Source organism: Choloepus didactylus, chromosome 15, assembly GCF_015220235.1.
Source record: "Choloepus didactylus isolate mChoDid1 chromosome 15, mChoDid1.pri, whole genome shotgun sequence".
Lineage (NCBI taxonomy): Eukaryota > Metazoa > Chordata > Mammalia > Pilosa > Megalonychidae > Choloepus > Choloepus didactylus.
The window spans coordinates 75,902,553-76,046,731 of NC_051321.1; the positions used below are offsets into that span (position 1 = coordinate 75,902,553).

Sequence of the window (144,179 nt, forward strand, 5' to 3'; positions counted from 1 at the left end):
TCTTTGGAGAAATGTCTATTTAAGTCCTTTGCTTATTTTGTAATTGAGTTGTTTGTCTTTTTGTTGTTGAGTTGAAGGTATTCTTTATTTATTCTAGTTATTAAGCCCTTATCAGATCAATGGTTAGCAATTATTTTCTCCCATTCTGTAGGTTGTCTTTTCACTTTCTTGATTATGTCCTTTGATGCACAAAAGTTTTCAATTATGATGAAGTGCAATTTATCTATTTTTCTTTTTGTTTTTCTCCTGTGTTCTTTTGAAATATCCCCATCCTGCTTTGAGCACTTCCTTACTTTCTTACACTGAAACATGTTCCAGGCTCATTCTCTATTTTCTCTGCTCCAACCCTGGAGTCATTCCCCCAAGAAGCCCTAGTTCCTTTTCTTGAGAAGGTATTTAGAAACAAAAACCTGGGTGCTGAGTGTGCTCATTGTTACTGAGATTCATTGCTTCTAGGCTCTTTCAGCCAACAGAGCTAGGGAATATGGGCCAGCAATTCTGAAACTACCCCAACAATAAGTAAATATATTTTAATTAATAGGAGCCAGGTTTCTCACTGTCAAAGAAAGAGAATAACAAAATAAGGAAAGGATAAAATGAACCCTATTGTGTTAGATTAGAATCAGAGGTCTCAGTGTGAACTCATTGTTTTCATATATAGAGATTGATAGATACGGAAATAAATCTGATATGGCGATTCCACCTTAGTTATAGACATAAATGCATAGGCAGAAATGTTCAAAGCTGCACTATTCATAATAGTCTTAAACTGGAAATTACCCCAAATGCCCACTGACAGCAGAATGGATAATGAACTACCTACAACTACATGCAACAACATGCACAAATATACAAGTAATGAAAGAAACTTTCATCAAAAAATGCTGTATTGATTCCATTTATATGAAGCACAAAAACAGGCAAAAATAATCCACACTGCTGGAACTGAGTATAACTGAGTGACTTGTGTGTGCTGGGGGATGAGGGGTGAGTGTGAGGGAAATGAGGGGCTTCTGGGGTGTTGGTGATATTCTGTAACTTGATCTGGATGCTAGTTAGGTGGGTGTGTTCCATTTTTATCATGTGTATATGTTATGCTGTTAATTAAAAGTTTTAAAAAGTCCTTATCTCCTGGCTCTAAAGCTCAAGTTATCTTTTGACTCAGCTGCTGCAGCAACCTCTTAGCTGAGTACAATGGAATCTACCCCTTGACCCATCCCTGTTTTGGCCCTAATGGACTATATACTATCTGTGGTGTTACCTGAGCAAGGCTGGAGCCCTGCATCCAATACCACCTGGTGGTTTAGGGTGGGAAGGGTTTATCCCAGTCCCACCCATCCAACTAGGAGGGTGGGTAGGCTCAGCCAGGAAAGTGCCTTGCTCAAGGGCTACCCCGCGTAGGAGAGGGAGCCAGATTACAGAGTTCTTGAGGGTGGACACTGGCTAGGTGGTCTTTCAACCACTGCCTTTCAGGTTTTCTCAACAAGGATTAAGGGAGAGAATTAAACTCTAATGCCTAAGGCTTCCATTTTTTATAACGAATTAACTCCTGTCCTATGCATAGTTAAAAGATAATTTTAAAAATAGATAAAATCATGACTCTCAAAGAGATATAAAATAAACACATGATTAAGATTTTATTGCATTCAAGCAATGAGGGAACCAGGTAGATTATAACTGGTTCAAAGGAGAAGTCAAAAAAGCACAAATTTATATGAAGTAAAAGAACGTTGAAATTAATGTGCACATGGAGGCAAAAATAGTGTCTTTCACAGAGGGGGTTGGGACGTCAATTGAACCTCTAATGGTCAGGTCAGAATACCCACCTCTGTTAACAAGAACTAATTTACATTGTTATCTGTATTTTATGGAGTTGCAAAATAGCTCCCATAGAGTCAAAATCAGATACTGTAAAAGGGTGTGCTATACACAATACATAGTTTTGCATTGAAACACATTTTCCCATATAGTTTCTCCTCTTTTGAAAAAAATAATCTCAATTCTTCCCATGAACTCATCAATAAAAATATACCAACAAAATTGATTTGTGACACCTCTTTTTTGTTATAAGGTGAAGTAATAAGCCTTTTGTTATTTTCCAGGGACTTTTTTTTTTTGCCAAATCTCAGGTGTCATTAAAGTGTTATTTTTTTATTTTACATTTAGGATTGATTTGGGGAAAGCAAAAATCCAAAGTTGTCAGGGGATTTGAACAGTTAAGATAGAATCATGGGTATCTGAGAAACAATACTTGTCTACCCATTCAAAGGTGACAATAAAACATTTAAACATAAACATGTACACCAATGTTTGAGGCAGCATTATTTGCAATAGCCAAAAGGTGGAAACAACCCAAGCATACATCAGTGGAGTAATGGATAAACAAAATGGAATATTATTCAGCTATAAAAAGGGATGAAGTTCTGAAACATGTGACAATGTGGATAAACCTTGACAATGTCATGTTGAGTGAAAGAAGCCAGACACTAAAGGACAGATATTGTATGGTCTCAGTTATATGAAATGATTAGAATGTGCAAATTCATAGAGACAGAAAGAAGATTACAGGTTACCAGGGGTGGGGGTAAGTTAATGCTTAATGGGTACGGAATTTCTGGAATTTCTGGAGTGATGGATTGGTAATGGATGGTGGTAATGGCAGCACAATCCTGTGAATGCATTTAACACCGCTGAATTGTATACTTGAAAATGGCTAAAATTATTAATTTTGGGTTGCATTTATGTTAACAGAATAGACCTGTACAGCATAAAGAGTGAACCATAATGTCAACTATGGACCATAGTTAATACTATAATTATAATAATATTGCTTCATCAGTTGTAACAAAGTTACCACACTAATGCAAAATGTTAATAGTAGGGAACACTGTGTATGTATATTGGGGGATTGGTGGTAGTAATATGGGAACGCTGTATTCCTGCATGTTTTTTCTGTAAACCTACAACCTATCTAATTAAAAAAAATGAGAAAAAAAAGGATATGGAATGAAAAGAATATGGAGACTTTAGTTAGGGGTGTGGCAAACTGGAGATTGTGTGTCCTGCCTAAAGTATGTGTAATTTGTTGTTGTTGGTGTACTCAAAATAGGGCCCTCGCCCAAATGGGAGAACCCTTAAAAAATTCGATTGTGTGTTACGAGAAATAGTGCTACAATGAAAAACCTTATCAATGCATTATTTGCATATATCAGAATACATCATTATTCCTGGAACAAAGGGTATTGCATTTGCAATCTGACTGATGCCAAATCATCTTACAGAGGTGACCTCAATATATGCTCTCAGAAGTGTATACAAATGCCTTTTTCATCACCCAAGCTCCCAACCACTGTGTTATAAATCTCTAGGATATTTTCCTCAACATGAGAGGTGGACTATGGTTCTCTCAGTACAGTTTTAATTTGCATTCCTCTTATTATGAGTGAGGATTTGCATCTTTTAAAATGTCCAGAACTGCTTGCATTTCCTTTTCTGTGACCTAGCTGTTGATATAGTTTGCTCCTTTTTCTATTATGTTGTTAGCCTTCTTCTTATTGAGTCGTGGGAGTTCCGCCTAGATTGGGGAAATTCACCTTTGTCTGTGATACGAGTTACACATATTTACCCCACTTCCATGGCTGTCAGTCTCACTATCCCGTTTGAGTATCACAGTTCTTCCGTGATAGGGCTAGTGTTTATCCTGCTTTGTAGGTGAGGAAACTGAGGCTTAGTGATTTAGGCAATTCGCCCACTGCTGGTAGGTGGAATCTGAGTTAGAGTAGAAAGAAACTATCTCTAGAAGAGTGGGATGCCTATCCTCCGGGCAGGTAGGTGTCCTGCATGGTTGTTTGGCAAATCCATAGCAGGAAGTCTGGTCTGCCAGGGAGAGGGTCAATCCCTCCAAGTCAGAGGCCTTCACAGGCTCCAGGGCTGGGCTTGCAGAGGCCTGCTCAGGTCAGGGTCAGGGCCAGTGGGCCTGGCTGAGAACAGGACCCCGCGTCCTTGCTGAAGCCCCCCCGACTCTCCTCTTTGTGAAGGGGGAACTGACACCCAGACAAACACATGAAGTGAACAGAAATGATAGTCCAGAAACAGACCCAAATATGTGGAGGTGTGGTGCAGTGAACAGTCAGGGATCCCCAGGGTGAGCCCCACAGGGTCTTCAGCTGGGCCTCCTGGGGTGGTGAGAGAACAGCCCACGAGGGCACAGCCACGGACATGCCCACCTGGCCCTCACCTCACCCACTGGGTGTGTGCAGAGAGCCATTGCCTCCCATTCTACAACAGGAAGGCATTTACCTGCTGTCCCACCTGGAGGGTGGGGGGTGGGGGAGTGGATGAGGGGGTTCATTTACCTACATCTGAAAGATGTGAGATGATGCGGTGGGTGCCAGAGATCAGGCTTGAGAGGCCCAGGACTCACTCACTTAGCCCTTCAGCAGACGTCTTCTGAGAGTTGCCATTGTCATTACCTCTGTTTCCCAAATGAGATTGAGAGCTGAGAAATCTGCCTACTGGACTCCAAAGCCTGCTTTTAAAAAAAAAAAAAAAAAAAAAACAAACCCTATTTTTAGAGCAGTTGTGGGTTTACAGAAAAGTCACACAGAAAGTACAGTTCCCATATACCCCTCCTCTGCACCCAAACAGAGTTTTCCCTATTATTAACATTTTGTTTTGGTGTGGGACCTTTTACAATCAATGAACCAGTATTGTTATAATTATATTATTAGCTAAAGTCCAGAGTTTATATTAAGTTTCACTATTTTGTATGGTTCTATGGTTTTTTTTAATTGTTGTTTTTTATTGTGGTAATATACATACAACATAAAATTTCCCATTATAACCACTTTCACATATACAATATTGTGCCAAAGCCTTGCTCTTAACTGTGACGTGCTCTAGACTGTGGATGCACATCTTACTCTGGGGCTGATCCCCAAACCAGCATGTAACCGGCAAATTACTGATTCCCCATGCAATCCTTAAACACCCTCGAATCTCACTTAAACTGAGACTCCTTTGCTTTGTTTATACATCCTTCAACCATATTATGAATGCAACTCAAATCTGAAAACCACCAAACTAGCCCAAGAAAGAGCAGAAAGAAAGCAGGTATATGCAAGTATCTTTGCCCTGGAACAATCCTACTTCTAACTCAAATCCCAAGAGATAAGGATTTGATGGGTGGAAAACCCTAAACTTCCTACAAGCCTGCAGATTTTATTCCCCTATGAATCTAAAAATACATTGGAAGATTTGTCTGTTGTTTTAAGGCTTAAATGGGGGAGTGGAGTTGTGTCTTCCAAATTGAGTTTGTAAAGTAGGTGTTGGAATCATCTCGTGGATTCCTTAAGTGAGCTGCTCCAGTGTGGACTTGACCACACTGATAAGCAGAGAGTTTTGGGAAGGGCATTCTGGTGGGATGATTGGGTTGGGTAAAAGTTATTAGGCAAGAATATGTAATTTGGGTTCAAGGCTAATAAGGAAACTTGCATAAAAGGAGCAAAGGTTTGGGATCAGTAAGAGGTTTGTCTGGTTGGGTGAGGTGAGGTTAGATTAGAATGTTTAAAAGAGGTGGAAGACGAATGCCTCTTTGTTGCTCAGATGTGGCCCTCTCTCTCTGGCTAAGCCAACTTGGCAGGTGAAATCACTGCCCTCCCCCCTACGTGGGCTCAGACACCCAGGGGAGTGAATCTCCCTGGCAACGTGGAATATGACTCCCGGGGAGGAATGTAGACCTGGCATCGTGGGACGGAGAACATCTTCTTGACCAAAAGGGGGATGTGAAAGGAAATGAAATAAGCTTCAGTGGCAGAGAGATTCCAAAAGAAGCCGAGAGGTCACTCTGGTGGGCACTCTTACGCACACTTTAGACAGCCCTTTTTAGGTTCTAAAGAACTGGGGTAGCTGGTGGTAGATACCTGAAACTATCAAACTATGACCCAGAACCCATGAATCTTGAAGACAATTGTATAAAATGTAACTTATGAGGGGTGACAATGGGATTGGGAAAGTCATAAGAACCACACTCCGCTTTGTCTAGTTTATGGATGGATGAGTAGAAAAATAGGGGAAGGAAACAAACAAACAGACAAAGGCACCCGTGTTCTTTTTTACTTTAATTGCTCTTTTTCACTTTAATTATTGTTCTTGTTATTTTTGTGTGTGTGGTAATGAAGGTGTCAGGGATTGATTTTGGTGATGAATGTAGAACTATGTAATGGTACTGTGAACAATCGAATGTACGATTTGTTTTGTATGACTGCATGGTATGTGAATATATCTCAATAGAATGAATATTAAAAAACAAAAAAAATTTTTTTTAAATTTAAAAAATAAAAAAGAGGTGGAAGAGTGAATAATTGCCACTCTTGGGAATCTCCAGTTTGCTGTAGTTGATCAATAGAAATATATATATAGTTATATTTCATTATGTATATTCAGATCTGAAACCGAGGGACATTCGGTCAATGTCACCTGTGAGGATTACAGTGATATGGCTCGGTGCAAAACAAAACAAAATAAAGCAATATCAAGCACTGGCTGGCCTGGAAGTCAGGACTGGAGGAAGCTGTGCTCAGAGCTCTGCCTCTTGTTTGCTGTGTGGCTTTGGGGATGTAGCTTGCATTTTCTGGGTATTAGTTTCCCCTTCTGTAAAACAAGTTGTTGAGTGAGAGGAGCTGAGTACTCTCTAAATAGTAGTGGCAGCTCCTTCCTGGAGGCCTCAGACTGCCTGTTTGCTGGACCTGTTTGAATTGCTCCATGGACCCCAGGATTTAGAACTTCTCAATGATGAAGGCAGAACTTTTCTTGCTACTTTCTGCCTAGCAAGGGAGGTCCCTGCTGCCTCCAACTGTGGGATGGTTCAACTCTGCCCTGTTCCTGGCACACCCTTTTGGTCTCTAGCCCCCCTCTAATCTCAGTGGCTTCTAAATCTCCACCTTGATCCTGCATCAAGCTGCCTGCAGGCTGACATCTATTTACTAACCTATGCCACCTAGTCCAGAGGTATTTTCACACCGAAGTGGTACCCGGGAGGCAGTTACAGCTCGCCTGATTGAGGCCATCTCCCCCACAGTGACTAGGGAGAATGTCATGCAGAGCTGTGCAGGGTGGGGCCGGGTCACGCCCACCCCCCAAACCCTCGAGGCAGCTGTTGGGACTTGGGTTTCTGGATCTGAGCTGCGTCAATCTCCCATCAACCCTGGGTCAGTTTCGGTGGCTGGCTGTACGCTCCTGAGTTGGCCCCTCCTTCTCTTCTTACTCTTGAATTAACTCTCCTCATGGTGAGAAATCAATAAGTATCCTCGACATCTTTCACAAGGCGGGAGCTTCTGCTATACAGCTTCCCTGTGGCTTCAGAGGGCCAGTCATAGCTCAGATTCATGTCGGATGGAAACATCTTTCCCTACCAGGTGTTTCTATAAAGCAAAGAAACTTCTCAAATGGATTCCTTGCTTGAAGTAAAAATAGAATCATCTAGCTCTGGTGGATTAGATGGTGGATTCCACTTCAAATCCGTATTTCGTGGAGGAAATACACTTCACTGCGAGCATACTGACACCAAGGAGTCATTTCGGGTTATGGTTATCTCTAGACTTTACCCCCAATAGGCTGTGGGCACGGGACAAACACAGGTTTTGGGAGTCAATGCAGATTTACGTTTTATTCCTGGTTCTACCGCTTACTAGTTATGACTAAACAAGCCCTCGTGAGAAAACTAGGATAACAGCACCTACCTCTGAGGGGTTAAAGTGAGGATTATATGAAAGAATGCAAACAAGGCTTTTACCATAATGCCAGCTCACAGAGTCTTTAATTAGTGTTCGCTCTTATTATTAACATAGAAGCCCTTCTGTGGGATGCCAGCATTTTAACAGGGTTGCATAAGGAAACCCCACGTCTGGCCTACAGTGTGTTTTGCCACTGGCGTGACAAGATGCCAGCCAACACTACTCACACACTGAAAATTGAAATTTCGTCATGTTACCCCTTGGTATTCATTGTCAGTCTCTTAGGAAATACTCAGTGATTCCCAGATTTATAAGCCCTGCAAACGCTTTGGCTGTGCAGATGTTAAAGCTTCTTAAACGCTATAAATACCCCCATTCTGTGTGCATGTGCAAAGTACTATTGCTGCGCCTTTCACCAATGGCAAGAAGAGCCCAGCATCTGCAGAGGGTTTACAATATTTGTGCATTGCCATGGATACGGTGTCAAAGGCAGGCGCCAGTAACACGAGCAGGCTGTAGGGGTTTAGGGCTAACGACGATGATGGAAACAATTGATTCTCGTTCTTGATGCATCATTCTTGGATAATATTTGTAAAATATTTGGGAGGTGAGACATGCAGTTGAGAACTCCCTTTGGGATGCTTGATCTGACATTGCTGGCAGGCAGCTTGGTTAATAGTGAGGAAGTCAGGGCCCGATGTCTGCCATTGAGTTGGCCGTGGTGGTCACCGTCCCTCGAAGGCCCCCCTGCCCCAGTTTCTCCCTGTGTAAATGAGGGGGAGGGTGTCTCTCTGAAGACTTCTGCAGTCCCTTCCAGCTCTCTGAGTACAAACAGACCACGAATATAATGTCATCTCACATCCTGTGTAGTTTAATGAAATTGTAGCTAAGTGGAGGAAAATTAAGATAGATTTTGGAGGCATCCAAGATGAGCTATGCTGGTTGGTCAGCCTGGGCTTCCCTTTTTTCTTGTTACTTATCTTGTTCACAAACCAAGTGCATTCCCACTGGCTCTCACACTGCCTTGGCGAGAGGTTTATTCCCCAGCGGGGGTGCATCATGGAATGTGAGCAAATCAAATCTTGTTGCAAAATCATTAAGAATGAAATGAAAATCAGATTTCAGTGAGTTGCCAAACGTACGTTGTCCTCGGGGTCCTCCCAAAATGCCAAAGTTCAGTGGCAATTGTCATTGCAGCATAATGTGGACTTTAAGTCACACATGTCACAACAGTATAAATTGAAATTAAAAATACATGCTTACTAAACAACAATGTACATTTTGCTAGAAAAACATTGGGATTGTTGCCTGGAATGGGGGCAGTAGGGAAACGGGATAAAGGGAAATAAAACAAGAGGAGAGAAGATACTGCGATTTAAAGAGATAATGTAATTTACCCAAAATGATGTAATTAATAAGTGGTATGTAACAATTTGAATAGAGCAGTCATGCAAAAGGTCAGGGCACTATTCCATTATAAACTGCTGCCTTTTGCTCGAGTGAAAACAACAAAAACAACAAAGGACATGTTTGTTTCTTATTTATCAATTATCCCAGAGGGTTGCTAGGTTGTTACTTTGCCACTGGGAAGTAATGTACGTGCAGGATTCACGCAAATCTAATCGTCTTCTCTCACAGGGCTTTGCCTTTATTAGATCTTGTCTTTATTGGGTGATTTCTTTTCCCAGAAGCAGGAAAGGTAAGGCACATGAATTCACCTCAGGTTGCCTGAGATCTTATCGGGGTGAAATTTTCTCTAAAATCCTTGCTACTCAAAGTGGTCTGCAGATCAGTATCATGAAACTGTTAGACATATAAAATCTCAGACCCACCCCACACTGAACCAGAATCTGCATTTTCACAAGATCCCCAGGTGACCCCTGTGCATGGCCACGTTTGAGAAGCCCCACCCTAAAACCAGCCCACCAGGATCATCAATAGCAATTATAAGCCTTCCAGTGAAACTTGACTCTTGTTTAATGTTTTATAGCTTACAAAGTGTCTTTACTGAGATGATTTCATTTCCATTTACCTTTCTACTTTTGTCCCCAAAACGATGTAAAATTATTTTAATGATGAAATTCAGGTCCAGAAAAGTGACAAACGTGCCTAAAATCCTGTGGCTTGAGGCAGGTTAAACCCCAAGCTTCAATCACAGCGAGTGGAGTAATAGTTTTTGATTACTACTAGTGTAGCAAATGCACCACTAGTATGCATAATGATATTGGGTAATAATTATGTCTTATTCTCATATGTATTAGCAAAAATACAATTAACAAAACACCCTGCATTTTTCCTAGTTATTCTTGCTTAGGAAGGCCTTTTTTAAAAACTGAATTGCTTTAAATATAATAATGAATTCAGGTTTAGTGTAGACATGACAAAAGCTGTGAAGGTGACTCCCAAATGCCTGAAGGTTAGGAAATACTTCTTTACTTTATATCACAGATGCCATTCCTCTCTTTCATTTATAGCAATGTCAACATTTCGCCGAGTGTTAATTTTTACTTAGAGCAATTTTTATTTACTAGGAACATCTTATGCAATGTATTGGTAAAGCGTGCATCTTTTAAAAAGTGCATTAAAATTCTTTCTTGAGAGTGTTCTTCCCTGAACAGCATTTGTAGTATGTGAAAGATATTTTCCCTAAGCCAAATTTATGACTTAATATGACAGAAATGAGGTAGCTGGTATACTCATTCCTATTTAAAAAACCCAGTCATCTTAAAATATCGAATAGAAATTAAAAAGTGTATTTTGAATAGGATTTTTCAGCCACCCACTATGAAATCAGAGTATAAATCTCTTCATAAGGTGTCAGGGATTGATTTGGGTGATGAATGTACCACTATGTGATGGTACTGTAAACAATCGAAAGTATGATTTGTTTTGTATGACTGCGTGGTATGTGAATATATCTCAATAAAATGAAGATTAAAAAAAAAAAAAGAATCCTTCAACAACAACAACAACAAAAAATCTCTTCATAAAGAGAAATGTGAAATGGTAATTATGGGACTCTTGTTGTCCAGCCTTGATTAAAAGGAAACATAATTCACCATTTGGTGTGGACAAGGAAACTTACACATTTTACTCAGCTGCCCTCCTAAGAAATTTTTCTCTGTGCTGCTAAGAAAGGGAAAGATTGATGATATTTGTAATCCAGGAAGCTAAACTAAGAGCTTTAATCGTTAACCAGGCTCTTGGGAGGGTCCTAGTGAGATAAAATTTGACTGCACCGTTCTCCATTACAGGTTCTCTAACCTCTGCTGTGTTCTCACACCCTCGATGTAAAAATAAGGGTTTTCTGTGATTGCAAGTTGTTTTGCTGAAGAACCACCTTACACATCTGGCACGTAACCTCTGGAAACCCAAAGCTGTGTTAACACCAAGGCTATTAAGCATGTTTTAGTCTTGGATTTCATGGAGTCATAACATGATGAATGTAGGAAAGTGTTAGTGTATATACTGGGCCTGTTGTTAAGTTATGAGGTCTGGTTTTTTTTTTTGTTTGTTTGTTTTTTTCCCTTTCTTTCTTTTTCCCTTGTTCTTCCAAACTATACATGCTCTGGTAATCTTTAAGGAGGACTGGGTAAGAAAATCATTTAGTCTGCCCTCCCCTGCAGTTTTCATCAATATACCTCCAGCTTTTTCTTAACCAAACATACAGCTGTTCCTCCCGTCACCACCATGGCTATAAAACAAAGACAAGATGTTTTCATTTTTCTGTTTTTTATTGTTTGCTTCGCAGACTTACCCTAAGATCCTGGCTAGGGGGCTCAGCAACATGAGTCCTGCCTCTCTCCCTTCCCTGTGACCCTGGGTAAGTCACTTCACCTCTCTGGGATGCTGTACCTAGGTCGATAAAACGAATGACCCACACCAACTGCTTACTAAGATCCCCTTTAGCTCTAAGCCCCAAATAAGATTGTAAGTTTCTATACATTTTAAGAATGCCAGAGTATTTCTCAGCTTTTATTCCTCTTATTTGCTCCATAGACTGTATCAAATGTTGAAGGAAATGAATGTAAACATGAGACAACCTACAGTGAAAAGCAGGCACGTTCACCCCAGGGACGTCAGTGCTAAGTGGAAGAGTTAACTGGGTTACAGAAGCTCCCTACAGCCAGGCCATTCTGTATTTCCTCATCAGTGAACAACAAACTGATATGTGACTGCACAAACAGTTCCATAATAGAGTCTATTTAAGAAAAAGTAGAAAAAATGTGTGCCAATATCCCCAAACTGACAAATACAAAAAACACAACAAAAACAACAACAAAACGTGGTTGGAGGGACAATTCATTGCATTTTATTCAAGTTAATCCATTTTTATTCAATAACATACCATGTAGTTCCTGGCACCAAGAATATTACCATCAGTATGGTTTCTCCTTGGAAAGGACCATGGTTTTAACAAGTCTGGGCTGCACTTCCATGTATAGCTCTTCACCAAAAATCAACACCTTAATCATAAGAGAAGCAGCGGGAACACTGAGATTTGTAGAAATTTATCTCTACTAAAAATTCATAGCTCATGATCTTTCAGGTTTGTATTTTCACTTGGGGCTTTTTTGGGGGTGAGGTGTGGTTGCTTCTCACAAGTCTTTAATACAGCCAACCTGCCCTGCTGTACCACAGAAGGGAAATGAGGACTAGTCCCCAGAGAACAAACAGGTGGTCCTTTGGAAAAGGAGCCCCAATGTCTCCTAGGGGTGACAGAGTCATCCTAACAGGGTAAGGGGACAGCATCAGTAACCTTTCTCTTGTTGGTAGTAGTAATTACTACCAGTGAGTAGTAAAAAGGCATAACCAGGTGAAGAGGAGAGGTAGTAATTCCCATAGGTTAGAATCTCTAAAACAGGAATGTTTGTGTGTGTGTGTGTTTGACGAAGTCAGAGCTGGGAGGAGACACCTACAGAGTCTGGAGAATGTGAAAGAGAAGGGAAGTGTCTGAATAAAAAATACAGGTTTCCCACCAGGGACCCACAGAAAGGTGGTATTACAGTAAAGAGTAATCTTGGACTTTTCTTTGAGATGAGGGCACATTGAAAGGGTTCTGCAGTTTTCACATGAAAATTGGAATGGAACTGAACAAAGGGAAGTCAGTTTCCCCTGTTTGTTCAATAAACACTGATAAAGCACCTGTGTGAAAGCCAGAGGGGCAGGTGCTGAGGAGAAAAAAATAAAGCTGTCTGAGGTGTGGGCCTGGCTTGCGGGAGCAACCTGGCAGTGGACATTAGATCCCAGGCACACTACAGAGCATCATGTCCCAGGGGCCTGGGGAGCGAAGGGTCGCTACTGACTGGCAGGATCAAGAAAGGCATCCCCTAGTCCTCTCCTCTTGGCTCTCAGCATGTCCTCTGTGCTAATGTCTCAGCCCGCCCTGTTCTGAGCATTTGCCTGTCTTATCTTTCTCCGTAATTTGAGAGAATGTGATAGGGTAAGACTTTACATCTCAGGTGCCTGATAAATGTGGGTGTGGAAATGATGTGTGTGGAAGGGCTGCTCTACTTTGCTCCAGAAAGATGGGAAAATTTTTGAGAAAGGAGAGCTAAGATGGTAGATGTAAGGCATTCTGATCAGAAGGCAGGAGCAAAGGTATGCCAACAGGCAAATGCAGTTTGGTGACCAGCAGGGAGCCTAGTTGAGCTAGAAAGCAGAGCTTTGCTTGGACATAGTGGGACTGAGAAAGTTGAAAAATTAAGATAGTATAACTGGAGTACCAGGTTAAAGTATGTGGACTTAATAAGCAAGGAGGAACATCTGAAGGAAAGATTAATTTTGTGATGCAGCATGATCCAGGTAGTGAGAGGGGCCTCGAATAAGAGTGCCTGCAGAAGGAAAGGAAGGATTTCTTGTAGCCATGAAAGAACTTTGGTCACTGATGGACAGACAAGGAGAAATCCAAAACAACTGCTGGGTTTCTAATCCAAATGATGGAGAGAGCCCCACTACAGTCAAGGACCTTAAAAAGGTAGCTGGAGGTTCTCTGCCAAGTAGATTAGTCTGATGAATTAAAAAGCCAGAACCATTTCCTGTTTCTCTCTTTAGAAACAATTGGTGTACTCAGGCTCAACCGGAGCATATGAATGAAAGAATAATGAAAATTAGAGGGTAATAAGTAGCACTGAAGGATAAAGATCATCAAGTAAACAGAGAATCCACCACAAAAGGTGGGGTTGAATGTCAAGGTGTAGAGTAAGCTTTCAGATATCTTCTTTATGTTTGTTTTTGGCGCTTCGGTCGGTAAGCAATCAAAATGGAGAGAGATGCTATTCCAAACAGGAAAGTCTGTAAGAACCAGAGTAGCTGAGCCCGACCATTCTTGATACCTTTAGACCTAAAAAAGAAAAAAAGGAAAAGCAATGTTTAAATACGCAAATTTTAATCTTGTGGTTGAACAGGAATTACTGTCTTTTTTTAAAAGTTTATTTCTCCCATCTACTTTGATTAGTTTATTCTGCTGTTTTTCTTAAACTTCTTAACTTATTAATTCATTTATTTTTCATTTTTCTGATTTTCTAAAAGATGCATTAAAATGGCACATTATTCCCTGAGAACCAGTCTGGCACTGCCCAGGGCACCTGTATTATAAACGTGTGACTTCAGAGCAAAAACAGGCATGAATCCCAGCGTGGCCACCTATCAACTGTGACCTTGGGTAAGTCACATAATCTCTCTCAGAATCAGTATCCTCATGAAAAACAGGAATAACAGTGCCTATCTTGTCAACTTTTAAGATGATTTATGAGATGAAATACACAAAGTGCTTAGTAGAGAGTCTGTCACATAGTAATAATGAACACTTGCTTATACAGTCATTCAAACTACACTGCCTAAAATGAAGCTCAAAAGAAAATGACCCAACTGCAGTGAATGGTTTGCTACAGTCTCATTTGTAAATCAATAGGTCTCATTTCGATGACTTTTTAATCTTTCTGATTTACTAAAAGATGCATTAAAATGGCACGTTCTTCCCTGAGAACCAGTCTGGCACTGCCCAGGGCACCTGTATTATAAACGTGTGACTTCAGAGCAAAGACAGGCATGAATCCCAGTGTGGCCATCTCACAGTTTAGAAGAGTCAATATTGGAAGTGTGCCAATTCTCTGCAAATTCAATCCAATAAAGATCCCAACAGCTTTATTTTTGTTTTCATAGAACCTGACAATTCATGAGGATATTCAGAGGGCCCAGAATAGGCAATTCTCTTGGACATGGTAAGAGGACATGCTCTAGCAGACAGTAATGAAGATAAAGCTGCTACTATTAAGGCAGAGAGGGGCTGAACCAGGATAAACAAAGAGACCAATGGAACAGAATAGAAAGTTCAGAAACAGACCCACACATACCAGTACATACAATATGATACAAGTCAGAGCACTTTAATGGAGAGAACTTCTCAATAAGTGGTCTGGGATAAGTGGGCATCCATATGGAGAAGAGCGAAGTTTGAAACCTCTCTTTTACAAAAATCAGTTCTAAGTAGATTAAAGACTGAAGTCTGAAAGGCAAAATCCTAACACTCTTAGAAGACAATGTAAAGGAATATACTCATGACCTTAATATAAAGAAAAAAATCATTAGAAAAATGTGAGGGTTTGGGGAAATGGTAAATTAGTCCCACAGTTCTGAGGACAATACAGCAATATATACCAAAAGTGTTCTTTCTTCAATCTTGAAATTCCAGATACAGGAAGTTTTTTCTAAGGGAATAAATATACAAGTAGGCTTGTATCATGTTCATTTCAGTATTGCTTATAATAAAACAAAAAACCTGTAGACTTAAAAGTCCATCAGAAGGGGGAATTGTGTAATCCATTACGGCACATCCATGCATAGAATTTTACGCATTCACAAAATGGATGAGGTAAATTTATATGTTTAGATATAGAAAAATAGGAATATGTGACAATGGAAAAAAATTACAGAAAAGTTTATATATATGTATCCATAATTGTTTAGAAGTGCATAAAATTGTTTATAATGATATAAACTAAACTCTTAACAGTGACTACCTTTGGGATTATGGGAGACACTTTCCATTTTATATGGTTTTGAGGTTTTAGAACATCTACCTTTTAACAGTAAACATGCTTACTTTTGAGATGAGCAAACAACAAAAATATTTGCGTCTTGGAAAGTACATTTATATGATGCAAGAAAGGCATAATATGCTTTAAGAAAGGAAAGGAAATAAAGGATAAGGTTGCCACCTGGGGCCACAGGCCCACTAAACTACAGTGCTTGCTGCGGCATTCTTCAGAGAGGCGAAAGCTGGTGGCTGGGCCACCCTGAGAAGGATTTTCTCAGGACCATCACAATGTGTTCTTCTCCACACACCTTTATCTGCATTCTTAGCTCATTTTCTCTTTTTTAAAAGGCTTTATTAATTTAATTTGTCTCTCTTAATGATTCCTCCAAGACCCAGCTAGATATAAGGGTATCTTTGCTTGGGACAGTATTTTTACCTGCCCTGGAAAATTTGTTCTTTCTGATACCTCCCAAATTTCACAATCTACCTCTTCTGGTTACACAGGCTGCCCGATCACAGGGTACATCCACATGCCCCAAATTCTGCCCTGTTTCAACATTCTAATTAAATCTACTCAACATTAAACTGCACAGGGCCTGAAAAACGCTTCAAGGGGCTACACAGTAAAATGGCGTACATCCCAGGAAGGATCTAATTTCTTAATTAAGAGAATAAGCACCATATATCTTGAACAGAAAACTCCAGATTGTAAAAAGGTAACGATGAATATTGATGTCGGCCTCAAAGAGCTACTATTAGAGTTATTCCTCAGGGAAAATCTGTCTAACTTTTTGGTTAAAATGTCATCAAGTCACAAGAGGTATGGTAAGGAATCTTTCAAAGAAAAGCTCAACCTCATTTTGTAATCAAAGAATACAAATCACAATGGCCACACACCCTTGTTAACCAATCAAAATAGCAAAGAGCTGTTTTTTTTCCTCCCCGGATGGCACTCTCTTGGACTGCTTAGCGAAAATGTAAATGTAAAACATTAAAATCCTACTGAAAAGGAATTTTGCAATTAAGTATCAAGAGCTTCAAAACTGTTCCTACTCTTTCACTCAGTAATTGCACATCCAGGAAACTTGGTTGAAGAAGCAAATCAGAAATAAATAAAAAGTTTTAGAGAAAAAAAACCCTTCATTATAACATTACTTATAATAGTGAAAAATGGTCAAAAAATTAAATGTTCATTGCTAGAGGATTAGTTAACCAAATTAAGGAACATGCAATTAGAGAAGTAGTATGCAAACTTTGAACTTATTTACCAAGAGATTTTAAAAACACGGAAAAGTGCTTAATATTATGATTCTAATGGATATAAAGTCAAGCATATAGTTCAATCTTACCTCTGGTTAAAAGGAATTCACCAAAATGTTACAAGTAATTATTGCTAGATAGTGGATTTAGAATGCTGCAAATGTACTATGTCTTCATGTATCACTCATTTAAATTTATTTATTCATTCATTCATCTACATCCTAATTCAAAAGGATTATTTATTCAGATTTATAGTGACCAAAGATACATTCCAACATGTCAGACCATAAAGAAATTATTTCAAGGTTATGACAACAGTGATCTAACCTCTCTACACCTGTTTCCCCTCTCCACCCTTCAGAGAACTCTAGAGCAGGATGCTAAATTTGACTCTTAGTTTCCATTAGACACTCCACATGCCAGGAATAAAATAGGTGTCAAGTACTCCTACAGTCTAAATTGAGGGGCAGGACTGCACAACTCCAAGCTCAGATTTCATCAGGCAGCTAAAATGACCAATTGGGAAGAGTTACTAGAATGCTGTAGCACAGTCCACCACCAATGAAGCCCAGAGAACAGCTTCAACAGAACCACTTGTAAACATAGCATCAGTCCCCTGGAATTTGGGAGATGAAAGGATTAATATTCAATTCATGCAATAATAAAAAATATATTTACAGCCTCCTCCTCCCCAGCCGCGAGGATCTGGGGGAAGGTGCGGATGTGTTGGACATCCTCACCTGGACTGGTGTTGATGTTGTCACAAACATTGGGACTGGCGGTTTGATGTGCTGAGCCCTTGAGCATGGGACTTGCCCTTATGAAGCTCATTACCACAAAGGAGAGTCTAAACTTGTATGTAATGGTGCCTAAGAGTCTCCCCCTGAGTACCTCTTTGTTGCTCGGATGTGGCCCTCTCTCTCTCTAACTGAGCCATCTCGACAGGTGAACTCGCTGCCCTCCCCCCTACATGGGACCCGACTCCCAGGGGTGTAAATCTCCCTGGCAACGCAGAGTATGACTCCCGGGGATGAATGTGGATCCGGCATCGTGGGACTGAGAGTATCTTCTTGACCAAAAGGGGGATGCAAAATGAGACAAAATAGTTTCAGTGGCTGAGAGATTCCAAATGGAGTCGAGAGGTCACTCTGGTGGACATTCTTATGCACTATATAGATAACACCTCTTAGGCTTTAATGTATTGGAATAGCTAGAAGTAAATACCTGAAACTACCAAACTCCAACCCAGCAGTCTGGACTCCTGAAGACAATTATATAATAATGTAGATTACAAGGGGTGACAGTGTGATTGTGAAGACCTTGTGGATCACACCCCCTTTATCTAGTGTATGGATGAGTGGAGGAATGGGGATAAAAACTAAAGGACAAATGGGGTGGGATGGGGGGATGATTTGGGTGTTCTTTTTTCACTTTTATTTTTTATTCTTGTTCTGGTTCTTTCTGATGTAAGGAAAATGTTCAGAGATAGATTGTGGTGATGAACGCATAACTATGTTGTCATGCTGTGGACGGTGGATTGTATATCATGGATGATTGTATGGTGTGTGAACGTATTTCAATAAAACTGAATTTAATAAAAAAAAATATTCAATTCATGCTTATAAAGTTGAAATACTGGTGCAGCCTGCGTGATAGGAGAGCAAAGACACATGGCTGGGAACTGTGTGTCCTTCCAGGTCCAGGGGCGGGAGGGGGGGGTGGCAAGTAAGGAAACTCTTTATTGTGTGCCTTATAGATCTGTGGAAGAGCACTGGATATGGGAGAGTTTAAAAGGGACCCAGCCCCAGAGGCCCAACTGGAGGGTAGAAGAGATCTCAAAAGGGGGTGTAGATCCCCCCAAACACAGATCCTGAGGGCTAAACTGTAAATGGCTTGCTGGGGGTGGGGAGTGTCTGAAGAAGCCATCAAGGGAAGGGAAGGGAAGGGAAAGATGAAGAGAGATGCCTAGTGACAGACAGTTTCCCAAAAACCCACCAAGCCCCTCTGGAGAGAAAGAGCCAAAACCCACAGGACTTAGCTGCCAGAATGCAAGGCAGCAGCCCTTTAAGGCTGTGCCTCATTTTCCCTAACTGTTCCCACCATCCCAACTTTTACCACAAGCAGCTGTTGCTAGTGAATATATGGAAAACAGCTGGAAAGGAGGCATTTTGAAGTTGACAATAGTTTGCAGTTTTAATAATAGACTGGAACTGGACTTGATAATATCAGATACTGGCTAGAAAACCTATGGATCTACCCGAGGTTCCATCCAGGGCTGGGGTGGGAGCCAGGGAACAAGCCACAGGGTGAGTTTTAATTGGAGAGGGGTGTGAAAGAATAAAGCTGCTTTCTGCTCCTATCCCAGAAAGTCCAGCTTGTTTGGTAAATCAGAAGATAGAGTGACATGATCTATTTAAAACTCTTAGTAGTGGTCAGCATAGTATTTTATTTTCCACTTTCAGAAGTGATGCACAATAACAGAGGTGATAGTTAATCTTGGCTGGAAAAAATATTAATTCCAAAGCAATCTGGCATTACTATAACCATCTTTTTCATTCCCTTATACTTTCTTTATATGCTAAAGTACACGTGTAAAGAGAAAATTTTTTTTTTCTAGAACTCTTTACAAAGTAGTAACCCACACTGGTATTTACTGAGTAGTCTGGTTTGGTGGCTTCTAACTTGTGCTGCACCCCAGAGCTTGAAAAAATAAAAGATTCCTATGTTTGAACCCAGATCTACTGAAAAGTATCTCTGGATCTGGAAACTGGATATGTGTATTTTGAAAAAGCTCCTCAGGTGATTAACTTGTGAAACTAGGGTTAAGAATCATCAGCCTAGATCAATAGCTTAGCCGTTATTCAAACCAGAAGGCACATTCCTAATCTTTTGTTTCAGTTGGGACTATACAGAATTTTTTTTTTTAAATGACAAAAATAATCTGAATTAAATACCTAAACAATTGATTAACACAAATGAAATGAATTCACTCATAAAATATTTACTGAGTGCTCTCGCTGGGCGAGGCTCAATATTAAGTGTGGGGATTCAACTCTCAGCCCAAAAGTGCATAAATTACTTAAGCATGGCTACTCCCAACTTATTAGGTACCAAGAGAAAGGAGATGGGACCTGTTACAAGGACTCACTTGCACAATACCATGGCATACAAGGACTCTCCCAGGTGAATCAGACAGACAAGCCAAAACCTGAAACAAACAAACAAAAAAAAAACCTCAGTCTAGTTTCAGGTGATGGTTTAATTGCTGCTGAACTCTAAGCCAGAAACGTCAAAGAGAAAGGCGCCAGAATGTGAATTAGCACAACACTTAGATATCTAAAGGCAACTGCAGGCCTGCAAGGTCTCCAGAGACACCGGAGCACCTGTATCCACATCCCGTTTCTGCAGCTCTCCTTACCCATTCTGCAGGAGGGTGTGATGGTGGTCCACCAAATACCGAGTGAAGAGGCCCAGGGGTCCGAGGCTCTGATACGGGATACTCTGAGGCCAGAATACAACCCACTGAAAGAGAACCAGAGACACAGAATACCTATTAGGTCACTTAGATAAGCACATTTTTGCTTTTGAGAGAGGCAATGAAATAACTCTACAAAACACACATACATTCAGTTTGGGAAACAAATGCAGACCAAAAACGAACAAAAAATGACACTCTGCATAAAGTCATCTGGGGCCTGGCTCTCAATTTCTATTTCCTAAAAGCTACCTAAGTGGGAGCTACACACTCAGGAAATTACGTGATTATCAGAGCCAGTGCCCATGGTGGATGACACCTATTCCTGATGAATTCCACCAAGAGAAGTTAATAACTTCTGTGCTGGGGCTAGCTTCTTTACTGCAGAAACACTAGCTTGAAGCAACCCCCTGTTTAATTGAGAAAGCACTTCTCTTCTTTCTTTTACTACCTCTAAAACTGGCAATGATCCACTGTGCAGAGTTGGGAAATAAATGAGAACAGGTTTGTGACGTGCTAATAGCAACTGCTTAATTACACAGGGTTTTTGCAGTCCTAACTTTTTTTGTGTCTCTGTGTTGTAACCCTGGCTAGCTTAGGCTTCTCTGAGAATAATGAAATGTATTATCCCAATCACTTATCAACCTAGAGCAATACTGCCTCTCCTATGCTGTTGTTTCACCCTCAAAATTATATAAAGCAGAAACCAGCATTGCATTTTCCCAAACCATGGGGTATAAAAGGGGCAGCCTCTGCCAGGCCCACAGTGTCCCAATTTGAAGTCCCCCAAAGTTCTTCTCCATCTATATTCCAACTAGTCAGAGACATAGAATCATGCAGCAGAAATGCACCTCAAAATGTTTTTCAGTTCAATGCCTCCATTTTACATATGGGGAAACCAGGGTGGAGTTGGTCACATTTGACACCAACAAACATATGTCTAAGCCCCAATCTCCAGGAACTCCTGGGTAATATCCATTTACTTTTCTTTCAAAATTATCCCAACTTTGTCCCCAAGTATCTTTCTCATTATCCTTTAAACAAAGTTTTCCTCAGCCTGACAGAACTTGTTCTTCCTCTCAGAAGAGATCCCCTGTCTTCTCACTTCCACACCTATGCCTTCTTACCAATTACAGGCAAATCTCAGAGATATTTCAGGTTCAGTTCCAGGCTACCACTTTTACACCAGACTGTAGTCTATTAAGAGTGCAATAGCATTATGTCTAAAAAAAAAAAAGCAACAATGTATACCTTAATTAAAAATTACTTTACTGCAAAAAATTGCTAACCATCATCTACGCTTTTGGTGAGTCATAATCTTTTTGCTGATGTAGGGTCTTGCCTCAATGTTTATGGCTGCTGACTGATTGGGGTGGTGGTTGCTGAAGGCTGGGTGGCAATTTCTTAAATAAGACAACAATGAAGCCTGTCACATCAATTGACTCTTTCATGAAAGATTTCTCTGTAACATGCAATGCTGTCTGATAGCATTTTACCCACAGTAGAACTTCTTTCAAAATTGGAGTCAATCTTCTCAAACCCTGCTGCTGCTTTATCAACTAACTTTATGTAATTTTCCAGATCCTTTGTTGTCATTTCAACAATGTTCACAGCATCTTCGGCAGGAGTAGATTCCATCTCAAGAAACCACTTTCTTGTTCATCCATGAAAGTTTTATCATTAGATTGCAGCCATTCAGTCAGATCTTCAGACTCCACTTCTGTTCCAGTTTGCTAATGCTGCCATTATGCAAAATACCAGACATGGATTTGCTTTTATCAAGTTATAGTCCTAAGGCCATAAGTGTCCAAACTAAGGCATCAACAAGAGGATACCTTTACTGAAGAATGGCTGATGGCATCCAGAACACCTCTGTCAGCTGGGAAGGCACATGACTGGTGTCTGCTGGTCCTTTGCTCCCAGGTTGTATTTCAGCTCTTCTCTCAGCTCCTGTGCATCCTTGCTTCCTTCTCCCAGGGCATTTCCCACTAACCATCTGGGGTTCCTCACTTAGTTTCTCTGGGGCCAACTCTGGGCTTCGTCTCTTAGCTTAGCATCTCCAAGCATCTCTCAGCACCTCTGTTGGCTCCCAAGTGTCTAACATCTGTGTTTTCATCTCTCTGCACTCTGTGTGAGCTCCCTTTAAAGGATTCCAGTAAACTAATAAAGACCTACCCTGAATGGGTGGGGTCAAATCTCCAAGGAATCATGCAATCAAGAGGTCACACCCTAATCAAAAGTATTAATAAGACTGTCCCCACAAGATTGCATTAAAGAACATGGCTTTTGCAGGAGACATAATACATCCCAACTGGCACAACTTCTAATTCTAGTTCTCTTGCTATTTCCATATCTACAGTTACCTCCACCAATGAAGTCTTGAACCCCTCAAAGTCATTCAAGAGAGTTGGGACTCACCTTCTTCCAAACCCATTAATGTTGATTTTTGACCTCCTCTCCCATGAATCACGAATGTCATCTAGAAAAGGAATGCTTTCCAGAAGGTTTTCAATTTACATAGCCCAGTTCCGTTAGAGGAATCATTATCTATGACAGCTAAAGACTTAATGTGTCACATTTCTTAAATAATAAGACTGGAAGTTAAAATGACTCCTTGATCCATGGGCTGCAGAATGGATGATGTGTTAGCAGGCATGAAAACAACATTCACCTCATTGTATATCTCCATTAGAGCTCTCAGGTGACCAGATGCATTGTCAGTGAGCAGTAATATTTTTAAAAAGAATCTTTTTTCTGAGCAGTAGGTCTCAATAGCAGGCTTAAAATATTCAGTAAACCATGCTGTAAACAGATGTGCTATCATCTAGGCGTTGTTGTTCCATTTATAGAGGACAGGCAGGGTAGATTTAGCATCATTCTTAAAGGCCCTAGGATTTTTGGAACGGTAAATGAGCCCATGCTTCAACTTAAAGTCACTGGCTACATTAGTCCCTAACAGGAGAGTCAACCTGTCTTTTTGAAGCTCTGAAATCAGACATTAACTTCTCCTCTCTAGCTATCAAAGTCCAATAGAAGGCTGTTCCATCAACATTGAAAATTTGTTGTTTAGTATAGCCACCTTCATCAATTATCTTTTCTAGATCTTCTAGATAACTTACTGCAGTTTCTACATCAGCACTTGCTGCTTCGCCTTGCACTTTGATGTTGTGGAAATAGCTTCTTTTCTTAAACCTCATGAACTAACCTTTGCTCGCTTCAAACTTTTCTTCGCAGCTTCCTCACCTTAATTAGCCTTCATAGAATTGAAGAGAGTTAGGGGTTTGCTCTGGATTAGGCTTTGGCTTAAGGGAATGTTGTAGCTGGTTTGATCTTCTATCCAGGCCACTAAACATTCTCCGTATCAGCAATAAGGCTGTTTCACTTTCTTATTACTTATGTGTTCACTGGAGTAGAACTTTTAACTACATTCAAGAACTTACCCTTTGCATCAACAACTTGGCTGTTTAGCGCAAGAAGCCTAGCTTTTGACCTGTCTTCAACTTTCCTCCCTAAGCTTAATCCTCTCTAGCATTTGACTTGAAGTGAGAGAACTGTGACTCTTCACTTGGAACTTAAGAGGCTATCATTGGGTGAGTAAGCCTGCTGAATATCTGGCAGCCACGCTGCTGTGTGGGGAAACCATGGGTTGGCATTTGGAGGTAGACTGGTTCTTTTTTTTTTTTTTTTTTTTTTTTAAATCATCATTTTATTGAGATATATTCACATACCATGCAGTCATACAAAACAAATTGTACTTTCGATTGTTTACAGTACCATTACATAGTTGTACATTCATCACCTAAATCAATCCCTGACACCTTCATTAGCACACACATAAAAATAACAAGAATAATAATTAGAGTGAAAAAGAGCAATTGAAGTAAAAAAGAACACTGGGTACCTTTGTCTGTTTGTTTCCTTCCCCTACTTTTCTACACATCCATCCATAAACTAGACAAAGTGGTGTTTGGTCCTTATGGCTTTCCCAATCCCATTGTCACCCCTCATAAGCTACATTTTTATACAACTGTCTTCGAGATTCATGGGTTCTGGGTTGTAGTTTGATAGTTTCACGTATCCACCACCAGCTACCCCAATTCTTTAGAACCTAAAAAGGGTTGTCTAAAGTGTGCATAAGAGTGCCCACCAGAGTGACCTCTCGGCTCCTTTTGGAATCTCTCTGCCACTGAAGCTTATTTCATTTCCTTTCACATCCCCCTTTTGGTCAAGAAGATGTTCTCCGTCCCACGGTGCCAGGTCTACATTCCTCCCTGGGAGTCATATTCCACGTTGCCAGGGAGATTCACTTCCCTGGGTGTCTGATCCCACGTAGGGGGGAGGGCAGTGATTTCACCTTTCAAGTTGGCTTAGCCAGAGAGAGAGGGCCACATCTGAGCAACAAAGAGGCATTCAGGAGGAGACTCTTAGGCACAAATACAGGGAGGCCTAGCCTCTCCTTTGCAGCAACCGTCTTCCCAAGGGTAAAACTTATGGTAGAGGGCTCAACCCATCAAACCACCAGTCCCCTATGTCTGTGGTCATGTTAGCAACCATGGAGGTGGGGTAGGCGAATACCCCTGCATTCTCCACAGGCTCCTCAAGGGGGCACTACATCTTTTTTTTTTTTTTTTTTCCTCTTGTTTGTTTTTCTTTTTTTTTTTTTTTTTTTTTTTTTAACTTTCCCTTCTTTTTAAAATAACCTGTATGAAAAAAAAAGTTAAAAAGAAAACAACATACAATAAAAGAGCATTTCAAAGAGACCATAGCAAGGGAGTAAGAAAAAGACAACTAACCTAAGATAACTGCTTAACTTCCAACATGTTCCTACTTTACCCCAAGAAAGTTACATAATATAGCAACATTTCAGTGAACTTGTTCCTACTACAACCATCAGAAATTAACAGACCATAGTCATTTCTGGGCATCCCCAGAACGTTAAATAGCTTATCTGTTCTTCCTGGATTATTGTTCCCCCTTCCTTAATTGCTCTCTACTGCTAGTTACCCTACATTCTACATTATAAACCATTTGTTTTACATTTTTCAAAGTTCACATTAGTGGTAGCATATAATATTTCTCTTTTTGTGCCTGGCTTATTTCGCTCAGCATTATGTCTTCAAGGTTCATCCATGTTGTCATATGTTTCACCAGATCGTTCCTTCTTACTGCCGCGTAGTATTCCATCGTGTGTATATACCACATTTTATTTATCCACTCATCTGTTGAAGGACATTTGGGTTGTTTCCATCTCTTGGCAATTGTGAATAATGCTGCTATGAACATTGGCGTGCAGATATCTGTTCGTGTCACTGCTTTCCGATCTTCCGGGTATATACCGAGGAGTGCAATCGCTGGATCGAATGGTAGCTCTATATCTAGTTTTCTAAGGAACTGCCAGACTGACTTCCAGAGTGGCTGAACCATTATACAGTCCCACCAACAATGAATAAGAGTTCCAATTTCTCCACATCCCCTCCAGCATTTGTAGTTTCCTGTTTGTTTAATGGCAGCCATTCTAACCGGTGTTAGATGGTATCTCATTGTGGTCTTAATTTGCATCTCTCTAATAGCTAGTGAAGCTGAACATTTTTTCATGTGTTTCTTGGTCATTTGTATTTCCTCTTCAGAGAACTGTCTTTTCATATCTTTTGCCCATTTTATAATTGGGCTGTCTGTACTATTGTCATTGAGTTGTAGGATTTCTTTGTATATGCAAGATATCAGTCTTTTGTCAGATACATGGTTTCCAAAAATTTTTTCCCATTGAGTTGGCTGCCTCTTTACCTTTTTGAGAAATTCCTTTGAGGTGCAGAAACTTCTAAGCTTGAGGAGTTCCCATTTATCTATTTTCTCTTTTGTTGCTTGTGCTTTGGGTGTAAAGTCTAGGAAGTGGCCTCCTAATACAAGGTCTTGAAGATGTTTTCCTACATTATCTTCTAGGAGTTTTATGGTACTTTCTTTTATATTGAGATCTTTGGTCCATTTTGAGTTAATTTTTGTGTAGGGGGTGAGGTAGGGGTCCTCTTTCATTCTTTTGGATATGGATATCCAACTCTCCCAGCCCCATTTGTTGAAAAGACCATTATGGCTCAGTTCGGTGACTTTGGGGGGCCTTATCAAAGATCAGTCGGCCATAGATCTGAGGGTCTATCTCTGAATTCTCAATTCGATTCCATTGATCTATATGTCTATCTTTGTGCCAGTACCATGCTGTCTTGGCAACTGTGGCTTTATAATAAGCTTCAAAGTCAGGGAGTGTAAGTCCTCCCACTTCGTTTTTCTTTTTTAGAGTGTCTTTAGCAATTCGAGGCATCTTCCCTTTCCAAATAAATTTGATAACTAGCTTTTCCAAGTCTGCAAAGTAGGTTGTTGGAATTTTGATTGGGATTGCATTGAATCTGTAGATGAGTTTGGGTAGAATTGACATCTTAATGACATTTAGCCTTCCTATCCATGAACATGGAATATTTTTCCATCTTTTAAGGTCCCCTTCTATTTCTTTTAGTAGAGTTATGTAGTTTTCTTTGTATAGGTCTTTTACATCTTTGGTTAAGTTGATTCCTAGGTACTTGATTTTTTTAGTTGCTATTGAAAATGGTATCTTTTTCTTGAGTGTCTCTTCAGTTTGTTCATTTCTAGCATATAGAAACATTACTGACTTATGTGCATTAACCTTGTATCCCGCTACTTTGCTAAATTTGTTTATTAGCTCTAGTAGCTGTATCGTTGATTTCTCAGGGTTTTCTAGATATAAGATCATATCGTCTGCAAACAATGACAGTTTTACTTCTTCTTTTCCAATTTGGATGCCTTTTATTTCTTTGTCTTGCCGGATTGCCCTGGCTAGCACTTCCAGCACAATGTTGAATAACAGTGGTGACAGCGGGCATCCTTGTCTTGTTCCTGATCTTAGAGGGAAGGCTTTCAGTCTCTCACCATTGAGTACTATGCTGGCTGTGGGTTTTTCATATATGCTCTTTATCATGTTGAGGAAGTTTCCTTCAATTCCTACCTTTTGAAGTGTTTTTATCAAAAAGGGATGTTGGATTTTGTCAAATGCTTTTTCAGCATCTATTGAGATGATCAATTGATTTTTCCCTTTCGAGTTTTTAATGTGTTGTAATACATTGATTGTTTTTCTTATGTTGAACCATCCTTGCATGCCTGGAATGAACCCCACTTGGTCATGGTGTATGATTTTTTTAATGTGTCTTTGGATTCGATTTGCAAGTATTTTGTTGAGGATTTTTGCATCTATATTCATTAGGGAGATTGGCCGGTAGTTTTCCTTTTTTGTAGCATCTTTGCCTGGTTTTGGTATTAGATTGATGTTAGCTTCATAAAATGAGTTAGGTAGTGTTCCATTTTTTTCAATGTTTTGAAAGAGTTTGAGTAAGATTGGTGTCAGTTCTTTCTGGAAAGTTTGGTAGAATTCCCCTGTGAAGCCATCTGGCCCTGGGCATTTATTTGTGGGAAGATTTTTGATGACTGATTGGATCTCTTTGCTTGTGATGGGTTGGTTGAGGTCTTCTATTTCTTCTCTGGTCAGTCTAGGTTGTTCATATGTTTCCAGGAAATTGTCCATTTCTTCTACATTATCCAGTTTGTTGCCATACAGTTGTTCATAATATCCTCTTATAATTTTTTAATTTCTTCAGGATCTGCAGTTATGTCACCTTTTTCATTCATTATTTTGTTTATATGGGTCTTCTCTCTTTTTGATTTTGTCAGTCTAGCTAGGGGCTTGTCAATCTTGTTGATCTTCTCAAAGAACCAACTTTTGGTGATATTTATCCTTTCTATTGTTTTTTTGTTCTCTATGTCATTTATTTCTGCTTTAATCCTTGTTATTTCTTTTCTTCTACTTGGTTTAGGATTGGTTTGCTGTTCATTTTCTAGCTTCTTCAGTTGATCCATTAGTTCTTTGATTTTGGCTCTTTCTTCCTTTTTAATATATGCGTTTAGTGCTATAAATTTCCCCCTTAGCACTGCTTTTGCTGCATCCCATAGGTTTTGGTATGTTGTGTTCTCATTTTCATTCGTCTCTATATATTTAGCAATTTCTCTTGCTATTTCTTCTTTAACCCACTGATTGTTTAGGAGTGTGTTGTTTAACCTCCAGGTATTTGTGAATTTTCTAAGTCTCTGATGGTTATTGACTTCTAATTGTATTCCATTGTGGTCAGAGAATGTGCTTTGAATAATTTCAATCTTTTTAAATTTACTGAGGCTTGTTTTATGTCCCAGCATATGATCTATTCTGGAGAAAGTTCCATGAGCACTAGAAAAGTATGTGTATCCTGGTGATTTGGGATGTAATGTCCTGTAGATGTCTGTTAAATCTAATTCATTTATCAGATTGTTTAGGTTTTCAATTTCCTTATTGGTCTTCTGTCTGGTTGATCTATCTATAGGAGAGAGTGATGTGTTGAAGTCTCCCACAATTATTGTGGAAACATCAATTGCTTCCTTTAGTTTTGCCAATGTTTCTCTCATGTATTTTGTGGCACCTTGATTGGGTGCATAGACATTTACGATTGTTATTTCTTCTTGCTGAATTGCCCCTTTTATTAGTATGTAGTGGCCTTCTTTGTCTCTCAAAACATCCCTGCATTTGAAGTCTATTTTATCTGAGATTAATATTGCTACACCTGCTTTCTTTTGGCTGTAGCTTGCATGAAATATTTTTTTCCATCCTTTCACTTTCAATTTCTTTGTGTCCCTGTGTCTAAGATGAGTCTCTTGTATGCAACATATTGATGGTTCATTTTTTTTGATCCATTCTGCGAATCTATATCTTTTAATTGGGGAGTTTAATCCATTTACATTCAACGTTAAAACCGTGAAGGCATTTCTTGAATCGGCCATCTTATCCTTTGGGTTATGTTTGCCATATTTTTCCCTCTCTCTATTAATATCCTTTATTGTACCCATACCGAATCTCTTTAGTACTGAACCTTTCTCCAAGTCTCTCTGTCCTGTCTTTGTTTCTCTGTCTGTAGGGCTCCCTTTAGTATCTCCAGTAGGGCAGGTCTCTTGTTAGCAAATTCTCTCAGCATTTCTTTGTCTGTGAAAAATTTAAGCTCTCCCTCAAATTTGAAGGAGAGCTTTGCTGGATAAAGTATTCTTGGCTGGAAATTCCTCTCTCTCAGAATTTTAAATATATCGTGCCATTGCCTTCTCGCCTCCATGGTGGCTGCTGAGTAGTCACTACTTAGTCTTATGCTGTTTCCTTTGTATGTGGTGAATTGCTTTTCTCTTGCTGCTTTCAGAACTTGCTCCTTCTCTTCTATGTTTGACAGTGTGATCAGTATATGTCTCGGAGTGGGTTTTTTTGGATTTATTCTATTTGGAGTTCGCTGAGCATTTATGATTTGTGTATTTATGTTGTTTAGAAGATTTGGGAAGTTTTCCCCAACAATTTCTTTGAATACTCTTCCTAGACCTTTACCCTTTTCTTCCCCTTCTGGGACACCAATGAGTCTTATATTCGGACGCTTCATATTATCTATCATATCCCTGAGGTCCATTTCGAGTTTTTCAATTTTTTTCCCCATTCTTTCTTTTATGCTTTCATTTTCCATTCTGTCATCTTCCAGGTCACTGATTCGTTGTTCAACTTCCTCTAGTCTTGTACTATGAGTGTCCAGAATCTTTTAATTTGGTCAACAGTTTCTTTAATTTCCATAAGATCATCCATTTTTTTATTTAGTCTTGCAATGTCTTCTTTATGCTCTTCTGGGGTCTTCTTGATTTCCTTCATATCCCGTACTAGGGTCTCATTGTTCATCTTTAGTTCTTTGAGTAGCTGCTCTAGGTGTGTCTCTTCTGGTCTTTTGATTTGGGTGCTTGGGCTTGGGTTATCCATATCGTCTGGTTTTTCATATGCTTTATAATTTTCTGTTGTTTTTGGCCTCGTGGCATTTGCTGTCCTTGATAGGGTTCTTTTAGGGTTTGTAGACCAGTTGAAGTCCTTATCTCTAGTTTATCAGATCTACAGCTTCGTGGAGTACACTTTCTCTAACTAACCAGCAGGTGGCGTCCACGAGCCACCTGTTCTCCACAAGCCAGATCTCCCCTGCTTAGCCTTTTTGGTGAGTGGGGGAGTGAGTCTTGTGGGGCCCAATTGGTGTCCCAAGCTTGCGTGTGTAGTTGGTGTTGCCTGCCCTGTATGTGGGGCGTGTTTCTGGGCAGTCGGGGAGGGGGGGTGGCCCTAACAATCAAATCTCCCTGATGATCCTAGAGTTTTAAAGCTACTGCAATAGTCTAATCCTTCAGTTCAGTCCTGCCACAGTTTGTCTCTGCCACTGACCCACAAGTCTTTGGTATTGGCGTATGGCTCCTGAGACTTGCAAGTGGGCCCCTCTTCCAGGCCGTGCACCCCGGGTCCTCTGTTGAGGGATGACTGTGCTATGTCACAGGTGAGTGCCGTCCCCCCAGGGCAGTTCTGGGCTGCTGGGCTGTGTTGGGAGGCTCCCAGTCTGCTCAAATGATGGCTGAATGGGGCTCTGTTAATTCACACTGCTCCCCCTTCCCAGCTCTGGGACATTCAGCTGAGGTTGCAGGGAAGGCTAATGTCCACGCCCAGTTTTGTGGTGTGTGCCTGTTATTTGAAGCACTTCCGTCACACTGGGTTGTCTGGGGCAGCTCTGGGCTATGGGGCTGGCGATGGGCAGGAGTGTTTCCTGTCCACCAGGATGGTGGCTGTGAGCGGACACCCCCCTTTTCTTGGGAAGTTGTGTTGTTTAGTGAATTTTCTCAGCCACTGGATTATTGCCTTTTGTCTCAGAGCTCTCTTATTTCTGCTCTTGACTTGACGTGCCCAAATTTCAATTCTTTGAAGCTTTCTGTATTGAGCTTCTTAGGGTAATTGTTTTAGAAAAAGCAAAAAGGATTTAAAAAAAAAAAAAAAAAAAAAAAACGGCCCTCCTCAGAGATCTAATGGGTTATTGAAATGCTAATAGACAAAGCAACCAGGGCCATTAAGGAAAGGTGCCCTGGGCAGAGAGATCAGCCTTGCTTCGGGATTTGCATATGCGCCTCAAGGCCTGATCTCCGCCCTTCCCCTTTCTGTGTTCACCAGAACTCCAAAAATCCTCTGCTTTTACTTTGGAGCTTCTCGTGTTGTTTTCCTTCTATGCCCGTCTCCTCTCTGCTGGGCTGGCTGCTCTCAGAGTCTCTGGTGTCTGGCCTCAGTCTATCTATGGTTGGAGTTTGAATCAGTAGAATGAGTTTCCGATGAGAGCAGCCACTGCAATTCTCCCTTCTCCTTCCTGGAGCTGACAGCCCCTCCTCCCCCGGGACTGAGCCTGGCAGGGAGGGGCGCGGGTCCCCTGGCCGCAAAAACTTACAGATTTCGCTGATCTCAGCAGTTCCACGTTTTCATGAGTGTTGTATGAAGTATGCCCAAAGACAGATTGCTCTGTGGTGTCCAGTCCACGCAGTTCCTGGCTTTTTACCTACTTTCCTGGAGGAGTAACTAAAACATACAGCTCACCAGTCTGCCATCTTGCCCCGCCTCCCTGGTTCTTTTTTAAAAAACCCAAAAGATGCTGCAGATATGGCAGCGAGAACTGCACAGTGAATTGTGGCAGGAATAGGCTATGCGAATGCCTCAGTATCTGGCGTGGAAGATAGCCTTTTGCACATCCGCTGCTAATTGTCTTAGAGCGAGGAAGGCAGAGGTGAGCCAAAAGGGGAAAATAACCACACCCCTTGCAGCCATCTTCCCAGTGGGCTGGGAACGCTCCTGCCCGATGCTGAAGCCGCAGCCCAGAGCCGCGCCAAAAATCCCAGTGCAACGCAAGTGTTTCCAGCAACACATATACACGCCACAGTATCAGGCATGGACAATTGCCTTTCGTGCACCCACAGCTAACTGTCCTGGAGCTGGAAAGGTGGAGCTGTGTGAAAAGAGGGAAATTAACACGCCCCATACAGCCATCCTTACAGCAGGCTGGGAACGCTCTTACACAGCCCGGTGGCCCAGAACTTCCCTTGAGGGACAGTGTGCACTTGTGACGTAGCACAACCTTCCCTCAGCGGAGGCCCTAGAAGGGCATGGCTTGGAAGAGGAATCAACTCGGAAATCCCAGGGACCATACGCCAATACCAAGGACTTGCGGGTCAGCGGCAGAGACAATCTGTGGTGAGACGAAAATGAAGGTTTAGACTCTTCCAACAGCCTTAAATCTCCAGGAACACTTGGGAGGTTTGATTATTAAAGCTGCCCTCCCTCCCTAACCACTCAGACACACGCCCCACATTCAGGGCGGACAGCACCAACAACACACCCAAATTTGGTGCACCCACTGGACCCCACAAGAATCAGACCCCCACACACCACAAAGACAAAGTTGGGGAGAACTGACTTGAGGGGAATAGGTGACTCGCAGATGCCATCTGCTGGTTAGTTAGGGAAAGTGTACTTTACCAAGCTGTAGATCTGACAAATTAGAGATTAGTCTTTGAATACTATGTATCCTAAAAGAAGCCTATCAAGTAAAACAAATGCCAAGAAGTCAAAAACAACAGAAAATTTTAAAGCATATGAAAAAACCAGACAATATGGATAACCCAAATCCAAACACCCAAATCAAAAGATCAGAAGAAACACAGTACTTGAAACAATTAATCAAAGAACTAAAAGAAAACAATGAGAGCATGGCACAGGATATAAAGGACATGAAGAAGAGCATGGCACAGGACATAAAGGACATGAAGAAGGCCCTAGAAGAGCATAAAGAAGAAATTGCAAGATTAAATAAAAAAAATTGTTGCTCTAATGGAAATAAAAGAAACTGCTGGCCAAATTAAAAAGATTCTGGATACTCATAGTACAAGACTAGAGGAAGGTGAACAATGAATCAGCGACCTTGAGGGCCACAGAATGGAAAATGAAAGAACCAAAGAAAGAATGGGGAAAAAATTGAAAAAATTGAAATGGACCTCAGGGATATGATAGATAAAATAAAACGTCCAAATAGAAGACTCATTGGTGTCCCAGAAGGGGAAGAGAAAGGTAAAGGTCTAGAAAGAGTATTCAAAGAAATTGCTGGGGAAAACTTCCCAAACCTGCTACACAATATAAATACACAAAGCATAAATGCCCAGAGAACTCCAAATAGAATAAATCCAAATAAACCCACTCCAAGACATATTCTGATCACACTCTAAAATACTGAAGAGAAGGAGCAAGTTCTCAAAGAAGCAAGAGAAAAGCAATTCATCACACACAAAGGAAACAACATAAGACTAAGTTAGTGACTACTCAGCAGCCACCATGGAGGCAAGAAAGCAGGGGCATGACATATTTGAAATTCTGAGAGAGAAAAATTTCAACCAAGAATATTTTATCCAGCAAAGCTCTCCTTCAGATTTGAGGGAGAGCTTAAATTTTTCACAGACAAACAAATCCTGAGAGATTTTGCTAATAAAAGACCTGCCCTACTTGAGATACTAAAGGAAGCCCTATCAACAGAGAAACAAAGAAAGGAGAGAGAGATATGGAGAAAGGTTCAGTACTAAAGAGATTTAATATTGGTGCATTAAAGGACAATAAGAGAGAGAGGGAAAAAAATATATCTGACAAACATAATCCAAAGGATAGGATGGCTGATTCAAGAAATGCCTTCACAATAGTAACACTGAATATAAATGGATTAAACTCCCCAACTAAAAGATACAGATTGGCAGAATGGATCAAAAAATATGAACCATCAATATGTTGCATACAAGAGACTCATCTTAGACACAGGGACACAAAGAAATTAAAAGTGAAAGGATGGAAAACATATTTCATGCAAGCTACAGCCAAAAGAAAGCAGGAGTAGCAATATTAATCTCAGATAAAATAGACTTTAAATGCAAGGATGTTATGAGAGACAAAGAATGCCACTACATACTAATAAAAGGGGCAATTCAACAAGAAGAAATAACAATCATAAATGTTTATGCACCCAATCATGGTGCCACAAAATACATGAGACAAACACTGGCAAAACTAAAGGAAGCAATGGATGTTTCCGCAATAATTGTGGGAGACTTCAACACATCACTCTCTCCTATAGATAGATCAACCAGACAGAAGACCAATAAGGAAACTGAAAACCTAAACAATCGGATAAATGAATTTGATTTAACAGACATATATAGAACATTACATCCCAAATCACCAGAATACACATTCTTCTCTAGTGATCACGGAACTTTCTCCAGAATAGACTATATGCTGGGACATAAAACAAGCCTCAATAAATTAAAAAAAAAAATGAAATTATTCAAAGCACATTCTCTGACCACAATGGAATACAATTATAAGTCAATAACCATCAGAGACTTAGAAAATCCACAAACACCTGGAGGTTAAACAACACACTCCTAAAATAAATGGTTTATAATACAGAATGTAGGGGAACTAGCGATAGAGCATAATTAATGAAGGGGGAACGATAACCCAATAAGAACAGATAAGCTATTGGGGGTAAATTTAATGTTCTGGGAATGCCCAGGAATGACTATTGTTCGTTAATTTCTGAAGGGTATGGTTGGAACAAGTTCACAGAAATGTTGCTATATTAGGTTATTTTCTTGGGATAGAGTAGGAACATTTCGGACTCCCTTGTTACGGTTTGAAATGTGTTTTTTTAATTGTATTTTTTTTTTATTTTTCTTTTGATATAGTTGATTTTTTTAAAAAAAGTTAATTAAAAAAAAAAAACAACAATGAAAAAAATATGCAGAGCCCCTGTGAGCTGGTGGAGAATGCAGGGGTGTTGGGCTCCCCCACTTTGATGGTTGCTGATGTGCTCACAGACATAGGGTACTGGTGGATTGATGGGCTGAGCACTCTACCAAAGGACTTGCCCTTGGGAAGACTGTGGCTGCAAAGGAGAGGCTAGGCCTCCCTATAATTGTGCCTAAGAGTCTCCTCCTGAATGCCTCTTTGTTGCTCAGATGTGGCCCTCTCTCTCTAGCTAAGCCAACTTGGCAGGTGAAATCACTGCCTTCCCCCCTTCGTGGGATCTGACACCCAGGGGGTGAATCTCCCTGGTAACGTGGAGTGTGACTCCCGGGGAGGAATCTAGACCTGCATCCTGGGATGGAGAACATCTTTTTGACTAAAAGGGGGATATGAAAGGAAATGAAATAAGCTTCAGTGGCAGAGAGATTCCAAAAGGAGCCGAGAGGTCACTCTGGTGGGCACTTTTACGCACACTTTAGACAACCCTTTTTAGGTTCTAAAGAATTGGGGTAGCTGGTGGTGGATACCTGAAACTATCAAACTACAACCCAGAACCCATGAATCTCGAAGACAGTTGTATAAAAATGTAGCTTATGAGGGGTGACAATGGGATTGGGAAAGCCATAAGGACCACACTCCACTTTGTCTAGTTTATGGATGGATGAGTAGAAAAATAGGGGAAGGAAACAAACAGACAAAGGTACCCAGTGTTCTTTTTTACTTCAATTGCTCTTTTTCACTCTAATTATTATTCTTGTTATTTTTGTGTGTGTGCTAATGAAGGTGTCAGGGATTGATTTAGGTGATGAATGTACAACTATGTAATGGTACTGTAAACAATCGAAAGTACAATTTGTTTTGTATGACTGCGTGGTATGTGAATATATCTCAATAAAATGAAGATAAAAAAAAAAAACAAAAAACAAAAAACAAACTTCCTTCTTTTCCCAGTGTTTTGAAATGCTTATTGTAGGATAAGCAAGGCAAAACCTGGAAACTCAAAATAAAATAATTGTTTCAAGAAAAAAAAAAACAAAAAAAAAACCTACAACCCAGAACCCATGAATCTTGAAGATAATTGTATAAAAAGGTAGCTTATGAGGGGTGACAATGTGATTGGGAAAGCCATATGGACCACACTCCCTTTGTCTCGTTTATGGATGGATGAGTAGAAAAATAAGAAAGAAAAAAAAAGGCACCTAGAGTTCTTTTTTAATTGTTCTTTTTCACTTTAATTTTTATTATTATTTTTGTGTGTGTGGTAATGAAAATGTCAAAAATTAATTTTGTTGATGAATGCACAACTATATAATGGTAAACAACTGAATGTATGCTTTGTTTTGTATGACTGCACGGTATGTGAATATATCTCAATAAATATGAATTTAAAAAAAAGAGGCTATTGTTGGGTTGTTAATTGGCTAATTTCAATATTATGTCTCAGGGAATAGAGGCCCAAGGAAAGGGAGAGATTCCAGGAAAAACTAGTCCATGGAGCAGTCAGAAGACATGCAACCTTCATCCATTAAGTTTGCCATCTTATATGGACATGGTTCATGGCAACCCAAAACAATTGTAACAGTTACATCAAAGATCATGGATCACAGATCAGATATAATAATAATGAAAATGCTTAAAATATTACAAGAATTACCAAAATGTGGCACAGAGACTCGAAGTGAGTACAGGCTATTAGAAAAATGGAGCCAATAGACTTCTTGAGGCAGCACAGCCACAAACCTTCACATTATAAATAATGCAATTACTACGAAGCACAATAAACTAAAGCACAAAAAAATTAGGTATGCCTGTAAATCCTAACCATCCCGCAGATTCATCCCAGTTTTCCAAGCAATTCCAACTGCCTCAAACACCGCGCTTCTGGAAGTCCTATACTGGCCCTAAGCCAGTCTGTCAACTTGGCTTTTCCCTCCGTGACCTCCGCTCAGACTCGGCTAAACTGTAGCAATCATGAAGAGGCGAGACTATCAAGATAAGCATACTTCAAAGTAGAACCGTTTTAACAGCCCACCCAACATCTGCGTACACCGGTAACCACGGCAACCGCCCGGCGCGCATGCGCACGGACCGCTTCCATTGCCGCCTGCTCCCCGCCCCCCTCATCCCGACCTACGAGGGGCTTGGAGGGCCAAAACACAAGCATTACCCCGTCCCACGCCTCACCGCGCAGTAACCCAGTCCTAGGGCCGTGACCAGCGAAGGCAAGGGTCTGGCGATTCGAAAGTAGGCGGTAGTATCCCGGCCAGCCTCCGACTTCGCCATCACCATCTTGAAATACTTAAACACTGAGTCCCTGGGTGGGGAGCCGTCATCGCCCCCATGTAGGGAAAACCTGGCTAACTGGTTCCTCAGGGCCTGGAACACCGGCCAAAGGCCCGAGAGGACGAGTGCGCCTGCGTCTCCCTCGGAGTCCGCTACCTTCCCTCTCCGTTGCGAGCGGCGGGAACCGGGATTGCGGCTGCGCGATCCCCCGTCTCCGGAGGTAGTGGATTGTGCACTGAATGGAGCGCTCGCTGCTCTTGCAGTGCCGTGCTTCTTACCGTGTAGTAGCCCAAGGAAAGGAAGACGACCGTGATCCAGAATAGACTGGCCCTTCGGAAGTAGGCTGCTTCGCTCGCTGTTGTCCCCATCGCGGCAGCTCCTTGTGAACTGAATAGCTCCCACCGATCCGGGCGGGGGCGGAGTCAAGGCCGGGGGCGGGGTCTGGACTAGCACTCCCCTCTACCCTCTACCTCATGTGGGGAGCGAGACTGAAACTCCGGGGGCTAGAGCGAGTCTCCCCACCTCTCCCAGCCCAGGTGGAGGGGCCTTGGAATTCTGACACCTGGGTCCCGACTTGAGGGCTAACATATTCCTCATACTGCAGTGATGTCTCTTTGTACGTCACTTTCCCGGGGTCTAATATGCAAGTGTTGGATTAGGTGGTGCTTTAAGGCTCTAATAACCACAGCTCTGTGCTGTGCTGCGTGAAAAATAATGCTCTTCCTGATGAATTAATTAAGATGTATGGAACCATAGAGCAGAGCAGTTATGCACACGGGCCTGGAAGAGTACCTGGGTTTAAATCCTGGCTCTGCCACTATTTGTATAGTAAGCATAGATTAGCTACTTAACTTGTCTCTACCTCAATTTTCTTATCTGTAAAATGGGGATATATCAGGTCCTATCTCGGGGCTTTTGGGGGTGGATTAGATGAGTTAGTACCTGTAAATCACTTAGAAAGTGTCTGGCACATAGTGCTTTTGGTTATTAATATTACTGAACTTTTAGTCTATGTGCCTGGCTCTGTTAAGTGCTGCACCGTTAATGCGCAGTGGTGTTTTAGAAGAGGGATAGGTCGAGTCGAAAAGCCTTCTTAATAGGGTTCATGAGAGAAATAAGGTTTCACCAAGTCTTTAAAAATGGGTTAGGAAAAAAAAGCTGGTATATACTGAGCACTTCAAATGTTGAAGACATTGTTCTAAGCATAGTACAAGGAATAGCTCATTTAATTCCCGAAACAACCCTGTGCAATGGATACACTTATTATACTTATTTGAAAGAGGAGAAAACTGGGCACAGAGAAGTTAAATCAAGCGTCCAAAGTCTTAATACATCAGTGGGTAGGTGATATTGGAAGCCAAGTGGTAGCAGAGTGGCCCAACTCCAGAGCTGGCACTCTTAAGGAATATGCTGTAAGAGGTGCAGAATCGTCTTGGAACTTCTTCACCTGGCATGGAAACCAGCCTATCTCTCCAGTGTGGTCTGGCTCCAGTTGTCTGCTGGTCACCTCTCCCAGGTATCAAGCTGCACCTAAAAGATAGAGTTCTCTGTTGTTATCCACAGAGTCAATCCTCCCCAAGCCCCCCCCCCCCCTCAATTTATGTTAATAGCCCTTTTCTTCTTCCAGGTACCCAGACTCCCAACTTTGGCTTTACTCAACTGTCAAGAGCACTATTGATTGGGTGCAATGAAATCTCACCCTTCTGGATTAAACCATGGTTTGTTCTCTGTCAGAAGCTCTGCAAGAACTTTCCACTTCAAAAACCCATGTGCAGTCCCTTTATTCAGTTTGCTCCATAAATGACAAGGTTGTCTTCTTCAAGTACGATTTCAATCAAGTCTTTGTCCTACCAAAACTTTTAAAGAATTTCCCTAATTTTAGGCTATTGTTTTTCAGTATTTCTCTTCATGTGTTAAATCTGAGAGAGAGATATGAGAAACAGTTCATGTTTGGATAAACATAGCTTGGTGAGGCAGAATGGTTGAGCTCAAAGGACTCAGGATTCAGACTCCAGGGACATGGGGTCTAGTGTCATATCTTCCTTCCATCACCATTTCTGAACCTAGCAAGTTGTCAACTGTCCTGTGCCTCCCCAGCTCCACAACCCTTACTATGGAGGGGAGGAGTGGTACAGCCCATAATCAAAGGGTCTTAACATGAGCCTGTCACACACATGTAAGGAATCCAGAAGAATGTACCAAAACATCTTTACTCAGATGTGAGTAGTTTATGTCATCAATAACAAGCCTATAGTCAACTGGAAATTCAGGAGCGGCCTGCTCTTCTATCCAACTCACCCCCTGCATGTGTGAGAGGGATGGCTGACTCTGTGATCTTCCAGGCATCCCACACTGCTATCCCCTCTGGTTTGGCAGAGAAATCACTCACTCTTGGACATACTCTTTCTGCCATCTGGATGGACTAATGACCTAAACATGGAAAACAATGAAGAAACTATGGGAAAGTAATTTTACATCTTTGAGACAGAGGTAGATATCAAAGTTAGCAAGATATCAAAATTAAAAGCCATAGAGGGAAATATTGAAAATTCAATTGCATCCAAATTAAAAACTTCATTCTTTTGAAAGACACCCAAAATAAAGTTGAAAAAAACTGGAAAAAGGAATTCTTCACATACGTAATATAGACAAATGAGTAAAGGATATGAATTGTACATCCTCAAAAGAGAAATCCTGTATGACCAAGAATCATGAAACATGCTCTACCTACTGGCAATTTGGGAAATGCAAAATAAATTAAAAATAAGATACTGTTTTTTTCCCCATAAGATCAGCCTACTAGGTATCGAGGCACTATATAGCGTTATCATAATTTAAAAACATTTGGTATTTGATACACAAATCAACAGATTCCAGAGAAAGATGTGATATATATCCAAACATGTATTTTATGTTAAATTTAACATCTCAAATTAAGAAGAAAACGAGCTATTCAGTAGATTATTTTGGGACAATTGGTTATCTATTTAGAAAAAAATTTTAAACTTTATTCCCCCCACCCCCACCTTCCTCAAAAAAATAAATGCACATGTAATGCAGTATCACAGGGTAGAGAGAATAGAGTACCCCAGGAGAGTTCGAATGAGATGGCTGTAAAGGCAGGAGGGCATGAGCTGAGATGTAGGGGAAAAAAACCCTTTCCCAGGATCAGAGGAAAAGTGGAACATCCAAAACAAAAATGCACTTAAGGAAATATGAAGAAAGTTTTGTATGTTCAGAGAATTAGGAGCAATTTGTTGTTGCTAGAAGAAAAATGGAGAACAATGAAGAAAGATGAGGCTGGAAAGACAGGTAGGGTCCTGATCATGAAAGGAATTAGTTGTGAAAGAAGTGTTTTGATTTGATTCCTTAGCCAAGGTGAATCAGTGAAGGCTTTTTTTTTTTTTAAAGCAGTGAAGTATGTAATTGTGGAGAGTAGCAATGGAGATATACTTGGAAGCAGGGCAAGAAGTCAAACACAATCCCGTAGCAACTGATCCACAATAGCCAGGACTTAATAACTGACAGCTTTCCCATCCTCCTTCCCCCATCCCTTCCAATTTGGGACCGACCAGAGAAAGCCAAGTGTGTTCCCCTAATCAATCATATGGGACGCCTTGCTTGTAGTTAGCCCCCTCCAGCTTCCCAAGGTCAACAGCTTACAATCAGGGAAACCAGAAGTTTTCCTATTTTTCCAATAAAGTTTTCACACTCCTGCCTGCTTTGAGTCTCTGCCAAATGCCAAGTGATGGTAGCTGACACCCTTGCTATAGCGAGCTGTGAATAAATAGTCTTTGTTTCTTCTCATTTGGGTGTTCTTTGCTTATTTCCACAGCAGAGAAGATAAAGGCTTGATAGGGTAGTATAATGGAGAATGGAGAAAAGATGACATCATTCAATCAAAATATTCAAGAAATATTTCTGAGGGTCCAGTTAGCATCAGATGCTGCTAGATAAAACTGTGACCAAGACAAACAAACTCTTAGGCAAACAGGCAGCCCAGGCTCTTAGGTTGGGTACAATGCAGGCAAATCACTAGAAATTTGATGATTAACTTGCCTAACATTTTAACTACAAGTACCTGTCTCATCCTTGAAGTATGAGATCAGGGGTTGCAAACAGAAATGTCTTCAGGGCACTGAATTAACACATGAATGAGGAGGGCAGGGATAATGCGATAGGGTGTGGCGACACTGAGGGAGCAGGAGTGTTTGTCCTGCTTTAAAAATCTTCCAATTCAAATAATGAGAGTGACATGAACATGAGGAGAAGGATAATATAGGTTATGGGCGAGAATTTGTTTACAAGGAAATTGTTTTTTAATACACACTTGGGAAGTGGTTAGCTTAGAGGTGGCACAAAGTAATACCGGGTGCTGTGTATTGATTGAGTCCTGGATACTGCTGTAAACGGCACAAATGCAATCTCCGCTCTCAGAAAATCAATATGTGGGTGAAGTTTTAAAAATATGTAACTCCCAATTATCGCATGCATGAAAAAGTCAGAATTTGCTAGAATGCCTGACGGGGAGTTGCATGAACTGGGCACTTCATCCCTTTCAGCCTCACTTTTGAGATTTCTTCCCCAGTCTACAAACTCTTGGCTTCAACCGACCTTGGCCAGTTGCAGCTACTGAGTTGCTCTCCGCCCTTCTGGCCTTTACGTCTGCCTCAGCTGCCACACGGAAGGGTTCCAGGTAACTTTGGAAGAAAGTACTTTGACCAGAAGCAAGTTGATCACATGGCAATTTGATTAAAATGATGATCATTCTGACTATTGTTGAAGTTCAATGGGAGGAAGAGGCAGGCAAATGGCTGCAAATCTAAGAAAATACAAATTCACTGAAGGGGCAAATTGCATGAAATCTCAAGGAAACCCAATGTGCTAAAAGCCAATTTGCTGATTGTCAGTTTGCCAAATTCACCAAATTTATGTATTCAATAGGAACGTTAAATAGCTTTATCAGACATGTTCCAGTTTGGTCATGGAATGACTTTTTTGTTTATAGTGATCTTTTGTGAATCTTTAAAAATATCTTTTAAAATGTTGACCTTTGGAATGTTTAAAGGATTCTTTGGCCAATTTCTCAGACATGAGATTACATTAGTTAGGATTAGGGATGGCTATGGTAAAAACTAAACCTATATTTTTCTCCCGCATAAAGGAAGTCTGAGTGTTGGCATCCCGGGCTGGTTAGGGGGCTCTCCTAACACTCTGAAGTCATGGCTTTGTGGCTAACTCTTGGACGCATCCTCACCCTGCATGAATAATTTTACTCTTTCTTGTAGAATATTCTGCACACTGCATACAATTCGACAGAGATCAGCTGTTTCTTATGATTAACCAATATTTCAGTGTAGGGTAAGGGATGGAAGGAAATGAAAATACCTAATAATTTTTCTTTGAGTGCACACATCGAGAAAGAAAAACAGAGTATCACTCAGAGGCAGATGCAAAGTCTTTGTAAAAAAAAAGAGACAAAAAAATGATCCAGATTTCGATACAGCAAACACATCATTGCAGACGTAAAGGCCAGAAGGGCAGAGAACAACTCAGTAGCTGCAACTGGCCAAGGTCGGTTGAAGCCAAGAGTTTGTAGACTTGTGAAGAAATCTCAAAAGTGAGGCTGAAAGGGATGAAGTGCCCAGTTCATGCAACTCCCCGTCAGGCATTCCAGCAAATTCTGACTTTTTCTTGCATGTGATAATTGGGAGTTACATATTTTTAAAACTTCACCCACATATTGATTTTCTGAGAGCGGAGAATGCATTTGTGCCGTTTACAGCAGTATCCAGGACTCAATCAATACACAGGACCTGGTAGATGGAGTACTTTTTTTAAAAAGTTCAAGGTCTCTGTAGACATCTGCTTAAGAGTTTTAAGCCAAACAGTATAAAGAATCTGAAGTAGGAAAATTTTCAAGAAAAAAAAAGATTGGTTAACAATGTTTGATGGCTTAGGGAGGAAAATTAAGTAACCATAAGACTGGGCAATTTAGGGACTGATTTGTTGAACTTTGCCTGTAAAGTCCAAATAGTGGAGTCAGGACAGAGGCAGAACTGACGAGGGTTGAAAAAAGAAATTAAGGAGAGGAAGCAAGGGTGTTATAAAAATGTTCTTTCCAAGCACCTTGATGAGAGAAAGGGGAGGGTAAAGTTGGCCCCCTAGCATGCGTCCAAAGGTACTGAAAGGCAAAAATAAAACCAAAAGAAAAACAAAACGAAATAGAATAACAAAAAAATTGACCTGCACTTTGAATTACTGGGGGAAAAAAAGCCAGAGAAATCTGTCAAGGTCCAAACTTAATTTTGGTTTGCTCTGCTCTCTCAGTCTTCAATCTCCTCCAACATTTCCACCTCTCCAAATATTCACCCACCCACCCCAAAGCACCTGGTACTGCCCAACAGGACCTGCTGAGCAGCCAATGCCTCTGACCCGGTGTAGACAACCCAGAACCCAATGTCACAACCCATTAACGTGGCCTCTCAGGTTTCAGGGGGAGTGTCAGGTCTGTCCCTCATGTTTTTTCTTCATTTTGGTTGGTGAGGCTAAGATCTATCCTACAACAAAGTTATTGCAGATGATTCATCCTGGGCTCTTTCCTTTCTGTCAGTACCTTAGCCATTAACTTACGCAGTTAAAAATCTTATTTTCACCTGCTTTATGTCATTCTAGGCATTCTCCTTCAGAGTTAGACCTTGGGCAAGTAAGCAAATCTCTCTATGTTTGTGTCCTCATTCATATAAAGAGCAGGAATGGTATGTATCCCTGTAAGGCAACTACAAGATTTAAGTAAGGAAATGTATGCAAAACCTGCTTTTTGGGCCTCGCACCTAATGGTCCTCATAAATTGGTAGTGATTTGTTTGTACAGAAAAAGAGGGATATATGGATCCCTTTGAATTCAGATGAGTGAATCTGAAACAGATGTCAAGCATGTGCCGTGCTTTCCCTACCTGGAGTATAAAAAAACCTTCAAAATATTGCTACTTTCTCCCACACATTTTGGATGATACAAAGGCCCACAGCTGTGAAGGAGAAAAACCTCAAAGGCCTGCATTTCCCTCATCTGTAAAATGGAGGTTTTGGTTTTCTCACAGGACTGTTTTAAGGATAAGGTGAATTAGCAAGTGTTCTACTATCCATAATCCATATTCAGCATTGGTCTCTGGTCTCATCTGCCTCCAAATCCAGTATTCTTTAGTCAATGATACATCAAGCAATGTGGATCGGCTGTGAGCCTAGCAAAGCTTCCTCCGTCCATAGAGTTTGGGGTCTAAAGTTAATGGGGCAGTAGTGACAAGCATGGGGTTCAAGGTTGGCCTGCTCACGCTGTGTCTAACCCTCTCTGCCCCCAGGGTTCGTAACTCTAAGTGGGAATAAAATAGTACCCACTTTATAAGGGTACTATGGGGATTAACTAGGAAAATTAGTCTCAGTGAACAGAAGCTAGGTTTTGAAAAGGTGGATTTGAATAAGGAGATCAAGAGGTCTCTCTAGGGTGGAGCTGAGTCTAGGGTGGAGCTGAGTTTAGGGTGGAGCTATGGCTCGGGTGGGCACCTCAGGGGTATATTTAGTTAACTCCAGATACATGCTCTGGCATTGGCATTTATCACTCAGAAGGCCTTGGACAGGAGATTCGACATGGCTTCCAACGGTGAGTGCCTTTGCTGGAGAACTAACGGTGCTCTCTCCTGGGAAACTGTCTGCCTGACGTACTAGTTTTACCCCGGGGTTTTTGAGCTTTCATCTTTTAAAAGTGAAGGCATATAGGCTGGGGACAACCAGTATCACTGATGTAGTTTTCTGTGGTTGCTGTTAAGAGTGGAATTGGGCATTAGGACTTAAGGAAAGATGCACTATTTAAAAACGAAGTCCCCTGCGTTACGTTAAAAGATATTTTTTATATTTTAGAGATATCAGTGAAATGATGTCTGGGATTCACTTCAGAATGATGGGGGGTTTGGTGGTTGGGGAGATGACTGGATAGAATGGGGTACAGATGAAACAAGTGTGGCCATATATTGATATATATTAACATTGGGCAGTTCCTACAGTTTCCTACAGCTTCATTGTATTATTCCATCTGCTTTCGTATGTGTTTAAACGTTAGCAGAATAAAAAATGAAAAACAAGATTCTCCCCAAACCAAAAGAGCTATCCTGGAGGAACTGTAGAAGTAGCCCTGGGGATTGTTTTATTCCATATTTCACAAATGTAGCAGTCCAATACTCTGTGAAGTTCAGAAATATTTTGAAACGTTTCCAACCGATCATATCGATAGGACTTGACACTGCTCTTCTTTGAGAAGATGGGATACCCAAGCATTGAGGTTTTGGCTTTGGTTTCTCGTTCTAGATAAGCCCTAAGTGAGGACAAAAGGCTGGACTTGACCTCCGGCCTCTGCCTCTTTGTGCTCTTGTCCTTGGGCAAGGCACTTAACATCTTCCAACTTTTGCTTTTTCCCAAGGTGAAAGAGGGAAAATCGTAACTATCATAACTTTTCAACCGCCTCCAGCCCCACCCCCACCCTGCCCTCGGTTGGACTTACGACCTCCAGAGCAGATAATTTATGCGAGAGCGCTCTGTCTCTGAGGGGGTAGTTGACATGCTTATGGTCAAAAGAAAACTGAAAAGGTTTGTCGCAGAAAGACGAACTTGACAAAAACTGGGCCTTCTCTCCCCGATTGCCTTCTGGCCCTTCTTGCCGTTTTTGAGTTCGAGCTCCGCATAGATGCGATTCTCGACATCGCCCAGGGTTAAGTCTCTGGTTTTCGCAGTGATTACTCCGCTGTGTCCTCAACTCCTAATCTTCATTGAGGAAAAGATTATGAACAGGGGACGGAAACTGTCCGTATTTGTGTTTCCAAGACATACCCTGACCACGGTCCGGATTTTTTTTTTCATACAGTCGCTGATCTAATCTTCATATTCCAGCAAGGGGGGCGGTGCCTGAGTACTCTAGGTATTTGAGCAAACCTTATTGGACACTCCCCTCGCTGCTAGCTAAGAGGCAAGGAATCCGCTCCTCTTTGCTTGCAAAGTGAGCTGCATCTCTTAATGAGGAAGTTTGAGTTTGGGAATTCCAGGGTCAATTACAACATTTTCCCGCTTAAACTCTCTCTGGTCTTTGTTGATTGCCGTGGGGTCATTTCTGACAAGGTTAGGGAGGCCTGGGTCCTTTTTCAACATTAGGGAGTTGATACGGATAGAGACCCAATAGGGCCAGGAAATAGCCTTCTCAATGCTCTCCGGTAGCCAGCCTGCCAGTCCAGGTAGCTTTCAACTCTGGGCTCTGGCTTAGGCAGAGTCTGGAATCCAAAATGGTGAAAGTTCTTCCCAGAGTCTGCCAGCTTCCGGAAGGAAAGAGTTACGAGTTAACATTTATTGTGTTCTTAATATGAACCTGATTTATTTAAAAAATGCTTTACATGAATTATTCATCTAATCTTTTTGATAACTCCATAGCATAGACAATTTTTAGACCCTTTTTTCCTATGCAGAATTGTACTTTAAGAAGTACAATAACTCATCCAGCAGCAGCTGGGAAGGGGATGAGTCAGTAAAACTAAGTCAGTATTTGGAAATGTGTGCATGCAGTTTTTTGGTTGTCACGATAACTGTAGGGCACTACTGGTATTTCATAGGAGTGAGCTATGATTTTTTTGTTGTTGTTGCTTATGCTTTTAGGGTCATATTTTAAGAAAGCATGAACAAATCCAAGGCTATGAAAGTTTCCCCGTGTTTTCCTCAGAATTTTGTTGTTTCAGCTCTTATGTTTAGGCCCGTGATCCATTTTGAGTTATTTTTTGTATATCGTGGGAGGTTTTGGTCCACCTTCCTTCTTTCACATATCCAGGGATATCCAGTTTTCCCAGCCTCATTTGTTGAAGAGACCAATATTTCCCAAATTAATGTATTTAGCATCCTTGTCAAAAATCATTTGCCCATAGATGTAAGGGTTTACTTCCTGTATTTTAAATGTTTCTTACATACAGCATAGAGTTGAGTTTTGTGTCGTGAACTAATTTGAAAATCTTTTTCTTTTAATAGGTAAATTAATCCCATTCACAATTATTAATATGAATCTTATGCTTGGTCTCAATTCTATTATCTAATATTTAATATTGTGATTATTAGGTTTATTGTATTAGTTTTTCTACTTGACATATCCTTTTGGCTTTAATATTTTCCATTGATATTTAGGAAGGTTTGATTCTTATTGTAGTGGTTACCTTTTTATTAATACTTTAGTAGATTTATTCCTCCCTTTTGTTAATCTTTTTTTTCCTGTCAGTTTTTAAATGGTATCCTTTGACCTCTCACCTATTTCCTGTATGACTATCAGTGTACCCACAGTTATGTGGCAACAGGCAAACTGCATGAACTCTATTTACAGGCAATTTGAAGATACAGCATTCATTATCTCCTATTAATGCTGAAGGTATGGGTCCTTGTGTGATTTCATTTGTTCTCTTTATTGGTTTTTTAGTGGTGTTTTTGGCAGGGAGAGATTTGGAAGTAGACAATTGCCATTTTCCCTATCTGATGGGATTTTTATTGGGATTACATAGAATCTGGGGCGGGGGGGGGAATAGACACTTGTAACATGGTATATAGCTCTTTTACTTAAGTCTAAACTGTCTCCCAATTTTTTTAAACATAGAAACCTTGCTCATCTTTAATTATATTGATTTCTAATACTTGATATTTTTGAGGTGTTTATAAATTGTATCTTTAAATTTTTATTTTCTATTTATTTGTATGTACATGCATTTGATCTTTGTGTATTGACCTTGTATTCGAAACTCTTCCTAAACTCTCCAATTATTCTAACAATTGTTCTCTAGAGGCTTTTGGATTTTATATGTTCATACATTTGGTCTTTGTATATTGACCTGTATTCAAAATTCTTCCTAAACTCAATGATTGATTCTAACAATTGATCTCTAGATTCTTTTGGATTTTATATGTATACATAATCATATAATTTTCAAATAATGACCATTTATTATTTTTTTCTTTCTTTCCAACTCTTATACCTTTCATTTCTTTTTCTTTACCCAGGACCTCTAGTACAATGTGGTGTAGAAGTGGTAATAAGTGGTGATAATGAGAGTTCTTGTTTTGCTCTCAATCTTGAAAGTCAGTGTGATATTTCCCTTAAGGGCAAAGTCCTCTGTCTCCTTTGCTCTTTTTTTTAGACTCTTTTAAGCCTCCTTCTCCATGCTCTCTGCACCCACAGCATCCACATCCCCAGATAGCCTTTACTGAGCCAGTGTAACTATGCCCCCATTTTCTTTTGAGTGTTGGCTATCACCTCACAGCTTTCCCTTTCCCCCTGAGAACTGCCTTGAACTATGGTGGGGGAGGGGCCCTTGGGCAGGAAATGCCTGGGAAGTTATGTCATCTTCCTGGTGGTGGCCCACAGTCTATGAATGACTGATAAGGGGTGCCAAAGGCCAGCCTCTTTGCATTAAGGTTGGGTAAGTCATTGATGACTCAGGGCTCCCTATGTGAAGAGCTTAAGGCTGAACTTCCGTGGAACCCCCACAACTTTGCCTAGCTCCCCCCTACTCTGTTCGGCTTGCCTCACTTTCTTACAGGTTTCAGTCTGAGAGCTCTCACCCCGAATGAATTATTTGGCAATAATCCTCTTCTCAGGTTTTTCCATTGAGAGTGATGTGGCCCTAGGTTTTGCTCCATCCTTTCTTATCAGATTAAGTTTCCTTCTATCCCTGGTTTACAGAGACTTTCCATTAAAAGTGGATACTGTGTTTTATAAAATTGATATGGCCATATGATTTTTTTTTTTTTTTGCCTTTATTTGGTTAATATGGTGAATAACACTAATGGATTTTCTAATGTTAAGCCAACTCCAAATTCCTGGAATAATTACAATGTGATTTTCTATCGATATACTATTTTTATACATTGCTTTATTCGGTTTGCTCATATTTTATTACTATTTTGTGAATCTATGTTTATGCATGAGATTTCTGTGTAGTTTTTTGTCAGGTTTTGGTATCAAGGTTACATTGGCCCCATGAACCTGTTTGAGGATTATCCTCCCTTTTTCTGTTCTCTAGAGTAGTTTGTGTAAGATTGGCATCATTTGTTTCTTAAATGTTTGATGCAGTGTGTTGTTGAATTCTCTTATGAAACAGTATTGGCCCAGAGAACTGCTCCTGAAAGCTTTCCCTTCTTCCTGAAGAGAAAGGACTGTGTTCTTTTCTAAGATCCTCATGGCTGGGCCTATAATCACACCTGGCAGGAATGGCCCCGCCACTTTGCGCAGAGAACAGCTCCAGATGTAGACCACACTTGTGAGGCAAAAAGAACCGGGGTACTGGGCAAACAAAACTGTTTGGAATTGACTGTCTTTAGGCCTTTTCACTGAAACCAGAGATTCAATTGTATTATTCAGACTCTACCACTCGGGCCCTCAGGGGTTGTCCTTGTCTGTGTACCCTTATTTTCATGGCAGCCCTGGAAGGCATTCAGGTCTGCTTCAGTTTATTGGCCAGAGTCATGCTGTGCTTGAACTGATGCCTTGGGCCAGGTAAAAAAGATTAATACAAAAGCTTAAGTGGGGCCACCTGGCTTTCTAAGATAGCCTTTTATGGATTAATGGGATTTGTTTTAACTGGCAAAGTCCAAAACCCTCGAGGGCACATGTGAGGGCCAGTTGGTATCACCCTCCAGAGTGGAGTCCTACTGATAATTTTTTTTTTTTTAACTGTATTGACACTTTGGCCAAGGGCCTAGGGGTAGACCACACAGAAAATAGTTAACATAGCAGGTCTTGAGACTTTCATTTTTGAAAGATCTGCTTGTGAGGTTGGTCCATGGCCTGGAGCTTGGTTTTCAGTGTTTTCAGTCAACAGTTAATGGGCTCACTGTTCCCAGACTGTGATGTGCAAACAATATAGTTTATGCTGAACATCTGCCTTCTGGGAGTGGAGAGGATTGGTACCTGCTAAGCAGAGGCTGCCTACCTGCCCAACCCCCAATACAAACCTTGGGCCCTGAGTCTCTAATGGACTTCCTGGCACAAACTTGCACACATGTTATTGCATTTTCATTGCTAGGGTTAGAGTGTGCTTTCTGTGCCCTCATGGGTGGGAGAGCAGAAACAGTACATGGATTCCTCCAGATTATATATCCTCACTACGTTACTGTAGTAAATCTTAGCCATGAATACAAATAGGAGTTCTGTGAGTCCTTGTAGCTAATCTCTGATGATGCAGGTGGTGTTGGGGACACCCGACACAATATCTTGTGAATTTGTTTATTTTAAATTATGGCTTATTGAGGTATAACTTACATTAAAACTACCCCTTTTAGGTATATGATGTCGTGGTTTTTTTTTTAATTCATTTTTGTTGAGATATATTCACATGCCATGCAGTCATTCAAAACAAAGCATACATTCAGTTGGTCAAGTACCATTATATAGTTGTGCATTTATCACCAAAATTAATTTTTGACATTTTCATTACCACACACACAAAAATAATCAGAATAAAAGTTAAAGTGAAAAATAACAATTAAAATAAAAAAGAAAACTGGGTGCTTTTTTTTTTTCTTCCTCCATTTTTCTACTCATCCATCCATAAACTAGAAAAAGGGGAGTGTGGTCCTTATGGCTTCCCCAATCACATTGTCACCCCTCATAAGCTACATTTTTATACAATTGTCTTCAAGATTCATGGGTTCTGGGTTGTAGTTTGATAGTTTCAGGTATTTACTGCTAGCTATTCCAATTCATTAGAACCTAAAAAGGCTTGTCTATATTGTACGTAAGAGTGCCCACCAGAGTGACCTCTCGGCTCCTTTTGGAGTCTCTCTGCCACTGAAGCTTGTTTCATTTCCTTTCACATCCCCCTTTTGCTCAAGAAGATGTTCTCCATCCCATGATGCCGGGTCTAGACTCTTCCCTGGGAGTCATAGTCCACGTTGCCAGGGAGATTCACTACCCACGTAGGGGGGAGGACAATGTCGTGAATTTTGAAAACACATACTGTCATGTAACTGTCACCACTATCAAGATATGAACTTACTTCCATCACCCTAAAAGTTCCTGAAGTTTTTAATATCTGTAAATGTATGTGATAATCCCTTTTTTTAAAATTTCCAATATTAGGTATTTGTGCAATGTCTTTTTTCTCAACAAGTATTTGTTGATTTTATTTTATTTTTTATCCCCTCTTGTTCTTACTATTTCTTTTTCTTCTTTTTCTTTTTTAGAGAAGTTGTGGGTTTACAGAACAATCATGCAGAAAATACACGATTCCCACATACCACCCTATTATTAACACCTTGCCTTGGTGTGGAACATTTGTTACAATTAATGAAAGCACATTTTTATAATTGTACTATTAACTATAATTCACGGTTTAACTTAGTGTTCACTGTGTAATGTAGTTCCAAGGATTAAAAAAAAATTTTGTTACCATATATACAATCTAACATTTCCCCTTTTAATCACATTCATATGTATAGTTAATTATTCAGTGCTGTTCATTATTAATTTGATTTTAAATTACCAATATTTGTGTATATGTTTTCTCAATTTTTTTAATTACCCATTTTTAAAATGCAGTTTTATTGAGATATTGTCACACACCATACAAACCATCCGAAATGTACAATCACTGGCTCACAGTATCATCACATAGTTGTGATAGAACCCTATTATAATTTTAGAACATTTTCATTACTCCAGAAAAGAAATCAAAATAAAAAACGAAACCAAAATCCTCCCATACACCTTATCCCCTCCTATTATTGACCCATAGTATTGCTGTAGTCCATTTGTTACTCTTGATGAAAGGGTATTAAAATATTACTGTTAACTATAGTCCATAGTTAGCAATAAGTACATTTCCCCCCATATACTCCTCGCTTATTAACTCCTTGTAATAGTGCCATACATTAGTTCTAGTTCATGAAAGAACTTTTTAATATTTGTACAGTTAATCACAGACACTATCTACCACAAGAATCACTGGGTTATAAATTCCCATGTTTTCTTGATAATTTTTGATTTCCATTTCTCTAAAGGCTAAAGATGTTGAGCATCTTTTCATGTGCTTATTGGCCATTTGCATATGTTCTTTGGAGAAATGTCTATTCAAGTCCTTTGCCTATTTTGTAATTGGGTTGTTTGTCTTTTTGTTGTTGAGTTGAAGGTATTCTTTATTTATTCTAGTTATTAAACCCTTATCAGATCAATGGTTAGCAATTATTTTCTCCCATTCTGTAGGTTGTCTTTTCACTTTGTTGAGAGTATCCTTTCACATACAGAAGTTTTTAATTTTGATGAAGTCCAATTTATTTTTTCTTTTGTTGTTCATGCTTCTGGTGTAAAGTTTTAAGAAACCATGGCCTAACAGAAGGTCCAGAAGATGCTTCCCTACATTTTCTTCTAGGAATTTTAAAGTTTTGTTTCCTATATTTAGTCTTGATCCATTTAGGGTTAATTGTTATATATGGTATGAGATAGGGGCCCAACTTCATTTTTTTGCGACTAGATGTCCAGTTTTCCCAGCACCATTTGTGGAAGAGACTATCATTTCCCCAGTTAATGTATTTGGCACCATTGTCAAATCTGTTGGCCATAGATGTGTGAGTTTATTTTTGGATTCTCAATTCTATCCCAGTAGTCTATATGTATATATTTATGCCAGTACCACACCATTTGATTAATAGTACTTGATTGCTGTATTGAAGGGTATGCACACTTTCACCTTGGCTATATGTAATGAAATTGCTTTCAACAATGGATACTTGTAAGTACTGATATTGATGTGCTATTTTCCTTAATCCTTACCATTTTGCCTGCCATACCACACATTTATATTGTTGGTTATCGAATGGGTATGAACTGGTTTATTTGTCTTTACACAATTACTAATGAGGCTGATATTTTTCCATGAGTTTTATCAGGTTTTTCCTTGATAGTGTGTGCATTTTTGGTAGACTAAAGAATTCCTTCTTTACCTTGGAGGACAAAAATAATCTAATTTTCTCATAATTTTAAAGATCGGCCTTTAATCCATTTGTTATTTTATTATTGTGAGTGGTTATGTGGTAGATTCCACTTTTAAATTTTATTTTATGAATTGGTAGCTAACAGTCAATGGTACAATACTGTGGTCTAAGTAGTCTTTTCTTTCTCTGGACAGTGCTAGTATTCTCCAATGCTTGTTTTCACTTTCCACTTACGCTTTTTTCAGGCTCTCCATTTGAAGAGGATAGCCATAATGAAGAAAGAGAAAAAAAATGGGGAAAAGGAAAAGGAAAACAAAGACATAAATTTACTAACGAAGAATTGAACTTCCTTAAAGAAAAATTTGAAGAGGACCCTTACCCTGATTTTACAACCAGAGAAGAACTGGCCGGAAAAGTCCGTTGCCATGTGTCTGTAATTGATGTAAGTCAAATGTTCAAAGCGTTGCATGATTATATCTTTTTGTAGACAATATGGATGATGTAAAGAATCATGAAAAAGTTGAACAACCTTTGTCACATAGGAAAAAATGTTAATTTTTTTTCACTTTTCTTGTTCATCTTAATAAGGGCATGAATATATAATGTATATGTTTTATGAAAAATAGACCATCCTGAGGCAAGTTTGGAAGCAGGTACCAGTTAAGCTATTGCAGTTATCTAGGATAGGGATGATGATGGCTTGGGCCAGGGTTCTGGGTTGTGGAGGTGTAAAGAGCTGGGAAGACTCAATATATTTAGAAGGTAGAGCTGACAGCTTGCTGAGGTATTGGGTATATGCAATGAGAAAGAAAAGATAAAGGTGGTTCCAGAGTTTTGATTTGAGCACATGGAAAACTGGAGTTGCCTTTAACTAAGATGTGGATGAAGGCAGTCCTTTCTGGGGCTGCACATGTCTTTGAGAACAATGTATTTAAGCATATAATCAAGAGTACATTAAGTCATGAATTCATTCTGGTAGGGCAGCTCGAGTAAAGTAAAGAAGTTGTAGGAAGAATGCAGTGTGTTCAGAGAACAGCTGGAAGTATTGTTCTGTCTTTAAATGCAGAAGACAGCATTGTAATGGGTTGCAAACAGGTTGGGGTGCAGGTGAATCTTGAAAGGCTTGGGTCTGCATATACAGAGGAGCCACTGCATTCAGGGGGGCAGGTTATGGTTCTGGAAATGTGCAGTGTGTGACCTCCATAAACACATGTGCAGCCCCAGGAAGGACTGCCTTCATTTTTCACATCTTCCTCAAGGTCGGAAGACAAGTTAGCAATAATGCTGAGATGAGACTTAAATTCAAAGTCCTCCTACATTATGGAAATGCATTGTGAAATATAACCAGATAAGTAGATTTGATAAAACAATATTCTCTTCTTCCTTTAGAACTGGTTCCAGAACAAAAGAGCCCGTCTACCACCTAGAGAGAGACACAGAATATTTGCTGCCAGGAAACGACATGAGCCCCCTGTCCAAGGTCACTCACTTCCAAGACTCCTGAATGTCCAGGCTGAAGCCCCAAAATACATCACTGAGCAGAGCTTCTGCTGTGCTCAGGGGTATCTGCTGGATGGAGCTGGCAGCTCCTTTCTGAAGAAACAGTGGCTTCCCTTTCAACAGGTGGATTCAGGTGGCTCTGGGATCCAGGGCATTGAAAAGGAACCAGGCTATGCTTTGAATTATCAAGGTGATACAGGAAAAGGACCTTCTCCTGCCTATCCTTTTCCAAGCTACGGTTCAGCAGTCTATACTCAGCCTTCTACATCTTCCATGAATTATTTTGACAAGGACCCTGGGGCAGGGAGAAGTCAGCACGCAAGTCCTTTCCTTTTGAACTCTGTTCCTAATGTGCATGGAATGAGGAAGCAGCAGGAGGAGCAGAATATGGCCCATTGTCATTACTCACTGTTGCAAGGACAGCAGCAGAATGGTTGGGGTTGTCATCTGCAGCAGCATCAACAGCCTCAGAATTTTCAAGAGAAGCCACTGTTCCAGGAACAGCTTCTGAAGCACCTGGGGCATGGGAATCCAGGGCAAGGATTTCCTTCCCTTCAGTTGCAACAGCAGAATCAGTATCCTCAAAATAATGGACAGCTCCTGTGCTCTCAACCACAGCAGGCGACTCCCCAAAGAGTGGTTGGGTCAGCACTGTTGCCCTTGGGGCAAGATTTTCAGCAAGGGGTTGCAGAGCAATCCAGGGTCCAAATGCAGCAACAATGGGATGAGGGGTCCTCTCTGCTCCAATGGTCTGCACCTCAAGGACCAGAAAAGTAACTTCAGAAAATGAGGCTTGGGTTGAGAGAGCAACTATAAGCCAAAGATCTTTTCAGCAGCCTAAGTGTTAAAAAAGCAAAAGCAAAAGCAAAAAAAAAAAAAAAAGAAAAAAAAAAAACACAACAAAACACCTTCAAGAAAGCTTCATGAGCTGTGGATTCCATCCTTTAACAGTGGAGTTTAAAGTGCCCAGAGTAAGCCTGGGCTAGAGGATTGAGTGCAAAATCAAAGGCTGCCAGAGGATCCCCCAAACAAAAGCAGTTGCAAAATGTGAGCAATTCCTGCTTAGTAGGAAGCTCTTGGTTAGCCCCTGCCTTGGCCGGTGTCCTCCTCAGAAACTAGATATCCAAAAAGAAGTACAAGAGAATCAAGTATCCTCCTGCAGCAGCTTTTGGATGGGAGGTGTCCAGGGCTGCTACTGCAAAGCCCTGTAAGCCGTGGACCAGGTCAGCATCTCCAAGACATGGGGCATGACCTGTCAGGACAGCAGCCGTGCCTCCTCCAGCAGCCAGCCCCACCCAAGCCCTGACTGTGAAGGGCACCCCAACAGCGTCAGTCTGGCTTCCATTCATCCAAAAGGCAGAGTCCCTTCATGGAGGTTACCTGAAGTTTCCTCGTTAAAGACAGGAGCTTCCAAAGGAGCTGCATTCTCAGCTATGCACTTTAAAGAGCCTAGGAGGATCCTTTCCTGGATTAAGTGTGCAGCTCCCACCATCCTGCCTTAGCTGACAGCTGTTGTCTGCAAGTCCAGAATGTTGTGACTGAGTCAGCTGTGGGCGTGGGGCCAGGGTCAACAGATCTGAAGACACCCAGCTGACCTGATTTTTTTTTTTTTAATGACTACTATCGGACATTTTTCAATTAAAGGCTGCAACATCTGTACTTCCTGGTATCTTTGTAGAGAACACACTCTAAGGGGCGCCTCTAATGTCAAGAATGGCTTCTACTATTAAAGGAGTAAAGCTCTGCAATGTGAAGGGTTTTATGCAGCAGACGCCAAGTTCACATTGCTGAGCTAACCATTCACTGTAAACCCTATGATGCAAGGACGGTGGCCCGCGAGGCTCATCGCAGACAACGCGGCGGCGATGTCCGCGATCCAGGCGGGTGATGCGATGGCAGCTGCAGGGTCTGGCACAGGGCTGGGCGACCCGAACTTCGGCCTCCCTCCAGGTCCAGAAAAGTGGGCCGGCGGCAAGTGCGTGAGCAGCAGCAGCAGAGGCGGAGGCTCTGGCTTGTCTCACTCTGCCCGGCAGCCTGAGCCGGGGGCGGGCAGGCGGCGTGAGAGTCTGGAGGGGGGGCGGGGGTCCGCTGCCCGAGAATGGGAGTTCTCTCTATCAGGATATTCAATCACCAGGAGCACAAAGTTACCATTGTTGGGCTGGATAAGGCAGGGAAAACTACCATCCTTTACCAGTTTTCTTTGAATGAAGTTGTACATACATCCCTACAATAGGAAGTAATGTAGAAGAGATAGTCGTTAATACACGTTTCCTAATGTGGGATATTGGTGGCCAAGGATCTCTTCGTTCTTCCTGGAACATTTACTCTACTAACACTTAGTTTATAATAGTTGTTGTGAACAGTAGAGACAGAGAAAGGATTTCTGTAACTAGAGAACTGAATAAAATGTTAGGGCATGAGGACCTAAGAAAAGCTGGACTGCTGATTTTTGCTAATAAGCAAGATGTTAAAGAATGTATAACGTTAGCAGAAATCTCCCAGTTTTTAAAACTAACTTCTATTGAAGATCACCAGTGGCATATCCAGGCAGGCTGTGCTCTTACAGGCGAGGGACTGTGCCAAGCACTTCAATGGATGATGTCACGATTTAAGATTAGATGATCTTTACTGACCTTTTCTCATAGACTTTGTGTAAAGGAAGTGCTGGACTTTTCCTCAAAAGTCTGCAGAAATTAATGGTTTAGTTACATTTATAATAAACTCATTTAAACTTTTTTTTATAAGAAGAAAATTAAGACCACTTATTTGAAAACAAAGATAAAGTCTCACCTTCCAATTGGCTTTCTCATTAGTTCCTTCCAAAAGTTAAGTCTTGAAGCTGTGGCTGACATTTTTCTCATAATGAAAATGACCCCTCTCAGGACCTTGTGTAGCCTGTGGTAAGTATAAAAGGAGGAAGACATTGTTAATTTTACGAGCTTTATTATCAGTATAAACCTTCCTAGTTGAATTTTGTTCTCTTCTTGTTCTATGAAGTCAAAATACAAATCAGCACATTTATTCAGTTCCCAATATTTTAAAGTGTAGTGTTACTTATAAAAAGTATTTTGCATAATATTGTGTATGTATTGTGTATATACCTCAAGTTGAGTTAATGGCTTTGATTTATATTCTCAAAAAAGGTGATAACATGAAAATTAATTTATTCTTATTTGTAGCCATATGTGATGAGTACTGGCATTGGTGTTAAGTGCCATTTTGTACTTTTCCCCTTAGGTTCTCTGTATTTTACTAACCCACCCCCAAATCATTGAGCTTCTCTTTTAAAAAATGGAAAAAAAAAAAGGAAAAAAGCTTGATATTGTGTACATATTTTTTGGTTGATCAAATCACATGGAAACCTGTACTGCAACTGAATTGAATTTATATCAAATTCTTGGCTTAAGTATTACTAATGAGCAGAATTACACAGCAAATAATTATTAGATCATTCTGTGTATAGGTCCTGTGCTGGTTAGGTTTCATGTGTCGACTTGGCCATGTGATGGTGCCCAGGTGTCTGGTCAAGCAAGCACTGGCCTAACCATTACTGCAAGGACATTTGTGACTGGTTAATAAACCAGAAGGCTGGTTTATTAAATCATCAGTCAGCTGGCTGCAGCTGTGAATGAAGGGTATGTCTTCCACAATGAGAGAATTCAATAAGCTGGATTTAATCCAATCAGTTGGAGACTTTTAAGCCAGACAAATAGAGGACCTTACTTCTTTGGCTGACCAGCGAAGCATTTCCTGAGTAGTTCATCAGAGTTGCCAGTTTGTTGCCTGAGGAGTTCATCGGACACCTTCGCTGGAGTTGCCAGTTTGCTGCCTGCCCTACGGAATTTGGACCCGGTGCATCCCCACAGTTGCGTGAGACACTTTTATAAAATCTTTTATTTAGATATCTCTTGTTGATTCTGTTTCCTAAGAAGCCTAACTAATATAGGTCCATATGCCATCTATATTACTGAATAATTTGTTGATCCACAGTCATTAATCAGCACTTAACTGTGATTAAAATTATCAAGTAATTTTTTTCAACTTGATTAAAAACTGTTTTGTGAAACATGTTTATCCAGAGAAGTAACAGAATATTTTTTTGGTATTAACTTATATGTCGAGTATTTAAAGTGAATTTGAGATGAAAAGTGAAGCATATTTTCTAAGCAACAACAATAATTTCTTATTTCTAATTTTAGGAATTGGAATAGTTTGAGATATTTATATTTCTATTAGTTGTCTTGGGTCTTCTTCTACCACATGAATACACTGTTTGACAATTAGAAGATGCAAATGTTTTTTGAATGCTTTTAATTAAGACTTTGGTGTAAAAATTGATGTGACATATCATTTTCCTGAAGAAGTAACTTGACCGGTCATAACTTTTATGTTTACTTAGGGTATTTTTTACAGTATCTGAAAGTTGAAGGTATATCTGTCATACTGTAAATTTATCATAAATGTGTTAAAACATATTCTGGGTTCTCTTATTTGCATCTCTTTTATGCCCTGAAAATCTGAAGGCTAATTCAAACTGACATGTTTTAGAATATTCAAGAAGAAAAATGACTACTTTTAATACCAGCCTTTTGGATTTCCTAAAGGTTTTAGTGAGAAATAATAGTACATTCTACAAGCATTGACAAAATTTTGGAAGTTCATTTGAATAAAATAAAACAACATTTAAATCCAGGTTAGACACGAGAGATCAGTATTTCACATTGAATGTTTCGTGTTAAAGTGCATGTATAACATTTTAGTATTTGTGAACATGCTCTTACAAAAGTAAATCCTAAACTGCTAAGCATTATTTGTTCATGTTATCAAAACTTTCTAATCACCATAAGAAATTACTTGTATATTAAAAATTCCCTTAAAATCTCCCTTCCCTGCCCCCTGCAAAAATAAACCCTATGATTTGTGTCCTCATATATGTTGCACACAGTTTACATTTTAACAGAGAAGGGTTATCAAATGCATTAAAGTTTCAAATCGTTCTTTTGTTTTCAGATAAAAGTATGTCCTAGCTATCTTTCCACGGCAATATAGTATACAGCCCTATCTCATTAAAAAAATATCTCTCATCTGTCCATATTATGAGATCTAGAGGAGGTGGGATTGGATGAAACAAAAGTAATAGAAGTTGTGAATCTGTATGCTACTCGGCCATATGTGGTGAAGCTGAAAACTTCCAGCAGTTCTGCCCCTGAAGACTGGATAAGTGAAAGAAGGAAGACCCAGGATCCACAGGGCAATGGTTAAGTGACTGGACAGTTGATTCACAGAACCTGTGTTCAAACAGAAATTTTGTTAAAAACTGGCTGTGCCTGTTTGAAACTGTTATGGACCCCAGAAGAGCTATGAGCTTTTAATCCAATCTTGTTGGGTGGAACCTTTTGATTGAGTGTTTCCATGGAGATGTGACTCACCCAGCTGTGGGTGAGACCTTTGATTAGATCATTTCCATGGAGGTGCGACCCCGCCCATTCCCGGTGGGTCTTAATTAGATCACTGAAGTTCCTTAAGAGGCTCAGGAAGAGAAACAGAAGCAGGAGCTGACAGAGACGCTGGGAGACGCTGGGAGATGCAGACAGAAGGACGTTTGGAGATGCTAAGCTAAGAGATTAAGTATAGAGTTTGCCCTGGAGAAGCTAAGAGAGGATCCCCAGACGCTTAGAGAGAAACGCCCTGGGAGAAAGAAGCAAGGACGCACAGGAGCTGAGAGAGAGGAGCTGAAACACAACCCGGGAGCAAAGGACCAGCAGACGCCAGCCACGTGCCTTCCCAGCTGACAGAAGCGTTCCGGATGTCATCGGCCTTTCCTCAGTGAAGGTAGTCTCTTGTTGATGCCTTAGTTTGGACACTTTTATGGCCTTAGGACTGTAAATTTGTAACCAAATATCCCTCCTTTATAAAAGCCAATCCTTTTCTGGTATTTTGCATTCCAGCAGTGTTAGCAAACCGGAACACTGGCTATACTCTATTAGGCAAGAGAAGGTATTTTAACCTTTCTGTGCTTTGATTTCATTTTCTACTTAATGGTGACAAGACAATCTACCCCCTCTAGCTTGTTGTGAGTTTTAAATAAGTTAATGTAGGCAAATTCCTTAGAACAGAGATGGGTGTAAGTGTAGCTCTCATAATTTGCGGTAGTTTTTTTTTATTTTTAATTTGTTGTAGTTTTGAGTGAATGAGCTGTCTCCTCTGAGCTTTGGTAATACCTGTTGGGCTGGTTTGCATCTGTCATGTATCCCATAAAAGACTGTGTTCTTTTAATCCACTCTTGTGGGGGCTGACTAATTGTGGGTGGAATCTTTTGATTGGGTTGTCTCCATGGAGATGTGACCCACCCAATCGTGGGTGGGACCTTTTGATTAGATTATTTCCAGGGAGATGTGACCTCACCCACTCAAGGTGTGTCTTAATTAGTGTACTGGAGTTCTTTGAAAAAAACTCACAGAAAGAGAGCTGAGACGCTTAGAGAGAAAATGCCCAGAGACATTTTGGAGGCAGCCATTGAAACCAGAATGAAGAGAGAAGCTAAGAGATGAAATCCAGAGTTTGCCCTAGGGAAGCTAAGAGAGGACCCTCAGACACTTAGAGAGAAACAAGCAAGGACACACAGGAGCTTAGAGAGAGAGAAGCTAAGACAGAAGCCCAGAGACATTTTGGAGAAAGCAACAGAAATGAGAAGCTAACCTTGGGAGAGGCCCGGCACACTCTGGCCATGCACCTTCCCATGTGACAGAGGAACCCCAGATGCCATCGGCCTTTCTTCAGTGAAGATATCCTCCTGTTGAACCCTTAGTTTGGACATTTTCATGGCCTTAGAACTGTAAATTTGTGAACTAATAAACCCCCATTTCTGGTATATTGCATTTCCGGTGGCTTTAGCAAACCAGAACACCTGTCTACCTCCCACCAGTGTCAAATGGGATAAAAAAGTGCTTTTTCAAAACTACCCAGTAGTGATTTTTAAAAAACTTACTCAGTAATCAAATTCTAATCAGTTTTTTATGGACCCATACCTGGGTGAGCATCATTCAAAAGCTTGAGAAGTGAAGAAGTGCATCCATGCATATTTTAAAAAGCTCATTTAAGGAAGGGCTCATTTTACCCCTGAAATTTTGACCAAAAAAAAAAAAAAAATCTTCTAATGTGTCAATAAATATCTGACTTCCCATTGTCTTTTTACAGTTTTCATATTAACAAACAGAGTTTCTATTACCATTTCTATCACCATTTGATTTTTTTTCCCCTCCAGCTTTCTTATTTTATTTTTAAGGAGACACTGATCTGCAGAGGCTTGTTTTTGAAATACAGATTACTTCAAAAGATGTTTTTGCTGCTTTGAGCTTCACATTATTTTCTGATAACCTTTTAAAAGACTTCATTTATTTTGAAAATAATTAACTTCAGCTCCAAGTGTCATTCAATTACTTGACATATTCCTCAATGCAAATGAGGGGTTTCCAGAAGAAAATGACTCCTAATATATAGTTCTATGCTCCCTGGACACTATGGAATTCAGTTCTGGTTTGAGGCTCCCAGACAGTGTGCTAGCAGCTCAGTGTACCATTTGGGTAGATTGTAATTAAAAGGACTGCTCTGCACAGCCTTAAAAGCTTATAATCCATTTAGGTCCTTTTGTGAGGCACTGTTGTTTCTCATTTCCTGTGGACTAAATAGGCAACCTCTTCCATAAGATCTTAAATATTGCCTGGCATGGTACAGGCTTGAATAGCCTGTTTTCCTCTGTTGTGCAATGACCCTCATTTATTTCACTGACTTTTTCTTATCATCAGGACTCAGTTTCCTGTTGTTCAATGAACTTAGCTGATTAACTTTCTTCCAGTGACTGAGGAGTGGCCAGTGGGACACCTTCCACTAAGGAGGGTTTCTGACTCTTCTGTGAGGTTGCATGTGGAGCTGCTGATTCTACATACCCTCATCCCCAGATCTCTGAAGCAGACATTCCTTGCCCTGGCTCTCTGGACCTCATGGCTGCTTCGGAGACCTCAGGGAGTCCCAGCTACCTGAGAGGTGTGCCACAATCTGGAGGCCCGGGAGGTGTGAAAATTCATGCAGCTCCATCCCTGGGCTAAGAAGGGCAGGAAAGGGAGAAGGGGGTGGGAAACCAGAGACCTGAGAGTGTGGCTGAGATGCAATGAATGACTCAGCAGGGTCAGTGTTTCAGGAAGGGAAGGGCCTGGAGAAAGGGCAGGTGCCAGGGAGTTATCTCTCCTGCCCAAACTTCTCTTTTTCTGCTCTCAGACACTGGCCTTCTGGCCTTCTATCTCCTTCCCTACCCACCTGGCCAATCCAGAGCTGCAACACTGCTGCAGGCCATAATGGGATCCTTGGGGACCCCTCTTTCTTCACCCTCATGATGTCATCATAATCAAATTGTTGGAAAGCAGAAATAAAGAGAAAAATCTTAAAATCAGGGAAGAAAGACACATTACATACAGTCATAAAGATAATATTGACAGCAGAAATAATGAAATTAAAAGGGCATTGAGTATGGTGTGTGTGCTTGTTTGAATCTGGTATGTACCCCATAAAAGACTACGTTCTTTTAATCCACTCTTGTCAGGGCAGACCTATTGTGAGTGGGATCTTTTGATTAGGTTGTTTCCATGGAGATGTGACCCACCCAATTGTGGGTGGAACCTTTTGATTAGATTATTTCCATGGAGATGTGACCCCACCCATTCAAGGTGGGTCTTAATTAGTTTACTGGAGTCAGGAAGGGAGAGAGAGCTCAGAGCTGACAGAGACCCAGACACTTGGAGGTGCAGACAGGAAGACGTTTGGAGATGCTAAACTAAGAGATGAAGCCCAGAGTTTGCCCCGGAGAAGCTAAATGAGAAACCACAGATGCTTAAAGAGAAAGCCACTGGAATCAGAAGCTGAAAGCAACACAACCCAGGAGCAAAGGACTGGCAGACATCAGCCACGTGCCTTCCCAGCTGACAGAGGTATTCTGGACGCCATCGGCCTTTCTTCAGTGAAGGTATCCTCTTGTTGATGCCTTAGTTTGGACACTTTTATGACCTTAGAACTGTAAATTTGTAACCTAATAAATCCCTTTTATAAAAGCCAATCTGTTTCTTGTATATTGCATTCCGGCAACTTGAGCAAACTGCAACAGTGTGTGAATACAACTGCTTTTAAAAAAAAAGACATTGAAGTAACATGTTTAAAATGCCGAATGAAAAAAAATAAGCTAACCTAGAATTCTAAGCCCTACAAAGTATATTTCAGAAATAATGGAGATTTTTTTTTTTCTTACAAAATCTTAGAAAATTCACTGCCAGCAAACCTGCAGTACAAGAAGAGTTAAAGTTCTTTAGGCAAAAGGAGTGTGACACAAGAGAGAAATCTGGATTTACACAAAGAAATGAAGATCACTGGAAATGGTAAGAATGAGAATAAATATGCAAGATACTTTTCTTGGCTTTAGATTCTTTAAAAGATAACTCTATAAAGCAAAAAGTGTTAATGTATTATGAGTTACAACACAGGGAGAAGTACAACTTAGGTCAACGATAGCACAAAAATGGGAGGGAATCAATGGAAGTATATGGTTATGATGTTTTTACACTGTGCATGAAATATGTAATATTATTTATCGGTAGATTGTAGTGAGTAAAAGATGTATATTGTAAGCCCTAGAATAAGCACTGAAAATATTAAAAGGTAACAAAACTAGTAAGCCAATAATAAGGATAAGAATGGAAGCATAACAAATACTCATTTAATTCAAAGAAGGCAAGAAGGAAAAATGGGACAAAGAAAATAACTGGCAAGAAGGTAGATCTAAATTCAGACATATAAATGATAAAATTAAACACAAATGATCAAGACAACCAGGTCAGTTATCCATTTTTGACTCAGCTCCAGATCCACCTTTAATTTTCTGTTCTGTGCTAATGGAGGTGAACCCTGTAAACACTGTAGCATTTTATTATAATTTGTCAGCAGAGGGCACTGGAGGGACATCACTGGAGGAAGCGGTTTTTCTTTCGGTTCTGGGAAGCCTTTTTCAGCAGGGTCTCGCTTCACCAGGGGCCAGCAGCACATGGTGCCTCCTGATGGGCAGCTAGCACCCCAGAATTTGACTTCTCAATTCACCAACCCCACGGTTGGCTTCCCAATTAATTCTTCAGCGTGGCATCCCTAGGTTGATATCTTTCCCAGGAACTCCAGAGGGAGGGTAGCTTCTCAGAAGTTTTGCCGGAGTTAGCGGAGTGCATTTCCCTGTGGGCAGCTTTCTCTAACATCCCAGAGGGTGGTTTCCTGATGGGCAGCTTCTCTTAGCACCCCAGATGTCCCTTCTCTTGGTGGCTTCCCAGTGAGTTCTGCTGTTACGGCACCTCTCCACCACTGGGGGGCAATAGCTGGGAATGGATTTCAGGTATGTGTGTGGGGAGTTAACTCTTCTACATTTGTTTATTCCTTGGGTGCTCTGCCTCCATCCTGGAGGTAGGGTTGCTCCCAATATTTTCTATTTATTTTTATGTACTTATTAATTTTTTTTAATCAGAGAAGTTGTAGGCTTGCAGAAAAATCATGCAAAAATGCAGGATTCCCAAATACCACTCTATTATTAATGCCTTGTATTAGGGTGGTACGTTTGTTACAATTGATGAAAGCATATTTTTATAATTGTACTAGTAACTTATGGTCCATGATTTACATTAGGGTCCCCTGTGTTGTACAGTTATATGTTTCTTTGTTTTTAAATTTTATTCTAGTAACATATATACAACTTAAAATTCCCCCTTTAGTTCAGTGCTGTTAATTATGTTCACAATGTTGTGCACCATCACTACCTTCCATTACCAAAACTTTTCCATTGTCCACAAGTAGAAACTCCATTTTTTAACCCTTAACTTCCTATTCCCTACCCGCAACCCATCCCCTGGTAACCTATAATCTGGATACTGACTCTGTTAGTTTGCTTATTCTAATTATTTCATATCAATGTGATCATATAATATTTGACCTGTTGTGTCTGGCTTATTTTACTCAACATGATATCCTCAGGGTTCATCTGTGTTGTGTGTGTCAGAACTTGATTCCTTTTTTATGGTTGAATAACATTCCATTGTATGTTTATACCACATTTTGTTTATCCATTCATCTGTTGATGGACATTTGGGTTGTTTCCATCTTTTGGCAATATATCATCTATTTAAAATTCTCATTTCCTTTTAGGAGATAATCCATTATTAGAGTTAATAATTTTTTATATTAAACTTTCCCTGTTAAAATTATTGTATGGTTTTTGTCTCCTAATTGTTCCCTGACTAATATACAGATCATTTAAATGCAGAGATTGTTAGAATGGATAAAAATGAAAGAACTATATCATTTCTACAAAATAGTCATTTAAGTATAAAGATATAATAGATTAGAAGAAGTAGAAGGTTGGAAAATTTGTAGCATGTATAAACTTTCCAAAGAAAGCTGGAATGGCTACTATAATATGAGAAAAGGATACTTCAGACCAAGGAATATTACCATGGATAAAGAGGGATGTTATATACTGAAACAGGGTCCAATTTGTCTATAATACATCTTAATCTTAGATATGAATACACCCAACAATAGAGCTTCAAAATGCATAAAACAAAAACTCATAGAACTTAAGGAAAAATAGACACACAATTACAGGTGGAGAATTCAACACCTTTCAGTAATTGAAAGCATGAATAATTAAAAATCAGTAGTGATACAGGAGACTTGAACATTATCAACCAATTTGGCATAATTGACATTTATAGGACTCTCCACCCTCAACAACAGAATGCACATTCTTTTTTAAGGACACATCATCAAACAATATTCTGAACCATAAAATAATTTCAGTAAATTTACTATTTGAAATCTTAAGAAGTGTGTTCTCTGACAACAATGAAATTAAAATATTCATGATAAAATACATATCTTGAAAATCCCCCCCCATGTTAGGAATTGTAATATTTCTAAATAACCCACAAGTCAAGAAGGAATCATAAGAAAATTTAGAAAATATTTTGAATTAAATAAAAATGAAATGACATAAAAATCTGTGGGGTGTACACAAAGCTGTGCTTAGAGAGAAATTTATTGCATTGAATGCTTACATTGGAAAATAAGAGAGACCTTAAATCAAGAATATAAGCTTACAAGTTAAGAAACCAGAGAAAGAATAGCAAGGCAAACTAAGGAAGTGGAAGGAAGGAAATAAATTGAAAAACAGAAAAACAATTGATAAAATGAAATAAATCAAAAGCTGTCTGTGCTGGTTTGAATCTGTTATGTATCCTATAAAAAGCCATGTTTTTAAATGCAATCTTGTGGGGGCAGACCTATTGTAGGATTAGATTGTTTCCTTGGAGATGTGACCCACACAATTGCCAACTGCCAGCAGGACTTTTTGATTAGATTATCTCCATGGAGATGTGACCCTACCCGTTTAAGGTGGATCTTGATTAGTTTACTGGCGTCCTCTATGAGAGGATAAAAGGCAGAGACATTCTGAACAGAGCAGAGGGAAGCTTAGAGAGAAAATGCCCAGAGCTGACACAGACCCAAATGTTTGGAGGTGCTAAGCTAAAAGAGGAAGCCCAGAGTTTGCCCTGAAGAAGCTGAATGAGAACCCACAGATGCTTGAGGAGAAAGCCACCGAATCAGAAGCTGAAAGCAATGCAACCCTGGAGCAAAGGACCAGCAGATGCCAGCCACATGCCTTCCCAGCTGACAGAGGTGTTCCCAAGGCAATCATGGCCTTTTCTCAGGGAAGGTATCCTCTTGCTAATGCTTTAATTTGGACAGTTTTATGGCCTTAGAGCTATAAATGTGTAACCTAATAAATCCCCTTTAGACAAGCCAATCTATTTCTGGTATTTTGCATTCCAGAAGTTTTAGCAAAACTTCCACATCTTGTCTTTTTGAAAGAACAATAAAATGGATATGCTCCAGCCAAATTAATCAAGAGCAGAAAGAGAGAAGACACAAATTACCAATATTAGGAGTGAAAGGTGGGACATCAAGTCCTACAGACATTAAAAGGATAAAGCAGGAATGCTGTGGACAATTTCACACCAATAAATTTGAAAATGTGGATAAAATGGACAAATTCCTTGAGAGACAAACGACCAAAACTCACTGAAGAAGAATTAGATAACCTACATTGTCCCGGATTTATTCAAAGAAAACTGCAGTCCCAGATGGCTTCACTGGTTTAGCAGTTTTTGGGGAACTTGCCTGGGGTCTCCTGGCTGGGTCCTCCGAAGGCCTGAGCTACCCAATGTGGCCTTGTTCTGTCTTCCAGTTGGCAGGATTGCCCGGAGCTAAGGCGAGTCAGGGCAATGGGACTTCCTGGAGCAGGAAAAGTTTTAAAAGGCTACTTCTTGTGTTACTTAAAAATGACTTTGAAAAATGATTAATCTTAATTCTAACAATTACTGTTAAGGAACATTTAAAAATTTGACTATTCATTTTCATATTTCTAAGGGGAATAAAAATATCTCACCTTTGTATTTTTCAGCATAAATGTTTAGAAAAAATTAAATTATGGCTTACCAGTGGAAAAGATGTTTTGGATGCTTAATTGTTTTTCTAAACAAGCTGTCTTAATTGTTAAATAGGAAGTGATTAAATTCCTTCTTTGAAAGTTATTTGAAAGAGAAATTAATTGCTGATGTTAAACAATTCGATTATTTACATAGAGTGACCTGTCTTTCCATATGAATTCTTTTGGTAAATTGCTTAGATTTATTATTTATATTTCATGGTCTCTTTTTCACTTTTAGCTTTTATTTTTCAATTTAGTAATGTCATATTCTTTTCAGCATATTTTTTCCCTTACTTTTTTTCTTTAATTAAAGTCAGTTTTATTGAAATATATTCACATACCATACAATCATCCATGGTGTACAATCAACTGTTCACAGTACCATCATATAGTTATGTATGCATCATCACAATCTATTTCTGAACATTTTCCTTCCAACAGAAAGAATCAGAATAAGAATAAAAAATAAAAGTAAAAAAGAACACCCAAATCATCCCTCCATCCCACCCTATTTTTCATTTAGTTTTTAAATGACAAGTAACAGATTTTCACTTAAGGGTTAATGATATAAAGCTTTCCTTTAAGAATAAACGTACTTCGGTGAAAAGAGAGTTGATTTCAGAAAAAAAATCCTATGGAGAGACTTGCAAAACTGACATGTGGCTGAGTGGTCGGCTTGTATTAGCTACTAGTGATTAGTTTTGAGGAAAATAGAATGGTCTTTGTGTACATTTTCTCATTTGCCCCTTGTGGTTGCTCTTTATGGCTATGCTCTTTATGGCGTCTTTTCTACGCGGCAGTGACATCTCTTCAAAGTCCACACATCTCAAGTATGGTACGGGGTCCCTTTGAAGAACCCTACTGACACACACCACAGTAAAAACAAAAACAAAAACAAAAAATCTAGCAAGCAAGTAAACAGTCTGAATGGAAGAGTGCGAAGCAGAGAGAGTCTTGACTTTGTTTTCTAATTGGTCTCTGTAAAAGTATTTGGGGTGGGGTTGCTGACAAAGTTTTTATCTGATTCCCTTCCAGTCTTTGCGAGGTGGAAGGTGGAAAGTGGGTAAGCAGCCCATTTCTGGCCTCGTATCAGAAACTGTTCCCAACTTCTTCCCCGAGCACTCCTTAGCTCCCAACCCATGCTGGCAGTCTGATCAAGGAAGGAGCCCAGCACTGAGAGAAGGTGTTCAGAATTAGGTTTTGTCCTAATTCTGCTATAAACTTGCCATATGAACTTGGAAAAATCACTTCCCCCATATGACTTTCAATTTATAAGCCCAAATGGGATGGATTGAGTCTCTGTAGAGTTGACGTAGTTCAAGGATGCCAAAAGTCTTAAACAAGCTATGATGAAGCTGTGGAGATATGTGTCATTCTCTGCAAGCAGCTCAGGAACCCCAGTGAGTCATCATTCATTCCCATTCCCAGCACTTAACCTTTATCACTGAGTCCCACCCAATGACTTCAATTCAAAGTGACCAGAGGAAATATGTGGTTTCTTCATCCAGCCAGGAGCAGGCACATTCAGTTGTCATTAAAAACAAAAAAAAAGTTCAAGAGCGCTTCTCACCCACCCTGTGTTCTCTGTGTTCACAATGGTAACTGCAAGCTTCAGGGTGTCTACCTGTCTAAAGAGGTGAAGGTATTCCTCTCCAGCATCCAAAAGAGAACAGTAGGTGAGCGAAGTAGAAGTAACCTCAGAATCTGGGCAAAGCATTGTTTTATTTCTTCCACAATAAACGCTGTGTCTGATCCTGAGAGAGACCCTCAGTTATAAACAAATGCTAGTCAAGACTAATAATATTTAAACACAGTACTTAAAAACTAAAAATTTCTGCAAAAAATCAGCAGTGAACAAATGACTGAAGTTTTGAATAATGACCGTCTTGGACCCTATCCTGGCCTTGGTTCTAGTAAAACTGTATCTACAAAAACAGTTTGCCAGTTTTGATTTTTAAAATAGTGCATAAAAATATTATTTATCTTCATTACTGGGTTTTTTTTGGCAAGCCCCAGGCTAATGCTTCAGGAGCCTCATCTAATTCTGGACCTACCTCCAAGGGCATTCCATTTCACACAAAGCCCGTTTTTACAACAGCTACAAGGCCCTTTATGATTTGGCTTCCGCATACTCTCTAAAAGTAAGGAGGATTAGAAATTCTGGGATTCCAAATCTCCCTGAATGTTAGATTTTTCAGTAGAGAAGAGAAGAGACGAGAACTCGATCAAAAGGAGTTTTATTGTCCGGCCATGCACAGGCAGGCTGAAGCCTGAGAAAATGGCGACAGCCCTGAGCCAAGGCAACAGTAGGGTTTATAACGGATAGTTGGCAGGAAGTTCTTTGTCCAGGGAAGGGGAGGCTGGCAGGTCTAAGTATGGCAGTCTCTCAGTGGCTACTTTGGGGAAAGGGGGTAGCTAGCAAGTTTCCATTGGCTGGTTTGAAAGTGGGGGCTTGGAAGCGGGAAACTTTAAAATTTTAAAGTTCAGGATTCCTAAGGGTGGGGGCGGTGGCTTATTGCAGACCTGCAGGGTTCTTAGGGTGGGGTGAGGCATGGTGGCTCTATGGCAAAATTCCTAAGGGCGAGGGTGGGGTAGATGGCTCAGGACCTAAACCTAACACTCAGCAGATGACTTTTGGTAAGGCTGGAAAGGAGGTGGTGAGTGAGCCAGGGGCCTGGGGATCTGAGGATGGGGCAGCTTTCCAGGCAGAGAGAAGAACCTGCTTGCAAATGTCTGAGGTGTTCAAAGGAAATCCAGGAGGACTACATAGGTGGAGGGTGCTGGGTGAGGTGGAGAACAATAGGAAATAATGTTAGAAAGAAAAAGGAGGGGTACAGAACAAACTTTTTTTGAAATATAGGGCACATACCACCCAAAACAAATACATGTTCAGTTCTATGTTATTTACATGAACCATCCAAAATCATGGGCCAAGCACCTGGCTAAAGAGACACTTCCTAGCACCTGGATGCCTACATTTTGTTCCCTTCCAGGCACTAAACTGTTTCTCTCAGTAGCCTATATCCTGTCTTCTAACTGCAGCATAAATTAGTTTTTCCTGTTTTATATATTAACTGAGTTGTATAATATTCTTCCATATTTACTCCTAATTTTAAAGATAAATTCTCTAATCCAGGGATTGATGGTTTTCTTTCTATAAAGTGCCAGATTGTAAATATTCTAGGCTTTGCGAGTCATATGCAAGTTGGAGTTTCAACTACTCAGTGCTGACACTAGCCTGAAAGCATCCATAGACAATAGATAAATGAATGGGCAGAGCTGGTAAGTGGAAGTTTGTAATTTCTTATTATGAGTGGTTATGAGGTAGAGACCTGATTTTTTTTATGAAGTAGTAGTTAATTGTGCCAGCACTGTCAGGATGAATGTCTCCTTGGTTTTGATACTACCAGTATTCTCTAATGCTTCTTGCTCTTCATGTAAACTTTTGTCAGGGTCTCCCAAGAAGAGGATGGCCATAACAAAGTAAGAGTAACAAACAGGAAAAGGGGAAAAATAAAACACTTATGTAAATTTATAAGGAAAGTTTATTAAGTATATTGTGTACAAACTTAATGAGAACTTTACAGAGAATCCTTACCCAAACTTTAAAGCAGAGAGGAACTTGCCAAACAACTCCTTTGTCATTTGTACTTGATGATGTACATCCAAGGCTCCACATGTATCCTAGGAAATTAAAGAGGAACAATTATAGATGGAGCTACTGGTCAGGGAATTTTATAGGGGACGCAGAATTCAGTCATATCAAAGAGATGGGAGTGAAGGCCAATCAAAATTTGAAAAAGATTTTTCTCGTATAATAAAAATAGTATACATATATGTACATACAGAAGATGTAAAGAATTGCGAAGCAGTGTAGCAGCATTTCATCACATAAGAAAATAATGTTGAAATTTTGTCACTTTTTTTTTTGTCAGTGTATGGGTGTGAAAAATTTTATGGATGTGTGTTGTGAAAACTAGGCTGCAGTGAAGCAAATTTGGAAGCAGGGGAAGAGTTGAGGTTGGTATAATCAGATGTGGTGATGGTGGTTTGGGCCAGGATGCTGGTTATGGAGGTGGAGAGAAATTTTAAGATTCTGAATACAATTTGGAGGTAGAGCTGCCAGAATGTGCTGCTGTATTGGATATGTGGAGTCAAAGATGACTTTAACGTTTTGGCTTGAGTAAAAGGATGATGGGAGTTGACTTTTACTAATGAGGGGAAGCTGGGGGGAAGAGCAAGTTCATGTCAGAAACAGAAGTTAAGCTTTGGACACATGAAATGTTACCTGCAGGTAAACTCTCAAGGGGTGATATTAACTGGACAGGTGAATATGCAAGTCTGAAGTTCAGGGGAAAGGACTGAGCTACAGATATAAATGTGGAATTTGCCAGTTTACTAATAGTGTCCCTGGCAGCATGGTGCTTGACTACTATTTGCTGCATGAACCAATGTTTTGGAATATTTTTCTATCATAGAATCAGTTTAAAAAAATGCATTGTATTAGAGTTATGCTATTTTATAAAGCTTATTGGGGAGATTTCCCTTGCTTCCTTCATCCTGTTAATCTTCATAGATCATTGGATTTATTTTTTGCTTGAAAATTAGAAGAAACTATCCATTAATATTAACTAGAAAGGGGATTTAAGATTAGGTTTGGAAGAAAAATTATATGGACAAATATTATGTAAGTAATTGTGTTACTAAATTATAAAGGCTGTGTTTGGGCCCAAACCAAGTTGGTGAAGAGCACGAGCCGGTGCTGCTGTGAATCTGAAAAACATGTCAGGCACTGAAGTAGACATAGATTTATTAGGACTTACGAGAAGGAGCAAGTGGTGGCTGTCCGGAGGGCTAGGACTCTGCAAAGGGTATGGAGTACAAGGGGCAATACGTATATGATTTTAGAACAAAGACATTCCATATAGTATGAGGACACTGGGCCTCTAGTATAATCATTAAAGGTTCCTAAGACCTGATGTTCTACTCAGATTAATGTTGAAGACTAAGATACAATCAGTGCCCTTCTGCTCATGTACATTTACACCCGTGATTACATTCTTTTCCCTCTGGGGAGGTTGTTTTCTTTCTTGACCTTTGTCCTGGTCACACAGGCTGCTACATGCTTGGGGCTCCACTCCTATTTAGGAGGGGGCCCGGGCTCTGGGCTGCCACAGGCTGTATGAAAAACAAACATTTCTAGGAAATTGCAAAGGATCAATGGTTTCTCAAAAAGAAGCTGAAAAACTGAGCAAGGTAATGACCAGGGAAGAAATTGAGGCCCTGGCCAAATATCTAACTGAACATTCTTATAGTGTTTTAAATTTTTTTCTATATAAAATGTCTGAATGTCTGACTTTTGGGCTTCTGAATTTCAATGCTGTCTTTTATTCCTTTTCACATATCTAACAGCTTGAAAGACTCATAAAGGGAAGTTCATGGAAATTTGGCTCATCTAATTACATCAAATTGAATTGAACTGCATGTGGTCAGACAAAGAATATTTTTCTCCTAAATAATGAATCATAACTTTAATAAGTAGAACTGTGAATGAAAATAGTAATTCAAGCTTTAGTGTATTCAATGGATTTTATAGGTTCACATTCACATCATCTGCGAATAGTGGCAATTTTATTTCTATACAGTCCTCATACATTTATTTTTTCTTACTTTACCACATTGTCTGAGAACTGCAGTAAAATACTGAATCAGAGTAGTAGAGAAGTGGTCTTATTGTGTACATTTCCAAGTTTCACATTAGGTATGATGTGTGCCAACATATATTATCAATATCTGCCTAAGGAGTTCTCTTTTATTCAACTCCCCCCCTTCACATTTTAAAGCTTTTGACTATTTTTCTTTGTGATAATCATGTAATTTTCTCTTTTAATCTGTTTGTGGTCATTTATATTAATTGATTTTCTTCCATTAAAGAACCCTATGCTACTGGGATAACCCAACTAAGTTATGATATATCCTTTTTATATCTTGTTGAAGTTACCGATATTTTGATTAAGATTTTGGCATTTATTTTCATGAGTGAGATAGACCTCTAACAGTTTTCTTTCGTGGTACTATTTTTTAGGGGCTTGTATCATGTTATGCAGGCCTCAGAGAATAAATGAGGCACGCCACCTCTCCTGTAAAATTTTGTGTAAAATTACATTTATTCTATTATTGAGTATTGGTCGAAGTTCCCAATGAATCAGTCTGAGTCGGGTCTGATGTTTCCTTTATAGAAAGAATTTTGACTGCCGATTCCATGTCTTAAATACGTGTAAGACAACCATTTCCTTTGTGTCAGTTTTGGGAAGCTGAATTTTTCTAGAATATCTCCACTTCGTCTAAATTCCCAAATGTATTGCCATAAAATCTTTCCTAACATCTTAACTTTTTCAAACCTAGAGCATATGTAGTAACGCATTATTTTACGTGTTCTATATTTAATTTGAACCTTCGCTCTATTTTTATCTTGATTTATTTTGCCAGAGGTTCGTCTTAACAAAGAACCAGCATTTGGGGAAAGGCAGAGGGCCTTCAAGTTCCTTGTGGGCGGGACTTCCGCGGACTGGGGGCGGTGCCGAAGGACCTGGGCGGGGAGGGTTGGCGTCCCGGGGCGGACGTTTCCGAGGCGCTTTGCGAGGGCCCAGGCTTCCGGAAGTGGGTCCCGCACTGTCCCCCGGAAGCCTCTGCGCACTCCGGGCGGGCCCTGGCGCTGCGCCGGTCATCGCTGCCGCTCCGGACCAAACCCCGGAGCACACCAGTCAAAGCCAGAGCGGCGGCGGTCTGGCGGCCGGCACGCAGCGGGAGTCGCGGCTCAGGCCCGGCCTTCAAGTCATCCCGGATCCTCCGCCAGCACATCCCCAGCCATCGGGAAGGCCCTGGGGTCCCGCGGCGCCGGTCCTGTCGCTCTCCCACCTCTCGAGCCTCAGAACTGGAGACCTGGAGAACTGGAGACGTGCCAAGGACGAGGTGAGGGGCCTTGTAGGCCAGTTCCTTTCCGGCCGCTTCCGTTGTCTGGCGCCGCCTGGTGGCTGGCAGACAGAGTGGGGAAGAAGGTTCTGGAGCCAAAATCAGAATTTCGCCGTTGGGGAGGCCTAGGTCGGAGTTTAGTCTCTGGGAAGAAAGGTCTGAGTGTTGTTTCTGACGGGAGTGTTGGGACTCATTCTCTAGCAGGGGAAGTGGGGACGTGGTGCCTGTTCTAAAGGGACAGAGATCAGTGGCAGAACATCAGCCTGTGGCCTTGTTTGTGGCCAGAATACTCTAGAATCTGGCTGGCACTGAAAAAGTGATCACGTCTAATTGTAAAAATTAATGATGATTTTCCTAAAAAAAAAAAAGGTTTAGGAAAAAGCATTGTAAGATGCTTGAATAATGATCAAGTGCATCTTGAGACCACACCCTCACATCGCTAGAGTATTCTCTCTCTCTAACTGAAACTGGACCCCATTGTGAAATCAAACTCTGTCCCCAAATGAAGGGACTTGAAAGAAAAGGCCTGGAGAATGCATGAACTCTGCCCAAGTTGCAAAGAATAAGCTGCGGCATATGGAAACACAGCCACTGGTCTTTGGCATGTCCCGTGATGATGCTTCCTTGATGGCCATAAAGCACTGTGGCATCGTAGGCTGCTTTCTGGAGCAGGTTTGACTGTGCAGTCTGCAATTAAAGCTTTATTGCAGGGTGATTGTTCATTCTCAGAGATCTGGGATTAGAAGGGATTTGGGTGGTCCTGTGGAGCCTCTCTAATGAGCAGTGACTGCTAAGCCTCTCATGATATGTCTTCTGGAGCCTTCTAGTCCATAGTGTTGATTTACCAGACTGTGAGATATCACCCTTCTATTCGCATCAAAGAAAAATCTCGACTAGTGATTTGGCATAGAGAAGACATTTAGTTGTTCATAAACAGTATCTGGACCACGTGGATGTTTTGGTCACTTCTCTCTAGGTGTGGGCCTAGTGATGGAAGATAAAACTGAGACATCTCTCTTTCCTCACCTTGAATAGTAGAGATGTGCTTAGAAATGCTCAGCTACTGCTTCAAGAACACCATCCCAGCCAGCACTGGGAGGAAATTGGGTGCTGTTTTCACGTCTCTTTTGCCCATCTGGAGGGAGGGTTAGATTATTATACCCCTCACTGATGTGGGGAAAATCTGGGATGTCCTTGTTCCCTGAACTAAAATGCTATGCCTTATATTGGCCCTGAGACTGGATTGTACTCCACGTTTAATAGAAAAATAGCTTTTGATCTTTGACAACCAAATCTAGGGAGGTCTTTATTTTACCTCCTTTTATCCTTTTTTTTTCCCCAACAGTACAAATAAAGTGCTCCTCAAAGATGAAAAAATCACTTGGGCAGATTCCCTCTTTTCCTCTATGTATAAGAAACATTCTGAGCCTTTCTCTCATTAGTTAGTCCGTTAGAGTTTCCCTCAATGTCTGCACATTATATGAGCAAACATCTGCCTGTGTTCTCAGTTTGATGGATCTTGTCCTGATACCTCCTTAGGCTTCAAGCATGAGAGAATAAGTCTCTTGGGAGCATTTCATTTAGGAAATGGATTTCAGGCCCTTCTAAATTTCAGAAAAATTTTAATTCAATTGAAAATGGGGGCGGGGGAGGCTGCAAATGCAATGATAAATGTATTTCTGGGAATGTTGAGAAAAATTGCTGAAAAATAAAAACTTAATTCTGGGGATAGAGTATGACAATAACAAAAGCAAATTTGTATATCTGTCACCTTAGTCTAAATTGTGCATGGTAACAAAAGACCTCGAAACACTAATAGCTTACCCCAACAAAAGGTTATTTCTCACTCATCTTTTTGGGATTCTAGTTAATGGTGTTACTTCTGTATGGGACATAGACATCTCACCATCTGTTTGTGCCACAATGGCACAAATAGATGGTGAATTCTGTTCAGTGATGGCATGCATGCCTTCATGAAATCCACTCCATTTCATTAGCTGAGAGAAAGCCTGAAATCAACACATTGGAGAGGGTAGCCCTTTTGGAGGACATGGCCCAATTTGGCTGGTCCCATGAGGATAGGCAAGAAATATTTGGCTTTTATAAAATATATTTTGTCTCATCTATTTGGTCAAAATTATTAACTTCCATAGTACACAAAATAATCTTACCCTTCTCTACCAGGTACTAAATGAAAGCTCTTTCCAAACACAGTTTAGGCCGAAAACCAGAGCTTCCATAACATACTCAAAGCATCTGGCAGATTCTAATGGACCTCTTTTTCATGCAGATATTCAGGGGAAGAAACCCACATTATCTAAGTCACTCTGATTTGACACAGTTGGAGCAGGAACTGTATTACTGTAATAAATATTCTCTTTTATGATATAGAAGAAGAGGTGTAGGACACAGCATCAACTGGGCCAAAGTAATACCAAGATGCAGCTGGGAAGGATTTGTGGATATTTGTTCCCTGTAGCTGAGGTGGCTTTCCCTCCCAGTTAGGTCAGATTCTACTTGGACAAGTTGCTCAGAGTTGATTTTTCATTTTCCCTTATATGGCTTGGTCTCATTTTTAGGACATTGATTCTCTTAGGGGTTTTCCATCAGGGTAGTAGCCTTCTGGTCCAGAAAGCATTATTATTATGCAAACAAGGATGTGACTTTTCTGGTAATAATACACACCCACAAACAAGCACAAATAAAGTCCAATTAATCTATCTGATTGCATTTAATTCCAGGAGCAATTAGCACCTCCCCCAAATCATTCTAGCCTTGTTTTCTGTATCTCATCTTAATTAACATATCAGTTGACAGTGGCAAAGCACATGCCTTTTTTCCTATCCTGAAATAATTGGTAGAAGTTTTAATCTAACCATTGCTTTAAACCAAAGATGTGACAGCCAGAATCCATGTTTGATTTATGGTTAAAAAAAAAAAAATGTGGGTGTGTATATATATATTTGTTGTTGTTGGTAGAAAGTGGGCCTCTAGGTTTCTATTTCCTGGTTTAAAATGAGATAAAAATCTATCTGTAGGCCTTACCTTGTTTTTCTCACCTTTCCTCCATCCTGGAGGAGGAACACATTCCTTTCCAAGCTCTTTCTTTCTTGATATTCCCTAATAATAGCAGCAGGTGAGTGGTGATCATGATACTTTGTTTTCATTATTTCAAGGCACAATTGGGTTTGTTCCTTTTCTGCTCTTGTAGGGTTATCACGTCTGACATAAGTTGACCAAAAAATTTGCAGTGGTATAAGATGGACTACTATCTTTCTAAAACTTAATGTACTCTTTCTAAAATTTAATGAAACTTTGCGTCACCCATGGTCTGTCCCCTGAGACATAACCACATCCACATTTTTTTCCTATTATGTCATCATTTCCAAATAAACTGTTTGATGATTGCTTCAGTCAGAATTAAACCAGGAAAACAAAACCAGACGCTTTTGAGAGATTTATGGCAAGGAATTGGTTTATGTGATTGTGAAGGCTGATTAGGCAAGTCTAAAATCTGTAGGTCAGTCTGGAGTCCTTGGGCATTAGCTGAAGCAACTCCCCACAGGCTGAATAACTTGTTTTTCAGAGAAGCCTCAGCTCTACTCTTATGTCCTCCTTTCACCTGATTGAATCAGGCCCCACTAGATTATTTAGAATAATACCCTTTACCTAAAGTCAAGTGATTATGATCTTAATTACATCTTCACAGTATCTTCTTAGCAACACCTAGATAAGAGTTTGATTGAATAACTAGGGAGCACAGTCTAACTAAGTTGACACATAAATTGAACATGACATGATGGAAACAAATATGTTTAAGAAAAAGCTGAGGAAAACGTGAATGTTCCAATTTGGGTATGTCTTTATATATTAAATGATACTACCAAGCAAAATAATTAAGAAGCGAGTACTTAAAAGAGAACAAAATGCTTATATATGTATAAACTAGAGCACACAGAAACAAAGTCATATTTGTAACGATATGGAGAATGCAAAATTACCTAGTAGACTCTGTCCTTCCCCTTAAACTTCTACTTAATCTGATTACTTTAAGATTCTTTCTAAAGGTGTGAAATAGTTCATGAAGGGATTAATTGGAAAGGTATTTAAGAAATGGGTGGGACACCCTTGGTTGTGATAATGCCTGCATCTGTGGTTACTGCTCCATCAGTTACTAATCTCTGTGGAATCCAGGTGACTCTTTCCAAGGTGGATTTTGACCAGCACAAGTGGTAAGTTTCCATCAAGTTCCTTGCTGTGGTTTTGATAATGCCAAATGCCTTGTGTATTTTCCAGAGATTATGAAAGTTTAAATCAAAACCATGATTGGAGGGACAGATTGTAGGCGGGGCTCTTTTTCAGTGATAAAATTAGGTCAAAGCATTGAGGGTTGCTTTGAAACACCATACTTGAATTTCAGAATTAAGATGGCAGCCACGAGTCCCATAAATGGTTTGTCTTCTGAAAATTTTAGAGTTAATGCTTTAGATGGAGTGAAAAAATATGGGATATCTAATGCGTGATATTTTACTGAAATATATTATTTATTCCAAACTCTCAACTTTATTTTATTTAATCCATTTTTTTTTCATTAATTTTATTTGTTTCATTTATCTTCATTTATTTTCTTCATCTGTATTGTTTCCTATTTTCTTTGCGTGCAATTTTGTGGTTTCTCTATAAATTTTTGCTTTGGATACTTGTTATCAGTGATTATCATCCTTTCTAATATATTTGTTTACAACCATAAGTGTCCAATTTAGCATGTCTTTATTGCTACCTATAAAGTAAAAATATATACTAATCATTGTGCTTAGAGACTTTCAATCTAATAAACATAAGGTTTGCTCAGGCCTCAATTTTTAATACAAAACATATTCTTCATACCCCCCTTTCCCCTTTGTGTCTTTCAGATACACTACAAAGAGAAGCCCGGCGACGGAGGATTGTTTTGAACCGGAGTCAAAAGGATCTCCTCGAAGCATGCTTTAAGTGGAACCCTTACCCTGGTATAGCTACCAGGGAACAGCTAGCCAAAGATACTGGTATCCCGGAGCCTAGAATTCAGGTGGGTATTAGGTTTCTGTTTCACTCTCTCTCAGAGCCCAGTAAGGAGCATGGCAATGCTGAGTGCTGTCTAGCAATTCTCTTATGGCTGGCATTTTATTTAGAAGGTTTCTCCTGTTATAGAATGTTAAAAATAAAATAAAAACAGAAGCTCTGTTTATACCTTTTGACAATGGTGAACTATTGACTGGTGTATTCACTGATGGGGGAAGGAGAATATACAGGCTCCAGCTTGTGACATTGGAGAATTTGATAAATGGGATTGCTATGCTAATGATATGAGGTCATTAATTATTTGAATATATACAACAGAATAATGATTAATATTTAATTATTATGTGGGAAGTTTGTGGTGAGAACTCATGAAAATTTCCAATTTTTAAGAAAATAAATGTTTCAAATGTGTTTTATACGTAAGACTGTTTGAAGCCAAGTCCCATATTGAATTATATTGGATAGAATAACTGACATAAAATCTGAAACTCAGTTATCAAAAGAATGACTAGAAAAAACCAGAATTTTACCGGAAGCAGTACTGGATAGTCAAAGAACAAGTAAAAATGACTTTTTATAGGACAGTAATGAGTTTAGGGTTTTGTGTCAAATACTCTACTTTCTGGGCATAAGGGCCTCAGTCTAAGCAAATATTGGGGAGGTAAAATTTTTCTTTTCTCTTCATGCGTCTTTCTGGGTGGTGTAGATGGGATTTAAACAAATCCCATTTGAAAGTGTGTCCTGAGGGAAGACTTGGTGACTGGCTTGCTGAGAGATACTGAGCCATCAAGTGATTGAGAGGGAGAAAAGTCCAGGAAACAGTCTACTATGAGGGTAGCTATGCCATTGTGTTCACTAATTTATTCATTAGTTCAAGTTTGTATCTGTTTTTAAACCTTTGTCTTTGAAAATATTTGAATAATTAATACAGAGAACAAATAAACACTTGTAGCAAAATGTCTTGGATTTAAGAGTGGCTCAAACAGATACTGGTTATCATTAAGAACAGATATTGATTATCATTATGGTTATAAGTGTTATGAATTATCAAATTATCCACATAAAACACTCAGAAATTATTAGAAAGTATGGCACTATTCTGGCTCCAGGAATGAGGAGCCAAGAACATTATTTATTTGGTTATGTAGTCACAATAGCTTCAAAACTATATATTCAGGTCCCTAGGAATCTTCTTATCTTTTAGTTTGTTCTATAAACTATGAAATGAGGTCAGGGTGAATGAGTGTTAGCCCAGTAGTTTGTGATGGCCAATTCTGCCTCCTGGACTGAGGAATTAAAAACAAAATTTTTTTTCTTTTAAGTTATTTTTTATTGTGGTAATATATATACAACATATAATTTCCCGTTTTAACCATTTTCAAATTCACATTTCAGTGGTATTAATTAACAATATTGTGCCACTATCACCAAAACTTTTCCATTACCTCACACAGGAACTCTGTACCCATTAAGCATTAACTCCCCGTTTCTCTTCACTTCTGGCCCCTGGTTCACTGTAATCTACTTTCTCACTCCAAGAATTTGGTGTTTTAGTTATTTAATAGGGTGAAATTATACAATACCTATTCTTTTGTATTTGGCTTATTTCATTCAACATGTCAAGTTCATCTGTGTTGTAGCATGTATTAAACTTCATTTTTACAGATGAATAATATTCCACTGTTACGTATAAGCCAGTTTTGTTTATTCATTCATCCATGATGGACCCTTGGGTTGCTTCTGTATTTTGGCTATTGTGAATGCTGATATTACATTGGTGTACAAATATGTGTTCCAGTCCCAGCTTTCATTTCTTTTTGGGTATATACCTAGAAGTGGAATTGCTAGGTCATATGGTAATTTTATGTTTAACTTTTTGAGGAATCACCAAACTGTTTTCCACAGAGGCGGCACCATTTTATATTCCCACCAACAGTGTACGAGGATTCCTATTTCTCGGCTTTGTTGCCAGCACTTTATTTTCCATTTTTTAAATCATATTCTTCCTAATGGGTGTGAAGGGGTATCTCCTTGCCTTGTATGTCAAGAGATTAATTCCATGTTTATTGTGTGTTATGAGATGGTGCTGGCTGTGAGAATCTGTCAGGGATAAAGAAGAACTTGCAGACTTTGACCTTTCCCTAACTGAGAGAGGGAGAGGTGGGGAGAGAGATGGAGAGAGATAAATGTCCTTTTGGAGACCAATTTCCTTTAAATCAGGAAATTTAGTTTGGGTAGAATGTGAGGCTGATGGAAAAAGAAATGCTGATTTGAGTTGGTACAGATTGTGTGCTATCCTGAATTTCAGGCTAATACTTTGAGATAATAACGTTATTCCTAGGATAACACATTGCCTTTCTCTTGTGGATAATTCCTCCAAGAAATGATGGCTAAATCAGTTTTTTAAATTGGATTTGATATTTGGAATGATGTAGACTGAGCTGCATGATTTTTGCATCTTCTTTTCCTGTTTAGGTTTGGTTTCAAAACCACAGAACGAGACAATTAAAGGCCCAGCGACTGAAGTCTAGAAGGTCCGTAGGAGAGCAAACCCAGGTTCAGGATCAGCCTTTGCTAAAGACTCAAGGTGAAAACCTACCAGTCCAAATACAAGTTCGTCAGTGGATCCCATTGACATTGTAAACCACTCTGCATGTTGTGCCCTAATTCTCCGCAAAGAGTGCTTAGGATAACAATAAAATATAGCTTTTTCTGGCTGTTTTAGTGTCAGAGATGTAAACATTGTCCCATTATTTGGCTGGGGAAAGTAGGTTCTTAGCAAGGAAAGAGGCTTTAGACATTTTTGTCCTGCTACAACTAGGAGTGTAGCCTCCTCCCTTCTATTACTATAAGGATTTAATCCCAAGGTCAGGATTAGTCTGTGAGTTACTTGGGAGGGATTCAGAGGGAGTAAAGGTGATGAGAATGATATTCAAAAAATTTGTGCTTAGGGATTAAATGTGAAAACTAGCCTAAAAGCCTTCTTTTGTTCCTGTATTCTCCCTCAGAATATTTAGGGGCAGGACACAGAAGAAACCGGTTATACCTGACAAGATCTCAAATCAGTGTCCTAGTTCAAGCCTTTGAGAAGAACCAGTTCCCTGGTATTGCTACTAGGGAAGAACTGGCTAAAGAAACAGGCATTCCAGAATCAAGAATTCAGGTAAGTTCTATGTCTGTAGCACCAAATTTGTCACACCTGGTAGTGGTAGTGGTATTGTCTCCTGAATTTTGCTGAGAATATTTGGGCTGTTTTTGGTTATCTCAGTGATCCAGGGCAAAGTTTTGGAATGTTAAACACCCAGCATTGCAAGTACAGCCTTACAAAAGGAAGAGGTTTTTCATACCTATCTGCCAGTAATTTATGCATTTAGAAACAATAGGAGGCAGAAGTGAAAAATAAATCTTAAAGCTGGTATCTATTTTAAAAACACACTCTTTGCCAGTGTTTCTAAATCTTGGCAGTGTTATCATTTTCACCAGATAGTTCTTTGTTGTTTAGTTTCCTAGGCTGCTTGAAGCACATGGCATGAAATAGTTGAACTCAAACAATGGGAATTTATTCACTGTGATTAGAATCTGGGAAAATGTCCAAATCAAGGCATCATCAAGGCAATGCTTTCTTCCCAAAGACCAGCTGCCTATGATCCTTGGCTCCTCTGCCATATGAAAAGGCACATGTGCCTTCTCTTCTGGGCTTCCTTGATTTTAGCCTCTTGCTTCCTTGGCTTTCTCTTTCCCTGGCTGTACTCATCCTATTTATAAAGAGTCCAGTAATAGGATTAAGACCCATTGTGAATGAGGTGGGTCACACCCTAACTGAATAACCACATCGAAAGGTCCTACTTACAAGGGGTTCACACCCACAGGAATGGGTTAGATTTAAGAACATGTTTTTCTGGGGTACATACAGCTTCAAACCACATTTGTTTTGAGGGCTTGTTCTGTGCATGGTAGGATGTTTATCAGCATCCCAGGCCTTGATCTACTAGATTACAGTAGAGCCCATGCTCCCAACCCCTAAGTTTTGATAACTGATGAAAGTCTACAGACATTGCCCGTTGTACTTGGTTGAGGACCAAAATTGCCATCACTGAGTACCGTCATCTCTGTTTATTAAATGCTCATGACTATGAAGCATGTTCATAGAGAAATGTTCACAAAAGCTCTCTTTATTGTGTTGATAAACCTATGAACAGATTTATACAGTTGTATCTTAGTCACATATTCTTTCAACTTGTTGGCAAGGAATAAAAAGTATCAACCCTTTCAATACTGATTGTTTGTATATCCAGATTAGAGGGTAAATTCTAGAGACTATGCTTTTTTAGTCAGAGTTTCCAGTTCATCTATAATTGATAGCTGAGTATGTCATGAACTCAGTTTGGTTTGTGTGTGTTTATACACACAAAAATACATATATACATATAGGTAAATATGTGTGTATGTATATAAATAGAACACATGGACCAGATAAATTAATTTTAACTCCCAAACCAGTGAAGAACATCTGTACCAGAGATGGTGATTTTTATTTGATGACAGGAATTACTAAGAGGGGAAAATTTTTGAGTAATGAATGCTTGTGTACATGGAGATTTTTGGGATGGGGCCGGTGGATTTCTAAATATATGCCCTACATTACAAAATGAGGGTAATAATAAAATTAAAGAAAAATGAAGAGAAAGAGAAATGCTGAACAGAGTGATACAGGCCCTGAATTCTCGGAAATCAGTTTAGAAACTATACCAGGCCAAGAGTAAATAGTTGGCCTAATTTGGACATATTTTAAAAAAGACCAAATGATATATTTTGAATTATCCTGAGAATTAGGCCTTACAGAAATAGCCCCTTTGCTTTACAGTTTATGAGAAATAGAACTGGAATTCCATGTCTTCTGATGTCCATATTTCCCTACTCCCCACTCAGATATGGTTTCAGAACCGAAGAGCACGGCACCAGAAGCGGAGCAAAGGGGCACCTGTGAATTCCTTGGCAGATGCCCCAGATGTGAGGAAAGAGCTGACTGTTCAGCAGCACCAAAATGACCCTTCTACTGTCCCAAGCAGGTCCCATGATATTCCTCCCTCTAATTCTTTCATTATCAACCAAAATTCTTGTCTTATACTCTACACATCCTTTGTTCCTTGGGATCCCTTTGCGGGTCATGCAAACCAGGCACCAACTATCTTGGTGGTCCAGCCCACCCAGACTGTGCAGGGGTTGGAGAACCCTCACCCACCTCTGACACCAGTGAATCAGCTGCCAACAGTACTGCCTCCAGAAAGGGAGTTCTTAGATACTGAGACTCCTTTATGTCCACAGGACCAAGGAAAATGCCAGGATCGCAGTGAGCCCATTGAACCCATTGACCTGGAAGTACTAGAGTCAAAGAATTATTTGCAGTTTAAACTTGATAGTAAAAAGCAGTGGAAGGATCTAAGTCATCAAGACATAACTTTCTTTATTGAATGGTGGGATGAGTGCTGCCAAGCTCTGATTGCAGAATGGGAGCCTCCTGAAGGGACACTCTGATATCCAGGACTCACTTGAGAGACCTGTGGCAGCGTTTGGCACAGTTAACCGACCAGCTGCACCGGCAATATCTAGAAGCATCAAGCCTTTAAATCAGCATCTGCCAACCACAGACTGACAGTAAGAGGTACAACCTTTTCTGAATTTGGATCTCCAGGAGCAGGACTCCAGCACCCAAACCACCCTTCAGCAAGGAAGATTTTCCAGCTCTGCTCCACATGCTGTGAAGCTCACCAGGGCCTCAGCTTCAAGAGGAGGAAGATGGCATTCTCACCACCCTAGCCCAGGCCTCTTTTCCTTTGATGCAGAATCAGTGGAATTTAAAGGATGGTGAACAAACAAGTTGTTCTGAAGCAAGACTAATTGCACAAGGAAGGACAAACCACTTAGAATTCAAGATGCAGATTTATACCCTGGCCCTAGGTGGCGCTTACCTTCTCTGTTCACTTCATTGAGTAAATGCCTGTCCTGAAGCTGCACACTACCTCTGGAGGCTCTGGAGGCTCCATGGGCACCAGGCAGTGGACATGGTTGCTGAATCCTTGATAAACAAAAGTATTTTCATGACAAACATGACCTCCTCCCTTTAACCATCATTTCTTTGGCAGTGTGGGTAATCCATGAACTGTAAATGAACTCATGGTAAAAGAAAAGGTCTACCTGCACTTCTTTCCATTCTGGCCACAGGAAAGTCAAACTTGAAATGGGGTTGATGTGTGGAAAATGAGGGTGTGCTATATTTCCTTATGATGTACATTCATAAAAATTGAATTTTTCCTTAGAGTGAGGGTTGGAATTGGGAACTGGAAACTACCTCAGTATCCAGCAATAAGAGAAAGATTAAACATAGTATGACGTATAATATTTTTTCCTTTGCCCATTTAAAACATACAGAAAATTGCAAGGAAAATTACAATAGTAACATCATATAATCCCAGAATAGTCTATTGATGTTACTATTTCCCATTTTTAGGTTTTTCAGGTGTTTTTGCCTGTATATTTATCTATACCCTTCCCAATTTTATAAAAAATTATACCTAAAAATTCTAGTTTGTCACCCTTATACTCAGTTTACTCCTTGGTTTTCAGTTGTAAAAATACAACATGGTGTAGCAGGCTGTATGGCATTTATATTGGTGTAATAAAAATATCTTTGAAAAATATTAATTCTGTATTATCAGTTTGCCTTCTGACTTGTCATACAATCCTTTAAGTAATTTGCTTTATCTCCTTTCTGCGTGAAGATGTAGGAATGAGGTACATATGCTTGCATCTAGTTCGTAACATATCTACAAAGATACAAGTTTTATACTACTACAAACAGTCATGCAGTGGGCATCCTTACAGGTGTCTCTGAGTGCCTCATGTGCAAGAGTTTCTTGAGGGTTATACACTGAAGCACAAGTGCCAGAATCTTCCAACCTCAGGATTTATTACCAAATTATGCTTAGTAGTGCTCTGTTCTTGCTTCTAACATGAGCTGTACATTCATTAATTACTGAGTAAATTGATAACACACACATGCAAACACACTTCTTAGTGGCAAAGATCTACCTGAAAAGAATTTGATATAATTTTTTTATACGTCTTTATTTTATTACTCATCTACCCATGCACTGGATAAAGGGGGTGTCAGTCCCAATGTTTTTACAATCACAGGGTCACAAGATAAAAGCTAAATAGTTACATGATCATTATCAAAGATCAAGGCTGTTGGATTACCATCAACAATACCAGGTATTTCCTTCTGGCTACTCTAATACACTAGAAACTAAGAAGTAATATCTATATAATGAGTTAGTAGTCATAACCATTTGTTAAATCCTAACTTCTGCGTTACAACAACTTCTCATTTGATCATTCTCTCAATCTTCAGGGATATCTGGGCAATGACCATTTCCAGGGGTGTTGCTGAAAAGGGGTGTTGACATTATGGGGTAGAGGAATGAAACTGGCTGATGTTCTTTGAGAGACTAGTACCTCTGGGTTTCAGGGCTTAATTGGCGTAGGAACAATCTGGAGCATTTAGGTTTCTGAATATTTTTTCAGTTTTACTTATTAAGTAAAACTTGAGATAGAACCCAGGGTATTCCTTAAGGTTTTCAGGAATATTGTTGGTTGTGGCTTGGCATACTATGGCGAATTGCAATATCTGGCTGAAGCTTGCATAAGAGTAACCTCCATAATGACTTATAATGACTTCTTGACTCTATTTGAAATCTTTTAGTCACTGAAACTATTTGTTTCATGTATTTTCCCCCTTTTGGTCAAGAAAGTATTGTCAGTCCACGATGCCAGGGCCAGGCTCATCCTGGGAGTCATTTCCCACATTGCTAGGACTTAAGAGCCCTGGGAGTCATGTCCCACCTAGGGGGAGGGTAGTGAGCTTATTTGCAGTTTGGCTTAGGCCACATCTGAGCAACAGAAGAGGTTCTCGGGGAGTGACTCTTAGGAACAATTTAAAGTAGGCTTAGTTCAGCCATTACAGAAACAAGTCTCATAAGGGCAAGCCTCAAGATGGAGGGCTTGGTTTAGTAAATTAGAGACCCTAAAGCTTATATCAGGAGTTCCGTAGGTGGAGAAGTTTAATAGTTCCACGTTTTTCTCCAGTCCATCAGACCTTGTGAATATATATATTTAATTTTCTGCCCCAAATACTCTGGAATATATTGGGGTATTACACTAACCTGTACAGAATAACAAGATCTCATTCCCTATTCTAGGTTCCATGTAATTAGGTTGTTTAAATAGCCTGACCAGACAGGTTAAATTAGATAGTATGCTACAGAGAATTTAAATTTTGGACAAAATAGACATCTCTTCTTTTGGTCTTACATAGATGTTGAAGTTTTAACATACAGACAATATCATAGACCATACAGAATTTGTCCTTTTGTTTCTGTCTTTTTTTGCTTATTTCGCTCAACAAGATTCATTCACCTTGTTGCATGTCTCACGACTTCATTCCCTTCTACAGCTGCACAATATTCCATCTTATGTATACACCACAATTCACCTTTCAGCTCATCAGTTGATGTACACTTGGGCTATCTCCATCCGTGGGCAGTCGTGAACAATGCCACCATAAACACTAGTGTACAAATGGCTGTTTGTGTCCCTGCTTTCAATTCTTTGGGTATATACATAGTAATGGGATTGCCAGGTAAAATGGCAACTCCATACCCAGCTTCCTGAGAAACTGCCACACTGCCCTCCAGAAGAGCTGCACGATTCCACTTCCCCCAGTGAATTAGGGGTCTCTAGGGAAGCAGAATTGACAGATGATATCTGTAAATATGAAATTTTATAAAAGTGTCTCATGCAACAGTGGAGATGCACGAGTCCAAATTCTGTAGGGCAGGCAGTGAGCTGGCAACTCTGATGAAGGTCTTCGATGAACTCCCCAGGAAAGGCTGGTTAGCTGAAGAAGTGAAAGTTCTCTCTTTTCTTCTTTAAAAGTCTTCAACTGGTTGGGTTATATCTAGCTGATTGAATTCTTATTGAGGAAGACACTCCCTTCATGAATGTATTCAGCCACAGCTGGAGTCAATTGACTGATGGTTTTATAAACCAGCTTTCTGGTTTATTAACCAGCCACAAATGTCCTTGCAGTAATGATTAGGCCAGTGCTTGCTTGAGCCTAACCATCACACCCACCAACAGTGAATATGGATACCTCTTTCTCCACATCGCCAGCACTTGTAGTTTTCTTTTTTTTTTTTTTTTAAACAGTGTTATTCATACACCATGCAATCCATCCGAAGTGTACAATCAGTGGCTCCTGGTATAATCACATAGTTATGCATTCATCATCACAATCTTTATGAGAACATTTCCATTTCTTCTGAAAAAAAAGGAGGGAAAATAAAAGAAAAAAAAACCCCATACCCCTCCCTTATATCCCTCTCTTATTTATATTTAGCTTTGGCATATTGCCTTTGTTAGAGTTAATAAAAGAATATTACAGTGTTACTGTTAATTGTATACAGTGTTAACTGTTAACTGTAGTATTAACTATATACAGTGTTACTGTTAACTAGAGTGTATACTGCAGTATTACTGTTAACTGTAGTGTGCAAATGTCTGTTTGTGTCCCTGCTTTCAGTTCCTCCGAGTATATGCTTTGTAATGGGATTGCTGGATCATACAGAAATTCTATACCCAGTGTTCTAGTTTACTAATGCTGCTGGAATGCAAAACACCAGAAATGGATTGGTTTTTATAAAAGGGGGTTTATTTGGTTACACAGTTAAAGTCTTAAGGCCATAAAGTGTCCATCAACAAAGGGTACCTTCACTGGAGGATGGCCAATGGTGTCTGGAAAACCTCCGTTAGCTGGTAAGGCACATGGCTGGCGTCTGCTTGATTCCAGGTTGCACCTCAAAATGGCATGCTCCAAAATGTCTGCATCAGCTTCCAATGGCCATCTTCAAAATGTCTGTCTCAGCTCCAGCTAGCTCCAGCTCCTTCTGTCTGAGCTTATATAGAGCTTCTGTAAACTAAACAAGCCCATGCTGAATGGGCGGGGCCATGTTTCCATGGAAATTATCCAATCAGAGTTATCACCTACAGTTGGGTGGGTCACATCTCCATAGACACTGAACCAATAGGTTCCAACCCAATCCACACTAATATGTCTGTCCCCACAAGAATGCATTAAAGAATATGGCTTTTTCTGGGGGACATAAATATACAAACCGGCATACCCAGCTTCCTGAGGAACTGCCAAACTGCCTTCTAGAGCGGTTGCACCATTCTATGTTCCCACCAACAGCGAATAAATGTACCTATTTCTCCACATCCTCTCCAGCACTTGTAATTTTCTATTTTTTTTTTAATGGCCATTCTAGTAGGTGTGAGATGATATCTCTTTGTGGTTTGGTTTGCATTTCCCTAATAGCTAGTGAAGTTGAGCATCTTTTCATACGCTTTTGAGCCATTTGTATTTCCTCCTTGGAAAGTGTGTATCTATGTCTTTTGTCCATTTTAAAATTAGGTTGTTTGTCTTTTTGTTGTTGAGCTGTAGGATATCTTTGTATATGCTGGATATTAAACCCTTTTCTGATATATGGTTTCCAAATACTGTCTCCCATTGAGTGGGCTGCCTTTTTACTTTCCTGACAAAGCCCTTTGATGCACGAAAAGTATTCAGTTTTGAGGAGATCCCATTAGTTCTGTTTTATTCTTTTCATGCTTTCAAATTCTTGTTTATGCTCACCCAGTGTCTTCTTAATACCCTTTATCTCTTTAGCCATATTTTCTTTCATCTCCTTGAACTGGTTTAGGAGATTTGTTTGAATATCTTTGATTAGTTATTCCAAATTCTCTATCTCCTCTGACTTTTCAATTTGTTCTTTGGGCCATGTTTTCCTGTTTCTCAGTATGGCTTGTAATTTTTTGCTGATATTTGGGCATCTGATTATCTTGATTGGTTTATTCTGAGGGTTGGTTTCTCTCTCTAGTATTTTGTTGCTGATTGGGTTTGTGTTAAGTTTCTTCTTTGACCCTTGGTTCATCACCATTTCCCAGCCAAAACAGGGCTAGGGACCTATGCTGGGGGGCAGGCCAGTTCCAAAGGGCCCTGGGGAGAGGGTTAGGAAAGATGGCAAACAGCCTTTATTTCAGCTCCCCGGGGTGCACTTTCCTGGCTTGCCCAGCAGATGGTGCTCTTTACCAAGAAGACTTTTTGATGGCTCCCCAAAGGTGTATTATCCTGGCCTGCCCAGCAGATGGCACTCTTTGGCAGCCTACTCCCTGCAGCCCTAAGAAGGTAGGGTATTTTTAGCCCTCTGGCAGTTCTGCCTTTGGGGATTGTGGTGGTGGAAACAATGGCCCAGGTGGCACCTGTCCAGGCTGGGCTAAAGCAGTGGGACCCAGTGGTCTAAATTCACCAGCTAATAAGTACTGGGTCATGTCCTCTTCTGTTCCTGGGGAGGGGGTCTTCTGTGGCCCTTCCAGTCCACAGCAGCCCACCAGGCAGGGACTGGCCAATCTAAGGCTGCTTGTCTCAAGGGTTGGAGATGGGCACCAGGACCATTGACCACAGGAATTATTCAGAGTTTTTCATCACAGTTTCTCAGTTGCTTAGTCCTACTTTCCATGGATGCTGTGCAATACTCTACTGGTCCTTGGAGCCCCAGAATAGATGTTTTGGACAGTTTCTGCCAGTCCATTAGCTGTTTTTGGGAGAGAGGTCAGCCCTGCAACTCCCTATTCTGCCATCTTCCCAGAAAGTCCATTGTGCATTTTCTTTTTAATTTGCCTCGAGGTATTTTCTAATTTCTCTTGTGGTTTCTTTTGAACCATTGGTTGTCTAAGAGTGTATTGTGAATATTCATGTATTTATAAATTTTACAATTTTCCTTCTGCTATATATTTCTAGCTTCAATTGATTGTGGTCAGAGAAGATACTTTGTATGATTCCATTGTTTTTTTAATTTATTGAGACTTTTTTGTGAACTAGCATATGGTCTATCTGGAGAATGACAGATGTGCATTTGAGAAGAATGTATATCCCTCTGTCACTGATGAAGTGCTCTGTATATATCTGTTAGACAGTTAGTTTATAGTATTGTTCAAGTTCTCTGTTTCCTTATTGATCTTCTGTCTTCTGTTCATTATGGAAAGCGGTGTATGGAAATCTCCTACTATTAATGTAGAACTATCTATTTATGTCTTAAATTCTGTTAATATTTGTGTCATATATTTTGGAGATCTGATATTACATGCATATATGTTTTTTAAATTCAATTTTATTGATATATATTCACATACCATACAGTCATCCATGGTGTACAATCAGTTGTTAACAGTACCATTATATAGTTGTGCATTCATCACCACAAGCAATTTTTGAATATTTTCATTACCACACACAAAAAAGAATAAGAATACAAGTTAAAGTGGAAAAGAACACCCAAAAAATCCCATACCCCCCATCTCTCCCTATTATTCATTTACTTTTTGTCCTTATTTTTATATTCATCTGTCCATACACTGTATAAAGAGATTGGGAACCACAAAGTTTCCACAATCACATGGTCACACAGTGTAAGCTATGTAGTTATAAAATCATCTTCAAGAATAAAGGCTACTGGGTTTCAGTTCAACAGTTTCAGGTATTTCCTTCTAGCTATTCCAATACACTAAAAACTAAATAAGTATATCTATATAATGCATAAGCATAACCTCCAGAATGATCTCTCAACTCTATCTGAGATCTCTTAGCCACTGAAACTTTATTTTGTTTCCTTCCTCTTCCCCCTTTTGGTCCAAGAAGGCTTTCTCAATCCCATGATGCCAGGGCCAAGCTCATCCCTGGGAGTCATATGCCACATTGCCAGGGAGATATATACCCCTGGGAGTCATGTCCCACATAGGAGGGAGAGCAGTGAGTTTACCTGCAGTGTTGGCTTAAAGAGAGAGGTCACATCTGAGCAACAAAGGAGGTTCTCTGGGGGTGACACTTAGGTACAATTTTAAGTAGGTATAGCCTCTTCTCTGCAACAATAGGCTTCATAAGGGCAAGCTCCAAGATCAAGGGCTCGGCTTTCTAAATTGGTAGCCCCCAATGCTTATAAGAGTATCATTAATTCTCCAGATGGGGAAATTTAATATTCCCACATTTCCCCCCAGTCCCTCAAGGGAGCTTTGCATATACATCTTTATTCTCTGCTGACATTACACTGGGATGTATTGGGGCTTCACACTAACCTGTACAAACCAACCAGATTTCACTCCCTATTCAACATTCCATGCAATTATGTTGTTTGAATAAACTGTACAAGTTAAATTATATAGTGTGTTATAAATAATATAGATTTTGCACCTAATAAACATCTCTTCCTTTGGCCTCACACAGAAGTTGAAGTTTTACAAACACTGTCAATATCATCCTTTACCCTTTAGTCTAATTTACCTTAGTCCTAAACAAGTCCATTTCATTCATATCTCTAATTGAAGTCTGATGTCTTTTTTCAGACTCCTTAACATTTGCTGTATGGGATAATGCTGACATTCAATGCTGCCAGACTCTGGCTCTGAATCTCAGGTGTCACCCAGATACCCAGAGTTCCAGGGTCTGACCAGATTATACCCAAAGGGTTCAGCATCTCAGAATTTAGAAATAACCATTACAACTCAGAAATAGATGTAATTGCTGTAAAAGCTTACAATCTAGGAACCTTTACAAAAGCCTTCCCCTGATAATCCATGCTCTCAGACTCAATTCTTGGAGCTTGCACATTATAGTTAGTTCATATTAGTGAGGCATTATAATGTTTTTCTTTTCATTTCTGGTTTATTTCACTAAACATACTGTCCTCAATGTCCATTCACCTCACCACTTAACTCCTTGTAGCAGCTCAATTATCCATTGAATGTAGACACCACAGTTTGCCATTCTGCTCATCAGTTGGTATACCCTTAGACCACCTCCATCTACTGAAAAATTGTGAATACTGACACCATTCACCCCACGTGTCCATTCATGTCCCTGTTTTCAGTTCCTCCAAGTATATTCCCAATAACCAAGTTGCAGGACCATAAGGCAACCCCATGCTTAGCTTTCTGTGGAACCACCACACTGCCCTCCAGGTGGGCTGCACTATTTTTCTTCCCCACCAATGGTGATTTGGTACATCCCTTTCTCCAGCACTTGTAGCCCTCTGTTTATTTATTTTTTTTTTTCCTTTTATATATATGAGTCATGTTTTCAACTTAATAAAAGTTTCACTTTAACAGAATAACCTAAGCAAGCTAAACAAATTCCAGCCAAAATTAATAGTTAAAAAACACCAATTCTGTAATATCAAGGCTGGCTACTGCACAAATTCATTTTAGTTATTAAAAAAATACATCCATATTTATACATTGTCATTTCATATTTCCTGACTGATTCTATACTTCAGAAAGCCCTCTGATTTAGGTAGCAATCATTTGGCTACGTGTACTTAAAGCATATATTCATGAAAAAGGGATTTTTTTTGTGGGTAGGCAATAATATGTAACGATCAATTTGCTCTTTAGTTTTACCAATCAGAATATGAAAATGCTACATCATTATGATGAAATTCCCTCATTTAAATACATAAAACAAATAAGCCAAAATATAGAAATAATGTATTTCCTTTATAATACCATAAGGTTTTGAGCCTTTGAAGAGTAAAGCCTTAATTAAGTTCAAATGAAACACGCAGTGTATAATTTATATAAAGTAACACCCTTATTTTTTTAACTTTATTATGCTTCAAACATTCTCTAATCATTGCACATTTATTTCAATAAACGCTATATTTTGTGAGTTGCTTTTTTAAATCAGAAGTAATAATCTTACAAATCTCCATATATAATGGTACCAAAAAAAAAATTGTTCAAGGTTTCTTGAATAATTCTAAGTAGAAGAATATGCTTAAGAGCTGGCATTTGGCATAAGCACAAGAAAGGTAAGCATCTCTTGACTTAAAAAATAGGACACATTTTAATGAAAAAAAGTCAAGGATTGAAGGAAGGAGAAAATTTTCCAAACAGCAGCTGGTACTTTCTTCACAATTTGTACCATTTGTGCAAATACATCATTAAGTAAATACTCCTATGATATTTACAAAGTAGAGGTAAGAGGAAAAAACCTTCTAACGTATCAGGGCTTTTCATTTTTTCTCTCTCAATCTTTGGGATGTATCAGTCTACAGAGGAACTAAAAATGTGATTCTAGTCAACTACACAATGAAGTATACCTTTATGCCATGACACAATTCAAACTAATGTTGAAAGCTTATCAATTAAGTCATCAATAGTGTAAACAAGAAGTTGAATGTCCGCTTTTTCTTTCATTCGGTGATCGCTATGTTTTCGAAGGATGACATCAACATCTGTGCTGATTACTCGGTCAGCAACATGTATGGATGTATGCCAAGGGACAATGTCATCCTTCATGCCATGGAGCAATCTCACAGGGCAGTTCACAGGAATAGGGCTATGTAACAAGCAGTGATGCTCAGCTTCTTTAATGAAACTGTACTGGATGTGATAAGCTCCTTCTTCAGCGTATTTTGATGGCATTAACCACTCGCCTTTCATCTCTACTTCCTTTTTTACCTCAACAGAAAGCTGATTAAACTGTGTCACCAGATCATCTGCAGCTGTAGCTACACCAACAAGAGCAACAACTTTTTCTGGCCGGGCAATTGCAGCATGAAGCATAAGCCAACCACCTAGGCTAGATCCAACTAGTATCTGTGGTCCTTCAGCTAAATCATCAATTATAGAAAGAACATCTTTTCTCCATTTCCCTATTGTGCATTCTTTTAAGTTACCATCTGAACTTCCAACTCCTGAGTAATCAAACCTTATAAAGGCGTGACCTAGAGATTTGCAAAATTCCTCAACAGCCAAGGCTTTTGTACCATTCATATGAGACAGATAGCCAGGGATGAAGATAACTCCTGGATTTTTGCCTTTTAGGCGCTTGTAAGCCAGGTTTGGAAGGTCTGGTCGACTAAGGAAAGAAAGTGATGTCTTCTGTCTGCAAGCTGGGAGCCACCGCGGCACACGGAGGCCACAGTGGGGAGCGAGGGAGACGGCCATCCATCCCGAGATCCTCCAAAGGACCCAAGCTGCCAAAGCAGTTAAACCCACACCCGCCATACTCCCAGCTGCCCCTCTGTTTATTTTTTAGATGGTTTTATTCACACACTATACATTCCATCCTAAGTAAACAAACAATGGTTCCCTGTATAATCACATCATTATGCATTCACCACTACTATCTATATAAGGACATTTCCATTTCTTCCACAAAGAAAGAGGAAGAGGCAAAAAAAGAAAAAAAAAAGAAAAAGAAAAAGAAAAAAATGACAAGTAAAAAGCAACAAAAGAGAAAATAAAATTAAAATAAAATACAATAAGAAAAGTCAGACAACACCAATGCCAAGAATTCCTTATCCCTCCCTTGTAGCCCCCTCTTACAGACATTTAGCTTTAGTATATTGCCTTTGTTACAATTAATTGAAGTATACAGTGTTACTGTTAACTATAGACTCTAGTTTGCATTGATTGTATTTTTTCCCCAATACCACCCCATTTTTAACACCTTGCAAAGTTGGCATTCATTTGTTCTCCCTCATGTAAACACATATTTATACATTTAACCACAATCATTGACCTCTCTAGGTTTCACTAAATTATACAGCCCCAGTCTTTACCTTCTATCTTTCTTTCTGGTGTCCCACATGCCCCTAATCTTTCTCTTTCAACCATATTCACATTCATCTTTGTTCAGTGTACTTAAATTATTGTGCTATCATCTCCCAATATTGTGCTTCAAATCCCTCTGTCCTGTCTTTTCCTATCTGCCTATAGTGTTCCCTTTATTTTTTTAATTCAATTTTATTGAGATGTATTCACATGCCAGGCAGTCATACAAAGTGTTCATTCAGTTGTTCACAGTACCATTATATAGTTGTGCGTTCATCACCAAAATTAATTTTTGAACATTTTCATCACCACACACACAAAAATAATAAGCATAAAAATTAAAGTGAAAAAGAACAATTAAAGTAAAAAAGAACACTGGGTGCCTTTTTTTTTTTTTTTGCCCCCATTTTTTTTTTTTTTTAAATTCAGTTTTATTGAAATATATTCACAAACCATACAGTCATCCATGGTATACAATCAACTGTTCACAGTATGATCATATAGTTATGCGTTCATCACCACAATCTATTTCTGAACATTTTCCTTACATCAGAAAGAATCAGAATAAGAATAAAAAATAAAAGTGAAAAGAGAATACCCAAACCATTCCCCCATCCCACCCTATTTGTCATTTAGTTTTTACTCCCATTTTTCTACTGATTTTTTTCAATTTTTTAACTTTGTTTATCAAAAAATTAAAAACAAACAGGCAAACAACAACCAAAAAAACCCCACAACATTTCAAACAAAGCAATGGATTAAGGAAAACAAATAACCTAAAATAATTACTTTGCTTCCAATATGTTCCTACCATACCCCAAGAAAATTAATAAACCATGTCCAAACAGAGGAGTAAGAAAAACAAATAATCTAAAATAACTACATTGCTTCCAACATGTTCCTACCATACCCCAAGAAAATTAACAACCTCTAAGAAAACAAAGGAATAAGAGAAAAAAAAACCTAAAATAACTCTATTGCTTCCAACATGATCTTACTATATCCAAGAAAGTTTACAAACCATAATCATTCCTGAGCATTCCCATAACATTGAGATTACCCTCCATAGTTTATCTGTTCTTATTAGATTATCATTCCCCCTCCACTAATTGGTATCTCTAGGTCCCCTACATTCTACAGTATAAAACATTGTACATTTTTCACAGAATTCACATTAGTGGTAACATACAATATGTCTCTTTTTGTGCCTGGCTTATTTTGCTCAGCATTATGTCTTTTTTTTTTTTTTAATCTTCATTTTATTGAGATATATTCATATACCACGCAGTCATACAAAACAAATCGTACTTTCGGTTGTTCACAGTACCATTACATAGTTGTACATTCATCACCCAAATCAATCCCTGACACCTTCATTAGCACACACACAAGAATAACAAGAATAATAATTAGAGTGAAAAAGAGCAATTGAAGTAAAAAAGAACACTGGGTACCTTTGTCTGTTTGTTTCCTTCCCCTATTTTTCTACTCATCCATCCATAAACTAGACGAAGTGGAGTGTGGTCCTTATGGCTTTCCCAATCCCCTTGTCACCCCTCATAAGCTACATTTTTATACAACTGTCTTCAAGATTCATGGGTTCTGGGTTGTAGTTTGATAGTTTCAGGTATCCACCACCAGCTACCCCAATTCTTTAGAACCTAAAAAGGGTTGTCTAAAGTGTGCGTAAGAGTGCCCACCAGAGTGACCTCTTGGCTCCTTTTGGATTCTCTCTGCCACTGAAGCTTATTTCATTTCCTTTCACATCCCCCTTTTGGTCAAGAAGATGTTCTCTGTCCCACGATGCCGGGTCTACATTCCTCCCCGGGAGTCATATTCCACGTTGCCAGGGAGATTCACTCCCCTGGGTGTCTGATCCCACGTAGCGGGGAGGGCAGTGATTTCACCTTTCAAGTTGGCTTAGCTAGAGAGACAGTTGCCCCCATTTTTTACTCATCCTTCCATACACTGGACAAAGGGGAGTGTGATCCATATGGCTTTCCCAATCACATTGTCAACCCTCATAAGCTACATTGTTATACAATCGTCTTCAAGATTCAACGGTTCTGGGTTGTAGTTTGATAGTTTTAGGTATTTACTGCTAGCTACTCCAATTCACTAGAACCTAAAAAGGGTTGTCTATATTGTGCGTAAGAGTGCCCACCAGAGTGACCTCTCGGCTCCTTTTGGAATCTCTCTGCCACTGAAGCTTATTTCACTTCCTTTCACATCCCCCTTTTGGTCAAGAAGATGTTCTCCATCCCACGATGCCAGGTCTACATTCCTCCCCGGGAGTCATATTCCACATTTCCAGGGGGAGTCATTCCCCTGGGTGTCAGATCCCACATAGTGGGGAGGGCAGTGATTTCACCTGCCGAGTTGGCTTAGCTGGAGAGAGAAGGCCACATCTGAGCAACAAAGAGGCATTTGAGAGGAGGCTCTTAGGCACAGTAATAGGGAGGCCTAGCCTCTCCTTTGCAGCAACAGTCTTCCCAAGGGCAAGTCCTGTGGTAGAGGGCTCAGCCCATCAAACCACCAGTCCCCTATGTCTGTGAGCACATCAGCAACCATCAAGGTGGGGAAGCCCAATACCCCTGCATTCTCCATCAGCTCCTAAGGGGATTCTGCATATTTTTTCATTTTTTTTTAATTAACTTTTTTTTTTAAATTAAATATTAACTATATCAATTTTTTAAAAAAACCACAACAATAAAAAAACATTTCAAACAAACCATAACAGGGGAGTAAGAAAAAGACAACTAACCTAAAATAACTACTTGACTTTCAACATGTTCCTACTCTACCCCAAGAAAATAACCTAATATAGCAACATTTCTGTGAACTTGTTCCTACCACACCCACCAGAAATTAACAAACCATAGTCATTCCTGGGCATTCCCAGAATGTTAAATTTACCCATGATAGCTTATCTGTTCTTATTGGGTTATCATTCCCTTTATTAATTGCTCTCTATTGCTAGTTTCCCTACATTTTACATTATAAACCATTTATTTTACATTTTTCAATGTTCACATTAGTGATAGCATATAATATTTCTCTTTTTGTGCCTGGCTTATTTTGCTCAGCATTATGTCTTCAAGGTTCATCCCATGTTGTCATATGTTTCATGACGTCATTCCTTCTTAGTGCCACCATAGTATTCCATCGTGTGTATATACCACATTTTATGTATCCACTCATCTGTTGAAGGACATTTGGGTTGTTTCCATCTCTTGGCAATTGTGAGTAATGCTTCTGTGAAAAGAAGGTATCTATTCATGTCACTGCTTTCAGATCTTCCGGGTATATCCCGAGAAGTGCAATTGCTGGATCAAAGGATATCTCTCTCTCTAGTTTTCTAAGAAACTGCCAGATTGACTTCCAGAATGGCTGAACTATTATACAGTCCCACCAACAATGAATAAGAGTTCCAATTTTTCTGCATCCTCTCCAGCATTTGTAGTTTCCTGTTTGTTTAATGGCAGCCATTCTAATTGGTGTGAGATGGTATCTCATTGTGGTCTTAATTTGCATCTCTCTAATAGCTAGTGAAGCTGAACATTTTTTCATGTTTCTTGGCCATTTGTATTTCCTCTTCAGAGAACTGTCTTTCCATGTCTTTTGCCCATTTTATAATTGGGCTGTCTGTACTATTGTCATTGAGTTGTAGGATTTCTTTATATATGCAAGATATCAGTCTTTTGTCAGATAACATGGTTTCCAAAATTTTTTTCCCAATGAGTTGGCTGCCTCTTCACCTTTTTGACAAATTCTTTTGAGGTACAGAAACTTCTAAGCTTGAGGAGTTCCTGTTTATCTATTTTATCTTTTGTTGCTTGTGCTTTGGGTGTAAGGTCAAGGAAGTGGCCACCTAATACAAGGTCTTGAAGATGTTTCCCTACATTATCTTCTAGAAGTTTTATGGTACTGCCTTTTATATTGAGATCTTTGATCCATTTTGAGTTAATTTTTGTGTAGGGTGTGGGGTAGGGGTCCTCTTTCATCCTTTTGGATATGGATATCCAATTCTCCCAGCCACATTTGTTGAAAAGACTGTTATGTCCCAGTTCAGTGGCTTTGGGGACCTTATCAAAGATCAGTTGGCTGTAGATCTGGGGGTCTATCTCCAAATTCTCAGTTCCGTTCCATTGATCAATAGTTTATCTTTGTGCCAGTACCCTGCTGTTTTGAATACTGTGGCTTTATAATAAGCTTCAAAGTCAGGGAGTATAAGTCTTTCCACTTTGTTTTTCTTTTTTAGAGTGTTTTTAGCAATTTGAGGAATCTTCCCTTTCCAAATAAATTTGATAACTAGCTTTTCCAAGTCTGCAAAGTAGCTTGTTGGAATTTTGATTGGGATTGCATTGCATTGGTGATGAGTATAAGTAGAATGGACATCTTAATGACATTTAGCCTTCCTATCCATGAACATGGAATATTTTTCCATCTTTTAAGGTCCCTTTCTATTTCTTTTAGTAGAATTATGTAGTTTTCTTTGTATAGGTCTTTTACATCTTTGGTTAAGTTTATTCCTAGGTACTTGATTTTTTTAGTTCCTATTGAAAATGGTATCTTTTTCTTGAGTGTCTCTTCACTTTGTTCATTTCTAGCATATATAAACATTACTGACTTATGTGCATTAACCTTGTATCCTGCTACTTTGCTAAATTTTTTTATTAGCTCTAGTAGCTGTATCAGTGATTTTTCAGGGTTTTTCAGACATAAGATCATATCATCTCCAAATAATGACAGTTTTACTTCTTCCTTTCCAATTTGCATGCCTTTTATTTCTTTGTCTTGCCAGATTGCTCTGGCTAACACTTCTACTGCAATGTAGAATAACAGTGGTGACAGTGGGCATCCTTATCTCATTCCTGATCTTAGAGGGAAGGCTTTCAGTCTCTTACCATTGAGTACTATGCTGGCTGTGGGTTTTTCATATATGCTCTTTATCATACTGAGGAAGTTTCCTTCAATTCCTACCTTTTGAAGTGTTTTTATCAAAAAGGATGTTGGATTTTGTTGAATGCTTTTTCTGCATCTATTGAGATGATCATTTGATTTTTCTCTTTTGATTTGTTAATGTGTTGTGTTCTAGGTTGCTAGTGCTGCCAGAATGCAAAACACCAGAGATGGATTGGCTTTTATAAAAGGGGGTTTATTTGGTTGCACAGTTACAGTCTTAAGGCCGTAAAGTGTCCAAGGTAACATATCAGTAATCAAGTACCTTCACTGGAGGATGGCCAATGGTGTCTGGAAAATCTCTGTTAGCTGGGAAGGCACATGGCTGGCGTCTGCTCCAAAGTTCTGGTTTCAAAATGGATTTCTCCCAGGACGTTCCTCTCTAGGCTACAGTTCCTCAAAAATTTCACTGTTAGTTGCACTTGGGGTATTTGTCCTCTCTTATCTTCTCTAGAGCAAGAGTCTGCTGTCAATGGCCATCTTCAAGATGTCTCTCATCTGCAGCTCCTGTGCTTTCTTCCAAGTGTCCCTCTTGGCTGTAGCTCCTCTTCAAAATGTCACTCTCAGCTGCACTGAGTTCCCTCTGCTCCTGAGCTCATTTATATGGCTCCACTGATCAAGGCCCACCTTTAATGGGTGGGGCCATGCCTCCATGGAAATATCTCATCAGAGTTATCACTTACAGTTGGGTGGGGAGCATCTCCAAAGAAATACTCAAAGAAATCTAATCAAAACTGATAATGTCTGCCCACACAAGATTACATCAAAGATAATGGTGTTTGGGGGACACAATACATTCAAACTGACACATGTTGTAATACATTGATTTTCTTATGTTGAACCATCCTTGCATGCTTGTAATGAACCCCACTTGTTCATGGTGTATGATTTTTTTAATGTGTCTTTGAATTGGATTTACAAGTATTTTGTTGAGAATTTTTGAATCTATCATTAGGGAGATTGGCCTGTAGTTTTCCTTTTTTGTAGCATCTTTGCCTGGTTTTGGTATTAGATTGATGTTAGCCTCATAAAATATGTCAGGTAGTATTCCATTTTCTTTGATGTTTTGACAGAATTTAAGTAAGATTGGTGTCAGGTCTTTTTGGACAGTTTGGTAGAATTTCCCTGTGAAGCCATCTGGCCCTGGGTGTTTATTTGTGGGAAGATTTTTGATGACTGCTTGGATCTCTTTGCTTGTGATTGGTTGGTTGAGGTCTTCTGCTTCTTCTCTGGTCAGTCTTGGTTGTTCATATTTTTCCAGGAAATTGTCCATTTCCTCTACATTATCCAGTTTTTTGGCATACAGTTGTTCATAGTATCCTCTTATAATTTTTTATTTCTTTGGGATCTGCAGTAATGTCACCTTTCTCATTCAGTACTTTGTTTATATGGGTCTTCTCTCTTTTTTATTTTGTAAATCTAGCTAAGGACTTGTCAATCTTGTTGATCTTCTGAAAGAACCAACTTTTGGTATTATTTATTCTCTTTTTTTTTTGTTCTCTATGTCATTTATTTCTGCTTTAATCCTTGTTATTTCTTTTCTTCTACTTGGTTTAGGATTGGTTTGCTGTTCATTTTCTAGCTTCTTCAGTTGATCCATTAGTTCTTTTATTTTAGCTCTTTCTTTCTTTTTGATGTATGCATTTAGTGCCATAAATTTCCCCCTAAGTACCACTTTTGCTGCATCCCATAGGTTTTGATACGATGTGTTCTCATTTTCATTCACCTTTCTATATTTAGCAATTTCTCTTGCTATTTCTTCTTTAACCCACTGATTGTTTAGGAGTGTGTTCTTTAACCCTCAGGTATTTGTGAATTTTCTAAGTCTCTGATGGTTATTGACTTCTAATTGTATTCCACTGTGGTCAGAGAATGTGCTTTGAATAATTTCAAGTTTTTAAAATTTATTGAGGTTTGTTTTATGTCCCAACATGTGATCTATTCTGGAGAAAGTTCCATGAGCACTAGAGAAGAATGTGTATCCTGGTGATTTGGGATGTAATGTTCTATATATGTCTGTTAAATCCAATTCATTTATCAGATGGTTTAGGTTTTCAATTTCCTTATTGGTTTTCTGTCTGGTTGATCTATCTGTAGGAGAGAATGATGTGTTGAAATCTCCCACAATTATTGTGGAAACATCAATTGCTTCCTTTAGTTTTGCCAGTGTTTGTCTCTTGTATTTTGTGACAACTTCATTGGGTGCATAAACATTTATGATTGCTATTTCTTCTTGTTGAATTGCCCCTTTTATTAGTATATAGTGGCCTTCTTTGTCTCTCATAACATCCTGGCATTTAAAGCCTATTTTATCTGAGATTAATATTGCTACTCCTGCTTTCTTTTGGTTGTAGTTTGCATGAAATATTTTTTCTATCCTTTCACTTTCAATTTCTTTGTGTCCCTGTGTCTAAGATGAGTCTCTTGTATGCAACATATTGATGGTTCATATTTTTTGATCCATTCTGCCAATCTATGTCTTTTAATTGTGGAGTTTAATCCATTTACATTCAGTGTTATTACTGTGAAGGCATTTTTTGAATCAGCCATCTTATCCTTTGGTTTATGTTTGTCAGATATATTTTTTCCCTCTGTCTCTTAATATCCTTTAATGTACCCATATAGAATCTCTTTAGTACTGAACCTTTCTCCATGTCTCCCCCTCCTCTTGTTTCTACTTTTTTTGTTGGTAGGGCTCCCTTTAGTATCTCAAGCAGTGCAGGTCTCTTGTTAGCAAATTCTCTCAGCATTTGTTTGTCTGGAAAAAACTTAAGGTATCCCTCAAATTTGAAGGAGAGCTTTGCTGGATAAAGAATTCTTGGTTAGCAATTTTTGTCTCTCAGAATTTTAAATATGTCATTCCACTGCCTTCTCACCTCCATGTGGCTGCTGAGTAGTCAGAACTTAGTCTTATGTTGTTCCCTTTGTAAGTGGTGAGTTGCTTTTCTTTTGCTGCTTTCAGAACTTGCTCCTTCTCTTCAGTATTTGACAATCTGAACAGAATATGTCTCAGAGTGGGGTTATTTGGATTCATTCTATTTGGAGTTTGCTGGGTATTTATGATTTGTGTATTTACATTGTTTAGAAGGTTTGGGAAGTTTTCCCCAATAATTTCTTTGAATACTCTTCCTAGACTTTTACCCTTGTCTTCCCCATCTGGAGCACCAATGAGTCTTATATTTGGATGTTTTATTTTATCTATCACATCCCTGAGGTCCATTTTGATTTTTTTTTATTTTTTCCCCTTTCTTTCTTTTGTTCTTTCATTTTCCATTATATTGTCCTTGACGTCACTGATTCACTGTTCAGCTTCCTCTAGTCTTGTACTGTGAGTATCCAGAATCTTTTTCATTTGGTGAACAGTTTCTTTCATTTCCATAAGATCATCTATTTTTTTATTAACTGTTGCAATTTCTTCTTTATGCTCTTCTATGGTCTTCTTCATGTCCTTTATATCCTGTGCCATGCTCTCATTATTTGTCTTTAGTTCTTTGATTAATTGCTCCAAGTACTGTGTCTCCTCTGATCTTTTGATTTGGGTGTTTGGGTTTGGGTTATCCATATCATCTGGTTTTTTTCATATGCTTTAAATTTTTCTGTTGTTTTTGGCCTCTTGGCATTTGGTTAACTTAATAGGGTTATTTTAGGATATGTAGACTGATTCAAACACTTATCTCTAATTTTTCAGATCTACAGTTTAGTGGAATACACTTTCTTTAACTAAGAAGCAGGTGGCATCCACGAGACACCTATTCCCCTCAGGCCAGTTCTCCCCAACTTTGTCTTTGAGGTGAGTGGGGGTCTGAGTCTTGTGGGGGTCCAATTGGTGCACCAAGTTTACATTTGTAGTTGGTGCTGCCTGCCCTGAATGTGGGGCATGTGTCTGAGTGGTTAGGGAGGGAGGGTGGCTTTAATAATCAAATCTCCCAGGTGTTTCTGGAGATTTAAAGCTGTTGCAATAGTCTAATCCTTCAGTTCAGTCTCACCACAGTTCGTCTCTGCTGCTGACCCACAAGTTCCTTGGTATTGGTGTATGGTCCCTGGGACTTGCAAGTGGGTCCCTCTTCCAAGCTGTGCCCTCCTAGGGCCTCTGCTGAGGGAAGACTCTGCTATGTCACAGGTGAGCGCCATCCCCCAAGGGAAGTTCTGGGCCACAGGGCTGTGTATGGGCATTCCCAGCCTGCTGAAAGGATGGCTGAATGGGTCATGTTAATTTCCCCCTTTTCACACAGCGAGGTCTTCCCAGCTCTGGGACAATTAGCTGCAGGTGCATGAAAGGCAATTGTCCATGCCAGATATTGTGTTATGTGTGCTTGTTGCTGGAAACACTTCCTGTCACATGGGGTTGTTTGGTGCAGCTCTGGGCTGTGGCGCTGGTGCCAGGCAGGAGCGTTCCCAGCCCTCTGGGAAGATGGTGTGATGGTTGGCTTCATGTGTCAACTTGGCTAGGTGGCCTAGCTGTCTGGTCAAGCGGGCACTGGCCTGACGATTGCTGTGAGGATATTTGAGGCTGGTTGGTTTGTCACATCATCAGTCAGTTGACTGCAGCTGACTGATGACTCATCAAGGGGCATGCTTCCACAGTGAGAGAATGCAATTGGCTGGATTTGGTCCGGGTGATCAGTTGGAGGCTTATAAGCTGGACGGTTAGAGAACCTTCACTTCTTCTTCAGCTGCTCAGTGAAGCTTTTCCTGGGGAGCTCGTCGAAGTTGCCAGTTCGTTTCCTGAGGAGTTCATCAAAGTTGTCGGTTCGTTTCCTGAGGAGTTCGTCGGACGTCTTCCTTGGAGTTGACAACTTGTTGACGGCTCTGCAGAATTTGGACTTGTGCGCTCCCGCAGTTGCGTGAGTCACTTTTACAATTTGATAATAAGAGACATCTCTCATTGATTCTGTTTCCAAGGAGAACCCTAACTAATACAATTTGGTACCGAGAGTGGTTCTTGAGAAACGGAATCTTAAAATGGGCTTTTACAACTTGTTTTCTACTCTGATTAGATTCAGAGGCACTAATGACTCTATTTCCAATAATCAAGAGGGTACTAATAGTCCATGGCAGGAGTCGGCAAAGGAAATACGCAAAATAGCACCATTTGATTCTCCTAATTGTGCTCTAGTACGAAGCGAGGCTCTGGGTGACAGCGTTTTCGACACTTTCACGGAGTTTTGCAGTATTAAGAGGTATAATGATGTTGGCTGGCTGCTCTTAGATACTTTGGATACAGTTGTAAGAGAAAGGGATGAGCTAAAGGCTTCAAATTCAAAACTTGAATGCCGTATGACAGATGTAAAGGGTTCCATCTGTGCCCTGAAAGAAAATCTTATTTCCTGTGCCCGCAGACTGGAGGTTTCTGAAAATCAGACGCAGTCTCTTATTGTGCGAGTAGCACATTTACAGCGTAAACTAAAATCTCAACCTCTCAGAGTGTCTGCTGTTAAAGTAAAGGCATTGATTGGAAAAGAATGGGACCCAGAAACTTGGGATGGAGACATATGGATTGATAATAATGACAGTGAGGACATTGGAACCCTGGATTCTGCTGGGTCATTGTTAGATTTACCTGTAGAGGGCTGTCCTGGGGAAACAGCTTCTTTGCCTCCAGTCTGCCCTAAGGAGCCTGCCATGCAACTCCCACCTAAGGAGATTAACCCTTCAATGCCTGCTAATCTTGTAATCACCTCCCCTGAGGAAGCAGCCCTCACTCTTTTGTCTGGAGAGATTAATCCTGTTTTAAGAGATGAAAATGCAACAGAGTGCCCTGAGGTGAATGGCTTGAGAGATAATTCTAACTCTTTTCATGACCCACCAAGCCATAAAGTTGGGCGTGCACAGCAGCACTCCATCATAAAATGGAAATGGTATATACGAGATAGAGCTCGAGCAGGTCCTGAAGGTACAAGTAAGTTACATGAGGAAGTGGCCCAAATGCCCATGGCCCCCACTCCTTCCACCTTACCTTCTCTTTCCCAGCCACAGCTATGGCATCTTGGGGAGTTCCTTACAGTCAGTTGACTGAGGAAGAGAAGACTCGGGCCTGGTTTACAGATGGTTCTGCACGATATGCAGGTACCACCCGAAAGTGGACAGCTGCAGCACTGCAGCCCCTTTCTGGGATATCCCTGAAGGACAGTGGTGAGAGGAAATTCTCCCAGTGGGCAGAACTTTGAGCAGTGCACCTGGTTGTTCACTTTGCTTGGAAGGAGAACTGGCCAGAGGTGTGTCTGTATACTGATTCCTGGGCTGTTGCTAATGGTTTGGCTGGATGGTCAGGGACTTGGAAAGAACATGATTGGAAGATTGGTGACAAAGAAGTCTGGGGAAGGGGTATGTGGATAGACCTTTCTGAGTGGGCAAACAACATGAAGATATTTGTGTCCCATGTGAATGCTCACCAGAGGATGACTTCAGCAGAAGAAGGTTTTAATAACCAAGTGGATAAAATGACCCGTTTGGTGGATACCAATCAGCCTCTTTCCCCAGCAACTCCTGTCATTGCCCAATGGGCTCATGAACAAAGTGGTCATGGTGGTAGGGATGGAGGTTATGCATGGGCTCAGCAACATGGACTTCCACTCACCAAGGCTGACCTGGCCACAGCCACTGCTGAGTGTCCAATTTGCCAGCAGCAGAGACCCACACTCAGTCCCCGATATGGCACCATTCCTCGGGGTGATCAGCCTGCTACCTGGTGGCAGGTTGATTACATCGGACCACTTCCATCATGGAAAGGGCAGCGATTTGTTCTTACTGGAATAGACTCCAGATATGGGTTTGCCTTCCCTGCACGACATGCTTCTGCCAAAACTACGATACGTGGACTTACAGAATGCCTCATCCACCGTCATGGTATTCCACACAGCATTGCTTCGGACCAAGGAACCCACTTCACAGCAAATGAAGTGAGGGGATGGGCACATGCTCATGGAATTCTGTGGTCTTACCATGTTCCCCATCATCCAGAAGCAGCTGGGTTGATAGGACGGTGGAATGGCCTATTGAAGACTCAATTACGGTGCCAACTAGGTGGCAATACCTTGCAGGGCTGGGGCAGTGTTCTCCGGGAGGCTGTGTATGCTCTGAATCAGCGTCCACTCTATGGTGCTGTTTCTCCCATAGCCAGGATTCATGGGTCCAGGAATCAAGGGGTGGAAACAGGAGTAGCACCACTCACTATCATTCCTAGTGATCCACTAGGGAAATTTTTGCTTCCTGTCCCTGCAAGTTTAAACTCTGCTGGTCTACAAGTCTTGGTTCCAAAAGGAGGAGTGCTTCCACCAGGAAACACAACAATAATCCCATTGAACTGGAAGTTAAGGCTGCCACCTGGCCACTTTGGGCTTCTTATGCCTCTGAATCAACAGGGAAGTAAGGGGATTACTGTACTGGCTGGGGTGATTGATCCTGACTATCAAGGGGAAATAGCACTGCACTACACAATGGAAGTAAAGAAGAGTTTTCCTGGCATACAGGAGATCCCCTGGGGCGTCTCTTAGTACTACCATGCCCCGTGATTCAAGTCAATGGAAAACTGCAACAACCCAATCCAGGCAGGACTACCAATGGCCAAGAAACTTCAGGAATGAAGGTTTGGGTCACCCCACCAGGCAAAGAACCACGGCCAGCTGAAGTGCTTGCTGAGGGTGAAGGGAACATGGAATGGGTAGTGGAAGAAGGTCGTGATAAATATGAACTACGGCCACGTGACCAGTTACAGAAACGAGGACTATGATGATATGAATATTTCCTCCTCGTTTTCTGATGATTATGTTTGTATTTGTCTGTGAAGAGAATATTTTTGCTTTCTTCTCTGTCTGTGTCTGTGTGCTGGAAGTATGGTCATGTGACTTCTGATACCAGGGTCATTCAGCACGGCCTCTGCATGACTGTCTCTGGATGGCAATCACTATGAAAACAGTATTTGATTGTTTCATTGTTGCTGCTTTTGAATAAATGAGATTTCCTTCAGATGCATCGGTGCCAGTAGTGTGTGGCTGTACCCTGGAGTTTCTGTGTGTGTGTGTGTTTGTGTTTATCTGAGTGTCTATATATGTATGTGAGAACACAAGCATGTGTGTCCACTTGCTCCAACAGGCTGGGGTATGCACAAACCTCTGCTTGGGGTGACCTGGCAATCATAATGGGGTTGGAATATTGTGGCCCTTGTGCTTCAGGGCATACACCAGGGAGGAATGCTTGTGCAATGTGAACCCCTGGATACCTGGAAGGGGGTTGTCTGTATGCTTCTTGTGGTTTTGCATCTGTGGTATGTCTATGAACCAGACCTGTGTATTGAACTCTTTCTCACAGCTGGCTGTGGAAAGAAGACAAAGAAAATCACTGACATAGTTGTGTAGATGAGGGATAGAATGCAAACTGGTGAAATTACACAATGTAGACATGTTTTCTTTTTCATGGCGTGTTTACTGTGCCAATGTAAATTCACACATGGTGTGATCTTCCTTGAGAATTGGTGGGAGTTCTCACATCAAGGGAAGGGAGGAGATTCAAGAACTGGATGATGTTCAAGAGGCTTTGAATAGCATGCATGCTTTATTCATGGTGACAATGAACATTTGTGTCTGGATATATGGTAAATATATGCAAAGTTTCTCAAACTGTAGAAGTCTTAACATCGGTCGTTTTTGACCAGTGGCTCCTGCACTTGCAAATACACCTTTCCCTACAGCTTCTTGACATTTGACCCGAGGAAATGTTGAAAAAGAATTCATGTGTGATGGTGTCCAGTACTTAGGGTGAACACCCATCCATCCCCTTATTCACAGTCAGTGAAGTAGCACGCACCCAGTTCCCTATCCCAAGCCTCAGGGCTAGGGCCGAGCTCACGTGCCTGAACTCCCATCATCAGGAAATATAGCAGCCCCTCTTTTTCTACACAGAAAGGTCATTTCAACTTTTACTTCCTTACTTGCCAGAAGGAAGGCAGTGAAGAAATATCTTAGAAGTCCTAGTCTCTTTGCCTGTTCTTCGTGACGGTCCTCAGATCGTCCAGAATGTCGAGGACGTGATTATGGGTAGGTGAAGGCCACCATTTTCCTAAAAATTCTCTAGTTCTACTGAGATTTGGCCCCAGTTTCCAAAGCCTGCTGTCCATGGTGCGCCAGAGGTAGTTTGGACCTGGGAAACCATCTTTGCCAAATGAAGTCAGTACAGGGCACCCGCTGAGTATGGGTCAGAGTTGAAACCTCCAATGGTTTCTGGGTCATTTCTAATTCTCTCTGGCTTATACAAAAGCAGAAGTGGCTTGAACTCCCATTTGTACAGTGACTGCTTTCTCTTCCTGATGCAGTGACCCCAGGGAGCTCCACAGCATGTCAAGCAGAGCCTGAAATTCTTCCTCACTGAGGGGTGGTTCAACTGGTAGAGAGTCCTGGTCCTGGGAATCTGGATTGAGAAGCGATTGGGCCTTTTCCAGAAATTCTGTGCTTGACAGCAGTTGGTCCAGAAGACTCCAGGCCTCCAGATCTTGCTGGTGCTCCTGGGCAGGGGGAAGTGATGGCTCTTCAGCTGATTCTGCCTGCTGCTGCCGCAGTGGTGTCTCAGAGTGTCCAGGCTGATGAAGTTTCCCTTCAGGAGTTTCTCCTTCTGCGTTCACACCTTGGAACTCCTCACTGCACCATTGCATGTTGTGAGATGTGTCTGGCTGACCAATGTCATGTAATTGTTGCTTTTCATGGTCAGTTTATGTTGGGGGATTATCTTCCAGCTGCACCACTCCCCTGCCAGTGGATTCATCTTGATCCTGGCATTTTCCCTGGAAAGGGAGCTCAAAAGTATCTGGCTTATCTGAGAACCCCATTCCCAGAGGTGGTTCTGCTTGTGGGCAACTCATAAGATTTGGTGTGTGTGTGGGGGGGTGAGCATTTGTCCCTGTCTGTGCAGTCAGGGTGGGCTGGGCCTCCAGTCATCGGGGTGCCTGATTCAGCAGCTCGCATTTGAATCCTGTGGAACAGTGTTTCTGAGGCACAGAAGAATAGTGGATGGAATTACATGGGTCCCATGGAAAATATTGCAGGAAGCAAGATGATGGGGCCTGCTTGGAAAGTGGTCAGGTGAATTTGCTCCTGCCCAATGGTCAGATGGGGCCTCTGATTTGGGGCATCTGACAAGGAATTTACAGGTCCTCTTGGGCTGTTCCCTGGGTGCCAAGCTCTCTGTTTCTGAAACCATATCTATATGAGGAAAAGAGGGAAAAAGGGATGTCAGGAGACACCAGAGAATCCAGCTCTTTTCCATCTAGTCTGTCTGTCAAGCAAGTGGCTTAATCCTCAAAGGTCTAAGCTCTTCTGAGTATAGTAGAGAGAAGAGATCATGAGAACTTTTTGAAGGGTGATTACTTATTCCTGGCCAGGAATGGACCCTGCATCAATTAGATGGAATTCTTTGGCCTTTCATATTCTTCCCAGTAGTTTCTTTTCCCTCTATTTCCCTGGTACCCTACTCTCATATGACACACAGATTATGTGATACATTTGGGGATTTGCCTCCCCCAAAATATATTTCCTTGTTCTCACATATTCCTTCAATCCTCACTGTCTTTCCCCCACATAAAACTCCGCTACACTGACACAAATGATTCCCTCTTCCTCCTCGTGTCAGAGATTAAACTTAGAGCTACAGTCCATGTGTTAATTTTCCAGGTATTCAAACACATGAATGGAGGCCTGAGGTCCTACCACACTCAGCAATCAAGTGGTGTGCATTGGAAGCTGTAGCTGAAAAGGCAGAGAAATTAGAACCCACCATGCCATAAGACAGTTGTTAAGAAAACAAGCACTTTTTGTCCAGATGGACAATTTCTCCACTTTCCCAATGTGTGCATAAGAAAACATGGCTAATATACCTGTTTGTGTTTGCAGTCATAGTTTTCATTCAGGAACATTTCACATGCCCCATATGACAGCCTCCTCCCCATTTATATCATAACAGATTCCTTTTATTTAAATTCAGTTTTATTGAGATATATTCACATACCACATAATCATCCATTTTGTACAATCAACTGTTCATAGTACCATCATATAGTTGTGCATTCATCACTCCAATCTATTTTTGAACATTTTCCTTGCACTAGAAAGAATCAGAATCAGAATAAAAAATAAAAATAAAAAAGAACACCCAAATCATCCCCCCATCCCACCCTATTTTTCATTTAGTTTTTGTCCCTATTTATCTACTCATCCATCCATACACTGGATAAAGGGAGTGCAATCCACAAGGTTTTCACAATCACACTGTGTTCTAGTTTGCTAATGCTGTGAGGAATGCAAAACACCAGAGATGGATTGGCTTTTATAAAAAGGGGGTTTATTTGGCTATACAGTTACAGTCTTAAGGCCATAAAGTGTCCAAGGTAACACATCAGTAATCGAGTACCTTCACTGGAGGATGGCAAATGGTGTCCGGAAAACCTCTGTTAGCTGGGAAGGCACATGGTTGGCGTCTGCTCCAAAGTTCTGGTTTCAAAATGGCTTTCTCCCAGGACATTCCTCTCTAGCAAGCTTGCTCTTCTTCAAAACATCACTCACAGCTGCACTCCATTTCAGTCTCTTTGAGTCAGCATGTTTATATGGCTCCACTGATCAAGGCCCACCCTGAATGGGTGGGGCTACGCCTCCACGGGAGTATCCCACCGAGAGTCACCACCCACAGCTGGGTGGGGCACATGTCCATGCAAACAACCTAATTCAAACGTTCCAACTTAATCCCCACTATTCTGTCTGCCCCACAAGACTGCATCAAAGAATATGGCTTTTTCTGGGGGACATAATACATTCAAACCGGCACACACTGTCACCCATTGTAATCTACATTATTATACAATCGTCTTCAAGAGTCAAGGCTACTGGGTTGGAGTTTGGTGGTTTTAGATATTTACTTCTAGCTATTCCAATACATTAAAACCTAAAATGTGTTATCTATATAGTGCTTAAGAATGTCCACTAGAGTGACCTCTCAACTCTGTTTGAAATCTCTCAGCCACTGAAGCTTTATTTCATTTCATTTTGCATCCCATTTTTTCTCAAGAAGATGTTCTCAATTCCATGATGCTGGGTCCAGATTCATCTCTGGGAATCATATTCTGAATTGCCAGGGAGATTTATACCTCTGGGAGTCAGGTCCCTCATAGAGGGGAGGGCAGTGAGATCACCTGGTAAGGTGGCTTAATTAGCGAGAGAGGGCCACATCTGAGCAACAGAGGCACTCAGGGGAGACTCTTAGGCACACTTATAAGCAGGTTTAGCCTCTCCTTTGTAGTAACAAGCTTTATAGGGGCAAGCCCCAAGGCAGAGGGCTCAGCATGTCAAGCCATCAGTCCCCAGTGTTTGTGAGAACATCAGCAACAATTCAGGTGAGGAAGCCCAACACCTCTGCATCCTCCCCCAGCTCCTCAGGGGGCCCCCAAATGTATATTTTTATTGTCCACCCAAATTACTTTGGGACGTGTTGCTATTTCACTCTAACCTGTGCAGACCTACCATATCTAACTCCCTATTCAAAGTTCCATGTAATTGTGATGTTTGAACAAACTGACTGTAGAAGTTATATTGTTTAGAAAATATAGATCCTACAGCAAATAAACATTTCTTCCCTTGGTCTCACATGGAAGTTGAAGTTTTAACACAGTCAGTTTGAACCTTTACCCTTTGGCCCGATTTGCCCTTGTCTTAACCAAATCTGCTTCATTCATATTTTTAATTGAACTCTGCACTCTTTTTCAGCTTTTTTTTTAAAACAGTTGCTGTATGTGTTAATACTCACACTCACATCAGTCAGGCTCTAGCTCTGAGTTTCAGGTGTCACACAGTGTTCTAGTTTGCTAATGCTGCAGGAATGCAAAACACCAGGGATGGATTGGCTTTTATAAAAGGGGGTTTATTTGGTTACACAGTTACAGTCTTAAGGCCATAAAGTGTGCAAGGTAATGCATCAGCAATCGGGTACCTTCACTGGAGGATGGCCAATGGTGCCCGGAAAACATCTGTTAGCTGGGAAGGCATGTGGCTGGTGTCTGCCCCAAAGTTATGGTTTCAAAATGGCTTTCTCCCAGGACATTCCTCTCTAGGCTGCAGTTCCTCAAAAATGTCACTCTTAGTTGCACTTGGGGTATTTGTCCTCTCTTAGCTTCTCTGGAGCAAGAGTCTGCTTTCAACAGCGATCTTCAAACTGTCTCTCATCTGCAGCTCCTGTACTTTCTTCAAAGTGTCCCTCTTGGCTGCAGCTCCTCTTCAAAATGTCACTCACAGCTGCACTGTGTTCCCTCTGCCTATCAGCTCATTTATATGGCTCCACTGATCAAGGCCCACCCTGAATGGGTGGGGCCACACCTCCGTGGAAATATCATCAGCATTATCACCTACAGTTGGGTGGGGCACATCTCCATGCAAATCTAATCAGCACCAAAACATCTGCTCCACAAGACTGCATCAAAGAATATGGCTTTTTCTGGGGGACATAATACATTCAAACTGGCACACAGATACCCAGTGTTCCAGATACCAATCAGATTATACACCAAGGTATCAACATCTCAGAGTTTGGAGATAGCCATTACAATTCAGGAATAGATTTGACTGCCATAAGAGCTTACAATCTAGGGACCATTACGATAATCATTTCCTGTTAGTCTGTCCTCTAAGATTCAATTCTGAGTTTACACATTGTAGTTAGTCCATATTGGTGAGGCATTATAGTGTTTGCCTTTGTCTCTGGTGTACTTCACTCAAATGCTGTCTACAGGATCCACTCACCTCCTTTCATGTCTCACAGCTTCACTCCTTATAGTTGCTCAGTATTCCACTGCGTGTATACACCGCTGTTCACTATTCTGTTCCTCAGTCAGTATACCCTTAGGCCACCTCCACCCACTGCAAATCATGAATATTGCCTCCATAGACACCAGTGTGCAAATGTCCATTCATGTCTCTGCTCTCAGATCTTCCAAGTACATACCCCATAATGAGGTTGCAGGACCTTATGGCCCCCACATACTTAGCTTCTTGTGGAGCCACCACAGTGACCTCCAGAAAGGCTACACCATTCTGCCTCCACATCAACAGTAAATAGGTACATTCCTCTCTCCATGTTTTCTCCAGCACTTTTACCCATATTTATATTTTTTCCTATAATTTTATAGAGATATATTCACATAATATACAATTATTCACAGTGTACAATCAGTTGTTCACAGTATCATCATATAGTTGTACATTTATCACCACAGTCAGCACTTGAACATATTGATTACTATGAAAAAGTATTTTTTTTGGTGAATAATAAAAAAGATATTAATAAAAAGAAAAATAAAGTGTCATAGAATACAATATATTAGTAAGGACAGAAAACAACACCACTACCAAGAATCCCATATCCCTCCCTTATATCCCCCCATTCACATTTAACTTTGGTATATTGCCTTTGTTACATTTAATGGAAGCATATTACAATGTTACTGTTGACCATAGACTCCAGTTTGCTTTGATTTTTTTTCCCCAAATACCATCCCTTTTTCAACACTTTGCATGGTTGACATTCATTTGTTCTCCCACATGTGAGAACATTCTTATATTTGTACATTTAGTAACAGTCATTGCCACTCCAGTTTTTGCCTAGTTACACAGGCCCAGTCTTCATCATCTATCTTTACCTCTTGTGTCATACATTCCTCTATCCCACCTCTTTCAGCCTTACTCACTGACATCTTTGTTCAGTGTACTTACAATATTGTGCTACCATCACACAGTATTATGCTATCTATTTCTGGGTCGATACAATCAATCCTGCTGAACATTCAGTAGTCCTTCAGCATCAAATGCCTGATCTCTACCCTCTTTCCATCTCCTGGTAGCCTGTTATCAGCTTTTAACTCTCAAAGTTTGCTCACTAATGTTAGTTCATATTAGAGAAGCCATACAGTATTTGTCATTTTGTTTCTGGCTAACTTCACTCAACATAATGTCCTCAAAGTTCATCCATGTTATTATATGCTCCATGTCTTTGTTGTGTCTTACAGCTGCATAGTATTCCATCAAGTGTATATAAATTTTGTTTATCCACTTGTCCATTGATGGACACTTGGGCTGCTTCCATATCTTGACAGTCATGAATAATGGCACAATAAACATTGGTTTACAAATGTCCATTTGTGTCTTCACTTTCAGTTCCTTTGAGTTTACACCTAGCAGTGGAATAGCTGGGTCATATGGTAGATCTTTACTTAGCTTCCTGAGGAATGTCCACAGTGTCTTCCAGAGTGGTTGCACTACTCTACATTCCCATCAGCAATGAATAAGTGTGCCCCTTTCTCCACATCCTCTCCAGCACTTGTAATTGTCTGTTTTATGGATAATGGCCATTCTGGTAGATGTGAGATGGTATCTCATTGTGGTTTTATTTGCATTTCCCTAATAACCAGTGAAGTTGAGCATTTTTTCATATGTTTTTGAGCCATTTGTATTTCCTCTTCAGAAAAGTGTCTGTTCATGTCTTTTGCACATTTTTAATTTTTTTTTTGTCTTTCTGTTGTTGAATTGTAGGATTGCTTTATATACTTGGGATATTAAACCCTTATCTGATATGTAGTTTCCAAATATTGGCACCCATTGTGTAGGCTGCCTTTTTAATTTTCTAACAAAGTCCTTTGATGTAAAAAAGTGTTTGATTTTGAGGAGATCCCATTTGTCTATTTGTTCTTTGGTTGCTCGTGCTTTGGGTGTAAGGTCTAGGAAACCACCTCCTATCACAACATTTTAAGATATTGCCCTACATTTTCTTCTAAGGGTCTCATGGTCTTAGCACTTATGTTTAGGTCTTTGATCCAATTGGAGTTGATTTTTGTATAAGGTGTGAGGTAGGAGTCCTCTTTCATTCTTTTGGAAATGGAGATCCAGTGTTCCAAACACCACTTATTGAAGAGGCTACTCTGTCCCAGTTGCTTTGGCTTGACTGTCTTATCAAAGATAAATTGTCCATAGATGCGAGAGTCTATTTCTGAAAATTCAGTTTGTTTCCATTGGTCGGTATCTCTGTCCTTATGCCAGTACCAGGCTGTTTTGAGGACTGTAGCTTTGTAATATGCTTCAAAGTCAGGTAGTGTGAGACTTCCCATTTTATTCCTCTTTCTCAAGATATTTTTGGCTATTCAGGGCACCTTCCCCTTCCAAATAAATTTGGTTATTGTTTTTCCTATTTCTGCAAAGTAAGTTATTGGGATTTTAATTGGTATTGCATTGAATTTATAAATTAGTTTAGGTAGAGTCGACATCTTAATTATATTTTGTCTTCCGAAACATGAACATGGTATGTTCTTTCAATTTTTTTTAGGTCCCGTTTGATTTCTTTTAGCAATTTCTTGTAGTTTTGTATAGGTCTTTTGTGGCCTTCATTTAAAGTTTATTCCTAAATACTTGATTCTTTTGGTTGCTATTATAAATGGAATTTTTTTTATTTCTTCCTTTTGTGGCACATTACTTGTGTATAAGAACACTACAGATTTTTGTGTGTTGATCTTGTAGCCTGCCACTTTGCTGTATTCATTGATGAGCTCTAATAGCTTTGCTGTAGATTTTTCTGGATTTTCTACATATAGAATTGTATCATTGGCAAACAGTGAAAGTTTTACTTCTTCCTCTCTAATTTGGATGCCTTTTATTTCTTTTTCTTGCCTGATTACTCTAGCCAGAACTTCCAGCACAATGGTGACAGTGGGCATCCCTGTCTTGTTCCTGATCTCAGAGTGAAAGCTTTCAGTCTCTCTGCATTGAGTATGATGTTAGCTGTGGGTTTTTCATATATTGCCTTTATCATATTGAGAAAATTCCCTTCTATTCCTATCCTTTGAAGAGTTTTCTTCAAGAAAGGAGGTTGAATTTTGTCAAATGCCTTTTCTTCATCAATTGAGATGATCATGTGGTTCTTTTGCTTTAATTTATTGATGTGATGTGTTACATTAATTGATTTTCTTGTGTTGAACCAACCTTGCATGCCTGGAATAAATCCCACTTGGTCTTGGTGTATAATTCTTTTCATGTGCTGCTGGATTTGATTTGTCAGTATTTTGTTGAGGATTTTTGCACCTATATTCATTAAAGAGATTGGTCTATAATTTTTTTGTTGTATCTTTGTCTGATTTTGGTATTAGGTTGATGTTGGCTTCATAGAATGAGTTGGGGAGCTTTCCCTCCTCTTCAATTTTATTGAAGAGTTTGAGCAGGATTGGTATTAATTCTTCCTTGAATGCTTGGTAGAATTCACATGTGAAGCCATCTGGTCCTGGGCTTTTCTGTTTTGGGAACTTTTTGATGACTGACTCAATCTCTTTGCTTGTGATTTGCTTGTTGAAGTCATCTATTTCTTCTCAGGTCAGTGTTGGTTGTCTATGCTTTTCTAGGAAGTTGTCTATTTTGTGTAAATTGTCCAGTTTATTAGCATATAGTTGCTCATAGTATCTTCTCATTATCTCCTTTATTTCTGCAGGGTCAGTAATTATGTTTTCTTTCCTGTTTCTGATTGCATTTATTTGCATCCACTCTCTCTCCCTCTCTCTCTTTTTTTTTGTTAGCCTAGCTAGGGGTCCATCAATTTCGTTGATTTTCTCAAAGAACCAGCTTCTGGTTTTGTTGAATCTCTATTTTTGTCCTGCTCTCAGTTTCATTTATTTCTGCTCTGATCTTTGTTATGTCTTTCCTTCTGTTTGCTTTGTGGTTTATATGCTGTTCTTTCTCTAGTTCCTCCAGGTGGACAGTTAATTCCTCAATTTTTGCTCTGTCTTTTCTTTTAATACAGGCATTTAGGGCAATAAATCTCCCTCTTAGCACCACCTTTGCTGTATCCCATAAGTTTTGATATGTTGTGTTTTCATTGTCATTTGCCTTGAGGTATTTGCTAATTTCTCTTGTAATTTCTTCCTTTACCCACTGGTTTTATAAGAGTGTGTTGTTTAGTCTCCATATATTTGTGAATTTTACAATCCTCTGCCTATTTATTTCCAACTTCATTCCATTATGATTTGAGATAGTGTTTTTTATAATATCAATATTTTTAAATTTGTTGAGGCTTGCTTTGTAACTCAGCATATGGTATGTCCTAGAGAATGTTCCATGAGCACTTGAGAAAACTGTGTATCCTGCTGTTGTGGGGTGTAGTGTTCTATAAATGTCTGTCAAGTCTAGTTCATTTATTTCACAATTCAACATCTCTGTTTCCTTGTTGATCGTCTGTCTGGATGTTCTATCCATTGAAGAGAGTGGTGTATTGAAGTCTCCAACTATTTTTGTGGAGTTATCTACTTCTCCTTGCAGTGTTCTCAGTGTTTGCCTCATGAATTTTTGGGCATGCTGGCTTGGTGCGTAAATATTTATGATTGTTATGTTTTCTTGATGAATTGACCCTTTTATTAATATATAGTGTCCTTCTTTGTCTCTTTTAATTATTTTACTTTTGAGGTCTACTTTGTCTGATATTAATATAGCTACTTCCACTTGTTTTCTGGTGCTGTTTGCATGAAATATCTTTTTCCAACCTTTCACTTTCAGCCTATTTTTGTCCTTGTGTCTAAGGTGAGTTTGTTATAGACAGCATATAGATGGGTCCTGGTTTTTAATCCATTCTGTCAGTCTGTGTCTTTTTATTGGGGAGTTTAATCCATTAACATTTAGGGTTATTAGTGTAAGGGCAGTACTTTCTTCTATCATTTTGTCTTTGGATTTTATATTTCATGTCTTATTTTTTCCTCTCTCTCTTTTTACCCTTCCTGATAATCTTCTTTTCTACACTTTTCTCCAAACCTCTTCCTTCTATCTTTTCCTATCAACCTGAAGCACTCCCTTTAGTATTTCTTGTAGTGCCAGTCTTCTATTCACTTACTCTCTTAGTGCCTGTTTGTCTGATAATATTTTAATCTCTCCCTCATTTTTGAAGGACAGTTTTGCTGGATATAGAATTCTTGGTTGGCGGTTATTCTCTTTCAGTATCTTAAATATATCATACCACTGTCTTCTCACCTCCATGGTTTCTGCAGAGAAATCTGTGCATAGTCTTATGGAGCTTCCCTTGAATGTGATGGATTGCTTTTCTCTTGCTGGTTTCAGAATTCTTTCTTTGTCTTTGACAGTGGACAATCTGATCAGCAAGTGTCTTGGAGTAGGTCTATTGGGGTCTCTTCTGTTTGGGGTACACTGTAATTCTTGAATCTCTAATTTTCTGTCTTTCATAAGAGTTGGGAAATTTTCAGTGATTATGTCTTCTATTATTCTTTCTGTCCCTCTTCCCCTCTCTTCTCCCTCTGGGACACCCATAACATTTCATGTTGTCACTCAGCTCTCTAAGACCCTGCTCATATTTTTCCATTCTTTTCACCATCTGTTCTTTCATATGTGTGAATTCAGATATCTGATCTTCCAATTCACTGATCCTTTCTTCTGTCTTTTAAAATATACTGTTGTATCCCTCCATTGTCTTTTTAATCTCCTCCATCATGCCCTTCATTCCCATAAATTCTGCCATTTGCTTTTTCAAGTTTATGAATTCTTCCTTATGGTCATCCAGTGCCCTCCTATATCTTTCATTTCTTTTGCTATGTCTTCCCTCAGTTCATTGACTTGATTTTTGACTTGATTTAGATTTGTTTGAACATCTCCAATTAGTTCTTCCTTCAGTTCATTGAATTGATTTAACAATAATTTCTTCAACAACTATATCTTGGTTGAACTAATAGTTTATTCCTTTGGCTGGCCCATATTTTCATGTTTCCTAGTATGACTCATTATCTTAAGCTGTCTAGGATCTGACTTTCTTGATTAATTTATTCTGGAGCTTGTTTTCATTATTTTACCTAGGGTTTTCTTGTTGGTTGGCTTTATTCTCTAAACTTTGGTGTTCAGTTCAGCTTAATCTAGATGTTTAACATAGTTTCTGTTTAGTTGATCAGAGTTTTTCACCTCTTGTTTTTCTGTTTCTTATCCTGCCTCTATGTAGCCTTTTTTTGTGATGATCTCAGATATATTCAACCCCAGTCAGGTTTTCCCAGTCCAGAGAGGCCCAGGTCTCAGGAGGAGGGTATGGAGTTTCCTTGAGAATGAGACCCTCTTGTGAGGCCTTTATAATCTGTGCTTCTCCTATGCTGTCCAGCAGGTGGTGCTTGCCAGCTTGCAGTTCCCCCACCAGTGTAAGGAGGCTTGGAGCCTTTAGTTCTCCCAGTGACCCTGATCCTGTTGGGAGCATGACTGCCTGAAGATGGTGTCTGAATTCCAGCCCCTGGGATCTGAGTTCCCAAAAGGAGGGCTACCACTGGAGCTGGTCTATGCTTCCCTTTTCTTGGGAAGTTATGGTGTTTAGTGAATTTTCTCTGCCACTAGACTTAATGATTTGTCTCTCAGAGCTATCTTAGCTCTGTACTTGCCTGGAACCAAATTATCAGTCTTTGAGGCTTTCTGTAATAGGATTCTTAGAATAATTGTTTTAGAGAAAGAGAAAAAGATTAAAAAAAAAAAAAAAGAAGAAAAAGAAAAAGAAAAAAGAAAAAGAAGGGTCCAGTATGGACTATTTACAGTCCTTGCAGAGCTAATGGGCTATTGAAATATTAAAAGACAAGGAGTTGAGAGCAATTAAGGAACAATCAAGAAAGCAGAGAAGCCAGATTTTCAGATGAGGGATCTTGTCCCCTGGATTTCCATATGTGCCTGATTCTGTTTGATCCTTGCCCTTCTCCCTATTAAGTTCACCTGAACTCCAAAAGTCTCTTTATTTATTTATTTATTTATTTATTTATTTATTTATTTATTGCTGTTTTGCTGCCCCTATCTCCTCTCCACCAGGCTGACTGCTCCCAGATTTTCCAGTGTCTGGACTCAGTTTATCTATGGTTGGAGTTTTTGTTCTCCCTCCTGGTTCTCAGCACCAATGGCTCACCTCCTTTGGGATTGTGCCTGGCAGGGAGGGACATGGGCCCCCTGGCCAGGAGAACTTACAGATTTCCCTCATCTCAGCTCTTCCACATGTTCATGAGTGTTGCATGAAGTGTGACCAATCTCAAATTCTGTGGTGTCTTGTCCACATAGTTCCTGGCTTTCTACCAACTGCCCCGGAGGAGTAACTATTACCCATACCATACCATGATGCCATCTTGCCTTTAGTTTAGAGTGATATTTGGAAGATGGCAGTTGAAAGCTGATGCTGACTTTCTCAGGACTGCTATTTGAAATACAACCTGGAAGCAAGCATATGCCAGCCACGTGCCATCCCAGGTAACACAGATTTTCTGGATGCCAATGGCATTTCTCCAATGAAGGTACCCTATTGTTGATGCCTTACCTTGGACACTGTATGGCCTTAAGACTGTAACTTTGCAACAACAACAATAAACCCTTTCATAAAGCCAATAATTTTCTGGTGTTTTGCAAAATAGCACCATTAGCAAGCCAGAAAACTATGATATACATTTTTCTTTCTTATGAAAAATGAGGGCCACACTGACATGTGGTTTCTGTTGAATGGGTTCTATTGGGGTAAAGGATCAAGACTGCAGTGTGCTCACTTTGATTCAAAGGCTGCTGAGGCTTCTGCCATTGGGATTGCTCTTCTTCTGAGCAGGATCCAGACCATGTTTGGTGCTGCTTTCAGCACCTTGCTCTCTGGTTCTGAAATGAAATCTAAACAGCCAAAGAAGATGCAAAGAAGAGTTGGCACTGTAAATCCTTTATTGCAAACAATGGTGTGCCAGTTTGAATGTATTGTGTTCCCCAAATGCCATTGTCCTTGTAGTCTTGTGGGGTGGACGTTTTGGTGCTGGTTAGATTTGCTTGGAATGTGCCCCACCCAGCTGTGGGTGATGATTCTGATGGGATGTTCCCATGGATGCATGGCCCCACCCATTCAGGGTGGGCCTTGGTCAGTGGGGCCATATAAATAAGCTGACTAAAGAGAGGGAACTTAGTGCAGCTGTGAGTAATGTTTTGAAGAGGAGCAAGCTTGCTAGAGAGGAACATCCTGGGAGAAAGCCATTTTCAAACCAGAACTTTGGAGCAGATGCCAGCTGCCTTCCCAGCTAACAGAGGTTTTCCAGACGCCATTGGCCATCCTCCAGTGAAAGTACCTGATTACTGATGGGTTACCTTGGACACTTTATGGCCTTAAGACTGTAACTGTGTAGCGAAATAAACCCCCATTTTATAAAAGCCTATCCATCTCTGGTGTTTTGCATTCTGCAGCATTAGCAAACTAGAACAGATTTTGGTGCCAGAGAAGTGGGGTGCTTTTGCTGCTGAGCCTGCAAATACCAAACATGTTGGAATGGCTTTTTAAATGGATAAGGGGAAGATTCTGGAAGAATTGTGAGGAGCTTGATAGAAAAGGCCAAAACTGCTTTAAAAAGACTGTTTATGGAAATATGGACTCTAAAGATACTTCTGATGTGGACTTGAACAGAAATGATGAATGTGTTGTTGCGAACTGGAAGAAAGGTGATCCTTGCTTTAAAGTGGCAGAGAATTTGGCAAAATTGAGTCCTGGTGTCAGATGGAAGGAGGAATTTGAAAGCAACAACCTGGAATACTTAGCTGAGGAGATCTCCAAACTACATGTGGAGAATGTATCCTGGCTTCTCCTTGCAGCTTATAGTAAAATGTGAGTAGAGAGAGAGAAACTTAGAACTGAACTCTTGGGTTCAAAGAAACCAGAAGCTGATGGCTTGGAAAATTGTGAGCTTCCAGGGGGTGGAATCCCAGAAGCTACAGCCCAACATGAGGATGTTACCAAACATGGAACCCAGCCACCATTTCAGTACAAGCCAAGATTGGAGATGGAATTATCCAGAAAGGATTTGTGGAAAGTCCTATTGTCTAATGGCTTTGACCCCTGTGTGCTTCATGCAAAGCCAACAGAATTTTTGTGAGATCTTTATAGACAGAGCCATTGCCAGTCTGGACTGGAGGAGACAGACAAGGAAAAAATTAAAGGAAAAGTTTCTTCAAAGACAGAGCCATGGAGGTTGAAGTCTGGAGTCAAGAGGTCTCAGGCTGAGAGAGTAGAGCAGCCCACATGCATGGAAAGGGTGAGTTTGCCCTGGAAGTTGATGGCAGGCCTTCCACCTCGATGCTCAGGAAATGTCCTGCCACCCCAAGCCCCAAAGAAGGTGGAGCACATTCCCAGGGAATTGGGGAGAGCCTGGCTGCCACCACACTGTTCTGAAGGGGTTGAGCATGTGCCCTGGAGATGGAAGGGAATCCAGGAGCTGCCCCAATATTTGAGGAGGGTGGGGCCGAGAAGGTGGTCTCCCCAATGTGTGGATATGTTGGAGCACTCACCCAAGTGTTTGGAGAAGAAAGGGCTGCCACAAAGGCACTTAGGAAGCATTAGACTCCAACTCTCTCAAGCCCCAAGGATGCAACATTGTTCTGTAAATGACTCTCAGACTTTGAAATCTAATGGAGTTTGTCCTGCAGGTTTTAGGAACTGTTTTGCTCCTGTTAACCCTGTTTTCCTTACTCTTTCTCCTTATGGCAATGGGAATGTTTATCCTATGAATGTCCCTCCTTTGTATATTGGAGGCATATAACTTCTTCTAACTCCACAGATCCAAAGCTAAAGGAGAATTATGCCTTAGGACCCACCACACCTGTAACTGATTCTGATAGGATCTTGTACTTAACTTTTGTTACTGAAATGATTTAAGTTTTTGTGATATTGTGATGGAATGAATGTATTTTGTATTTGGAAAGATAATGTCATTTTGGGGTCCGGGGGTGGAATGTGCCGGTTTGAATGTATTGTGTCCCCCAAATGCCATTGTCTTTGTAGTCTTGTGGGGCGGATGTTTTGGTGCTGGTTAGATTTGCTTGGAATGTGCCCCACCCAGTTGTGGGTGATGATTCTGATGGGATGTTCTCATGGAGGCATGGCCCCACCCATTCAGGGTGGGCCTTGATCAGTGGAGCCATATAACTGAGCTGACTCAAAGAGAGGGAACTTAGTGCAGCTGTGAGTGATGTTTTGAAGAGGAGCAAGCTTGCTAGAGAGGAACATCCTGGGAGAAATCCATTTTCAAACCAGAACTTTGGAGCAGATGCCAGCTGCCTTCCCAGCTAACAGAGGTTTTCCGGACGCCATTGGCCATCCTCCAGTGAAGGTACCCAATTACTGATGTGTTACCTTGGACACTTTATGGCCTTAAGACTGTAACTATGTAGTGAAATAAACCCCCATTTTATAAAAGCCTATCTATCTCTGGTGTTTTGCATTCTGCAGCATTAGCTAACTAGAATAAATGGTTGCAATAAGGTAAAATGCAAGCTGAGTAGTCTACCTCATGCTAGGGGAGCTAACCTGAAGAGAAATGCTATTCTGCTTGCAAGGATGTCCCCACTGCCAACTATTAGCATAAATTCAGAAAGGGCATTATCTAACCTCAACTCATATTAACATTTTACTTAGGGTCCTGCTCAGGGAAAGCAACAGGGTTTGGTCTCCCAAATCAGAGCATATTCCCTCTCCCTACCTCCATCACACTAGCAAAGCCAGTGAAGTTACACAGCCAGAAGCTGGGCCCTGGTGCTCCACTGGGATGCCCAGCCTGGGAACCCAAACAAGAAGGACCCCATCATTCTCTACTAGTGGATATGCCCTTTACAGAATGTCAAATGCCCAGAGTACCTGACTTTTTCCTCACCAGCCACACAGGCAGCCATCTGCTCTACCTGGCTTTCTTGGCCAGACACTTCAGTCCCCTGTTCCCTGCAGCCCCCCTGCCCAAACCTGTTTTCAGAATCAAAATCTCAACAGTCTCCTCCCATGCACAAGACCCTCCCTCTCTCCCAACCAAAGGCCTGCCTTGGTACGCTGACAGAGAAGTAGGGATACAGGTGGGTGGAGGCAGAAGTTGTATGATGCCTAAGAAAAAGATCAACATAGGTGCACACATATGTACAGGCAAAGGGGAAGGTGTACACACAGGTATAGATATCATTATATATGTGTGTGTGTGTATAAATTATATGCACCAGTGTTACCTTTTATTCCTATGTCACCTTTTATTCCTATACTAGATATTTGTATCCACTTGAGTGTTGGAAGTCTGGTTATGTGACTAGTCATAGTAGCATTATTCAACTGAGTATCCACATGATGTTTTCTTGATGGCATTCAAAATGGGACCGACAATTGATGTGGGGATGTCCATGCTTCCACTAAATGCTTCAATATCCTTTCAGCTGCATTACAGCCAGTTGTATGTGTCTCTCTGTGTTTTTGCCTGCCTGTATGTGTGCATGTATGTCTCTCTCTGCCTTTCTTCCTCTGTGGGTGTATATGTATGGATGGGTATAACCTAAGCTCCACAGCCTATGAATATACCAAATTCTGCTTGGTGTAATCTGGTAATAAATAATGGGGTTGAAATATCCTGGCTCTTGTTCTCCAGAGAAATCACCCTATAGGAATACCCACTCACACACCCCAGGAACCATGAAAGGGGTGGGTGTAAGCCTGTTTATAGTTTTGCAACCCTGGTATTGCTGGAGCGATAACTAAGAACTAGAGCCCTGTATTGAACTCCTTCTCACAACTAGACATGGCAAGTAGACAAAGGAAATCACGGACAGGCTGGTATGTATAAGGGGATAGAATGCAAATTTGTAGAATTAACCATATAGATACATTTTCTGTTGCATATCATGTCCATTGGATGAATGAATGCTCAAAAATAGCATGATCATACCTGAGTTTTTGGTAAGAACTCAGACAAGAAAGTGAGGAAGGAGACCAAATACAGGATGATTACCAAGAGGCTTTAAATCTACATATACTTTATTCACAATTACAATCATCAACCAAGCATAGATATGTGGGTCAATATTTATGAAATTTCTCACACAGTGGATGTATTGATATCAACAGTTTCAACCAGTGGCTTTTGCATTCACAAGTAGAACTTTCCATGCAGATTTCTGATGTTTCACCTGATGACATGAGGTAAACACATCCATTTGTGTACAGGTCTCATTACTGGGGACATAACTTGTTCATTCATCCCCTTATCCTCATGAGGATATTGAAGTAGCTTCCAGTTTGCTGTTCCAAGCTTCAGGGCTAGGGCCAAGCACATTTCCCCAAACTCCCATGAACAGGAAATATACCAGCCCCTTGTTTACTACAGGGAAAACTCATTTCACCATTGACTTGCTTACTTGCAAGAAAGGAAAGTCGGGAAGATGTATCACTTAAGACTTGTCACCCAGCTTGGGTATGGTGAAAGTTCTTTGGTCATCCAGGATGCCGAGGACATGATGATGGGTAGGTGCAATTGACTGTTTTCCTGGAAATGCTTTTGTTCAACCATGATTTGGCCCATTTGAACACTGCCAGTGTCCATTGTGACACAGAGGCCTATGGAGCTGGGAAACCTTCGTTTAGCCAATGAAGTCCATAGGGAAGGCAACCACTGCCTACAGGTCTCAGTCAAATCTTCCACATGGGTTTCTGTGTCATGTACCCTTCTTGTTATCTTGGAATATTTCTGGAGTGCAAAATGTAATTTTCCATGTTTCTTCACCACAGAAAAATGGTCTGGACTCAGGATTTGAGAATGACTGCTTCCTCCTCCTAAAAGGAAAGTCTCCAGTGAGCTTCAATGCATGTCAACCAAAGCCAGAAAATATTCCTCACTGAGAAGTGGTTCAGCAGGTGGAGAGCCTATTCTTGGGGATCTGGATTGAGAAAGTGTTGTGCATTTTCCTGAAATTCTGTACTCAGCAGGAATGTTCTAAAAGGCTTGAGGTGCTCACGTTTCCTGGTACACTTGGGAGGTGGATGTGGTGGCTCCTTAGCTGATTCTGTCTTCCACTTCCTCTGCTGTGTTTCAGTGTGTTCTGGCTGCAGAAGTGTCCCTTTAGAAGATTCTCTTCTTCATTCAGACCCTGGAGCTCCTCCTCACCACACACTTGCATGGACTGAGATGCATCTAGCTGGTTGCCATCCTGTAATTGTTGGTTTTCATGCTCAGGTTGAATCGCAGGATTCTGTTTTCACTGCATCACTGCCTGACTAGCAGATTTGGATCAATCATGGCATTTTCCCTGGAATGGGGGCCAGAAAAGATTCTGGGTACCTGAGAGCCACCTTCCCAGAGGGGCTTCCATTGGTAAGAGAACCCTAAGTGTTTGTGGGGTGAGAGTTTTCTCCCCTCCCTGCACAGTCAGGGCTGGCTGTACCATAAGCACATTTGGGGTCTGACTCATACAGCTCACAAATGAATTCCAAGGAACAGAGTTTGGGATGAACAAAAGAAGAGTGGTTGGAAGTATCTGTTCTCTGCTGGAAACATTTGAGGCCAGAGGATGAGTGGAACTGCTTGAGACTCTGGACAGGTGGCTTTGCTCTTGCCTAATGCTTGGATAGGGCCTCTGAATTGGGGCATCTGCAAAGGAATTCATGGGTCCTCTTGGGCTGTTCATTGGGTGCCGAGCTCTACGGTTCTGAAACCATATCTAAATGAGGAAAAGAGAGAGAGGATATCAGCAGATGTCAGAGAACCCAGTTCTGTTCTGCCTAGACTGTCAAGCAAATGGGTTCTTTCCAATAGGCCCAAAGTCTGGTGAGTACACTAAATACATCATTAGATCTTTGAAAGATACACCCAAGTGAAGGGAGATATGACTCCTCACCATGAATGGTGCTGACATTGATTAGCTAGAATTCCAGACATTTCACACTCTTCCCAGTATTTTCATCTCCCTTTGATTTCCTGTGACTCTGCTTCCATATGAAGTGCAGCTTGTGTGATAGGGCCTAGATCTGGAGATGTCTTGCCACCCCTCCCTCACTGTGATATCTCCAAGGCCTCCCATATGCATTCCTCCATCAAAATCTCTCCCCTGGCTATGAGTTCTTGGGAACCAAATAGAGCTCAGCTATCTCTTTCCTCCTTGTTCTGTGGTTGAAGTTTATAGCTCTAGTCTTTGTTTTCTGTTCATCAGTATACAAGCACATGAACTGAGGATTGAGGTCATGGCACACTCAGCAATCAAATGGAGCTCAACTGAAGCTGTATGTGAAAAGGCAGAATTTCTAGAACCAACCTTGACATTTCAGCAGCCAATCTAAGAGCAACCTCTTTTGTCCTGGTGGACAGTTTCACCTCTGCCCTGATGTTGACATAAGAAACCATGGCTGATACACATGTTTATGGTTACGGTCATAGGATCTCAAAACCAATAAGAGATACTTTGTGGGATTTTGTGTGAATAGACAAAGGATCCAGCTTTTAAATTGTGAACAGGTCACGTACCCTAAAGCATAAGCTCCATGCTTTATTTAACACAGGCTTTGTCAACTGGGCTGGGGCAGTTTCCTCCCAGCCTCCCCCAACACCAGACCTTTGGCAATGGCTTCCGACTGATTAGATCATTGAAAATGAGATTTGTGGTGAAGTCAGAACTTCTCCTAACATCTAAATATAGATGACTGAGATGCCAATACATGTACTGCTGCACAGCAGACAGCCTCTCACATAGCAATTTATCTAGTCCCAAAGCACAGCACTGCCAAGGAATAGAATCCATGGCAAAAAGTGTGTTCTCAAAACAGGTATCAACCTCAAAATGTTCACCACTCTTCCTCAATTTGCCTCCAAACACATGTGCTTCCTGTAGCTCCATTTCAAACCTTCCCCTTTTGCAAGAGTCACTGGCAAGCCAGGTGTTTGCCACTCCATTCCGAGGCCTAGGTAAGAGGTCACTGTGATAACCCAAAAGAGATGTACCTCAGGGGAGTGATACCACTGCCACTTGCTAAGCATGTGGTGCCACAGATATAGAACTTACTTGAATTCTTTCTTCTGGAAGGCCAGTTTGCTTGGCCAGTTCTTTTCTGACTGTAAAACCAGGGTATCGTTTCTGCTCAAAGGCCCCAACCAGGATGCAGGTTTGAGATCTGTTGATGAATGTCCGCTTCCGAGGGGCTTCCTTGGGAAAGTACTCTAAAGGAGAGGGAACACAGTAGCAAAAGAGGACTTTCAGACCACTTTTCCCATTCATACCCCACATGCAAGTTTTTGAATAACTTCTTGACCTCCTCGTGTGCTGATGAGCCCCTACCTCCACTGTGTGTGCATCCATAAGCCTGTCATGAACCTCACATACATCCCTCATGTTAACTCAAGTGAGGGGTTTGCACCACTAAGCAGCAGTAGGGCCAGAATGTCCAAAACTTTCCTTGCTAAGTAGCTGCATGAGTGACACAGCCAAAGACTGTGACAATGTGTCCACCTCTAGCATTGTGATGCCCAGAACAATTTGTAATTGGTAGCAACTAATTGGGAGTATTATGTTCTCCCAAACATCATGTTCTTTAATGCAGTCTTATGAGGTCAGATGTATTCATGTTGATTAGGTTGGAATATCTGGATTAATATGTGTCCATGGAAATATGACCCAGGCAGGTGAAGGTGATAACTCTGATTGAATTATTTCCATGGAGGTGTGACCCCACACACCCAGCATGGGTCTGGATATAATCACTGGAGTCCTTTACAAATGCTGACACAGACCCAGAATCTAGCTTGCTTAGCTCAGAGATGTTTGGAGTTTTGGGACCCCTGATGTTGGGTGTAGCTTAGAGACATATTTTGAAGATGGCAATTGAAAGCTGGTGCTGACAGTTTCAGGAACGCCATTTTGAAATGCAACCTGGGAACAAGCAGGTGCAAGCCAAGTGTCATCCCAGCTAACAAAGATTTTCCTAATGCCAATGGCATTTCTCCAGTGAAGGTACCCTATTGATGACTTACCTTGGACACTGTATGGCCTTAAGATTGTAAATTTGGAACCAAAAAAACAAACCCCTTCATAAAAGCCAATCCATTTCTGGTATTTTGCAAAATGGCATCATTTGCAATCCAGAACACTAGCCTATACATTTTTCTCTTTTGGAAAGTCAGGGCCACACTGATGTGTGGGTTCTGCTGAGTGGGTTCTTTTGGAGTAAAGTATTGAGACTGCAATGTACTCACCTTGATTCAAAGGTTGCCAAGGCTCTTGCCATTGGGATTGGCTTTCCTCTGAACAGGATCCAGTCCATGTTTGGTGCTGCTTTCGGCACCTTGCTCTCTGGTTCTGAAACCAAATCTAAACAGCCAAGAAAGATGCAAAGAAGAGTCAGCAACTGTACTTCCTTTATTGCAAACAACAGTTACAATAAGGTAAAATGCAAGCTGAGTAGTCTACTCCAACCTGAGGGAGCTAACCTGAAGACAAATGCTATTCTGCTTGCAAGGATGTCCCCATTGCCAACTGTTAGCATAAAATTCAGAACAGCAGGTTACATAACCTCAACTCATATTAGCATTTCACTTAGGGTCCTGCTCAGGGAATCAAGATGGTACCCCTAGGGAAAGAGCCAGGGTTTGATATCCCAAATCAGAGCATATTGCATCACCCTCCCTCCATCCCACACACTTTTCTCTCCAATCTGGGGATTGCCAAAATCTGAATATCTTTCACTTGCTCATACCATTGCCTCTGAATCAATAATGCCATCGCCGAACACAACATATGTGGTTTGATCTCTGAGAACAATGCCCTTCAGTGGGGACACAGGATTGCCCATGTCAAAATGATGACCATCTATTCATTCACATTTCCCTCTTAGGTACTCCATTCCAGAATCAACACTCATAACAGAGACTCCTAGGCCCTCAGATGCCTAGAGTTGTTACTACTGTTGCACCGTATAGAATTCAACTCTTTGTTCCTCATTAGGCCATTCAGAATAAGAATGTCCTTTCCATTCACCTCTGAGTGGAATCCTTGGAAAACTGGATCGCTCATGATAAGACTCACATTCTTAAGCACAACCATTATGTGATGACCTATACTTCTCACCCAGGCATGGGGCTACAATCTCACAGCCATTTAATCAATTAGTTATCAGAAATATTTTCAGGCAAGAGGTGTGAAATAGAATGGAATTTTGAAGCTGATTTGTCATGCGGTAAACACCATTGCTGAGCCCTCCTCATTCCACATGGTTTCCTGGATGGTCCGTTGCCATCCAATTGAATGCACTCTGTGGACTTCAGCCAACCAATCAGCAGCTTTTCCCACAGCTCACATTTTGATTCATGAAATGTGACCAAACCAGTCTCCCATAGCCAGAACTGATGCAAAAAGAGACAAGAAATATCTCTCTTCCTCACCAGCCCTCACACAGTGGCCCCTATATTGAATGCATTATTGGACACTAGCCATTTGACAGAAAATTGTGACCTCCTTATTTTCCATGAGTTGTTTGTAGCTATCTCTTCCTTGTACATCTCTATGCTGCTTTTCCTGGTATAAGATTATTCTCTCCAGCTACCTCATGATCCTTGGAGAAGGTCTGATTAGCTTTGTTTTCACACCAAATGTCCCACTCAAAAGATGTCTGTGCCACTGGAGAGGCAATGCCACTTGAAATGCTTTCTAGAGAAATTCTCATCTGAGAGGTGGAATTTACCTGAGTTTCTCACTCTGGCATCCCCACAATTGTATCTCAGTCATTATTTTCTGCCCTAGATCCCCATAAATAATGACACCATGCCACCTACACAGTGAATTGATTGCTTAAACACCCCAGAAAATCATGGCAGGGTTTAATTTTCTCCAGTAGGCAGATGATATCCAAGCCTTTACCTCCAATGAAGGGTAAATACACCAAACCCACATATTTCCACCATTGGCAAATATATGAAGGGAGCTCTTGTTTTAGGAATTTCCCTTTCAGTGTGACATGCCATGACATGGAATACTGTGGAGAAAAATCCCTATGTGATAAGAAAATCCTGAAAAGTGCTTAGCCCATCTTTCTTCCATTACCTTGAATCTGAGACAGCATAAAGTAGAGAGTCATGCCTACCTGAATTCGAGACTCTTTTACACCAATTTCATCAGCCAGGTGTTCTCTGGCAGCTATACCAGGGTAGGGGTTCTTTGCAAACCAGGACTGCAGGACACGCTTTTGACTCAGCTTCCAAACAATCCTCTCCCGTGGTGCCTCTCCTTTAGGCATGCCTGAGGAAGAGAAGAGGGCAAAAGGAGTTTGAACTATGGAAATATGCATGAAAACCTATAGTGAGAGCAAAAGTGCTTCCCATTTGTTCCAGGTGAGAGCCTTTAATCCCAGAAATACTATTGTTTTACTCCAAGAATCCACCTGGTTCCATGCAAAGTTGGACACAAGTCATTGTATTTACAGATGCCAGAAAGAATCCTAAACACTCACGCAGTAATCTCCTCCATAGATTCACTGAGAGCTCACCAAATTAAATGCAAATCCAAGAAGAAACCAGAGAAGGAAAAGACATGGGTGGAGGGAAAAAACTGGAGATTTAAGAAAACCCAAAAGAGTTGTGTCCCTGGGTATAAATAGTAGGTCCTGAAACTTGCCTGTATCACAGGAGGCATTTTCAGGTAGGTCTTTCACCATCCAAAGGACTCACCTGAAAACTTTCCCTGGAGTGTCCCTCTGTGGGAATCATGTCTGTCCTGTTATCTTTTACATTGTGGCATCTAATATTACAGCCCCCATGCATCCCTGGACCTGACTGATCCCAGGAAAGCAGCCCCAACAATAAGGGGTCCCACCACTCATGACAGCAATCTAAACTTTCCTAACATCTGGCATATAAGCAAGGCATCTGGCATGAGCAAAAAAAGGAAGGTGCTGACAGAAAATTACCATTCGAAGGGCTGGTCAAATCCATATTGGGAAGAGTCACCTGGGTCCCACGGAGGCAAGGGTCCAACTGAGCAGTTCCCGCCAAAACACGGGTCTTAAGACCACGAAGGAAGTCACGCCCATGGCTGAAATCCCGTTATCATTGGCCCTTCATGATTGAATATTTATGACCATGAACCAATCAGAATAGAGGGGAAAGAGATTTTCCATTTGACAATTTGGAACCCATCAGAATCCTTTCCTATCTTATCCTTTGCTCTGTAGTTTATGAGAATAAAACTATTGTGTTCTCTGTACTCATCAAGTACTCTTGCTTCTACTTTATTACAGTTGATCCTATTATTTAAAATGTCGAGAGCCTCTGGGCATCTTGAACATTCAACCTTTTCCTCGGCGTTTACTGACACATAAGCCGAGATTCATCGCACGATGGATCCATATTTTCTTTCAGCATGATGGAAATAGTTAAGAAAATAAAAAAGAGGCATGAATTGGTCTCAGAGTGTGAGTCCAGCCTGAGGCAAAACCTTAGGGAATCCTAGGGAGAGGGCAACACTATTTATGCCCCTAGAAATTTCATAAAGCACTGTGAACTGAGAAAACCTGGAAGGCAGGCAGAGAATGGCCAAATTCCCTTCATCATTGAAGGATGAGGACTTGCCTTTCTTTGATGCCAGCCTGGAGAAATCCAAAGAGGATGAAAATCCCACCTGGAAACCCTCAAGCCCGCCTCCTGGCCCACCAACCCTCAGGCTAAACACACCCCAACCCCCACCCATCTCCCAGTACAGCCCCGCCCAAGTCCCACCCCCATACTTATCACATCCTGATGTTGGGATCCAAAGGCAAAAGACCCATTAGCAGCTCCACAGCTCCTTCCCTGCTTTGAAGATCTTCAGCAGGGAGAGCCCTAGAACTGACGTTTCTGCATCAGAATCTAGTGTGCATGACATGCGACATCACCCATGTCACCTCCGGGGCTAAACCTAAGGTGCAGAGAGCATTTGGTGCTAAAACATGACCTCTTGTGGAACACCACACACCCAACTGCCATCCTTGGGTATTTTCTGATCTAATGACTGAAGCTGTGTTGTCGCAGGAATGTGGAGAGAGTAAGATTGAGACTGGACCTAGAAACTTACCCTCTCCTTCCCTCCAGATCACCTCAGATACCTCTATGTGTGACTCTACCTCCAGATTCATTCCCAGAGCAGCAGTGATGACTTGCTCAGCAGCCTGGACCTAGGTGGGGTGCTCAACTACCTTTATGGCAGAGGCCTTGCAAGGCCAGCAGAGTCACACAGCCAGACACTGGGCCCTGGCACTCCTCTGGGATGCTCAATCTGGGAACCCAAACAAGCAGGACCCCTTCATTCTCTACCGGTGGATATACCCTTTATGGAGCATCAAAGGCCCACTGTACCTGACTTTTTCCTCACCAGCCACACAGGCAGCCATCTGCTCTACCTGGCTTTCTTGGCCAGACACTTCAGTCCCCTGTTCCCCTGCAACCACCGTGCCAAAACCTATGTTTTCAGAGTCGAAAGCCCAGCAGTCTCCTCCCATGCACAAGACCCTCCCTCACTCCCAATCAAAGTCCTGCCTTGGTACACTGACAGAGAGGAAGGGATGCAGGTGGGTGGAGGCAGGAAGTTGTAAGATGCCTAAGAAAAAGATCAACATAGGTGCACATATATGTATAGGCGAAGGGGAAGGTGTAGACACAGGTATAGATATCATTATATATATGTGTGTGTGTGTGTGTATATACTTTATTCACAATTACAATGAACAACCACGCATAGATATGTGGGACAATATTTATGAAGTTTCTCTAACAGTGGATGTATTGATATCAGCAGCTTCATCCAGTGGCTTTTGCATTCACAAGTAGAACTTTCCATGCAGATTTCTGATGTTTCACCTGTTGACATAAGGTAAACACATCCATTCGTGTACATGTCTCACTACTGGGGATACAACCTGTTCATTCATCCTCTTATTGAGGATATTGAAGTAGCTTCCAGTTTGCTGTTCCAAGCTTCAGGGCTAGGGCCAAGCACATTTCCCCAAACTCCCATGAACAGGAAATATACCAGCCCCTTGTTTACTACAGAGAAACCTCATTTCACCATTGACTTGCTTACTTGCAAGAAAGGAAAGCTGGGAAGATATATCACATAAGACTCGTCACCTGGCTTGGGTATGGTGAGAGTTCTTTGATCATCCAGAATGTCGAGGACATGATGATGGGTAGGTGCAATTGATTGTTTTCCTAGAAATGCCTTTGTCCAACCATGATTTGACCCATTTGAACACTGCCAGTGTCCATTGTGACATAGAGGCCTATGGAGCTGGGAAACCATCATTTACTCAATGAAGTCTGTAGAGAAGGCAACCATTGCCCACAGGTCTCAGTCAAATCTTCCATATGGGTTTCTGTGTCATGTACCCTTCTTGTTGTCTTGGAATATTCCTGGAGTGCAAAATGTAATTCTCCATATTTCTGCACCACAGAAAAATGGTCTGGACTCAGGATTTGAGAATGACTGCTTCCTCCTCCTAAAGGAAGTCTCTGGTGAGCTTCAATGCATGTCAACCAAAGCCAGAAAATATTCCTCACTGAGAAGTGGTTCAGCAGGTGGAGAGCCTATTCTTGGGGATCTGGATTGAGAAAGTGTTGTGCATTTTCCTGAAATTCTGTACTCAGCAGGAATGTTCTAAAAGGCTTGAGGTGCCCAGACTTCTTGGTACACTTGGGAGGTGGATGTGGTGGCTCCTTAGCTGATTCTGTCTTCCACTTCCTCAGCTGTGTCTCAGTGTGTTCTGGCTGCAGCAGTGTCCCTTCAGGAGATTCCCTTCCTTCATTCACACCCTGGAACTACTCCTCACCACACACTTGTATGGACTGAGATGTGTGTGGCTGGTTACCATCCTGTAACTGTTGGTTTTCATACTCAGTTTGAACCACAGGATTCTATTTTAACTGCATCACTGCCTGACTGGTAGATTTGGATCAATTGTGGCATTTTCTCTGGAATGGGGGCCAGAAAGGAATCTGCATATCTGAGAGCCCACTTCCCAGAGGGGCTTCTGTCAGTAAGTGAACTCTAAGTGTTTGTGGTGTGGGAGCATTCTCTCATCCCTGCCCAGTCTTGGCAGACTGTACCATAAGTACATTTTGGGTCTGACCATGCAGCTCACAAATGAATTCCAAGGAACAGAGTATGAGATGACCAAAGTAGAGTGGTTGGAAGTATTTGTTCTCTGCTGGAAACATTTGAGGCCAGAGGATGAGTGGAACTGCTTGGAACTCTGGAAAGGTGACTTTGCTCTTGTCCAAAATTTGGATGGGGCCTCTGATTTGGGGCATATGCAAAGGAATTCACAGGTCCTCTTGGGTTCTTCTTGGGTGCCAAGCTCTACAGTTCTGAAACCATATCTAAGTGAGGAAAAGAGAGAGAGGACATCAGCAGATATCTGAGAACTCAGTTCTGTTCTGCCTAGACTATTTGTCAAGCAAGTGGGTTCTTTCCAATAGGCCCAATGTCTGGTGGGTACAGTAAAGACATCACTGGGTCTTTGAAAGATACATCCAAGGGAAGGGAGATTATGACTCCTCGCCATGAATAGTGCTGACATTGATTAGCTGGAATTTCAAACATTTCACACTCTTCCCAGTATTTTCATCTCCCTCTGATAACCTGTGACTTGGCTTCCATATGAAGTGCAGCTTGTGTGATAGGGCCTAGATCTGGGGATGACTTGTCTCCCCTCCCTCTCTGTGATATCTCCAAGACCTCCCATATGTATTCCTCCCTCAAAATCTCTCCCCTGGCTATGAGTTCTTGGGAACCAAATAGAGCTCAGCTACCTCTTTCCTCCTTGTTCTGTAGTTGAAGTTTAGAGCTCTATTCTATGTTTTCTGTTTATCCATATACAACCACATGAACTGAGGATTGAGGTCACGGCACACTCAGCAATCAAATGGAGCTCAACTGAAGCTGTAGGTGAAAAGGCAGAATTTCTAGAACCAACCTTGACATTTCAGCAGCCAATCTAAGAGCAACCTCTTTTGTCCTGGTGGACAGTTTCACCTCTGCCCTGATGTTGACATAAGAAACCATGGCTGATACACATGTTTATGGTTATGGCCATAGGATCGCAAAACCAATAAGAGATACTTTGTGGGATTTTGTGTGAATAGACAAAGGATCCAGCTTTTAAATTGTGAACAGGTCACGTACCCTAAAGCATAAGCTCCATGCTTTATTTAACACAGGCTTTGTCAACTGGGCTGGGGCAGTTTCCTCCCAGCCTCCCCCAACCCCAGGCCTTTGGCAATGGCTGCTGACTGATTAGGTCATCGAAACTGAGATTTGTGGTTAAGTCAGGACTTCTCCTAACATCTAAATATAGATGACCGAGATGCCAATACATGTACTGCTGCACAGCAGACAGCCTCTCACATAACAATTTATCTAGTCCCAAAGCACAGCACTGCCAAGGAATAGAATCCATGGCAAAGAGTCTGTTCTCAAAACAGGTATCAACTTTCAAATTTTTCACCACTCTTCCTCAACTTGCTTCTAAACACATGTGCTTCTTGTAGCTTCATTTCAAACCTCTCCCTTTTGCAAGAGTCACTTGCAAGCCAGGCGTTTGCCACTCCATTCCCAAGCCTAGGTAAGAGGTCATTGTGATAACTGAAAAGAGATGTACCTCAGCCACTTGCTAAGCATTTGGTGCCACAGACATAGGACTTACTTGAATTGTTTCTTCCATAAGTCCAGTTTGCTTGGCCAGTTCTTTTTTGACTGGAAAAACCATGGTATCAATTCTGCTCAAAGGCCCCAGCCAGGATGCACGTTTGGGATCTGTTGATGAATGTCTGCTTCCAAGGGGCTTCCTTGGGAAAGTACTCTAAAGGAGAGGGAAAACAGTAGCAAAAGTAGACTTTCAGTCCACTTTTCACATTCATACCCCACATGCAACTTTTTGAAAAACTTCTTAACCACCTGGTCTGCCAATGAGCCCCCACACCCATTGTGTACATGTGTGCATAGGTCTGTGGTGAACTTCAGACACATCCCTCGTGTTGACTGATGTTAGGAATTTGCACCACCAACCAGCAGCAGGGCCAGAGTGTCCAAAGCCTTACTTGCTATGTAGCTGCCTGAGTGCCACAGACTGTGAAAATGTACTCACCTCTAGCATTGTGATGCCCAGAACAATTTGTAATTGGTATATACGTGTGTGGTTTTGCATTTATTATGTTCCCCCAAATGCCATGTTCTTTAATGCAATCTTGTGGGGTCAGACATATTTGTGTTGATTAGGTTGGAATATCTGGATTAAATTGTTTCCATTGAGATGTGACCCATGCAGGTGAAGGTGATAACTCTGATTAAATTATTTCTGTGGTGGCATGGCCCTGCCCATGCAGCATGGCTCTGGATTTAATCACTGGATTCCTTTAAAAATGCTGGCACAGACCCAGAATCTAGCTGGCTTAGCTCAGAGATTCTTGGAATTTTGGGACCCATGACGTTGGGTGAAGCTTAGAGAGACATTTTAAAGATTGCCATTGAAAGGTGATGCTGACATTTTCAGGAATGCAATTTTGAAATGCAGCCTGGGGGCAAGCATATGCCAGCCACATGCCATCCCAGCTGACACAGGTTTTCTGAATGCCAATGGCCTTTCTCCAGTGAAGGTACCCTATTTTTGGTGCCTTACCTTGGACACTGTATGGCCTTAAAACTGTAAGTTTGGGAAAAACAAACAAACACACACACACACACACACGCTCACACACACACAAATCCCTGCATAAAAGCCAATCCATTTCTGGTGTTTTTCAATATGGCATTATTAACAATCTGGAACAATACCCAATACATTTTTCTTTCTTTCATAAAATAAGGGCCACACTGACATGTGATTTTGGCTGAATGGGTTCTACTGGGGTAAAGTATCAAGTCTGCAGTGTACTCACCTTGATTCAAAGGCTGCTGAGTCTCCTCCATTGGGATTGGTCTTCTTCTGACCAGGATCCAGTCCATGTTTGGTGCTGCTTTTGGCACTTTGCCCCCTGGTTCTGAAACCAAATCTAAATGGCCAAAGACGCAAAGAAGCTTTAACAACTGTGCCTCCTTTATTGCAAACAACAGTTACTATAAGCTAAAAGGCAGGCTGAATAGTCTATCCTACCCTGAGGGAGCTAACCTGAGGACAAATGCTATTCTGCCTGCAAGGATGTCCTCACTGTTATCTATTAGTACACAATTCAGAACAGCACATTACCTAACCTCAACTCATATTGCCATTTCCCTTGGGGTCCTGCCCAGGGACTCAAGATGGTTCCCCTAGGGAGACAGGGCATGGTATCCCAAATCAGAGCATATTCCGTCACCCTCACTCCATCCCACTCAGTTTTGTCTCCCATCTGGGGATTGCCAATATCTGAATATCTCTCACTTGCCCATACCATTGTCTCTGAATCAACAATGCTGTCACCCAACATAACATGTGTGGTTTGATTGCCGAAAAGAATGCCCTTCAGTGGGGACACAGGATTGCCCATGTCACAATGACTATCTGCTCATTGATACTTTTCTCTTAGTTACTCCATTCCAGAATTGGTACTCATAACAGAGACTCCTAGGCCCTCAGATGTCTCGAGTTGTAACTACAGCTTGCATCATAAAGAATTCAACTCCTTCTTGGTTCCTCATTAGGTCAGTCAGAATAAGAATGTCCTTTCTATTCACCTCTGAGTGGAATCCTTGGAAAACTGGATCATTCATGATAAGACTCACGTTCTAAAGCACAACCATTACATGATGACTTGTACTTCTTACCTAGGAACTGGGCTACAATCTCACAGCCACTTTCTCAATTAGTTATCAGAAATATTTTCAGGCAAGAGGTGTGAAGCACAGAGGAATTTTGAAGCTGATGTGTCAGGCAGTAAACACCATTAATGAGCCCTCCTCATTCTATATGGTTTCCTGGATGGTCCTTCTTTACCATCCAATTGAAATGCCCTGTGGCTTTCAGCCAGCCAACCAGCAGTTTTTCCCACAGCCTGCATTTTGATTCATGAAATGTGACCAAACCTGGTCTCCCAAAGCCAGAGCTGATGCAAAAAGAGACAAGAAATATCTCTCTTCCTCACCATCCCTCACACAGAGGCCCCTATAGCCAATGCATTATTGGACACTAGGCCATTTGATAGAAAATCCTGACCTTGTTATTTTCCATGAATTGTTTGTAGTTACCTCTACCTTGTCCACTTCTATACTGCTTTTTCTGTTACAAGATTATTCTCTCCAGCTACCTCCATAATCCTTGGAGATGTTCTGATTGGCTTTGTCTCCACAGCAAATGTCCCATTCAAAAGATGTCCATGCCACCAAAGATGCAATTCCACTTGAAATGTTTTCTAGATAAATTCTCATCTGAGAAGATGAAATTTACCCACGTTTCACATTGACATCCCCATAATTGTATCTCAGTCATTATTTTCTGCCCTAGATCTCTATAAATAATGACACCATGCCATCTGCACAGTGAATCAATTACTTAAACACCCCAGAAATTTATGGAAGGTTTTAACTTTCCCAAGTAGGCAGATGACACCTAAGCCTTCACCTCCAATGAAGGGTAAATACACCAAATGCAAATATTTCCACCACTGGCAAACATATAACAGGAGTTCTTATTTTAAGAATTTCTCTTTCAATGTGACACAACATGACATGGAAATACTCTGGAGAAAAATCCCTGCATGATAAGAGAAATCCTCAAAAGTGCTTAGCCCATCTTTCCTCCATTACCTTGAATCTGAGAGAGCATGAAGTAGAGACTCACACCTCCCTGAATTAGAAACTCTTGTAAAAGAATTTCATAAGCCAGGTGTTCCCTGGCACCTATACCAGGCTAGGGGTTCTTTGAAAACCAGAACTGTGGGACATTCTTTTGACTCAGCTTCCAAACAATCCTCACCCATGGGGCCTCTCCTTTAGGCATGCCTGAAGAAGAGAATAGGGCAAAAGGTGTTTGAACTATGGAAATATGCATGAAAACCTATAGTGAGAGCAAAAGTGCTTCCCATTTGTTCCAGGTGAGAGCCTTTAATCTCAGAAAATACTACTGTGTTTTACTCCAAGGATTCACCTAGTTCCATGCAAAGTTGGACACAAGTTGTTGCATGTATGCATGCCAGAAAGAATCCTCAACACTCCTGTAGCAATCACCTCCACAGATTCACTGACAGCTTGCCAAATTAAATGCAAATCCAAGAAGAAACCAGAGAAGGAAGAGATATGGGTGGAAGGGAAAAACTGGAAATTTAAGAAAACCCAAAAGAGTTGTGTCCCTGGGTATAAATAGTAGGTCCTGAAACTTGCCTGTATCACAGGAGGCATTTTCAGGTAGGTCTTTCACCATCCAAAGGACTCACCTGAAAACTTTCCCTGGAGTGTCCCTCTGTGGGAATCATGTCTGTCCTGTTATCTTTTACATTGTGGCATCTAATATTACAGCCCCCATGCATCCCTGGACCTGACTGATCCCAGGAAAGCAGCCCCAACAACAAGGGGTCCCACCACTCATGACAGCAATCTAAACTTTCCTAACATCTGGCAAATAAGCAAGGCATTTGGCATGAGCAAAAAAAGGAAGGTGCTGACAGATAATTACCATTTGAAGGGCAGGTCAAATCCATATTGAGAAGAGTCACCTGGGTCCCACTGAGGGAAGGATCCAACTGAGCTGTTACCACTGAAACACAGGTCTTAAGACCACACAGGAAGTCACACCCACTGCTGAAATCCCATTCTCATGGGCTCTTCCTTGATTAAATATTTATGAATGTGAACTAATCAGAAGAGAGGGAAAAAAAGATTTTCCATTTGACAGTTCGGCACCCATCAGAATCCTTTCCTATCAGATCTTGTGCTCTGTGGTTTATAAGAATAAAACTATTGTGTTCTCTGTACTCATCAAGTACTCTTGCTTCTACTTCATTACAGCTGACCCTATTATTTAAAATGTCAAGAGGCTCTGAGCATCTTGGACATTCAACCTTTTCCTCAGTTTTACTGACACATAAACCAAGATCCGCCACATGATGGA

At 40.6% G+C, this 144,179-nt stretch overlaps 4 protein-coding genes and 1 pseudogene across 6 annotated transcripts; 3 read left to right on the top strand and 2 right to left on the bottom strand.

The window, feature by feature from the left end:
• Positions 1 to 12,022: 12,022 nt before the first annotated feature.
• TMEM254 (transmembrane protein 254) lies at positions 12,023 to 38,085 on the bottom strand. 3 transcript variants are annotated; one of them, XM_037804826.1, is made up of 4 exons: positions 37,811 to 38,041; positions 20,450 to 20,553; positions 20,180 to 20,239; positions 12,023 to 14,076 (listed from the first exon to the last, which is right to left on the bottom strand). In XM_037804826.1, the coding sequence occupies exons 1-4, from the start codon at positions 37,898 to 37,900 to the stop codon at positions 13,956 to 13,958; spliced, it is 375 nt and encodes a 124-aa protein (XP_037660754.1). In that variant the 5' UTR covers positions 37,901 to 38,041; the 3' UTR covers positions 12,023 to 13,955. The 3 variants fall into 3 exon arrangements, with proteins under 3 accessions (XP_037660754.1, XP_037660756.1, XP_037660755.1); XM_037804828.1 differs by lacking the exon at positions 37,811 to 38,041 and adding an exon at positions 37,434 to 37,702; XM_037804827.1 differs by lacking the exon at positions 20,180 to 20,239 and having other exon boundaries at positions 37,811 to 38,085.
• Positions 38,086 to 45,175: 7,090 nt separating this feature from the next.
• Positions 45,176 to 55,857, top strand: CPHXL (cytoplasmic polyadenylated homeobox like). Its single transcript, XM_037803904.1, has 3 exons — positions 45,176 to 45,188; positions 53,773 to 53,969; positions 54,917 to 55,857. Exons 1-3 carry the CDS (start codon positions 45,176 to 45,178, stop codon positions 55,802 to 55,804), a joined length of 1,098 nt encoding a protein of 365 aa, XP_037659832.1. The 3' UTR covers positions 55,805 to 55,857.
• Positions 55,858 to 57,125: 1,268 nt separating this feature from the next.
• On the top strand, positions 57,126 to 58,526 carry LOC119510613 (annotated as a pseudogene).
• A 16,553-nt stretch (positions 58,527 to 75,079) lies between these two features.
• On the top strand, positions 75,080 to 87,325 carry LOC119510569 (double homeobox protein B-like; the record flags this gene model as incomplete). The annotated part of the gene is made up of 5 exons (XM_037804971.1): positions 75,080 to 75,566; positions 80,480 to 80,634; positions 83,103 to 83,214; positions 83,636 to 83,790; positions 85,557 to 87,325. Coding segments are annotated over 5 exons (1,515 nt in total), but the record flags the coding sequence as incomplete, so codon positions are not given.
• An 8,310-nt stretch (positions 87,326 to 95,635) lies between these two features.
• LOC119510500 (mycophenolic acid acyl-glucuronide esterase, mitochondrial) lies at positions 95,636 to 96,783 on the bottom strand. The gene has a single exon (XM_037804836.1). The coding sequence runs from the start codon at positions 96,744 to 96,746 to the stop codon at positions 95,916 to 95,918; it is 831 nt and encodes a 276-aa protein (XP_037660764.1). The 5' UTR covers positions 96,747 to 96,783; the 3' UTR covers positions 95,636 to 95,915.
• Positions 96,784 to 144,179: the final 47,396 nt, after the last annotated feature.

Coding starts and splice junctions, on each gene's coding strand:
- CPHXL (XM_037803904.1), top strand. Junction 53,970..54,916: donor GCCATGTGTCTGTAATTGAT/GTAAGTCAAATG, acceptor TTCTTCCTTTAG/AACTGGTTCCAGAACAAAAG.
- TMEM254 (XM_037804828.1), bottom strand. CDS start 37,538: ATGGTGATGGCGAAGTCGGAGGCTGGCCGGGATACTACCGCCTACTTT. Junction 20,554..37,433: donor TAGGACTGGGTTACTGCGCG/GTGAGGCGTGGG, acceptor GTTCTCTTTCAG/TGGGTTGTATTCTGGCCTCA. Junction 14,077..20,179: donor TATGCCATGGTATTGTGCAA/GTGAGTCCTTGT, acceptor TTTCTTTTTTAG/GTCTAAAGGTATCAAGAATG.
- LOC119510500 (XM_037804836.1), bottom strand. CDS start 96,746: ATGGCCGTCTCCCTCGCTCCCCACTGTGGCCTCCGTGTGCCGCGGTGG.